We start from the raw sequence: 139053 nt of genomic DNA, 5'->3' as shown, positions 1-139053 counted from the left end.
CCTCACATCTGCCTTCTTCCTCGGCCTTCCCCATTCTTGGGGGGCAAGATAAGATGGATACCCCTGAAGCACAGGCATGGAAGGCACTCCCCCACCCTCCTCCCTCCTCCCCACAACACAGCTGGAGGGGGAGGGGAGGTCAGCAGGGTTCATAAAGGCCAGATGTTGAGGAGAAAGAGAGCACTGCCCAACCCACACCCACCCACCCCACCCCCACTCCCACCCCCAGCAAAAGAAAAATGAAAAGAGACAGCTTTTAAAACAAACAAAACTTTTGTGGTCCAAAACAGTGTTTTGTTTTGTTTTGTTTTTTCAAGAATCTGCTCTATGCAAACATTAACAACTTTTTACAAAGCATTTTCACAGAAAAGGAGACAAGTCCTTCCCCAGTATCATATATGGGAATTGTTCCTCCCTCCTCCCTTCTTGGGGGAAAAGGGGAAAAAAACAACATTCACTAGTGTGGGCAGAAGGGTCACTGGATCCCTCACTATTGGGCAGATCGGCAACCCCCAGGTTCCCCTCAAACCTAAACTTGGAATTTCCCTAAGAGCTAAACTTCCCAGACCTCACCTGGGTGGAGAAAGTAAGTCCACTCCCCTCTGACTCCCTCCCCTCCCCCAGGAAAACAGAACTTCTGACCTCAAAACTAATCCCCGGCCCTGCCTTTTTCGGATCCATCAGGTCCCTGACAACTCCCGAAATGCCTGAAGTTGGGTGGGGGGAGAATGCTAAGGTTCCTCAGCCCAGTTCCCATCCAGACTCAAACTGAGCCCCTTCAAACACCCCACTGGACCTTGTGGTTAGGCCAAGAGTCCTTTCATCTACCCCCTCCACAAAGAGCAGCTTGTCTTGTTTCTAGCCTTGAAGGAGGCTGAGTTTGGGTATTCAAAGAATGGCCCTAGGCATGCCCTCCACCTCCACGCCCTCCATCCTTAACCGGTGGAGAGGACCTGGAAGGAAGGGCAACTTGTTTGGTCTGATTTATTGATTTCTTCCACCTTCCATTACTTTCCCTGGGATGGTCTCCTTCCCCAGGCAGTTTGTACTTCTGAAGGGTAGGAGGTTCCTCAGCCTTGCTCCTCTTAATACCAGGATTAAACTAGAGGAGGTGGCAGACTCATGGCAGGGGTGGGGGTGGGTGGGGTGGGGGTGTCCTCTTTTACCCATCAGATCTTATAACCTGAAAGCAAATGGAATACTGAAGGAAACTCCAAAACTGGACAAAGGGGAAAGACTGGTGGCTGAGAATGAAGACCTCGGTAACAAGGGGTCACTTGACTGGGGGGACCCTAGGGAAAGAACCGGGAGAGGGTGATCTTACCCTTGCCTAAGCTGCTTGGGTCCCCATGAAGGCTACAGTGGTGCTTGGAGGCTAGGGAAGGCCTGAGGGGAGTGAAGGGTTAAAGGCCTGGATGGTGGGGGTAGAGGATGCCCCCAGGGAGCTGCCAATCACCTCCCCACCCCCACCACAGCCCCCACCCATCCCCAGGCTCGCCCACAGAAACAACCGGTTTGTCCATCACCAAGGTCTCTCTCCCTCTTTTTTTTTCCCCCTCTTTGAGTTGTAGCCTCCTCGACTCCCCCTGGGGTGAAGGCCCTGCCCCCAGAGATCCGAGATGCAAGAGGGGAGGGATTGGAATCTACGTCTTTAAGCCTTTTTCGGTTAAGCCTTCTCCCGACTCCAGGCCTTGGTTCTTCTCCAAAGGATGAGGGGGAGGGGGTGTCACTGCAGCCAGTTAGGTGCTTGAAGATCACTGTCATTTGAGGTCCTTCTGACCACAGCCCATAAAAACTAGAGAGGACAGGCAAAGGTGAGAAATGAGGCGCTATTCTCGAGCCCGCAGTCTGGCGATGGCCCCCACTTTTCCCCCTTGGCAGAAGAGGTCTCACGCTCAGGGCTGCTCCAAGTTGATTCCCCAGAATTTGAGGCCGGGGGGCTCAGGGACAGCGGGACCCCCTATCTGCCACCTCCACAGCGGGTGGGCAGGCGGGGGCTTAGCGTCTCCCTGGAGGCGAAGCGAGGATGCCGGCCCTAAGTCTCCGTCTTCCCCCAGCACCAGGGCCGGGGGACAGGGGAAGCAGTCGAGGAGATTGAAGGTGCTCGTGGTGGGGAGCGTCGGGGTAGGTCGGCGGGGCTGCGCGCTGCGCTGGGGGGGCGCCGGCCGCCGGCGTTTCTTGGCCGCTCCTCGGGCGGGCCCTTTAGCTGGGGGCCGCTCGGGCCCCCGGCGCAAACTCGGAGTGTCGAGGGCAAAACCCTTCGCGTAACACCACAGTTTCGAGCGGCGGATCAGACGATTGAAATGTTCCTGGCGGAGATCGCCGGGCGCGGCCGGAGCTTCGCTGGCCGTCGAGGGGCTGGAGGCCGGTGCCTCGGGGGCGACCTTCGGAGGGTTTCCATCTACTGCGGCCGTCTGGTTCGGCGGGGGCGGTTCCGGCGCGGCCCCAGGCCCCATGGGCTCAGAGGAGAGGCCCGCAGGTGGCGGCGGAGGCCGAGAACCTGGCTCCTGATGCGGGCTAGCGGCGGGGCCAGGCTGAGAGTCGAGAGCCAGGGCTGGCCTAGGCGGAGCCGAGACGGAGCTGGTCGGAGATTCCCGAGGGCGCCGGGGCGCCGGGCAGTGGCCGGGAGGTACGCCGGAGCGAGCGCTGAAGTGCGGGAAACTGCCTCCGCCCTCTTCCTCCTCGCCGCGGCCCCGGCACACTGCGGCGTCGGCATCCTGGCGGGCCGGGGCGTTGGGATCGCTGGACCGCCCGGCCTGTCCCGCGAGGTGCTTCAGGCCATCCGGGGCCCTGCCGCCGGTGCACAGCGGGGCGCAAGGGCCCAGCAGCACCGGAGCCCGCGGCGCCAGCTCCCCAGGCCCCAGGCCCAGAGAGGACGCCCGGGGTTTGGCAAGGGCGCAGAAGGCAAGGGCACGCAGGCACAGAGGAGAGAACTCCTGGGTCCCCCGACGCGGCTTCCGGGGTGTGGGGGAGCAGGGTGACCCTCGTGGGGACCCCGGCACTGCGAGGCGGGGAGCGGGGCACAGAGTCTCCATGGAACTTTCCGGGGGGGTGCCCACTGAGGGGGCCCTGGTCCCAGCGGCGGGATGCCCTGACTGCCCGAAGAGCCCACGGGCGAGGGGAACATCGCCCCCCCTCGACGGGGAGGTCTCTGCTCGCTAGCGCCCCCGGCCCGCACCCGTGGGCCACGGAGCTCCGGGTCCCTCTTCGATCTCGTCACGCGGCCCTCTCGGCGGCCGGACTCCTGGGTCCCTGTGAGTCCCGGCGCGGTCGGCCGCCCTTCCTGCCGCCGCGAGCCCTGTGCAGCCTCGGCGGGAGCCCCTCTTGAGTTGCCCGGAGCGCAGAGGCTGGGGAAACAAAGCGGCCGGCGGCCGCAGGAGGCGGGAAGGACCCCGGGCCCGGCACCCGGTGCCGGGGCCCAGGCGGCGGGGAGGGCGCCTTCCGCCCGCTCGGCTTCTTTCTTCCCCGCTGGCTCCCGGAGACCGCGTTATAGAGAACTGCCCCCTCGCTGCCCCAATACCAGCGCCGGGGCCGCGAGCCCGCCGCTGATTGGGCGGCACTGCTTGTGACGTTGGCCAGGACCCCACCCCTCCCGCGGCACCGCCCCCATCCCCATTCTGCACACAGACACACACACGTGGACCCGGCGCGGCGGCGGCTGGGAGGGAGGGAAGGAGGGTGAGTGCGCGGGTGGGATATCGATGGGCTAAATGCGCCGCTGCACGTGGCGCAGTGGCGTCCCAGTGTTTAGTAGCCGCCAAAGCACTTCATTTTTCCCCTCAGCAGTCATGGTTTTCGCATCCGTAAAATGGGAATGTTCACATCTACCCCTTTGGGGCTGCGTGAGTCAAACAGAGGTGAATCTCAAAGCGAAGTTAAAAGAAAAGATGAAAAGAGGTTGTTTAGCAGCTTTGCACAGCAAGGACTCCTGTGGGCAGAGAACATTCCCTACCTCTCTGTTTCGGTCGCCTAGAACAGTGCCTGGTACACAGAGGGCTCAAAAAACGTTGAATGAACAGTTAGGAATTCAGTGAGTGTGTGTGCAAGATGAAAAAAGGAAGAATTAAATTTGAAGAGGAGGAGTATCATTACACCCAAGAAAGATGATAAATAGACTTTCTCAGTACCTGTTTCCATTTCTCACTTAACTTATAACCGGCCCCTTGAGCAAATTCTGAGGGGCTGGCTCTGCCGTACCCCCTCAAATCCCAAGATTATGCCCTGTGAGGCTTGAACTGCCAAAATAGGTTGAGGGGACCCTAGGAGGAGATACATAGACCCTCACTCTTATCTCCCCTAGGGAGAGTAAAGCAAAGAAAGTGAATTCCATTAAAAACCTGGTTAAGGGAGGACCATGTACCCGCAGCACATTCCATCCTCTTACCCTTGTTTCGTGTTAGAGCTCACTAATATATGAAAATCTGTGAACGTATTTCTCTTTATTATCTGCCTGTTCCATTAGTCTGGAAATGAGCTGATGAGAAGTTTGTCTTGATCACTTCTGCAACCTCAGTGCTTTAAACAGTGCCCAGACGTAATAGGTGCTCAATAAATATTTGTAAGTGAATGAATGAATCCTTGGAATATTCCTCTCTTGATAAAAATAGGGTCATTGGACTGCTTCCTATCCCCAGAAATATTGAGAGACTGATACGATGACATGGAATAAGGGTATGTTTGTGTGGGGGTGATGGGTGGTCAGAGAGAGAAATATCTTACTCCCCGGCAAGGGTAAGAGAGGGTTTCTGTAAGGAAACAAATAATGCAGCTTGTATCCTGGTCCTTCTGGTGATGACAACAGAAGTACTGTTTCCCTGACATGTCATCCCATAACATTTGGGCAGAAAGGGATCAGAAAGCTCTGCCTCCCTTACAACCCTTTTGCAGAAGCTGGAGGTGAACCCCAAGGTAAGGCTAGCATTTGAGGAACAAGGGGCCGTGATGTTCATTGCTCGAAGCACTCACCCCTTAGCATCTTCTATAGAAGAAGTCTGTGGGGAAGTTGTCATGAGGGAGGATCCTGGGATCCTGACAGGTTTGGAGGAAAGTTCTGGAAGGATGATGATCTTCACAGTTGTCTCTTCTGGTGGACAGTGCTGAAAACTTTTACCGTGGAGACTGCAATACCAAATTTGTTTGCTTATGGAGGAGGGGGCATGTGCTTCAATCTGACCCTACTCCATACTCTGCAGCTAAGATGCCAGGGGAGTGGGCTTGGGTCCCACCAGTGGGCTTGAGTTTCCTACCTCTGGGAAGGCTTGGACCAGGGGTGCCAGCTGTGCGACCCTGGGCAGGTTACCTGGGCACTCTGAGTCTCAACGTGTCCCTATCAGTGAAAAGACACAACAGTAACTTCCTCACAAACCTTATCAGGAGTGGAAATGATGTGTGGGCTGACCCAGCTGTTGCAATTCCTGTTGCCTACGGTAGAGGACACTCGACCCCGTCCTCAGCCTGGATGAGAAGACCAGTTTCTTCAGAAACCTATCCTCCTTCCCAGAGGCTGGATATAGGACCCCGTTTGACTTCTTAGGAATAAGGGATAGGAAGGGCCCCCCAAGCCCCGGATGCCAGGCTTCCCTTTCTGTGGCTCATCTGAGTCTCATCCAAAGGCCTGTGTTCAAGGATTTGGGAGTGGGGGACCTGCCCACTTTCCCCAGAGGAAGGTACAGTGGGGAATAGTAATTTCTATAGTACTGATGTCATTCCAATCTCTGTCCTAAGAACTTTATGTTAATCCCCATAATAATTCTATGGGGTACTGAAGTTCCAATACTTTGGCCACCTGATGTGAAAAGTTGACTCATTGGAAAAGACCCTGATGCTGGGAAAGATTGAGGGCAGGAGGAGATGGATGCAACAGAAGATGAGATGATTGGATGGCATCACTGACTCAATGCACATGAGTTTGAGCAAATTCCAGGAGATAGTGAAGGATAGGGAAGCCTGGCGTGCTGCAGTTTATGGGGTTAGAAGGAGTCAGACATGACTTATCGACTAAACAACGACTTTTTTTCATTGAGTAATAGTTGATGTACAGTGTTGTGTTAGTTCTAGTGTACAGCAAAGTGATTCAGTTATACATACATGTACATACTCTTTTCCATTATGGTTTGTTACAGGATATTGAATATAGTTCCCTGTGCTATACTGTAGGACCTTGTTGTTTATCTACTTTATATACAGAAGTTTGTATCTGCTAATCCCATACATATTTTAAAAAGACATATTTTAGATTCCACATGTATGTGATATCATATGGTATTCGTCTTTCTCTTTCTGACTTGCTTCAATTTGTATGATGATTTCTAGGTCCTCCATGTTGCTGCAAATGGCATTATTTCATTCTTTTTTATGGCTGAGTAGTATTCCATTGTGTATATATACCACATCTTTCTTTATCCATTCATCTGCTGATGGACATTTAAGTTGCTTCCCTGTTCTGGCTATTGTAAATAGTGCTGCTGTGAACACTGGAGTGCATGTATCTTTCCAAATTATAGTTTTCTCTGAATATATGCCCAGGAATGGGATTGCTGAACCATATGGCAATGCTATTTTTAGTTTTTAAGGAATCTCCCTACTTTTTTCCATAGTGCCTGCACCAGTTTACATCTTCACCAGCAGTGTAGGAGGGTTCCCTTTGCTCCACATCCTTCCAGTGTTTGTTTATTTGTAGACTTTTTAATGATGGCCATTCTGACTGGTGTGAGATACTACACATGAGGTAGATACTTTTAATTTTAAAAAATTTACTTACTATCCAGAACCCACTTTAAGTTTCCAAGTGAATGATTTTCAGTAAATTTACAGTTATACAACCATCACAACAATTCAATTTTACATTCCCTAATTTCAAAAATAATATATGTGAATATGTATAACTGAATCACAGGAAAAAAAGAATTCTGCTTTTTTGAAATTTAGTAATGTTCATCTTTTTCCAGCTTTTCTAAATGTCCTATGGAAATCTAATAACAATGTGTGAGATGCAAGAGTTTAAAAATTATTAATAAAATAAATATAAATATATTATATTAAATTATTAATGACATCATTCAAGATGCTCCTATTCTTTTTTTCTGCACTTGATAAAATTTTCTCAGAAAAATGTTAATGTCTCACTATGATTTTATATTTTTTTCTTTTCCCTTATAAAAAAATTTACATTTCCTGAGAGATCCCTCATCCGCTCTTGCAGTACCTCCCTGTTCCCGCCCCAGGGAACTACTTTCTGCCTCTATAGATCTGCATTTTCTGGACATTTCATAGAAATGCAAAGGCCCTAAATGGTCTTTGGCATCTGACTTCTTTTACAAAAAGATACTGTTGTGAGGTTAATATATGTTGTAGCATATATTAGTAGTCTGTTCCTATTTATTGCTGAAATATCCTTTTTATTGCTGAAGTATGGATATACCCCATTTTGTTGATCCAAACACATTTGGCTTGTTTCTACTTTTTTATTATTATAAATAGTTTTATGAATTTTGGCATACAAGTCTTTTTTTCAAATATTTATTATTTATTTGTCTGCGCCAGATCTTAGTTGCAGCACGCCGACTCTCTGTTGTGGCAGGTGTGAGCTAGTTCCATGACCAGTGATCAAACCCAGGCCCCCCGCACTGGGAGTATGGAAGTCCCTGGTGTACACGTCTTTGTGCAGACATGTTTTCATGTCTCTTGTAGATAATAAAGAGTAGGATTGCAAGGTCCTAGGGTAAATTTATGTTTAACTTTTAAAGAAATTGTCAAAATGTCTATTAATAAGGGACAGAGATTTTAAGTGACTCGCCCGAGTTCAGGCTGCCGACTAATGTCAGAGTCATCTGGGTCCCAAGTGGATGCTGATAACAGTCTGTCTGCCTCCAGGTGATGAATGTAAGAGGGAAGCCATTTCTTGTCCCATTACTTAACAGCCACCACCATTTTTACCCATCTTGCTTCTAGAATTCCCTAAGTCAGACTGTGCCAACCAAGAGGGTTGTACCATCCCTTAGACAACATCTATACTTCGCTCTGGAAACTTGCTGAGGTTAATAGTGAAAGTTCTGAAGTCAAATGGGTCTCTTCATATTCCAGACTCCTCATTTTACCAGTGGTGTGACTGGGGGCAAGTTACTTCGCCTCTGTTTGTATTTTTTTATTTATTTGGCTGCACCAGGTCTTAGTTGTGGCACGTGGGAACTAGTTCCCTGACCAGGGATCAAACCTGAGCCCCCTGCACTAAAAGCGTGGAGGCTTAGCCACTGGACCACCAGGGAAGTCTCAGCTTCTGCTTTAGCTCTTCGTATGTAAAATAGAAATGCATATGTGCTAAGTTGCTTCAGTTGTGTCCAACTCTTGCAACCCTATGGACTGTAGGGTCCAGAGGACCTGCCAGGCTCCTCTGTCTATGGGATTCTCTAGGCAAGAATACTGGAATGGGTTGCCATTCCCTTCTCCAGGGGATCTTCCTGACCCAGGAATTGAACCCCCATCTCCTGAGGCTCCAGCACTGCAGGCAGATTCTTTACCACTGAGCCACCAGGGAAGCCCAAAATAGCATCTTCCTTTATGCAATTTAAAAAATGACTTATTATGGAAACTTTCAAACCCATACAAAAGTTACAGAGGAATATAGTGAACCTCCATGTACCCAACACTCAACTTCAAAACTAATCAACTGATGGCCAGTCTTGTTTCATCCTTATCCTCATCCATTTCAGTCTCTTCTCCCATTTTTCAAAAGCCAACTTCACTGAGGTACAATTTACATATAATAAAATGCACATTTTAGGTGTATAGTTTGAATGAATAGTTTTCACAAATGAATATACCCATAAGCACCACAAGTAAGATAGAGAATATAATTCTATATTATCTTGATGCAAATTCCAGATAGCATATCATTTCATTCCAAAATATTTCAGTACATGTTGTTAGAAGAAGAGGACTCTTGAAAATAAAATCCCCAATACTATTATCAAACCCAAAAAGAATTAAGTCATCCTTTAACTTTATCAAATAGCCAGTGTTTAAATTTCTAATTATTAATATCTTAAAATATTTTTCTCTACAATTTATTTAGTTTATTTGAACTAGGATCCAAGGAAGAGTTTCACGTGGTTGATATGTCTCTTAATTCTCTTTTAATCTATAAATTCCTCCTTTCTCTCTTTTATATTCTCCCTGAAACTTACCCATTCAGTGAAGATACCCTACTCTCATCTAGATTTCCCACTGTCTGGAATTTACTGATTGCATCCCCATGGTGTCATTTAATCAAGCAATGTTTATTCAGCAATATTTATTAAGCATCTACTAGCATCTACTATTGGAGAAGGAAATGGCAACCCACTCCAGTGTTCTTGCCTTGAGAATCCCAGGGACGGGGAAGCCTGGTTGGGCTGCTGTCTCTGGGGTCGCACAGAGTCGGACACGACTGAAGCGACTTAGCAGCAGCAGCAGCAGCAGCAGCATCTACTATGTACAGGATCGCCAAATTTAGCACACACACAAAAATACAAAACACATTCTAACAAAATTATTTCTCTGTAATTCAATTTTAGTATATGTGCTACTGAAGCAAGCGCTATTCTCTGTAATTCAAATTTACCTGAACAGCCTATGTTTCATCTGACACCTTATCTATGTGCTTTTGTTGGAGGCACACTGGTGAGCAAGACAGACAAACTCCACTCCACCTCGAGGATACATTCTAGTTAACTAGGAGGAGCCAGGTAACATGCCAGCAGACAACATTCCTTCTGGGGATATTGTGAGGATTAAAAGAGAAACCCATATATTTAGTGCATGGCTCATAAAAGCCGTTGATAAATGCAAGAGCTCTAGGCAGTAGCTTAGCCTTGTCCCCTCTCCTGTTTCTTCCCTTTTCCATCCCTGCTCCATATCCTTCCCTCTCCACCTCATTACTCTGGGCTTGTGCTCCTCCTGTTAGACTTCCTCTGCATGTCTGTATGTAGTTAGTTCATTTATCTATTCACCTCCACATTCCTTGAGGACCTCCCTTGTAGCAAGCCCTTTACTAGACCCTAGGAACTAAGCTAGGAACTAGGCAATAAAGACAGGGTCTGGTGGGAGAGATGGACATTCTAGGCTAATCTGGGAAGTAGTGATCGAAGGACAACCATGGTCCTTGGACTGATAGAGGCAGGGTGGTGGTAGAAGAGGGAAGTCTTTTCACAGAAGATAGTAATCTACCACTTAGGCTCTTAGAGGATGAACAAAAGTACTCAAAAGAGGCATGGGAGAGTTCCAGCTGAGAAAGCTCTGGGGGCAAGGACCAGAGGCAAGCAAGTGCCTGCCCGTGTGCTGCCAACTACCCGCCATCAACATCTTCCCTCCTGCTAAATTGAAGGGGGACTGGCATTGGTCCAGTGCCAAATGCCCTCTGAGAGGCACCCCTTATTATTTTTCTTACCAACTCCATCAGCGTGTCTGTCCCACTAGGGAGCTAAATCTCCCCCTTGACCCACAGTCCCTACCCCACCCATCTCTCCACCCCCTCACAGTCAAACTTCCCCCAAGAGCTGTCTACACACTGTCTTCCTTTTTGCACTTCCCACTTCCTTCTCAACCCGCTTCCATCTGCTTCCACTCCCACTGGCCACCAAAATAGCTCTTGCTGAGGTTCCAGTGGCCTCCATCTCATCAAAACTGGCAGGCTCTCCTCAGCCCTCCCATCTTGACCTCCCACATGATTGGCCACTTCCTCTTTCCAGGAATTTTCTAGTCCCTCACCTTCTGGGCACTGCACCTGCCTGGCGTCCTCCTGCCTCACTAGCTGCTCCCTCTCGCTCGGTCTTCAGCCCAGGCTCCCTCTCCCCTCCTTGGCCCAAACAAACAGCAGGGTTCCTTAAGGCTTGTCCAGAACGTCCCTCTTCTCTCTCTGTGTCCCTGCGCAGGTCCCAACCAGCCTTTCCGCACTGACCAAGACACGCCATGCCCTCTTGGCCTCCACCTCAGGCATTTCAAAAGCCCCATAGACCCAACCTGTCTCAAACCATTTGCCACGTGTTCTGCTTTCCGGCAAACCTGTTTCAGTGTATGGCTCCTCCCTCCACCCCCTCCCACAGTCAGAAACCCAGGTGGCACCCTGGCACCTGGTGTCAGGTGATCACTACACCCCAGGTCTGCTTATCCCCACCTCCATTCTGGCATACCCTGGCGGCGCCCCCACATCCTGCCATATCCTGTATATAGCCACCCAACTGGATTGTGTTAACCCCTTGCTCAAAACCTGCTGATGGCTTCCCATTGCTTTTGGGATGAAGAATGAAACCATTAAATGGCTCACAGGTAGGGTACAGCAGTAACCGACAGCCCTCCCACAGGTCCTCCTGGGGAGCAGGGGGCAAGGGGAACGGTTCCCTCACCTTCTAGCTCCCCTGTGCTGTCCACTCTCCTTTCAGCCACTCAGACCCCTCCCCCTTTAGCGCCCAAGTAACCAGCTCCCTCAGCTCTCTTAGCACATATGTTTCCCTCTGACCATACACTTTACCCTCCTCCTTTCTCCTGTGCCTGGCCCGCACCTGCTTCTATTCAGAGCTCCACTGATTCATTCACTCCTTCCTGGGAGGAAGCTGCTCCCCACCACTCCAGACCGTGACCAGGTCAGTTTTCATCACCATTTCCCACTCAAGACCTGTATACCTTTCCTTCAAAGCTTCTCATCTATTCATTTATTAGTACTATTCTCCTCTCCCTTGAAACGTATGACACTCTGTTCCAAGAGCCACATTAGATTTTGCCTTAGCTCAGTGACTACCACATAACTGGCACTCACATATATTTTAAAAATCTTTACTATGCATATTTCAACCTAAAGAGAAGTAGAGAATAGTGAAACGAACTCCCATATACCCATTACCTAGATGACTACTTATGTTAGTAATTAATTTTTTTAGTTGAAGTATGGTTAATTTACAATGTTGTGTTAGTTTCAAGTGTACAGCAAAGTGATTCAGTTACTTATGTCTGTAATATATAGGTAATATATATAACATATATTCCTCTTCCAGATTCTTTTCTGGTTATTATTCTTTTCTATTATAGGCTTTTACAAGATATTGAGTATAGTTCCCCATGCTATACAGTAGGTCTTTGTGATTTACCTATTTTACATATAGCAGTGTTTATCTGGGAGAAGGCAATGGCACCCCACTCCAGTATTCTTGCCTGGAAAATCCCATGGACGGAGGAGCCTGGTAGGCTCCAGTCCATGGGGTCGCTAAGAGTCAGACACGATTGAGTGACTTCACTTTCACTTTTCACTTTCATGCATTGGAGAAGGAAATGGCAACCCACTCCAGTGTTCTTGCCTGGAGAATCCCAGGGACGGGGGAGCCTGGTGGGCTGCCGTCTCTGGGGTCGCACAGAGTCGAACACGACTGAAGTGACTTAGCAGCAGTGTTTATCTGGGCTTCCCCGGTAGCTCAGCTGGTAAAGAATCCATCTGCAATGCAGGAGACCCTGGTTCAATTCCTGAGTTGGGAAGATCCCCTGGGGAAGGGAGCTACCCACTTCAGTGTTCTTGGACTTCCCTGATGGTTCAGGCAGTAAAGAATCCATCCACAATGCAGGAGACCTGGGTTCAATCTCTGGGTTGGGAAGATCCCCTGGAGGAGGGCATGGCAACCCACTCCAGTATTCTGGCCTGGAGAATCCCCATGGACAGAGGAGCCTGGCGGGCTACAGTCCATGGGGTCACAAAGAGTCAGACATGACCAAGCAACTAAGCACAGCACAGAACAGTGTGTATATGTTAATCCTAACCCTTTGGTAACTATAAGTTTGTTTTCTGTCTGTGAGTCTATTTCTGCTTTGTAAATAAGTTCATTTGTATCATTTTTTTAGATTCCATATATAAGTGATATGCTTAGTCGCTCAGTCATGTCTGACTCTTTGCAACCCCATGGACTGTAGCCCACCAGGCTCCTCTGCCCATGGGGATTCTCCAGGCAAGAATAGTAGAGTGGGTTGTCATGCCCTCCTCCAGGGGATCTTCCCAACCCAGGGATTGATCCCAGGTCTCCCACATTGCAGGCGGATTCTTTACCATCTGAGCCACCATATGGTATTTATCTTTCTCTAACTTACCTCACTAACCTTAACCCTTGCATGATAACCCTCTAGATTCATCCGTATTGCTGCAAGTAGCATCATTTTGTTCTTTTTTTTGATGGCTGAGTAATATTTTATACTACATCTTCTTTGTCCATTCATCTGTCGATGGACACTTGGGTTGCTTCCATGCCCTGGCTATTGTAAAAACAGTGCTGCTATGTACATAGGGGTGCATGCATCTTTGCAAATTGGAGTTTTCTCCAGATAGATGCCTAGGAGTGGGATTGCAGAATCATATAACTCTATTTTTGCTGTTCTCCACAGTGGCTGGCTGCTGTAATTATTAACATATTTATTGTATTTGCCAAAATATTTTAAAATGATTTCAAGTTTCCATGACAGTTTACCCCTAAATACTTTAGGAAGTTTTCTTAGCACAATATGATAATCACCCCTTACAAAATTAATAATAATTCCATGTATCATCTAATACCCAGCCCATATTCAGTTTTCCCTAATTGTCCCCCCAAAATGCTTTTTGGTTTGTTCCAACTAGGATCTGAAAAAGGTCTACATAACCAAATGCATGTTGCATTTGGTTATGTCTCTTCCATCTCATTTAAATCTAGAATAATCTTTTTCCCCCTTATGCCATTGAGTTGTTGAATTGCTAAAGCATGTCAGGTAAATTACAGACATCACGTCCCACCGTCTAGACTTCTCTGATTGCTTCCTTGAGGTGGTGTTTACCCTGTATGTCCTGTAAACTGGAAATTAGACTTACAGGCTCCATTAGATTCAGGTTGACTATATGGGCCACGAGCACTACGTCGCAGTGTCCTCGGTGCCTGAGCTCTGCTCCTAGTGACAGAATGCTGCTGATGGGTAGGACTCACTGGGGACAGCCCATCTCTCTGGGAGAAGTTGCATTTTCTTCCTTTAAAGCCAGCAAGTAATCTGTGGGACAACACTTTAGAATGATTGTGCTTTTAATAAATGAAGTAGATCAGCATGGCTGAACAGAGGTGAGAACAGGAACCAGAATTCAAAGGGCTTAAGGCCTTGATAAGAAATTTGGACCTTATCCTGTAGGATGGGGAATTGCGGACCACTTTCAAGCAAAGGAAATCACAGATCAGCAGGAGGGATGGGGAGGCATGAAGGGAACAGGGAACTAGTATTTCCTGAATGCTCAGCTTGAACTGCCCCTATGCTAGGTGCATACTTGATCTAAGTGAAAACTTTCATGTGTGCTGAGTCATTTAGTCATGTCTGACTCTTTGTGACCCTGTGGACTATAGCCCGCCAGGCTCCTCTGTGCATGGGATTCTCCAGGCAAGAATACTGGAGTGGATTGCCATGCCCTCCTCCAGGGGGTCTTCCTGAGGCAGTGATGGAACCTGTATCTCCAGCACTGTAGTCAGATTCTTTACCATCTGAGCCACTAGGGAAGCCCCTAAGTGAAACCTGCCCTGTGTTTAAAAGAAAAAGTCTATTTTACAGATGGAAAAAAATGGAGGACTCATTTAGTCACTCACCCAAGGTCACAGTAAGTGCTAGTAAAGACCAATAGGAAGGCAGTAACCATGAGCATGGATAGGTATTGAAAGAGAATCAGCAGCACTGGTAACCAGTTGGCTGTAGGGAAGAGACTGGGAGCCCCAGCTCTAAGCTGGAATGCAGGAGGGGATGGAGCAGGTTGGAGGGGAAGATGAGGAGCCCAGGCTCCAGCTGCCCAGATGTCTCCAAGCCGCTCTCTTGAGAATTGGTGTTTATAATGTGACAATGTCTGTAATTTGGCTTCTGGCACGACTTGATAATTAGCTTAACTTATCCCTCACTGGTGTTTCATTCAAAGCAAGGACACTCTTCCATTCCTTCTGCCAAGGCCTGTTTTCCCTGAGTGTTACAGGGTGAGTGTGAACACAGAGCTGGGCTGTCTCTTTTGCTCAGCCCAAATGGGCCAGAGACTGATGTCAAGGGTGTGTGGACTGTCTGCTCTCTCTCGGCTAGAGTCTATCGGTCTCCAGAGCCTTGGGGTGTGGACTCTTCCTCGGATGGATAGCTGCCTGAGGGTGGGGTCCTGGAACCTGCAGGGCAGGACCGTGGTCCCCAGGCGGCTTCCAGGAACCATGGGGAGGGTACAGTGACGAGCAAGATGGCCTGAGAGGCAGGTGGGGAGGCAGCTGCTAAGGTTGGCTACAGGAAGGTGCTGATCTGAAAAAGGGCTGTGTTGAGGGGAAACAGGGAAACTTTCAATTTAAGAGGTGTAGACAAGGTAGATTTTATGGGACTTGGGACTGACTCAGAGAAAAAGGAAGAGAAACATTTGCAAAGGACCTTCGGGGTTTTGTCTCAGGAGAGATGGTCGAGGCTGTTGACTAAGAGGGGACCTACAAGAAGAAGGGTGAATGAAGGGATGGGGAGAGGTCAAATTCAGTTTGGGTCTGAACCAGGAGCCAAATCTAAGTGGGTATGGTCTAAAGAGACCTGGAAAAGGCCAGGGGGTGCTGGAGGGCTGTCAGAACTGTCACAGGCCCACAGGCCAAGGGAGAAACTCCCGGCAGGAGTGAGCATTTCCAGGGGAGAGTCCTGTGGATCCAGAAGAGGACCCCCCACCCCACCTCAGGACGGGAAAGGGAAAGAACCCCTGCAAAGGTGGCTGAGAAACTCAAAAGAGTGAGACATGCAGGGCAGTCATGGGGAGCAACTGTCATGGAGAGGTTTCACAGGACAGTAAGGGGAGAGCTACTGGCCTTTGTGACTCTGAGATGACTCAGTCAGGGGTCTGGGAAACTGACTTCAGCTTCTTAGCAAAAACAGAGAAGTGCAAGGGGTCACCTGGAGGTGGAGCCTGAGAAGCAAAAAGCAGAGCTGTCACTCCGTGGGAATGGACACAGGACATGTCACCCACTGGGCACCAGGAGCAAAGCCATCAAGCCAGGAGCAAGCCACCTCCTGCCCCCCAGCAGCCTTTGTCCTGGTCACTCGCTCCTCAGAGTGGAGCATGAAGGCCCCAGACTGGCAGGGCTGGATAACGTGCTTGCATCTCAGTGTCCAAGACAGAGGCTCAGCATCCCTTCCTTCAGTTCCTGCAGTAAACATTGTGCCAGACACAGCTCTAGGCCCCTGGAAACAGCAACGAAATCCACAAAGATCCTTGTCTTCATGGCATGGAGCTCAGAGAAGAAAGACTGACAACAAACAACGGATATAAATATGTGAGTAACATAGGAGATTAAGGACAAAAAAAAAGGGGTAAGGAAGATTGGGAGAGGCGGAGAAGGGTACAGATGGCAGTTTAAACAAGGTGGGCATGGAGAGTCAAATTGAGGAGGCAGGATGTATCTGGTGTGCACAGGACACAACAAGGAAGTGGTGTGGCCACAGCACGAGCACGCAGGGAAGAGTGGAGGTGAGGCCAGAGGTGAGGCCAGAGATGGGGCCAGAGATGGGGCCAGAGCGACGGGGCAGCAGACCGTTTAGAACGCTGTCAGCCCTGTGAGGACTTGGCCCTCTGAGCACAGTGGGAACTCCTGGAGAACCTGGAGCCCAGGAGTGACCCAGTGCACAGTTTAAGGGGATCCCTCTGGCCACTGTGTAGGGACTAGATGGTGGGGGCAAGGATGGGGGCAGGGAGACTGGTTAGGAAGCTACCAGGATAGTCCCGGGGAAATAATAACAGTGAGCAGGGTGAGAAGTCATCGAATTCCGTGTATATTGTGAAGGCAGAGCAGCAAGATCTGCTGACAGAGTGGACGTGGGAGAGGAACCAGCACTGATCCCAGGCTGCGGGCTTGAACTACTGTAAAAGTCAAGTGGTCATCAACTGAGATGGAGAAGCCTGGCAGTAAAGCAGTTGGCCTGGGTGGGGTACACGGAGAGATCTAGGGTCGTCCCCTGAAATAGACAGAGGGACACTGGGCAGCCACAACCTCCAGAAAATATCCAAGACTGATGGTAACTGGTGACCTTTGGCAGAGCAACTTCGGCAGGGGAGAGGGGGAGCCAGAGAGTCACTGTAAGTTGTGTGCATGGAGAAGAAGTTCTTGGTCGAGCTTTCTGATTTACAAAGCAGAGCGCGGATGGGAGACAGAAGGGACAGACAGACAAGGTGAAGGGGGTGGCCTTTTGGACGGAGGTGGCCTGAGCTCATTTGGAGGCTAAGGGGAAATAGGCAGGTGAAGGAGAGCTTGCAGGTAGGGATAAAGAACCTCCACAAGAGGGCAAGCAAAGGGATTTCCCTGGTGGTCCAGTGGCTAAGACTCCATTCTCCCAGTGCAGGGGGCTGGGATTTGATCTCTGTTCACGGAAGTAGATCCCAGTGTGATCTACTTCATACCGTGAAGACCTAGCATGATGCAACTGAGACCCAGAGCAGTCAAATAAATACATGGATAACTTTTTTTAAAAAAAAGAGGGCGAGCAGAGGTTCAACCTCAAGGGGCTAAGAGCCTGGACCAGAGTCAGGAAACGGGTCCATTGAAGAGGTGGTCGGCCAAGAGCTGGTGAGGCGATGACAGGCATGACTCTGGGATTTTGAATCCCAACTCCCACCATCCTATCTTGAGTCCAGGAGACAGGATTCATCTTCACCCCAGCCCAGTCCCCAGGCCTTACCCTACCCCTGCTATGACGAAGGTCTGCTGCTCCCCAGAATCCTAGTACCCTGAGCACAGCCTCATATCTGAACCCAAATCCACGTGGCTGCTTTCCCCGATTCTGCCACAACTGGGGGACACTGCCCACTTGCTGTCTCCCAACCCTTCCATCCCCCCACCCCAAGGGGCTCCTCTTCTGCTCTCTACCTGAGCCCCCAGCTCAGCAATGGCTTTGTTTCCTGCTTCAGAAAGAAAATGCAGAGTTGATTAAGAGAAGCTGAACACAGAAGAATCTAAGATTCCACTTTAATGAAGTTCTAGAGCCAGCAAGCGCTTCCTAGGTGTCTCAGTGGTAAAGAATCCGCCTACCAATGCAGAAGATGCAGAAGACACAGTTTCCATCCCTGGGTCGGGAAGATCCCCTGGAGTAGGAAATGGCAACCGACTCCAGTATTCTTGCCTGGAAAATTCCATGGACAGAGGAGCCTGGAGGGCTACAGTCCATGGGGTCTCAAAGAGTTGGCCACCACACTGAGCACGCTTGTACGAAGAGCCAGCAAAATGAATCTACCAAAATCTATTAGTGATAGAAATTGGATTCGTGTTGCCTGGAGCTGGGGGGATGACTGCTGTGGGATATGAAGGAACTTTCTGGGGAGATGGAAATGTTCTATATTTTTATGGGGGTGATGGTTACATGACTCTGTACATTTGCCAAAGGTCATCACTTATACACATAAAATGTGTGCATTTTACTATATGTAAATTATACCATAAAAGTTGATTAAAAATAGAAAACTAAAAAAAATTTTCAGGAAAAAATACATGCTATCAAGCAGAAACAGCCTACACACACATAAACACAGACATACACTCATCTGTCCCCATCCTTCATGTCCTCCCTTCCCTGGGAGAAGCAACATGTCCCCTTGGTCCACCTGAGCCCTTGTACTAGAGACTGTCCAGGAGACAGCAGGCCACACCTCCCTGACCTCGTGTCCTCCTCCCTGCTGTCCTCTCTTCCTATCTCTCCCATCCCAGCCCCCAGGAAGGATGTCTACACTCACACTCTCTCTCCCTTCCCACCCAATCTTCTGACACCTCTCCCCTGACGCTGGACCAGTTGCCCCCTCTCTGAGACCCCTGCCCTGTGGGCCACTCCCTCCCTCTTGTCTCCTCCCTGGTTTCCATGACACCACTCTTTCTGGAGGTCCCTCTCCATCTCTGGAGTTTCCTTCTCATGCTCCTTGAGGTTCCTCGCCCACCCTCACCCCCTTTTAAATGCCAGCATTCCCTGAGCTTCTGGCCTTGGCTTTCTGCTCTCTGCACCTGCACAGCTTTCCAGCTTGATCTTACCCTCGCCAGGACTTCAGTTACTATCCACTGCTGACAATGCTCAAAGATATCTCTGAATATTTTTCAGAGTATCAGGGATATGGCAGAAGAGGTAGGCAAAATATTACATATGCTTCAAAAGCATTTTATAATTTTTAAAGTGATACACAAATCCAATCCGATTTTGGGATGGTCCACTAAACCTCCAATGCAGCAATCCCAACCTGAATCCATCAACTCTCTCCCAGTTCTGCGCCTCCTCCCTTCTTCAGGAGTCTAGTTGTTTGAGACAGAAACCTGGGTGTCACCCTCCCACTCCATGACTGCCAACTGTCAACAATCAGCTTCTCTCAGTTTCACCCCCTACACATTCCCTCTCTCCATCCCCACCAACACTCCAGTCCAGGACCTCGTCCTCACTCCCAGAAACATTTAAGCACTCATCCATTTACCCATTCATTCATTCATCAAGTATTAACTGAGCACCCACTACGTGCCCAACACTGATCCAGGTGTTTCAGTTACATCAGTAAACACAGCAGGTAAAAATCATTGCCCTATAGAATGAAATAGACATTTCTCCAAAGAAGACACACAGATGTGCCAACAGGAATGTGACAGAGTGCTCAGCACTGCTAATTGTTAGAGAAATGCAAATCAAAACCACAATGAGGGGCTTCTCTGGTGGCTCAGGAGTAAAGAATTCACCTGCCAATGCAATAGACATGGGTTCAATACCTGATCTGAGAAGATCCCATATTCCATGGAGCAACTAAGCCTGTGCACCATACCTATTAAGCCCGTGCTCTGGAGCCCAGGAGCCAGAACTACTGAAGCCCATGCACCTGGAGGCCGTGATCCAGAACAAGAGAAGCCACCTCGATGATAAGCTCCTGTACTGCAACAGAGTAGCCCCTGCTTGCTGCAACTAGAGAAAAGCCCATGCAGCAATGAAATAATAAATAAAAACAGCCAAAAATAAACAAATAAAGATAATTTTTTCATTATTAAAAAAATAAAGACCACAATGAGGTATCATCTCACACCTGTCAGAAAGACTATCATCGAAAAGTCTACAAATAATAAATGCTAGAGAGGGTGTGGATTCTGTCCACGGGATTCTCCAGGCAAGAATACTGGAGTGGGTTGCCATGCCCTCCTCCAGGGGAATCTTCCCAACCCAGGGATTGAACCCATGTCTCTTACATTTCCTGCACTGGCAGGTGGGTTCTTTACCACTAGCGCCACCTGGGAAGACAAATATTATGATATCACTTATAAGTGGAGAATAAAAATGACACATAGGAACTTATTGACAAAACAGACACAGACTCACAAACACAGAAAACAAACTTATAATTACCAAATGGGAAAGGAGTGGGGAGGGACAAATTAGGAGCATGGGATTAACAGATACAAACTACTATACATAAAATATGTAATCAACAGGGCTTTACTGTATAACACAGGTAACTATATTCATTATCTTGTAATAAGGGACAAAATAATATGAAAAAAAAACATTTATCACTTTGCTGTATACCTGAAAGTAACACAATGTTGGAAATCAATTTACTTCAACAGAAGAAAATCACTGCACTGTGGAACTTACATTCTAGAACTTGCAATAATTTCAGAAGTCACTCTGTTTTCCACCTTTACCCCTCTGACTACCAACTGTGTTGTGGCTACTGAACTTTGCAACATGTACATCTGCTCAGCATCTTCCATGGGACCTCATGTTCCTGGGGTCAAATCTGAACCACAGGTAAAGTGTCTTGACCCCTTCCCTCCCACCCCCCTTCCCTGAAACACTTGTACCCCTTGGACACAGCAGGGTATGTACATTCGCTCATCCTTGGTCTGTGATGTTCTCCCTCCCCTGGCTATCCAGAAAACTTCTGGTCACCTTCAAGTCATAGCTCAGCCTGGCTCCTCCAAGGAGCCTTGCCTGACTTCCCCAGACAGAAACTGGAACTTCTTCTCCTGGGTTCCCTCTGTAAAAGGTCCATTCCCCATCATAACACATATCGCACTGCATGGTGATGTTTGCCTGCCTACCAGCCAGCCTTTCCCCTCCACCCCGGGCACCTGCAGAGCTGCAACCTGCCTTATCCTTTCTGCATCACCAGTGCCTGGTCCATTACCTGGTACATAGTGAAAGTGAAAAGAAAGTGAAGTCGCTCAGTCGTGTCCGACTCTTTGCGACCCCATGAACTGTAGCCTACCAAGCTCCTCTGTCCATGGGATTTTCCAGGCAATAGTACTGGAGTAGATTGCCATTAGGGGTCAACAAATGGTAGTGGATTAAAGAAATAATTTAGTAGGAGGTGACAGACAGGGAGAGGCTTGGGGAGAAGGGGCTAGCTAGTCCCCAGAGCAGCCCCCTTATTGATAATTTGAACCAAACTCATGGTTAAAGGCAGTGTTCAAATTCTGCTTCTGCACCTTCTGGCTGTGCACTCTGAGCTTGTTTCCTTCCGTATAAAATGAGAACAGGAATGAGATCTATCTCAGTGTCGTTGCAAGATTGTCAGATGCTTACCTTAGCACAGTGCCTGGCACATTGGCTCTCGTCAAAAGTGAGCTGCTGCTGTTATCATGGCTATTGTCGTCATCACCATCACTACCACCACAGCTGTCCACTCTTGCCTCCTGCCCCGTCCCTCCCCCTAGCACTGTTATCCACTATTTCCTCCTTCTCACCCCTCAATCTATGTTTGATCCACTGCGGTCAGCCTCCACCCCCGCTAGTGCCTGGAATTTTCCAGGCAGAAGTCATCAAGGAGGCACCCCCTCCTCTCCTCCCCAAAGAATCCTTTCCTCCCTTGACCTCTCAGTGGCATGTGACCTGGCATCACTTCCTCTTTCTTAAAGTTCCTCTCTGACTTCCATGACGTGAACTCCCTGCTTCTCAGGATAGCCTTCTGGCCCTCTCACTCTGGGTCTCTGCAACCCAGACTGCAGATTCAAACCCAAACAATAGACTGCCTGCTAAGCATCACCACCCTACGTATCACAGACACCCGATGTCAGCAGGCCCAGAACAGTTCCTTGTCAGCTCCACCACCCCAATGCCACTCCTGAATTCTACAGTGAGTGCAGAGAGCTCCAACCAGCAAGTCCTCTCCATCAGACCTCTGGGAGTCATCCTCCTGGTCTTGCCTTGCCAAACAGTTCCTGTCGCAGTCTTAACATTCCACTTCTTTACATCCTCATCTGCTGCCCTTTGCTCATCCCCTCTGCTTCTGCTGGAGTCAAATCCTCATCTCTCAACTGGATCTTTTGAAGTCTCCTACCAGTTGCTATTCAACTGTGCTCTCTGGAGTAGCACCACCTGGGAGTTTGCTAAAAATATTGGGTCTCAACCCCCACCTCAGACCTACTGAGTCATACTCTGCATTTTAACAAGACCCCCAGGGGAATCACGTGCACTCAAGGTTGAGAATTGCTGTCCTAATCCATCTAACCTCCCCACAACCCTAACCAATCCCAGACTTGACAATCAGTGTGCAAGTAAGGCTAAGCACCTTTTACTTAAAAGCCCTTACTGGCTCCCCACTGCTCTCAGGATTAAATCCAAACTCCTTAGCAAAATGACCTGGGTCCCCTTAATCTGGTTTTTGGCCATCCCGCTAACCCTCCCTCCTGTTCTCCTACTACACATACCACCATGGGGTGTCCACAATGTATAACTCCAATGTACTGGTTCTCACCTTTGCTGGTTTCCACCTCTGAGCCTTTAAACATGCTGTTCCCCCTGCCTGGAAAGTTCTTCTGTCCCTTATCTGCCTGCAAACCCTCCCTCCCTCCCTCACTTGGTCCTAGCTCAGGCTTTCCCTAACCCCATAAATAGTTACTTCCTTCCTCCCAGTGTTAACATTGTTCTTAGCACTATCACAGCCATTATCATCTTGAACTGAAGTTGTTTGTCTATATCTGTCATTCCCACCATCCCAGGTACTATCTGTGTATCTCCTATGGGCTGCCCATGATGATTCAATGAAGAGTTTGCTGAAAGACAGAATAATACAACTTTTTCCACTTCTGTCCTGATGGCAACTATAACAGGAGGAATGATTAGATTTCAGGAGGAACTGGTGAAAAAGAACACAGGAGGGCAAATGTGCTATTAATTTGTCACCCCTCAGCCTGGAAATTTCCCCAAGAGCAAAATCATCAACCACAGAATGTTAATTCCAAGGGGATTTTCAAGATCCAGCCACCCAACCAAATGATAGAGAGGGCAACTGCTTTGCCCAAGGTCACCTAGCTGGTTAGGGGCAGGGCTGGACTAGATTCCAAGTACCTCTGGAAAGTTTGGGCAGATGGCTACCTTATTCCATGAACCTCTTCCCTTCCTACCCATTTTAACTCCCTAAAGCAAGTCCCCTGTGCCCTAACATGACCAAAGGAACTTCCTGGGCTCAAAGCTCTTAAAACACCTGTTGGGACCTTGGCTGGCTGGAGTTGTCAAAGCCCTGCAGTTTGGAGGAGGGGATCCAATTATCCCCATTTTCCAGATTGGCAAATAGAGGCAGTGACAATCTGTGTTACACTGCTAGCTAATGGCAGAGGTAGGATTTGACACTAAGCACTGTGCTCTTCCCGTAGAAAGAGCTGAAAAGCCAAAAATTCCACCAGGGTAGAGTCACTATTTATTACAATAATCATGACGACTGGCCGCCTAATGCTTGGCGGGGAATCCCCTCACTCCCACCAGTTCCTCTTTAAATCGAGCCTCTATTCCTCTTGCACAGGATGTCTGACTTAGGAAAGAACCTGTTCACCCACTCTCGCACCCCAATCAAGCTTACTGTAGAGACTGCGGCAGTCATAACCCTTGACGGGGAAATCACCCTTCCCTATGCCAGGCATTGACAGTGTCACTGCTCATATCAACACTGAACTTGGTACTGTGTCCCCATTCTGAGACGGGGAAATTGAGGGTCCCAGATAAGCCATTACTAATCTATGGTCAAAGTCAGTAAACGACTAACCTGGGTACCAAACCAAGGTCTTTCTGACTTTAGGGTCCCATCTTTCTATTTGGCCATGCCAGGCTCTCCCAGACCACAGGAAAACCACCTGAAGCCTCTTATTGTCTGGGTAATCTCGGAAAAGTAACCTAACCTCTCTGAACGTCCCCAAGGTCAGAAGCTTTGCTTTCGGGGGATAAAATGATAAGCAAACGGGACGCAAATAAAATGCAAACCCGCGGGCGCCAGCGCAATCCTTTCCCGGAGCCTGGGGCTTTCTAGTGCGGAGGGCGCGCCCCCGGGACCGGCGAAACCAAGCGCCCGGCCAGCTAGGAGAAGAGAAACCTCAACACTCTTCAGCCTCCCCCGCTAGGTTCCGGGAACGAGCGAACAAGGCTTCGTGGAAATGAGATCGGCGGCAGCCGCCTCAGATCCCAGGACCACCCCGACCACAACCCGCAGTCCCGGGCCGGGAGGTGCGGGGGCCGGCGCGGTCGGGCCCGAGCAGCAGCGCGATGCGCGCTTCCGCCCCGCTCCGCTCCGGCAGCGGCCGCGGCAGCCCCACAATCCCCTTCTGGCTCCGGGGACGGGCGGGGCGGGGCGGGGCGGGGCGGGCCGAGCGGGCGGAAATAATTTTCTGTTTGGTCCTCTCTGCCCCAGTCCCTCAGCCGCGGGACGCGCTAGGCGGGCGAGCGTGCCGGAGGCGGGAAGCCAGAGCGGGAACGCGCTGCCCTGGAACCCTTAGAGGGGTGGAGAGGGGAAGAGCAGGGATTGAGCGCCTACTGTGTGCCCTAGCGCCTTACAAAAGGATTTTCGTTAGATCTTCACTGCAGCCCTTGCCAGAGGGGGTTAACGCCCCTTTTAAGAGGGATAAGTTGAGCCTCTGAAAGGTGAAGTCACACGCCAAAAACTGCACAGCCAGGATCAACCTGACATCCCAGATCAGTGCTCTGTGAAGCCAAGGAGAGCGCAATGAACTTGAACCACTTGTTGGCCGAGTACTGTTCTTGCTCGCTTTTTCCCCGTGAATCGGCACATAGTAGGTCGTCTGGAAGATGTTGGAAGATGGAGAAGGAGCTTGACAGCTCAGCCCTGGGATTACCCCCTGCGAATCCCGCCCAGCCCGCAGGGCACCGGGTTTCCCCAGACCTCAGACGGGAACAGTTATGATGGGCGGACATCCCAGTTCGACACTGGCATTCGGCGAACACATGGTGGTGGAGCCCCAGCTCTAGCGGAGAACAGACTAGGTTCAAATCCCCGCTCTGCCGCTGTCAGAAAACGTGACTTTGGGCAAGTCACTTCATTTTTTACGAACCTCAGTTACTCCATCAATAAAATGGAGGGTATTAACACCCCAAAGGGTTGTGGGTGACTTAAACGAAACCATGTTGCAAGTACTCTAAACCAAACGTACAACCCGTCCATCCCGCAAGCTTCGGGCGGTGCACCCGCAAGCGGTAAAGACCCGAACAAAGGTTCCTTGTCCCCAGTCCCCAAGTCGACCATCCCTAGACGCAGGGACCGACGGTTCTTCTAGTGACCCTCGTCCAGCGAAACCCGAAACTACGGTCGGCCACCTCGGCCAAAATCGGTTCCGAAAGCAATTCTCAAAATATTCCAAAAACTGGCGCATGGCTTGGGCTGATATTTTTGCATTTAATTTCCTTGATGTTTTACTCTTGTCAGAAAAGGCAATTCGTCAGAAACTCCTAAGTGAGACTTGTCGTCTGTGTCTTGTTTTAACTTTTCGTATGAGCGAAGTTTACAAGGCAGATGAAGATACCGGCGCATAGCAGTCCTCGCGGGGATCCCGACCCTCGGACCGGTCCCCAACAATACCCTGATTCTTGGCCCCCTCCCACAGACACGGAAGCGGCAGAGACAGGCCTCCCCCAACCCCCCTCCCCGCCCATTTAGACAGAGCCTCAACGTCCTGGCAGCCCTCCGGATTCCCGTGTCCCTGCTGGAGCAAGGGGAGGTGGAGACTGAAGCCTAGAACTCAGCTTCCCCGACCTCTCCAAACTCCAGCCTCGTCGGGATTAAGGGACTAAATCCCTGACGCCACAGACCAGGTCAAGGACAAGTTCTCCCCCGCCCTACTCCCCACTCCTGGGCGAGGATTCACCCCCCTTCCCGGATGAAAAGTACTAAATAGACGCGAAGGGAGGGGTGATGGCGGGCCCCGGCCCCTTGATGTTCCGGTTGAACAGGTGCTGGTGAAAAGGAGGCGGTCCCGGCGGAAGAGTCGGGCAGGGGGGCCTGCGCTGAAGCGGGGACAGCCTCCTCCACCCTTAGTCCTTCTGCCGATTTCCCCCTCTCCTCTCCGTCTGCCCCTCCCCCGCAGGAAGCGTTCTCGGCCCCGACGTCTTTGAAGTGTCGCTGAAGCCACCAGGACTGCCTTCTCCCCTCCGCCACCCCATCTCACGCTGCGGGAGTGTGACCTTTGGTCCCTGCGGGCGTCCACCCCCTCCCTTTAGGAAGTAGGGGGGGCAAGTTTCCTCCCCGTTGCCCACAGCGGTCTTGGGGATGAAGCCTTCGGACTGACTCCCCCTCACTTCTTTCCCAGACCCAATTTCTGGGACTTTAATCCTTTGGGGGCGTTGTGTGTGAATTTATGTTGTGTGTTTGGTACATGCATCGAGTTCAAGTGTAACTGGGTTGTTCGCGAGCACTTCCGCAGCAGTGGCTCCCTAACTCGCTTGGTCTCTAAGCGCGCCTGAGGGGCTGGACCTGGGGTCTGTGCCCCTCTGGAAAGGTAGGGTAGTGTGATTGTATGAGGCTGAGTGAGTGCGTGAATTTGTGGGTGCCTCGCTGTGCTTCCGAGGGCTCTGAGTCCCTGTGCGAGCGTATATATCTGTGGGCTGAACCGGAAGCTCCCCGAGGGCAGGCATACCCATTTGTTCATTGCTCTATCCCCAACGACTGCACATAGTAGGTATTCAATAAATATTTGTAGAATGAAATGAACAAATGTCTGCGTGTGTCTGCTCTCCAGACAGGCTTCCGAGAAAACAGCCATTGAACGACCATCCCAAAAGCCCCCCCACCCCGGACACCAAGGGGTGAGGAGCCCACGTCGCTCGCGCTCCTTCTAGCGCCCCTTCCCCGATCTCCATCTCCAAGTTTCATTGGGGTTGAACAGTCTTAGAGAGGAAGACCTGGGCAGAAGGAGACCCGGGGCCGAGACCGAAGGGCAGGCAGATGGAGGGCTCAGGAGCGCCTACCGAGAGCCAGAGGAAGAAGAAGAAAGAGGGAAAATGAGCGCGGAGCAAGCGAGCGAAAAGCTCCCTACCAAGCCAGGCTTTGTTCCCTGAACCTAAGACTTTACCCGGCGGCGGGCGGCGGGCGGGCCGGGAGCGAGCGAGCGGAGGCGCGCGGCCATGGCTGCCGCGGCCGGGCAGGGGGGCCGGGGGGGCGGCGCGTGAGCGGGCGGCGCGGGGCGGGCAAGCGCCCGCGATGTGCCACTCGGCGCCTCCCCCGCCGGGCCCGGGCTGCGCGGAGGCCGGGCGGCCCTGGTAGCTGGGCGCGCGGCGCGGAGGGGGCGAGCCCGGCGCGCGGGTCTCATTGTTGCGGGGGGGGGGGGGGCCCGTCGGGGCATGAGGGCGAGAGCACGGCGGGGGGGGCGGCCAGACAGAGCGAGCGAGGAGGAGGAGGAGGAGGACGCCGAGGAGGAGGAAGGAGGAGGCAAAGAAAAGAAGCGGCGGCGGCGGAGGAGGAGGAGGAGGGAGCGAGGAGGCGCGCGGCCCCCCGCTCCCTCCCTCCCCCCCTGACCCCCGACCCCCGCCGGCCGGGCCCCCACCCCAGCCCCGGAGGGAGCTCATGGGAGTATGAAGGAGATGGTAGGAGGCTGCTGCGTATGTTCGGACGAGAGGGGCTGGGCCGAGAACCCGCTGGTCTACTGTGATGGGCACGCGTGCAGCGTGGCTGTCCACCAAGGTACGGGGGTGGCCGTGGGGGGCGGCGGGACCCGGGGGGCGGCGTGCGCAGGGCGGCCCCGGCCGCGCCCTCCCGAGACCTCCTGGAGCTCGGGCGCCCCTCCCCCACCCCACCTGAAGAGAAGGGAGGCGTCGGGGGCTCCCCCCGCCCGGTCCTGGAGGACCGGGTCAGGCATTGTTTTCTTGCCTATTGTTCCAGTCCCGCGCCCCCCACCCCAAGTTGAGGGAGTTTGGGGACAGTCTAGAGGGCAATGAGTGCACTCTCCGCGCCCCACACCGCCGGTGTCGGGGCTGCTAGGAGAATGTTTACCTGCGAGGTGTCCCCTCCCGCCCGGGTTATTTTGGTCCTGGCTCTGGGAGGGAGAGGTCAAGGGGGGGTCATCCTCCCCTCTTGCTTCCGGATACTGGGAGGAGCGGAATTGGGAAGGGAAGAGAAGGGTCCCAGGGGAGAGGGGACTCCTAAAATCCTCCCGGGAAGAGCTACGGATAGAGAGAGGTTGCGCAGGGGACCGGGAATCGAGAAGAGGGAGGTTTGGAGTTTCCCCCAGCAGCACATGGTTCGGGAGTTAACTCCTTGAGGAATCTTGCCGAGGGCGCAGGCTGGCATCTCCCGCCTGTCTGGCACAGCCAGCTGGGCCCCCCCCCTTCCTGGGACAGCCCTTAATCCTGTCGCTGTCGGCTCTTCCCGCCACTCTCCTATTGGTTACCTGCAGTGCACCTGCCCTCGGCCTTGACTTTTGACCTGTTCCTATTATAATTAGAAGCAGAAGATGAGGTCCCTTACACCCTCGACTTACCCGCCTCTTTCATTACTGGCCCTTTAAGAAATGCCCCCCCACCCCATAACAACAAAACGTGTTTGACTATCCTAAATGTTGTTCCTCTAATATTCTCCGTTATTGATGATGAGGACTGGTCCTGGCAAGAGCTGGGAACCAGAAAGCTGGGTACAGAAAGGGCATTGGGGTGGGGTGGGATCTTCTAGAAGTTTAAAGTCAAGGTCTCAGACTTCCCACCTCTGCGTGGACGGCTTGGTTATGTGGTTGAAAGCTGGGCGTGTGCTGTGGACGTTCCTTGTGGTCCTGCTGTCGTATGAGTGACCCCCAGACAGGGAGCAGCCCCCTGGCTGGAACTGGCTCTGGTTTGTTAGAGTCACCCCCTACCCCAGTTACTCTGGGAAAAGCCACTGGTGACAGATCTGCTTGGTGATTCTCCTCCCTCACCCGCAGCTTGCTATGGCATCGTCCAGGTGCCAACAGGACCCTGGTTCTGCCGGAAATGTGAATCTCAGGAGCGAGCAGCCAGGGTGGTGAGTTTGAAACTCCCCTCTCCTCTCATAAACACCTGAGCATCCCCTCCCTTGCCAGTGAGCTGGGGGGCTCTGAGGCTGAGGCTGGGGTGGGAGTGTCACACAGGACTTCCTGTTTCCTGCACACCTCTATCACCAACCCCATCTCTCCCTCTGCTTAGCCCTCACTCTGCCCCACCACAGGCGCTGGGTCTTCTGTTTTTGTTTTCTTGTTTGTTTGAGCTTTTAATCATGGAAAGTTTCCAACCTATACAAAAGTAGAGGGAATACTATAATTCTTCTCCTGTTGACGAGGCTCCCCCATCTTTGACAACTATCACTCACGTTCAGCCTGTTTTCTCTGTATCCCCACCAGTTCCCCCTTAGACATCTAATCATTACATCCTGGGGCTCTCTGAATGTATTCAGGGAGGGCTCAGCTCAGTAGACCCCCCCCCTTTTGGAAAAGCCCATCCCCCAAATCCCTGTGCCCCCTTGTATTGGCAGAGGTGTGAGCTGTGCCCACACAAAGACGGGGCATTGAAGAGGACCGACAATGGAGGTGAGGGGGTTGCTGAGCCCTATGGCTCATCTGTTGAGGTCAGATAGGCCCCCTGAGCAGGGTCTGGGAAGGCAGGAGCAGTCCGTGGGCAGGGGTGGAATGCAGAGGCTGGGTTTCCCTTCCCTTCCCTGGCTGGCAGTGGAGTCTCATGGGAAGGCCATGGAGGAGGGGATCGTCTGCAGTATGGGGTTGTGAGGGGTCAGGGTCTCTGGCTGGCCATCACAGCTGAGGCCGGCCCCACACTGCCCCAGGTTGGGCCCACGTGGTGTGTGCCCTCTACATCCCTGAGGTGCAATTTGCTAATGTGCTTACCATGGAACCCATCGTGCTGCAGTACGTGCCTCATGATCGCTTCAACAAGGTCAGCGGCCCCTGCTCTGCCCCATGCCAGTCCCCTTCCTCCCCAACCACTCTTGGGTCCTTCTCCAGCCCTCTCTTCATCCAATGTAATTTGATTCTCTCCAACCTACACTTTCAGGGAACTCAGGAGGTGGGTAGGCACCTTCCACTGACAGACTCATGCCCATGATCAAGTGAAATAGCAGGCTCCTTTGCAGTCCTGCTTGAGGGTAGATCTTAGGGAGCAGTTCACTTATTCATTCACTGAGCACATTTTACTGAGGGTCTACTATGTGCAAAAACTGGGGCAAGATGCTGGACACACAGTGTCTAGTATTGATCAAGGCAGATGTGTTCCCTGCCCCGATTCCTGTGTGGGACGACTATAGATATCAGTAAACAGGCAAAGTAAACGCAATGTGTGGTAAGTGTGGTGAAGAAAACAACAAGATACTAAAATAAAGAGTACCTGGCACAGGGGGTTGGGGGGGAGTTTATTTTAGATAAAGCAGTCAAGGAAAGACATTTTGGTTGAGGCCTGGGGGATGAGAAGGAGCCAGCCTTAAGAAGTGGGGAGAGTACCAGGTTCTAGGTGGAAGGAACAGTATGTGCAAAGGCCCAGAGGTGGGGCCGAGCTCGCTGGGGAGGAAGGCAGACACAGCCCCTGTCCTCACAGGACTCACCATCCAAGGGCTGCACTATCCAGGGTAGCAGCTACTTGCCACATATGGCTATGTAAGTTAGTTAAATACAATTTACAATTCAGTTCCTTAGTCACACTAGCCACTTTTCCAGGGCTCAATAACCCATGTAGTTTATGGGTCCTGTATCGGACCATGCAGTCTAGAACATTTCCGTCATCACAGAAAGTGCTATTGGATAGTCTGACGTAGGATTGTGGGGAGAGGATGGAACTGAGCAGGGAGGCCAAAGGATCCCTCAAGTAGAAGAGAGGAGGGGACGATTGCCCTATGTCCTGCAGACATGTTACATCTGTGAGGAGCAGGGCCGGGAGAGCAAGGCGGCTTCAGGAGCCTGTATGACCTGTAACCGCCATGGATGTCGACAAGCTTTCCATGTTACCTGGTGAGACCCCTGCCTTCCCTGCGTCCACTCCTTAGGGTTCTCTGGGATCCCTGGCCAGCTATCCCAACCTTCTCCTGAGATTTGCCATGGATGGCTGCCAAATGGGTTCATCCCAGCTGCTGTCTCTTTGGAGATGATGGCAGTACTTCCCTTGGGTGGTCTTGGCTTTGCCCCAGTAGGGGTCTTGGAGGGTGCAGGGGAGGTGGCCGGTCTGGTTTGGGACCACATCCTTCTCAGGCTGACCTCTCTTGATTAGTGCCCAAATGGCAGGCCTGCTGTGTGAGGAAGAAGTACTGGAGGTTGACAATGTCAAGTACTGTGGCTATTGCAAATACCACTTCAGCAAGATGGTGAGTTTCATCTGGGCGTGAGTGGGTTGGTCAGCCATGGTTTAGAGGGTGTGGACTCTAGGGTGCCTGGATCTGGGAGGACAGACAGGGGAGGAAGGAACTATGTCCCTGCTCTTGAGGAACTCACCATTGGATGAGGAATAAATTTTAAGTACAGCCTGAGGGGTGAATCAGAGTTGAGCCAAGCAGTCCATCCCAGAAGACAGAGCTCAGACCCTGCCTATCAGAGTCTAGGAGGCTTCAAGAAAGAGGCAGCATTTAAGCTGAGCCAACAATTAGAGCCAACATTTGTGAGGCTTACCGTGCCCCAGCCTCTGTACTAATTTCTATGTGTGTGTGTTTGTATGTGTGTGTGTGCACGTGGATGTGCGTGCTCTTGCAGTCCTCCCTAAGAACTGGGTGTACTGCATTTACCCATTTTACGGATGAGTAAGCTAAGACCCACTAAGGTTACGTGACTTATCTCACAGTTGGTATGTGGGATTTAGAAAAAAACAGTCTGAAGGTCCTCAGGAGCCTGCCAAGAAAGACAGGAATTCCAGGCAGAGGGATTGGCATGGATAAAGTCCCAAGATAAGAAAGACCATTCATAAGCAACAGAACAGGATGTTTGGTAGGGACAAGGCAAGAGATGAGGTGAAAAAGCTCAGGCAGGGCCAGAGCTGGACTTGCTTCTGCCTCAGGTTCAGGGGCCACGGAGAAGTGGGAGAAGGGGTGCTAACCCATGTTGGTGGAGAGACCTGCATGTTTCAGAAGCGGTGGGGTGTCCTGGCTAGGTATGCTGTGGCCTGACTGGGAAAGCAGCTTGGACCTCACCCCCAGGCCACAGGCTTGTGAGGCTGCTTGTAAGCAAGAGGGTAACATGATCAGATTTGTTTTTTAGGAAGATTACCCTGGCAGCCACTGTGAAGCCAGATCCAAAGGGCTGAGGCTGGTGACTGGGAGACAGCTGCAAGAGAGGGGGGGATGGAGGGATGAGGCTGGATTCTAGAATTATTTCTAGATAGACTTGCCTACATGTGGGGGTGGCTGAGGAGGAGGAGTTGAGGGTGGCACATAGGATCCTGGCTCTTGATGCTGGATAGATGGGGCTTGAGCTCCTCAGGCAGTGGAGTGGACTTCTAGCATATGTCCTGGTCTGCCGCGGAGAGTCCCAGTTTGTGCCTGTTGCCTTGGTGTAATTATTAATAGCTCCTCCTTTCATTTTCAAAAGTGTCCTGGTTTGGATAAGTCATAAGGTCACCTTGGTTCAGGGTTAGATATCAACTTGGGGGCTTCCCTCATGGCTCAGGTGGTAAAGAATCCAGTTGCAATGCAGGAAATCCAGGTTTAGTCCCTGGGTCAAGAAGATCCCCTGGAGAAGGGAATGGCAACCCACTCCAGTACTCTTGCCTGGAGAATTCCATGGACAGAGAAGCCTGGCGGGCTACAGTCCATGGGGTTGCAAAGAGTCGGACACGACTGGATGACTAACACGACACTAAGACAAGGTAGGGAGCTTGGTTTGGAATATAGCAGGTGTCAAGTGGAGCTGTTTAGATTTGGTGGCTGTGTTCAGATTTCAGGCCCCCATAGGTGTGGCAGCCCCAGGTGTATAAGGCTAGGGGTTGGGGGCTCAGGTATGAAGAGAACCATGAAATGGGGAGTTTAGAGCTTAGCAGAGTAGGAGTGATGCCCACTGCTGGGGAGCCACTGGGTCAGATGAGGCCTGAAACTAGTCTTTGAATTTGACAGTTGGGAGTTTGTGGGTGATCTTAGAAAGAACAGCTCTAAGTCTAGGACTGGTGAAGCCATCAGACCAGGCATTGGGGAGTCCAGGGCCCTGGCTGGGAGGAATGGTAGCACAGGGGTTGTTTAAGTATTCCTTATGGATATTTCCTTGCCTTGTTCTTAAGGGCAGCAGATCCTTTGGGACAAAAGGAAGCACTGTTTGGTGGAGGGCCAGGAAAAGAAGAGAAGGGGTGATGGCTGGAGCATAGTGTCTGGAGGGAAGGATGGGGTATGGGGAGCAGGGGCTCCCATGAGGGCCACCCAGGGAGGGAGGTTGAGGTGGTCCGAGGTCGAGTGCCTGAGAGGGGCCAAGAAGGCACCATGGAAAGAGGTGGTGGAGAGAGAGACATGGGCCGAGGCCCACCTCCATCCATGCCTGGTATCTGGCTGGGGCCGAGATTCCCCACCTCTTCAGGGCCTCAGTTGCTGAATCTGTGCCCTGGATAAGCCAGCTGGGCAGACTGTAGGATTTCGGGGCAGGGAATGCACTCTGTTGAGCAGAGTATCATTAAGGACACAGGGTCCTCTTGTGACAGGCAGGGTGGGGGTGGGGGTTGCTGACCCCCAGGATCACCTGATCTTCAAGAACCTTTCAGTAACCTACGGAGAGGAGGGTGTGGCAGTTCCTCTCAATTCTCTCTGCAGAAGACATCCCGGCACTCCAGTGGGGGCGGGGGCGGCAGCGGAGGAACAGGAGGAGGAGGGGGTAGCACAGGGGGAGGCAGCAGCAGCTTTATTGCTGGCCGGAGGAGCAGGTCGGCCTCCCCATCCGCCCAGCAGGAGAAGCACCCTTCCCACCATGAGAGGGGCCAGAAGAAGGTAAGAGTCTTCTCCCCCTGCCCCTCCTGCCCATAGTCACAAACACCTGCTTCTTGCACGAAGCCACCACAGGTATCCCAGAGGCGATAGTGCCTGCCCCCTTCTTTCCTCTGAGGCCACTGAGGACCAAGGGGGTGCTGAGGAAGTGACCTGTGAGGGTCACAGAGGGTGAGCTGAAGGCCTGGCTTCCCTGGGGCTGTTTTATCTGTGTGGTTCCTCTGTGTTGTTCATATGACATGACAGTCTCCCCAGAGACCCAAACACACGGCCCTGTACATTTGCGCATGTCTAGCCGTGTCTGTGGTGCACATGCCTGCGTCCCCAGCGGCTACACGTCACAGTGTACCTGGCTCCTGTCCCCCTGCACAGCTCTGTGTCCCAAGTGGACACCCTTACAGGTGTGTGCCTCCATACGAGGCGTCCTGTGTCACTGGCATGATAATGGGATAGGTTATTTTTAGCAGGCAGTGAGGATGGGCTTCCCTCGTGGCTCAGACGGTAAAGAATCCACCTGCAATGCGGGAGACCTGGGTTCAATCGCTGGGTTGGGAAGATCCCCTGGAGGGGGGCATGGCAACCCACTCCAGTATTCTGGCCTGGAGAATCCCCATAGATAGAGGAGCCTGGCAGGCTACAGTCCATGGAGTCGCAAAGAGTCAGACACTACTCGAGCTTAGCACAGCACAACATATGGGAGGATGGGGGGAGGGGCTGTCAGCTCTCAGAGGAACCTGCCGGGGCCACTTCTGTCCAGCCAAAGTCCCCTAGTCCCTCCACAGGGGGCGATGGCACCCACAGAGCCTTGTGCCTGAGAGGACCCCACTCCCCACATGCATGAGTTATGTTTATCCTCACCAGGACCGTTTCCCAGCATCAGTGTCTGGTCCCTTCTTCCTCCCCAGAGCCGAAAGGACAAAGAACGCCTTAAACAGAAGCACAAGAAGCGGCCTGAGTCACCCAGCATCCTCACCCCACCTGTGGTCCCCACTGCTGACAAGGTACCACTGCTTACACCCAGGAGGGGCAGCCGCGGCTGCGGGAGGGAGGCACAGTGTGAAGGGTTGGGGCGTGCAGCCCTGGGAACCCTTGCAATTTCACGTTCATATGACTCTGCTCCACACTCCACACTACTCCTGTTCTAGACCAGGAGGGGCCTCTGCTCCTCAGCCCCACTAGTCACTGACCAACCAGGAGGGGTGGGGGTGGAGGGACACCACCCTTCCTGCAGGCTGCCAGATGTTCACATCTGCCTCTGCCCAGACAGAGGGCCTCAGCACCAGGTTCCTGTCTGCAGATGCAGTACTCATGGCGGTTCTTCGAGTCTCTGGGGCCCATTTCTCCAGAGAGAGGCAGAGGACACCCCCTCACTCTCCACCCTGCCACACACATATCAGGAAGCTGCTCAGAGCCTGGTCGCCTAACCAAAAGCCCACTCCATGCAGGTTGGAGGGACTGAAAGTGTGGCCCATGGTGGCTTGCAGGGCAGACCCATGGACCATACCCTGAGACCCCTAGTCATCCCACTTTCCCAGTAGGGGCATGACATGTCAGGCCTGACTCCAGAAATGGGCACCATCTGGATAAACAACTGGCAGGCCCTACCCAAGGCCAGGGAGTTGCTAATCCAAGCCAGAGCAGCCCTCCCTGCCCCTCCTTCCAGTCAGTTCTCCCCTCACCCCCAGAAGGAGAACGAGGGCCTGGAGACACGGCTTCCTCCTGTCGCCATTATTGCCCGTTCACCTCCACCAGCCTCAGGAGGTTGCCAGGGCTCTGGGCATCTTAGCAGGAGACTCAGGTATCAGGTTTCCAGGGTGATGTTGCTGTGGCAACTGTCCCAGTAACCCTCTCCCTTCGCTGCTGCCCAGGGCTCACCTGGAAAAGCTTGTCGTTGCCCTCTGATCTCTCCCTGGGGTCTGCAGGCAGGGGGAAGGAGTGGGCCAGAGATCTAGGAGTGACCCCAGTGGTTGGACTTCTCTTTGGACATGCTGGAGCCTTCTGCCCATCCCCCTCCACCCACCCCAGCATTTCAGCCACCCCTCCCCCTGGGCCCTCTCCTTCTTTGCTCTCAGAACCACATCTGGCTCCCTTCAGAACTCCAGCTGTTGAAAAGAACAAAGAAAAAGACAGAGCCGAGGGCTCCGCCCAGGAAGGGGCAGCACAGGATGGCTCATCCTCCTCTCCGACCTCTCTCGGCATTTGTTCATGTACTGGATACCTGGTCTCCACCAGGAGGAGAAACCATCCCTGACTGTTACTACAAAGCCCTGACTCACTCACCACATGCCAGGCTCCCTTCTGGAACGGGGATGGCGGGCATGTGTGGGGATGTGCTCATTTAATCCTCAAAATAATCCAATGAAGTAGGCATTTTATTAACCCCATTTAATAAATGAAGACACTGAGGCACAGAGAAGTTAAATACTTTGCCTAAAAGCACGCTGTTAGGGAATGGTGGAGTCAAGATTCACACCCAGGCAGTCTGGCTTGAAGGCCTGTTCTCAGCCACCGCAGGACACTCTGCAGTGTATTGCTAGCAGCCGCGCCATCAGAACCATCATCGTCAACCCCATACTATCTGCCATTATGTTCCTCATAACTCTCCAAATAGGGATAATTAGCCCCAGAAGGACACCGAAGCTCGGTGAGGTGGAGACCACACAACATACACGGTGGTAGACCCCAGGTTCACAGACCCCAGAGCCCCTACTCTTCCAGCCACTGCTGCCACCCTCAGACATGGGGGACAATCTCTCAATACAGTGTGGCAACTATTGACATGGCTGATGTGGGTGGGTACAGGGCACCCAGGAAATAGAGGACAGAATGATTTGTTCCACCACAGGTAGCTATCGGGTGACTTCACGGAAGAGGGGGCTTTTGAGCTGGATTTTGAAGGAGGAGATGTTTCCCAGAAAGAGGGAGGCTAGGCTGTCTGGGCAGAGGGCTTGGCATGGAGGCTCAGGTTGTTTGGAAAGGGCGTGGAGTAGCCAGGGAGTGGAGTGTCAGCCAGGTGGCTGCAGCTGGGGGGTGAGCAGGGAGGGAGTGGCAGGGACTGGAGGGCCCAAGAATGGGGCCAGGGTGGCCCATTCTCCCTGGAGTCCCTCTTCCCTGCACTCACCACTTCCCAGTACAAGTCCAGCCCTGTAGGCCTAAGTGTTTCTAAACTGAATGACTGAGCAGATGCATACTTTTGAACAGACTCTGGGACCGTTTTCATTTCTCCCTTGCATGAGGCAAAGGACAGACAGCTTCTTGGGCTTAGAGCTCCCAGCTCTTCACCCCTAGAAGTAACAGAGCTGCCTCTCCATCTCCCTGGTCTAGGAGCTCCCACCACCGTCTCCTTGCCCCATAGTCCTTCCTGAAGCTAACTGAGCTCTCCCAGTAGAGCCCTAGGTCCTGTGTCCTCAGGGCTCCACCCCCAAGTCAGGGTGAGCCCAGACCCCCAGAGCTGGCTCCAGCCTTCCTCTCTCCTCCCTCCCTCAGGTCTCCTCCTCGGCTTCCTCCTCCTCCCACCACGAGGCCAGCACTCAAGAGACTTCTGAAGGCAGCAGGGACTCCAAGGGGAAAAAGTCTTCCAGCCATAGCCTGAGTCACAAGGGGAAGAAGCTGAGCAGTGGGAAAGGTGTGAGCTGCTTCACCTCTGCCTCCTCCTCTTCTTCCTCTTCCTCTTCCTCCTCATCTGGGGGACCCTTCCAGCCTACAGGTGAGTATGGGCACCCCAGGATGCAGGAGCTGGGGAGGAGGTGGGATGGGACAGTCTGGCCGTGAGCTTTTCTAGCAAGGCCCTTTGCATATTGGTTTGCATCTCATTTGCTTCTTAAATTGCCTGGTGGGGTGGGAATCCCCAGCCAGTGACTCCTCAACACTTCCTCCTCTCTCAGGGTGGAACTCCCCTCCCATCTCCCTCAGGGCCCACCTCTCCAACCCCCATAAAGTATTCATTATTCCCTGCGCTGATGCTGTCAAGTACCATTTTTAAAGCACTGACACTAGTCTCCTGTAATCTCTGCAGTCATCCAGTGAGGTCAGTAGGGTGGGAGCTATTCTACTTTGTCACAGGTGGGAAAAGCTGGAGGGTGGGGATACACTGGTCCCAGGACACAGAGACAGTGGCAGAGCTGGGATAGGAAACCAAGCTTCCGCACCCCCGACCAGAGCTCTCTCCATTAGTACCCACTGGGAGCAGGAGGGAGGCAGGGGCTCTGGGGTCCAGCTGTAATTCCGTGTCCCTCTCTGCAGTTTCGTCCCTGCAGAGCTCCCCTGACTTCTCCGCATTCCCCAAGCTGGAGCAGCCAGAAGAAGACAAGTACTCCAAGCCCACTGCACCCCCCCCTTCAGCCCCTCCCTCTCCCTCAGCCCCGGAGCCCCCCAAGGCTGACCTCTTTGAACAGAAGGTGGTCTTCTCTGGCTTTGGGCCCATCATGCGCTTCTCCACCACCACTTCCAGCTCAGGCCGGGCCCGGGCCCCATCCCCTGGGGACTATAAGTCTCCCCATGTCTCGGGGTCCGGGGCCTCTGGAGGCACCCACAAGCGGATGCCCACACTGAGTGCCACCCCTGTGCCCGCTGAGGAGACCCCTGAGACAGGCCTGAAGGAGAAGAAGCACAAAGCCAGCAAGAAGAGCCGACACGGGCCAGGCCGTCCCAAGGGCAGCCGCAACAAGGAGGGCCCTGGGGGCCCAGCCCTTCCCTCCCTGCCCGGTGCCCAGCTGGCTGGCTTCACCGCCACTGCTGCCTCACCCTTCTCTGGAGGTTCCCTCGTCAGCTCTGGTCTGGGTGGTCTGGCTTCCCGTACCTTTGGGCCTTCTGGGAGCCTGCCCAGCCTGAGCCTGGAGTCTCCCCTGCTGGGGGCAGGTTAGTGACCCTTGGGGACCAAGGGTGTCTTAGGGCCCAGCTAGTCTAGTGAGGGGACAGAGACATAATTATGCAGTTAGAAGGAAATGTGACAGAAACTGCTCCAGAAGACAAAGGATGGAGGTGACAGTCACCTTTGAGACACTCCCCCATACCCATTTCCTGCATGGTTGTGATGGGAGAGATTGCCAACAGGACTTAACCAAGTGTGGGTTGGGGAATTAGAAAAACTGGGAATTCTTCAGGCTTGAGCAGGGCAGTAGAATAAGCAGGCTTGGCAAGTAGATGTCACTAAGGGGAGAAGTGACATCTTTGCAGCAGGAGGGTGAGACTGGTGTGTGGCAAGATCCAGGGGAGTGTTGGCCTTGGGGAGTGGCTGCTCCAGCCACCTGACTGAGGAGGGGGCAGAGGAGAGGTGACTCTAAGCTTCCCTCTGTGTCCTTCTTGTGCCTGTAGGCATCTACACCAGTAATAAGGACCCCATCTCTCACGGTGGTGGAATGCTGCGGGCTGTCTGCAGCACCCCCCTCTCCTCCAGCCTCCTGGGGCCCCCAGGGACCTCGGCCCTGCCCCGCCTCAGCCGCTCCCCATTCACCAGCACCCTCCCTTCCTCCTCTGCTTCTATCTCCACCACTCAGGTGAGGCCTTGCTCCTGGGCTCCTCCATCCCTGGGCAGGTGGGGGACAGCCTGCCGAGGACCCCAGCTTTCCGTGGGAATTTGAGAGATTGGGCTTGATCACCACCAGAACGTCTCCCTCTTTCTGGTCCTTTCTCCTCCCCAGCACACCTGGTCCCCTCCACCCCGGTGCCCACAGTTGTGCTCTAGATCCAGGAATAACCACCAGGCTGGACTCTACCTCCTTTCCCTCAGGTGTTTTCTCTGGCTGGCTCTACCTTTAGCCTCCCTTCTACCCACATCTTTGGAACCCCCATGGGTGCCGTTAACCCCCTCCTCACCCAAGCCGAGAGCAGCCACACAGGTATGTGAGTCCCTGACCCTGTTCCCCTTTCTTCACAAAGGGGCACCCCGTCACCTGCTTGTCACCCCGGAAAGGACTGGAGGGCTTTCTGGCTATCCCCCACCCTCTGGCCATTGCTGACCCTGCAAAAAAACATTCCACATATAACAAACCAGGGTACATCACTTTCACATCAAAACCCCTTGAGGCGGTGGGGCATGACCGGGAAGAATTACTACTACTCCGTCTCACAAAAGCAAAAGGCAAGAGAAGATGAATGATTTGCCCAAGGCTGTTGAAGTAGGCAAAGGTAGAGCAGCAGCTGAAATTCTGGCTCCTCGGCTCCAAGACTACTTCTCCTACCACTGTAGCAAAGCTCCCTGCTGGCCTCTTAGTGAGTTCTTGATTGGCGATTATAGAGATCCCACTGGTTGGGCAACCGGCTCTCTGGGTATTCAGGAGTTAAGAGGGTGGATCGCAAGCACCTTCCTCCTAGTAGAGTGAGCACAGCCCTAGAGAGCTGATTGGTGCAGAGGTACCACCTGGCTGGTTGAGGGGCGGGGCTTGCCATTTCAGGTAAGCCTTAAAGGGGCGAATCTGACAAAACTAAGAACCCTACAGAGTAGATGACTGTATTTTCCAAAACCCAAATTGTAATTTTGTGGCTCAACATAGGGTTTTGCGGTCTAATTGTGAGTTTATTAATATAAAAGTCATATAAAATTATAATAACTACAGTAATTAAGGGTTTGCTACATGGCAGCTAAACTGTTCAGGTTAACACTTCACATTTATTACCTTATTCATAACAATCACTTCAGAGAGGTTGGTTTTAAGCCCCGCGGTCACATAGCAAGTATCCAAGTTCAACTCGGGACTGTCTAGGCCCCAAGTTCCTATGACTATGAAGTTAAAAATTTTCCAGGAAAAAAAAAAGTTGGGAGGAGAAGCTGAAAGCAGCAAGGATGCAGGAGCCTCTCTGCCTAGAGGAGGAGAAAGAGAGTTCATGATTTTGCCTCCCCAGGGGCTGGGATTTCAAACCAGGGCTCCCGAGAACTAGACCTGCCTGTCTGGGGGTTGGGAGATCCTGGGGAAAGAGGTCGGCGGTAAGGTCCCCGATCCTATACCCACTTCCCAGGCGGGGACTTTGGGGCCGACTGCACCTCTTCCTCACTGATCCCTGCCTCCCTTCTCCTTCCAAGAGCCAGACCTGGAGGACTGCAGCTTCCGATGTCGGGGGACCTCACCCCAGGAGAGTCTGTCTTCCATGTGAGGGAGAGGGAGGCGGCTTGGGGGGCAGAGGGGGAGCTTGGTGGAGGGATTGTCGAAGGCGGGGGTGGGGGGTGGGGGAGGCGTGCGGAAAGGCAGGCGCGCGGAGAGGGTTGGAATCCAGAGCGGATAACTGAAACTCGCGAGGCAGGGAGGCTGGAGTGGGGGAGTGAGGTGAATCTGAGCCGGTTTTCCCTTGTGACCCCAGGTCCCCCATCAGCAGCCTCCCGGCACTCTTCGACCAGACGGCGTCCGCACCCTGCGGGGGCGGTCAGTTAGACCCAGCGGCCCCCGGAACGACTAACATGGAGCAGCTGCTGGAGAAGCAGGGAGACGGCGAGGCCGGCGTCAACAGTGAGAAGGGGTGATATCGGGCTGGGTGGCTGTCCTAGGACCCCAGACTCGGTCACCTTTCTCTCCGAGGTCCCCAAAGGTCTTTTAAGGTTCCTCCTGTGGCCCCGCCCCTGCCTTAACGGTGGCCCACCCCAAGCCTAGCCTTTAACCCTCGCTGGGACCTGCTCCAGGCCCCGCCCCCTCTACGCCCGTCTTTTGGCCTTTACGACCTCGTGGCCCTGATCTAACTAAGCCCTAACTTCCGACCGCCCCTTCCCTCCAAGCACTGGGCTTCCACCCCGAGCCTTAGGGCCCCACCTGTGGTCCTCACACCTCTGGCTCCCCAAGACTCACCCGGGCCCCTGGCTAACCGGAGCCTTCTCTGCTAGGTCTCAGTCCGGTTTCCTTTGCCAGGCCCCGCCCCTGGTCACCTGGCCCCGCCCCAGCCTTCGCCCCGCCTTCCCAGGCCCGCGGGGCTCAGGCGCTCTCGCCCTCTGTCTGCAGTTGTGGAGATGCTGAAGGCGCTGCACGCGCTGCAGAAGGAAAACCAGCGGCTTCAGGAGCAGATCCTGAGCCTTACGGCCAAGAAGGAGCGACTGCAGATTCTCAACGTGCAACTGTCTGTGCCCTTCGCCGCCCTGCCTGCTGCTCTGCCTGCCACCAACGGCCCTGTCCCTGGGCCCTATGGCCTGCCTCCCCAAGGTAAGGGGGCCCCACCCAGGCCGGTAATGGGGGCCTCCGCTCTGCAGTCGGAACTGGCCCAGACTCCAGCCGCTGAGCTCCTTCCCTGATCCCCCTTCCTCAGCCGGCAGCAGCGATTCCTTGAGCACCAGCAAAAGCCCTCCGGGGAAGAACAGTCTGGGCCTGGACAACTCGCTGTCCACGTCTTCCGAGGTGGGCACCATGGGGAGGGGCACGGGGCGGGGGAGGGCTGGAGCGGGGAGATTCAAGGGCCTCCTAGTCGCATTTCCACCTTGCTGGGCTGTTGGAGGCTGGGCAGTGAAGTGATTGGCTGAGTAATTTGGTCGACTGACCCGTTCATTCCTTTACTAAGTAAGTGATAATTAGGAGGTGCCTACTTAAGTCCAGTCATTGGCTAAGCAAGCAGTGAGCAAATGGGACACTCTTGGAGACAGGCTCAATTCAAGAAAATCAATAATTAAAAGTAGAGAAAAGTGCTAAGATGGAAATCATTTGAGGGGTATGAGAAAGAATGGAGGGTGGGTGGAGGGTGGGTGGATGTACATCCACCTTTCTCTGGATGGTAGTTAGGGAAGGCAACTCTGAAAAGTATGAAGAGTTTATTACAATTTATTTTAGCCACACAGAAAACAATCCCTGTGTAATTGGTGGTGGTTGGGGTAGCAGTTGCTATTATTATGCTGTGGTTATTATTGAAATTAAACAAAGTGGGTTCTTGTTCTCCCTACCACTTACTGTGTGACTTGGGCAATAATAATCATAATAACAGCAAACATTAATTGCATCCTTGCCCTTTGTCATGTCCTGGCCTGAGAGTTTTCAAGCGTTGGTGTGTTTAGTCCTCACAAGAAGTTTACGGACTAGGTTCTCCTGTTACCCCCGTGTTATGAATGAGGAAACTGAAACAGAAGAGCCGCCAGAGCCATTAAATTGTGGGCATGGGATTTGAGCCCGTCTTTCAGTTCAACTGGCTGCAGAGTTACTGAGCCTAAGACCCAGTGGTTTCACCCATAAACAGCAGTAGCAAGTTAGTACAGGTCAAGCACTGAACCTCGGGTCTGATTCACGAGGTGGTCACTATACCACCTTCACTCTTCAGTGTTAAACAAGCATCATGGTGGGTGCTGGGGCCCCAGGAAGTGCTTTGTGAAGACTGTTTGGATTCTTAGCCTTTATCCCTGGGCATTGCTTCTTCCTCCTGGGTGGCTTTGCTTGGGAGTAAAGTGGGGGTGACCATGTGAGAATGCTGGTGGGTGCTGGGCCGGGGGCCAGAAAGGTCACACTGGCCCCCTGCCCTTCTGACCCCTCCCTTCCCCCTCCCTCCCCAGGACCCACACTCAGGCTGCCCGAGCCGCAGCAGCTCGTCGCTGTCCTTCCACAGCACGCCCCCACCGCTGCCCCTGCTCCAGCAGAGCCCTGCTACTCTGCCCCTGGCCCTGCCTGGGGGCCCTGCCCCGCTCCCGCCTCAGCCACAGAATGGGCTGGGCCGGGCACCCGGGGCAGCGGGGCTGGGGGCTATGCCCATGGCTGAGGGGCTGTTGGGGGGGCTGGCGGGCAGCGGGGCCCTGCCCCTCAATGGGCTTCTGGGGGGGTTGAATGGGGCTGCCGCCCCCAACCCTGCAGGCTTGAGCCAGGCTGGCGGGGCCCCCACGCTGCAGCTGCCAGGTTGTCTCAACAGGTGAGGGAGAGCTCAGCCTGGGGAAGGGGATGGGGAGGCTGGCTCTGGGAGGGACTCCCCCTACAAACACCCACATCCCTCAGAAGGGAAGCTCTCCTCCTGTCTTACGGGGTCTAGAAAATCCAGTCACCTCTTGGCCCCAGCTTCTCCTTAGATGTAGACGTGAGAGCCCTCTGGATGGTAGCTCTTCAGGGACAAAAGTCGTTTGTTTATTCCTTGTGCCCTAGCTGAGGTTTTCCCTCTGGGGAAGTTTTCCCATCTCTTGTGTCTCCTCCCACCGTCCTCTCTGAGCTCAGTCTGTTTCTCTCTCCACCTGGGCCTGAGGGAGAGTGGGAACTTAGGGGGGCAGGGAGGAGTGTTTCCCTGTCTCTTCCCATGGTCTGTGTTTTGTCCCCCTGCCTCAGCCTCACCGAGCAGCAGCGACACCTCCTGCAACAGCAGGAACAGCAGCTGCAGCAGCTCCAGCAGCTCCTGGCCTCCCCACAGCTGACCCCGGTAATGCCCCTCCCCCTAGCTCTGCCAGAAAGGTCTCAGAGGGTCTGGGCCGGTCCAGGGAGGGCCGCCCCAGGCTGGGAAGGGAGCCCCAGGCTGGGAAGGTGAGACTGTCCCTGTGGGAGTGGGGCCAGGCCCCTATGGATCATATGAGGACAAAGGGCATAAGGGTTCCTCTTGGGGGCCCCTGGGTGCTGGGGAAGGAATGCTATAGTGGCCCTAGATCACATCCCAGCAAGAGGATCTGGAGGGAAGTGAGCCCTCAGTTACTGAGCATTTCCAGTCCCAGCCCCAAGGCTCTCCAGTGGGGAACTTCAAGGTCTGCATAGAGAGGTGGCTGAGCAGGTGACAGACACGTCCTCAACCAGAGCAGCCCCTTTTAGGTCTTTCTTGTGTGTTGAGTTCTCCTAAGAGTTCCTGGGAGAAAAGGAATTCTTCCTTCTAGAAAGGAGAGAGTTGCTGGGACTTCGCTGGTGGTCCAGTGGTTAAGACTCTTTGCTGCCCATGCAGAAGGCGCAGGTTCAATTCCTGGTCAGGGAACTAAGATCCCACATGCCGTGCGATGCAGCCAAAAGACAAAAACATAAAAGTAAAAAGGAGAGAGTTGAAAGAAATAGAAAAGCACTCATTTTTATGTAAAGAAACATGAGAAAGATATACAATAAACTAGCTCAACTGGTTACCTACAGAGACCAGATGGTAGCAGGAATAAGATAGCAAAATTTCTTAAGCCTTGAAAAATTGTTTTGGGTTTTGGAACGCTTGAGAATGCTTTCTCTATTCAAAGCAAAAATAAATGAATCTTAAGGGGAAAAAAAATAGAGAAGTTGAAAACTATTAACCTCATTCAGTGTTCCTCAACTTGGGGTCATGCCACCCCTGGGGACTTCTGTGTTTGTCATAATGACTGAGGAATTGATTTAGTGGGGGTGGGGGAGGGATGTTAAACCTCCTGCACTTGACTCGTAGTACCTCATGTGACAAACACTGATGGTATGCAACCACTTTCTTGTCCAGATGGGGAGACTGAGGCCCAGAGTGGGGAGTTAGAGATGGAATCTTGACTGTCTCCCAGGTCTCTTGCCTCATGGTACTAGTGAGATAGGATGGGGCCCAGGCCAATCAGGGTAAGATGACCCTGGGGACCACTGGCCAGTAAGCCATCTGGCCCCCTTGCAGGAACACCAGACTGTTGTCTACCAGATGATCCAGCAGATCCAGCAGAAGCGGGAGCTGCAGCGGCTGCAGATGGCCGGGGGCTCCCAGCTGCCCATGGCCAGCCTGCTGGCCGGAAGCTCCACCCCGCTGTTGTCCGCGGGCACCCCTGGCCTGCTGCCCACAGCATCTGCCCCACCTCTGCTGCCCGCCGGAGCCCTGGTGGCGCCCTCGCTCGGCAACAACACGAGTCTCATGGCTGCAGCAGCTGCGGCCGCAGCAGTAGCAGCAGCAGGCGGGCCTCCAGTCCTCACTGCCCAGACTAACCCTTTCCTCAGCCTGTCAGGGGCGGACGGCAGTGCCAGTGGCCCCAAAGGAGGGGTGAGTAAGGGGTCTGGTTTAGGGGAGGAGCTGGGAATGGGGCAGAGGGACCGTCCTGTCTCCCTTCTCCTGGAGAGGCCCATTAGAAAAGGCTGTTTCCTCTTTGATTGGACCATTTAGAAAAAGATGATGCTCTGGGTGAGCCATTTCAAGAAAGGCATCCCTCCTTCTGAGGGCAAAGAGCCAGAGCCCGGGAGGCCCTTGGCTGGCACATGCCTACTTAACTGGGAGCCCTATGCAGGGCAACTCTCCCAACAGACACACAGATACACGGAAGTTGACCCTGTTGTGCAGCCGTCAAAGCCCAGCCCTTTATTGCACCCAACATCAGCTTTCTTGACCCAGGAAGCTATTCTCAACCGGGTGATTGGACCAGATACCTCCCCAATCCCCAGTCTCCCTTCCTCTTTTTCCAGACTGCTGACAAAGGAGCCTCAGCCAACCAGGAAAAAGGCTAAATCCACCCACGCTCCTTTAGACCCCACAAAGAGGGGCAGATCCTGGTCTGAGGGGTCCCAGCCTGCAGCGGGCACCTGCACCCCAACACTGGAGAGCCCCGGAGTATGTGCTGAGGCCTGGGGAGTGGGGGGTGCTCCCGGTGCCACGGACTGAGACCCAGAGGGGAGCCCTTTCCATCTGCCCCCTGCCCCCGCCTCTGCAGTGGCCCCTTTGTGAGGGGCTCAGAAGGACAGGCTCCAAGCCCGCCTAGGAGCCCCCACTCTCAGTGAATGTTTCAGGGTTCCCTAGAGAGCAAAGTGGGCCATGGCATAAGTGGGGGGTTGCTTAAACCCCCCACATAAAATGGATCAGCACTTGAGTGGGAGAAGTGGGGACTAGGCCCTGGGCCTGCCCCTGCGTGGAAGTCTTCTATGGAAGAAAGGGTGACCCTACTTGACCATTTTTTACCCAACTTGGGCAGATGGTAAGAGGGCTCCCTTGGACTGTTTCTTGCTGGGCTCCTTCCCCTGCCCCCCACAAGGGTCACAAGCTGTGCTTGTAAAAGCCCACAGACTAGGGGGCCGACGAAGGGGCAGGATGGCATTGAATTTGGCCCAGGCCTCCCTACCTCCCGGGGGGTGGGTCCCAGTGATGGGCTGGGGGAGGGCAGGGGGTGGGCGGCCCAGCCCCCTCGGTACCCTGCCTCTTGTTTGCACTATTGGATTTAGGAGTGCCGAGGGTGGGGAGATAGAGCTGCCTGACTCAGAGAGTGTGTGCGGGTATGCCTGTGCGCTGTGTGTGTGTGTGTGTGTGTGTGTGTCTGTCTGTCTGTCTGTCTCCCCCTGGTCCCCAGGTAGCCGAGGGCAGGGACAGGGGCAGTGCTCTGATGAGGCAGTACCAGAGGGGCACTCCTAGCTCTTGTTTGCACCCTCTCACCTCACCAACTTTGGTCCCTTTCTGGGGCCCAAATGGTTAACAAGAACCAGAACTGTACTCCAGTATTGGAGAGTAACTGGGGGCTGGGGGCTTCAAATCAGGGTGATATCCTGCCTTTCCTCCCCCAGACTCCACATGGTCTCAGTGCCCCCGCAGCGCTCCCCTTCCACCACTCATAGTTGGTCCTGCTTCCCTGGCACAAGGGGTGCCCCAGGGATCAGGGGAGAAGGCAAGGGGGGTAAAGTACCACTTCTTTTAGTGAAAACTGTCTCCCAGAATCAGCCAGCCTGCCCCCCTGCACCCTACCCCTCCCCACCCCCACCAGCCAGGGGAGACTTAAGCTTCAATTGACCTAACAACTGTTCCTTCACCCACCAGCTGTTTCCCCAGGGTGCAGTGGGCAAGTCTCACCTTAGAGTCCGCACCTGCCCAGAGCCTTTGGTGGCCAAGGCTGAGGGCTGCTGGGGCAGCCAGGAGAGGGCGAGGTTGAAGCGTATGTCTGTGGGTGCACTGGGGTCGGAGCCAGGCGGAGCGTGGCCAGCTTCCTGATGCCCACATTTAGTCAGTCTCTTTGCATGTGTGGATTCGTGTGTGTGTGTGTTTCTGTTGTTGTTGGTTTTGTTTCATTTTGTTTTTTTTTTTTAATAAAGAAAAGATGTGTATATTTTTGGCAATGACAGAAACGTAGTGCAGATATATTTTTGCCTGTGCTGCTCAACTGGTTTTTTTCTGATACTGAAAATAATATTAATATTCCTGTTGATAAGACTTTGTAAGATGTTAGGGAGCTGATAATGGAGGGGGTGGGTGGGAATCCTTCGGAGGCAATTTCTTAGGCACTTGGAAGGGCTTGGGGGGAGGGGGGAGGCAGTTGTGATGACCTCAGAAATACTCTCTCTTTATTAATGCTAAATATCAGTTAGAAAGGAATGATAGAAGTCAGCATTTTATTCATCTTCATCTATGAAGCTCTCTAACTCCCTGCCCCCAAACCACTGAAAAGAAAAATAACCTTCAGAGATTCTTAGAAGAGTTGCTCCTTCACACCCACGCTCTTGCCCAAGGCCGACCCACTTAGAACCAAAGTCAGCTTCTGTTCTGGACAGTGAAGGAAGTCGATTTACCCCAAGGCTGCCATGGCAGAGAGTGAGAGGTCCTGGAACAAGACCTCCCCTTCCCTCCAGCACCCTAAAGTCTGGGGTTCTCATCTCCAAGAGTCTGTTTTCTGATTTTACCCAGGCTGGGGTGCAGTGGTGGGTAGGCAGGTTAGATTTGAAGGGCCCCAGGCTGCGTATGGATTGGTGCTGTCCCTCAGTTTGGGGCAGGGGGACATGAGAGAGGTGGTGCGTTTCATCTTTTGGGGTGGGGGCCAGGCTTTATAATAAGAAAGGTCTGGAGGGCTTCTGGACAGAGCAGGGTCCCAGTGCAAAGGGCATGGCTCTTGAGCCCCCACCATCTGCTCCCAGCCTCAGTCCCTTTTTCTAGGATGAATTTGGATGGGGACTAGGAAAGGATGCAGATTTATAGGTGGCTCTGTCTAGGGGAAGGGAAGGATGTGGTTTGCAGGGCGGAAGTGGAGTTTGAAACTGCAGAGTGGAGCTCAGTACGTCATCCCCTTCAGTGTGGAGGTGTGAGCATGGTGTGCGTGCAGAGCCGCTGTCTGGCCTCACAACGAGTGCATGAATGTCAGAGCTGGAAGGGACCTGTCTTTAGGATCCTGCGAACCAGCTCCTTGCCCCACAGGTGATAGCTCCAAGCCTGGGGGGTGGGGGGTGGGCAGGGGCTCAGGGGCAGAGCTGCGACCAGTCCTCAGGACCCTGGCCTCCTGGTCCTGGCTCTCCTGCCCCACTGCACTGCCTCCATGTGGTTGTCTGTCTGTCCCTGTGTGTGTGGTGTGCGGTGTGAGTGCAGGGCTGTGCCCAGGGTGGGGGGTATCTGTGAAGCACTGACTGTCTTAGCTCAGAGCTGATGGATCCTCTCCAGAGACAATGACACTTTAAAGGTTGCCTTTTCTTATCTAAGTCTTTCCGATGTGTGTGTGTTTTCCCTTCAGATTCCTAGGTCTATTGCTGCCTCCAGGTGCCCTCACCTTGAGGCTGATGAGAGCACTCCTGTCCTGAGTTCTAGGGAAGTACTCCTAGTAAAGGCTTCGACAGTGAGGGGAGCCAGAGTCTGGGAAAGAGAGAGAGCCAGCTCTGAGAAAGGGTGACCTCCACGCTGCGTTTTCCCAAACTGGAAATCCAGACACGGGCTCTGCCTGCCAGCATCTTCCTTGGTGTGTGGTTGGCAGAGTTAAGGGTAGGCAGCTTGCTCCCAGTTCTCCTTTATCCCAGTTTCCTGGGGAGAGGTGCCTGGAGAGCTTTCGGTCACTTCAGTTGGGAATCTGTAGGAAAACGGGGCGCAGTACCCTGGCTTCCTCCAGTCACATCAGTCCAGATTAAAAGTGTGTCTGGCTCCCAGTCCCTTTGACTTGATCTACTGAAAAGCTGGTGACTGAGGGGTGCCTTCATCGCCCTTTGTTCACGTCCTTCAGCCCAACTTGGGACTTAGGTGGCGGGACTGGAGACCCAAACCCTGGCTCCCAGCCTGTCCCCCTCTTTGCACCCCAGCCTTTCTCAATGTAGCAGACCCTTCCTAGGGGAGCAGGGAGGGGAAGCCACAGTTTGCAAACCCAGGAGCTCCTTTTACATTCTTTGTAAAGCCTCCTTTATATCCTCAACCCAAAAGGCAATGCCCCTCCCCTGCCACCTCCAAGCCTGGAATTGTGCATAACCCGGATCTTGTATCTTTGTATAACGGATGTTATTTGTACGAAGGGCAGTTCGTAAACAGCACTTGTTCTTTTAATAAAAGAATGTTTTACAAAAAAAAAAAAAAACCAAAGAGACCTTGGTTTGTCTGGCTTTACTGAAGGGAGAAGTGGAGGGCCAACTGTGGGAGCCTTGGGAGGGGATGGAGGTGGGGGTGGGCAGATGGTCTACTAACATTTCTTTAAGTACTTCACAGACCAAAATGCACAAAATACCCAGGTTGCGTACTGAAAATCAGATACCTTTGCTCCACTCATAAGAACGTAATGTGTATCTCTGGGCCAGGCGGAATCTGATTAAAAAAAAAAAACAACTCCATAAGTGATGAGATATATGCACACCGCACTTCTAGAAGCACTGTCTTAAGGCTCGGCAAGAGAAAACGGTCTCGGTCCCCAGGCAGGGACCCTGCCCACAAGGCGGGAGGGGTCGCCGGGAGGCGCAGGCAACCAAACGAGCGGCGATGCTCCGCGCAGGTCCTTCGCAGACACGCGGGTACCAAAGGGGGCGCCGGAGAGCCCGCCACACCCTGGGGGCTCCGAGGGGGCTGCTGGGCCGGCTCCTCGGCCCGACTTCCGGCAGCTGGGGCTGGACGACCCGTGCAGGCCCGCGGCCCGCACCGCGCGAACCCCGCGGCGTCTTCCGGGCCGAGGCGGGGCTGGGTTGGAGGGAGGCGGGGAAGCGGGAAGGTGACCGGGGCGCGAGGCGGAGCCGGCGCGGCGCGGTGGTGGCAGCGGGGCTGCCATGGGCTCCGTGCGCGGCGTGGGGACTCTCGTGCGGCCGGCGGCCTGGGTGAGCACCCGCGCGGCCGGGCCCCCTCCCCTGTCCTGCGCTCCACCGTCCTCCGCTCATCGCCCCGCCTCTCCGAGCCGGCCCCTAGGCTGAGCTTCCCCCAAACCCCTGCGTCGCCTGGTGCTTCGCAGCCGTCCCTGAGCGCCCGTTGGGTGCCGGCTCCTCCCCCAGCAACTCCCGTTCCTCTCTCGGGGGCCCTTATTACCTTCGTACTACTAACGCGCGCCTAAGCCCTGCGGTCTCTTCCCTCCCTCTGGAAGTCTTCGGCTTTCCATTGACTTTATTTTCCTGTTTCCAAATCACCGCCCCGCGGATGCCTACTTGCCTTGCAGACGCTGAACCAGAGACGGGACATCACCTCCTGGCTGGTAAGCCCTACGCCCCCAACTCCGCCCTGTTTCCCCTTCCCTCCACCCGAGTCCCCCAGGCCCAGAGAGACCACCGAGGTAGAGACCAGAGGAGGAAACCAGAATAGGTCAGCCCTGCTTTGTAAACTCCAGCCTGAGACTCCCTTGTCTATCTATGGTCACCTCGCCCTGGCTCAGAGGAGATGGGGTGACCCGAGGGCAGAGGATGGGGAGCAGGCTTCTGCATGAGGGACCCTGGTGCCTGATAAACCGAATCCCAGGTGCCATTGGCTCGCCAAGGCTGGCAGGATCCTGGCCCTCCACCCCTGGCACCAGGGTGAGAGCCAGGGCTTGAAGGGAAAGCCTGGACCCTGAAACATATGTGGTTTCGTAGCCTTGAAATCTCTTCCCTATCCTGAGCTTGGGGGGCCTCACGGTGGTTGGGGGTGGGGCATGGTCCTTGCAGGGTGGAGTCAGATCAGCCTCATGCAGAGAAAGCCTGTCACCAGCCAGGGCCCTGGGAAAGCTGGACATGGCCACAGGCAAGAAAAGTGCTTCCAGGGCATGTGCTGACCTTTCATCTTCCCTGCCACAGGCCCAATGGTTCCCCAAAACCCCAGCCAAGTCCGTGGTGGCCCTAAAAACACCTATCAAGGTGGAGCTGGTGGCTGGGAAAACCTACAGGTGGTGTGTGTGTGGCCGCAGCAAAAAGCAGGTGAGAGACCTGTATCCCCCTCCCCGTTGACATATCACATCTGTGGTTTGGGGACACCATGTGTGGCCCAGGAACTCCCCTTCAAGACATTCCTTTTTCCCACATATACCTGAGGGATCACAAGGGTGTGGGTGGGGATATTCTTGGGCCAGCCCTGAGCTCCCAGTTCTCTGCATCCAGCCTTCAAGATGGAGACAAAGAGAGAGAAACTGAGTCCTGGGGCAGGTGGGTGGGGCCAGAGTTCTGTCCTCTTCAGAAGCTCCCGGCTCTGCCCAGAAAGGCTTGCCTGCCTCTCTCTCTCCCCTCTTTCCTTCTTCCTGGGAAGCATCTGGGTTCCCAGGCCTCAGACCTCAACATCAGGAAGACTCTGAGCAGCCTCTCTGTCCCCGAGTATGCCCCTTCCTGGCGTCTGCTCCTGAAAACTCTCCCTTTTTCAGTTTCTGTGACTTCCCTGGTTTCTTGTTGTCCTGTCATTCTGGCTGCCTGCTCCCCTCTCCTGTCCCAGGAGCCTTCCATCCCTTAGGAACCTGCCCCACATTCTTAGCCTCTGGGCCCCTTTCCTTCCTGAGCTGGCTCAGAACTGGCTCAGAACTCCAAACCGCATGATGTGGTGTCTGTCAGCAGCCCAGGGCCCAAAGTCCTGCTTTGCTACCGATTTGCTCATGAGCATGGCGCTCTGCTGCCTGCCAGTGAGTCCTGGCACTGGCCGGCCCTTTGTGTCTCTCTGCCTCTTGCCCTCTGGGGCCAGTTTGCTGACTTTTATCTGCACACTTCCCCCATCCACCCTCCTACCCCACCCTCACTCAAGGGCAAGAGGCTTGGCTCCAGCTCTGCCACTCAGTAGCAAACCACCTGTCTGGGCCTGTTTCCATTACCCAGGCTGTGTAGGAACACCTTCTGGGGTGAAAGGGCATAGATGCTCACAGCAGGCAGCCAGTTTGCTGTCGGACCTCACCTTCTCCCCTTCCTTCCACCCCCCTCCCCGCAACATCCACTCCCCATGAACATGCCCAGTTGTTAGTTGGAGCCAAACAAAATTGATGTCCAGTCTTAAAGGCCACTCAGAGAAGTTCGTACCTTAAGAACATGGGAAAGGAAATGAATGTCATGAACCAACGAAGACTTGGAGCCATTAAAAAAAACCAAAAAACCATTATCAGTATAAAAGTTGCTGATACATAAGGTATCATTTCGAAATACCATTTTGCTTTGAAAATTCTTTTTGGGTCCCCCAGAAACTATTCCTGTAAGGACATATGTACTGAACACTTTCTACTGGCAGAGTGCATGATAAACCTTTATGCATTTTATTTTCTTGAGATTACTCTGATTACTGTCACATTACAGATGACAAAAGTTGGTCAGTGTCACTCAGCTGTGTCCCTACCAGCACTGCCCTGCCCCAGCAGGTAGGGTTGGGTCTCTCTGACTTTTCTTTTCCTTACTAGCCCTTCTGTGATGGCTCCCACTTCTTCAAACGCACTGGCCTATCCCCACTGAAGTTCAAGGCCCAGGAGACCCGCACAGTGGCGCTCTGTACCTGCAAGGCAACCCAGAAGCCCCCATACTGTGATGGTACCCACAGGAGTGAACAGGTGCAGAAGGCAGAACTGGGCTCCTCACTCTGAGGGGTGGCTCACCCCAGGGATCCCAGCCCCCACAGCTGGTTTGTGAAGGGCTTGCTCCGATAAGCCAAGGTCTCCAATCTGGCGCAGCTGGGAATAGGCCCTGGCTTTGATGCCTGCTGGTGAAGATGCCATTAAAGAGACCTGCTAGCCCAGAGTGGTGTTCTTGTGGTCACAGGTATGAGGGACAAGACCTATCCCCCTCCGGGATCTTAACCTGGGCTGGGGACACCAGACTGGCTGCAGGGAGGGAACAATTAAGGTCCCTTCCATATGGGGTCCCCCAAAGCAAGATGACCCACTCTAGTACTCTTGCCTGGAAAATCCCATGGACAGAGGAGCCTGGTAGGCTGCAGTCCATGGGGTCGCAAAGAGTCGGATGTGACTGAGCGACTTCACTTTCACTTTTCACTTTCATGCATTGGAGAAGGAAATGGCAACCCACTCCAGTGTTCTTGCCTGGAGAGTCCCAGGGACGGGGGAGGCTGGTGGGCTGCTGTCTATGGGGTTGCACAGAGTCGGACACGACTGAAGCGACTTAGCAGCAACAGCAAAGCAGGATGAGCCCAGAGACTAGAGTAGGCCAGAGGACCCCGCCCACCCTTCCTGTCCTTTCTGTCCCAAAGAACTACAGGCTCCAGAGAGTATGCAGCATTTATTACAAAGCCAGGAGATACAAACACCCCAGGGCAGAAGGGTACAGCCACAGCACCTCAGACACAGGACAAGGTGCGAACACAGACAAACCCACGGGGGATGCCCGGCCCCAGACATGTAGCTGTGTTGGAGTGCTGCCTCTTCCCCTCCCCGATCCGATCTATGTACATTGGAGGAAAGACAGGTGGGCAGGGCATCTACCCCTCGGGGGTGGACCATTTGACTCCAGGATGGAGCGGAGCTCAGACCTTACTGGCCTGTCTTGTGCTTTTAGATGTCTCTGTCGCTCTTTCCTGACTTGGCCGCAGCTGCGGGTGGGGAGGGAACTGGAGGACTGCTTGCCTTTGGCCACATCTGGGGTCTGTGCTTATCTGAGGTCACCCTGCCTCCACCTGTCCACTCCAGCCCCCAAAGAGACTGTCCCAGCAGCCTTGCTAGTGCAGGCTTCTGGGTGGCAGAGGGGGAGAAGGAGTGAGGCGGTTTACAATGTTAACCCCACAGGGGAAGTTCAAGGGCTGAGGCCTCCTGTGGCCTGAATCTTCTTTTCCACAAGATAAATGATGCAAAGGCCACACACATGGCATTGGGGGTGAGGGGAGTGGGGAGGCAAAACTATCTATTCTTTATACAAAGTTTCCACTGCTGGAGGAGGTAAGGGAGATGCCCTCTCCACTGCCCACTTGCTCCTCAAAACCAGGGGATAGGCTGCATTTGTAAAAGGCACTGTCTTTGCAATTCTATGAACATTCAACAATGGTGGGAGGAGGGCACTGGTCAGGGTAAGGGTAGGACAGCAGCCAAGAGGGGGAAAGAAACAGAGTGGACCCCATACACAGCCAATTAGAGTTGTGCCTAAAGCTTTGGGGGTTGGTGGGGGCCCCTCAGCACCCCATATGTCTTGGGACAGGAGGATGGGGCAGAGTGATACTGGGCCTCAAGTGGCCCCTCCAATTCCACCTCTAGGCACCCCCAAAAAGAACAGAGAGAATTCCACAAGACCCCTTAAAAATGAACACCCCACCCCCCACACATACACACACACATAAAGTTTGTTTCCTGTGGCATTTAAATTAATCTGGTTGGTCCATAAAAAATAAGTATGTATATTTGGTTTTTCCTATGTACATATATATATAGATTTATTTATAAAACCCATCCCCCACCCCTAAGGTGGGAGGAGCTGGGGAAAATAGAAGAGGTGGAAAAGGGGGCCCAGAAAAAGTGGAGGGGTGGAGAGGCATGGCTGGAAAAAGAGGGAGAGGGTCCCTTTCCTCAAGTTAAGGGGGGCACAGGAGCTCCGTTGACAGTCATCTTGCGCCCCCTGCTGGTGGAGGATGGTGTCTGCAGGCAGTTTGAGGTGCCCCCGTTGGCAGCTGCAGTGGCCCCACCGGCTGTCACAGGGGGAGCTGGGGAGGTGGGGTGGGGGGCCGAGGGGCCATGAGAGCTGGGAGAGCCATGGGAGGGGGTGGCTGGGCTGGGTAGGGAAGAGGAGGTGGCCGGCAGGGTGGCAGGGCTGGGAGCCTTGTCACTGACTGACTCACACTCGGATGCCCCGCTGGTGTTGGTGCCCTCGGAGGGGGTGGGTGCTGTGGGCAAGGTGAGTCGCTTGCAGGCTGGCTGGACACGATACTTGAGGGGGAGAGGGCCATTCTGCAGGGAGAAGGGGAGGGGAGGGTGTCAGGAGATAAAGGCTAATGGAGCAGCCACCCACCTTCACCATATAGCACCCAAACAGGGAGAAAGGGAGGACGAGACACACAGGTGGGACTGACAAGCAAGGCGGGAGAGGAAGAGAGCACGTGTAAGACCAGAGACAGAGAAAAAAGGCAAGAGGGAGGCCAGAGAGCAGAAGGCAAAGTTTACTCCTCCACGGCCACCCAAATTTGCACATGTGGTCTGCCCAAGGATCCTTTTTTCCTCCTGAGTATGGAAGGTCATCAGCGAGAGATGGTCTGGAAGGCCACCCTGGACATGCCCAGCCCATGAGACGAGGGATGAACTGTCTCTGATTAGAGCAGGGTGGCCCACGTAATGGCCCAGGCTCGTACCACCCCACCCACTCACCCGCCGCCAGGGGTAGATGTAGGCGATGTCCATGAGGGTGTAGTATTCCTTCAGCGGCTCGTCCTCATAGAGAACCTCAACCTGGAGGAGGAAAGGGCAGACGGCTCAAGGCTCCAGCCTTTTGGCAAAGAGGCTCTGAGCAGGTGATCCCTCATCCCTCAGGTTGCCCAGTGCATCTGACTTCCTCTCAGAGTTGTCTCAACATAACTCCTGACCAGCAGGTGGGAAGGGATGCAGAGCAGATGCCCACATCATCAAGCCACCCCTGGCCATCCACACAGTGCTCTGGGTCCCTTTCTATCTCTGGCATGTTCTCCAGAGGAGCGAACAGGCACAGAAAGGGCCCCAGGGAGAAGGCACACGGTGGAATCACAACATGCCTGGATCCCGCTCCAGAGATTGTTTTAACTGCTAAGATGTGAATCGAGTTTTAATCTTGAGAAGTTACTCCTCATGTGATTCTGACATGTGGCAAAGTTTGGGATCTACTGTCCTAGAGCCTCAATAGTCCATGAACCAGCAGCACCAGAAGCACCTGGGAGCTTTCTACAAACACAATGTCTACTCAGTCAGAATTACATTTTAACAAGACCTCTAGGGGACCATACGTATGTTCAGATTTGAGAAGCTATATCCTAAAGTTCCTTGGAAATTTCAGACTAGCCAGCTGGCCCTAGATATGGCCCCAAGTTTTTACATACACAGCTCTGCCGTAGTTCTAAGCGTGCAGGCATGCACACACTGTCTTGGTCCCATGCACCTCTGCACACTGGCTTCAGCAGAAGTAGATTGCCGCACCTGAATGTCGTTTTCAGTTACTGTTCTACACAGGCTGTTACACAACACACAAGCCCTTGGTGACACCAAACCAGCCATGAGCCATGACTAGGATGCACAGATTGTCAGACACATCCACAAACAAGACACATGTTTCAAAAGGGGCCAGGGACTTACCTTGTACTTGCTGGGCACGTCCATCTTGTTGCGGAGAAACTTGGCAAGATGCATGACAGTCATGGCTGCTGGGCATCGCAGGAAGCGCACACCTGTCTGCTGGGGAAGAGGCACCCAAGGGCTGGGGTCCACCCCAGCACTCTCTCCCAGCCCATACTCCACTCTGGGCAGGCCTGAGCACTCACCTTCTCCTTGTCACCATCCCCATTCTCCAAGGGGCCCTTCTTCTCTTCCCGGTCTCTGCAGAAGGAGAAGGAATGAAGCAAGGGAAAACCTGGAGCAGGCAGGACCTAACTGCACACAAACATCTGGAAGGCCCTCCCGGAAGTGCCCTTTCCTCCCAGGGAAGGGGGACGGCAGAGGGGAGGGACCTGCCTAGGACCCTGAAAGGGCCAGGTGTGGGCCAGACTTGCCTGACACCTTCGTAGAACTCGATGGAGAGGCTGACGATCTCGTCATCGCTCAGAGCCCCTTTCTCCTGCTCCAGAACCTCACCACGGTCCTCGTTGGAGCCGTTGGGGACTGCAGAAGGAGCGAGCTGGGAAGGCTTAGCTTAGGAGCAGGGACAGGCACCCCACCATCAACCCAGGGATCTCAGAGCTCAGTGCAGTGAGCCCAGCCCTCCCCCCAACCCTGGGATGGGAGATAGTGCAGTGGTGCCCACTGGCCTTCCATGCCTCTGGCCCTAGTGCCAGGGGGAGGGCCACGTGTGCACACACATGTGAACACACTCACCTTCTGTCAGGGGGTAGGCTGCATAGAAATCCCGCCGCCGTTTCATCTCATCTGGAAGAGAGGGAGCAGGTTCAGGGGAAGCAATAGGCTGGGCAGTGAGAGCTGGTGGCAGGGGGACAAAGGGTGCAGGTACCTTTAAAAAGCCCAGGGACCAATTTGTAGACAATGTCTTGAAGGGTTTTGTCAGATCTGAAAAGAAGCACATAGGAGCCAGTCGGCAACCATCTCACCCTGACTCTCCAGCCTAGGCCGCCTCTTCCCACCTCTCTCTCAGAACCAGGGCCCAGGCATGAGGGTCCTTGTAGGCCCTGTCTCTGCCTCTCTAGAATTTCTCAGCTGGATACATCATCCCCAAGGGACAGTCCATGCCCGATGCTCCTCCCCCACCTGCCCCCCGGGCTTCAGGAAGCAAGGATCGAGAGGGGACAGAGGGCAGCTGCTCCAGAGGATGGGTGGGAGCAGCAGGAAGTGCTGGGCCCACCTGATGCTCAGCAGTGGCCGGGTTTTATGGACCTGCACATCGCACATGGGGCAGTACTTGTTGGTCTCCAGGTAGCGCACGATGCAGGTTTTGCAGACTTGGGGGGTGTGGAGAGAGGAGGAAGAGTTAGAGTCCCCTTTGTAACCCAGGATCAGCCCCCACACTCCCTGCCCGGGTTCAGGTATCCCCTCCTCTCCACCATGTTCCCACAGCTCAGGCCCTTTCAAAGACCCAATACAGCCCTGTTCTGCAGATGGCAACTGCCCTTTATCCATCCTTAGGGGAGGACAGATGTGTGTGTGTGCGTGAAGCCAGTGTCGAGTACCATGCGGAAGGTGAGTCCCAAGTTCCAAACCCCCTTGTAGAACAAATCAACAGCCAAGCTACTAGATACCTCCCAGTTCCCTGACTCCTAGTCACCAGCCCGTGGTGCACACCAGGGCACTCTGTATTCATGGGGTGCAGCGTCATCCACAGAGACTCAAGGAGGGAGTGGAGATTTCAGGTAAAAGTCCCCCAAATGAACTGCTGGGTTGAACCCTGCAGTCTCCTCCCAGGCAGTCTCCCTTTGACCTGGGACCCTCACCAGACACATGGACACGTTTGCTCCTCAAGGCAGAGGCCACCTATCCCAGGAGCAGCCCTCGACCCCAACTCACAGGAATGTAAGCACTCCACGATGGTAGTGGCATCTATGAAGTACCCCCCGCAGAGGGCGCACATGAGGTGAGGGTTCAGCTCGGTAATTTTGATCCGTGTGGTCCGATGCATGGTGCTGGGGTGGGGGGCGTCACCCTGGGGAATAGAACATGGAATCAGGAACCCCGGGATCCAAGAGCCCCTCCCACACTGTACTCTGCCTGCCCCACAGGCAACATCTCTCCCTGGGCCCATGGCCCCCTCCTCTCCCTCCAAAGCCAGACTGGGGTGGTTCTTTCTGACCCCCTCTGAGTGTTCACTGAGGGCTCTGGAGTTTCCTGTGACCTTGAGCAACAAGCTCAGGTTCTATCTCAGGAGCAGCAGAAGGACTGAAGTTAAGCACCACTCAACTCTCCAGAGGATGTGGGGAGGCGGGAAAATGGAAGAGAACAGAGTTTTTAAAAATCTCCCCAATCCCAATCCATATACATACAAGTGAACTCCCTGGGAGCTATGAGGAAACAGCCTCCTGACTGGGTCTTTCTACTCCATCCTACCTTCCTTCCTCCCATCACTGCTCCAGGAAGCCTCCTTCCGTGGGAACACGGGGGGAATGAACACCCTAAGTCTGAAGGGGGCATCCCACCAACTATCCCTGGGATCCGGCCTGGCCCTGGAGCAGCTCCTTGGAAACACACCACATGCCGACCACACAGGTTCTAGGCCTGGAGCTCCAGCAGGAAATACCTAGGATGGCCCTTAGGCCCCCAAAGTTGGGAACACACAGCTCCAGCCCGACCCCCAGCCCAGCCCCAGACTCTGCAGGTAACTGCAAAGGGTCTGGTTAAAACGCCTGTCACTGCTGCTTCCACAGGGAGGCCACCGCGGGCCCTGATGGGTGGCCTGCTGCACGGCGCCCCTCCCAGGCACACTCGGGAATCTCCGCCTGTGGGCACCGCCACCTGCCCATCTTCTCCCATCCGCGGCCTGGCCACAAGCTGCCCAGTGACAGGCTATAGGCTGTCAGGGAGGCCTGCCGAAGCCAGGCAGAAAGTTCTGTCCACAGCCCACCAAGCACCCAGCCAGGCCCTGGCTGGGTCCAGGGAGGACAGGCAAAGCCCAGGTCTGGACTAGCTGATGTGCTTACTTCTTAGTTCAGAAATCCAACCTGTAGCCAGCAGCCACGGTACCTCTGTCCTCTTTCCCAGAGGAAAAGCCCATGGGGCGGGGCCTGGGAGGGCAGCCAAACCCCCAGAGCTCTTTTACAACATACATCCTTCTCTCCTTTCCAGAAAGATTTCTAAAGCCAACACATTGGGTTTTCTAGGACCCGAAATTCACAGCTGGGAATCAGCAGTTACTATAGAGACCCCAGGATGAGTTTGGCCAGGACCCAAATAGCCAAAAGAGGCTGTCCAGAGACCAAAAGAGAGAGAGAGACACAAAGACCACATGTGGGAGAGACACCAAGCTGCAGGGCAGACAGAGGGGAACACGCAAGCCCAGAGCCAGCATGCATGCAGCGGCCCAGACCTGCCTGAGGAAGGAAAGGGGTCTCCGCCCCCTCAGCCAGCCCTCCCTGCATGGGTCCCCTCTTCATAATTATGTAGAAACCTTGCTGGCTACTATACAGTTTGGTTATTCCCACAGTAACCCCTGGCAAGATGCCCAAATATTATTACAACCATCCAGAGGAGGGAACAGACTCCAAGTGGCTAACTCGCTGAGTGTGTATAATATCCATGCTGTGTGTACATGCTGCTGGGCCTCCAAAGGTACTTCGTGTGACTACCTGTCGTGTGTGTGTCTGTGTGTGTGTGTGTGTATGTATGTGTGTGTGTACACAGCCAAGAAGAAAACTTTGGGGATCTGCTGAGGGTTCAGATCAGATTGTGTATACTTAGTCGCTCAGTTGTGTCTGACTCTTTGTGACCCCATGGACTGTAGCCCACCAGGCTCCTCTGTCCATGGGGATTCTCCAAGCAAGAGTACTAGAGTGGATTGCCATGCCCTCCTCCAGGGGATCTTCCCAACCCAGGAATTAAACCCAAGTCTTCCGCACTGCAGGCAGATTCTTTACCATCTGAGCCACGGGGAAGCCCAAGGGTCTAGATTGCAACTGGAAAATCTCATGCCCTCTTCTCTCTCCCTCTCTCCCACACACACATGTGGCGCTTCACACTGCCTTAGCCACCTCATTCACATATTCACTGTGTTTCCAAAACAGACACTTGGCTCTTAAGAACTCCCTTCCAGGGACTTCCCTGGTGGTCCAGTGGTTAAGACTGCACTTCTACCACAGGGGGCGTGAGCTCCATCTCTGATGGGGAACTATTCGCATGCTGCAAGGCGCAGCCAAAACAAAAAGAGTTCCCATCCTCCCATTCATCCAGGTCCTGCCAGGCCAACTGTGGCCTCAACATGCAGGAGCTCAGTGATGCTCACCCTCTAATTTCTGCAAGCACTTGTGAGAATTCAGACCGAGACTACCGCTCGAGCTCAGTTCTGGATGCACGGGTGAAGGCAAGAGTTGTGGTCCTTACTGAGTGAAATGTTCCTCCCTCTCGCTTTAAGAAATGAGCCCCCTTGCCACACTCCCTGCTCCCCTCTCCCATCTCCAGGGGCCTCAGACTGTTACCTCTGGAGCTGGGGGTGGGGAGAAGCACTGATTGGCTCCTCACCTGGTTGCCATGGTTACCTGCAGGGCCCTGCCAGCAGGTGCCAAGAACAACTGTAAACAGGAGCTCAGTTCCCTCATCCGCCTTGTCTTTCTCCCCCCAAGAGGCCTCAGGACCCCACACCTGACACCTAGCTCCTCCCCAGCTACAACTGGCTGGACCTCCAGCTCCCATCACCTTAGGGCAGAGCCTAAGAGAGGAAGGAAGAGACAAGTCCCAAGAAGCAGAAAAGGGAGACCGCGCCATTTGCAAGTGCCCTGCAGCGCTTTGGGGGCCAGTTCCAACCACATCCCCACAGTGAACCTGAGCACCATCTCCCACCCTCAACTGGGGGCCAAGTCCTTCAGTACCGTCTGGCCCCATGATGATGGAATAGTCTTTGCTCCTGGCCCCCAGGTTTCAGCTACAGTGGCAGGAAAGGAGCTTGATCAGCACCCAGGACTCAACCCCAACTCCTCCGTGTCATCCAAATCTGGCATGAATCTTTACCCTTTCTCAAAGCCTCCTACTCACTAAACCAACCCCCTATATCTCCATTCTAACCAGGCTTTTTCTGGAAGCTCCCCTCTAATTCAGACTTCTTTGTCAGTTTATTTTTTTTTTCTTTTTCCCCTGAGAAATAGCCAATCTTTGATAACCCAGAGATCGCCTTCTGCTCCTTCAGATTCTCAGCTTTAGGATTCTTTGCTCTGCTTTCCCCCCACATGAAATTCACCCAACTCCCTTACTAGAAAATCTCCAAGTCTTGGGAAAAGTCACTCGGGGTCACATCCAGACATCTAAAATCACAGAAGTGGAAGGGATCTTAGAAAGCATCTTGTCCAGTCTTTTCACTTTACAGATGAAGAAGCTCAGAAAGAGGTGACTTGTCTCAGGTCAAGCGGTCACCCAGTGGCAGTCCTAGGACTAGACACAGCCTGACTCCTATTCCAGTGCTCTTTACAGACTGGCACCCATGCTAGGCTTCCCACTCATTTAAGGAATCAATAAGCCTGGTCTGACTCCATCCAGGCAGGCAGAAGGACTCCAGGTTCCATCAGAAGACCATTCAGTGAGCCGTCAGGGTCAAAACATAACCATGAGGACAGTCTCTCTCTGAAGTAGGAAGAGCGGGCAGAGGCTAATGGCCTCGCCCAACTTCCCTAATACAGGTAGGGAAGCAGGCTCTATGGAAGCTCAGGGAGCCAGAATGTACTGGATCCCAGAAGACCATCCCTCTCCCAGCCTTGTGGGTTCAGCTGTGGAAGCCTGCAGATTTGTGTGTGTGCAGAGAGAGCCGGGGGTGGAGGTATGCCTGGGACATTCAAACTCTGTGTTCCCTGACCCCTGAGTGCTCCTCCTGCCAGAACCATCGAAAGAGTCCTCTAGTCTCCTGAGGCCGGGCTCACTCTACCCTCCCTCCCCTCCCACCTCTCAGTGTCCTAAGATCAAACAAAGACAAATATCCAAAATATACACAGTTACACACTGCCAGATACACACACACACATATGCACACACAGCCAGACACACCCCCTCCATTTTTCTCTCCCACTCTCAACACACACGGCCAGACACTTGGCCAGACACACACACAGACACACCCCATCACACATAGAGCCAGACCAGAGCCAGGCCCACGCTTGCCAGATGTACAAACCATTCCCACCCACCCCAAGAAGCACACAGTCTGATATCCCTGCCTGAAACCAGAGCTACAAACACACACTAACCTTTTGTGCATCCCCGGTCTACCCAGGGTAAATTATAACATAACTCTTCCGGCAACAAAGGCAGTACGGCTCGCAACCTCCACTCTGGGGGCCAGAGGCTGGAGGAGTGAGGTGGGCATCCAACCTGCACAAAGATGTCACCTCTTCCTGTTCAGGCTCTCTCCATTCCCATGGCAACAGCACCATCAACCAAGATCTTCCAGGGAAGACCAGGAGCAGCAGAGAGCACCCCCCGCAAAAGACTTCAACTTGAACCCCACCCAGCTACACTCTCTCTGGATCCCAAGTCCTGAGTCTTACCTCGGGCCTGTTTCCTGCATTATTCCAAAGACAGCTCTAAGACCTCAACCCCCAACTCCAAACCAAGAAACCCCTGGGAAAACCTCCCCACCAGAAAGCTATAACAGAGCTTTCTTTATGCTTCTTCTCCAAGTACTAACACCTTGGAACAGAGTGGAGAGGGGGGAGGAAGAAGAGAAATGAGAGTTTCAGGAACAAACTGCAAGAGGCCCAGAGAAGGAGGCGTAAGAACGGAGTGAAACACCACCAGGAGACCACCTCCCCACCCCACCCCAGCCTCAGGGAGCCCTGGAGACTAAGGCAGCGCGGCCGGAGAAGCGGGGGTCTCTGAGAGACAAAGACCAGGGGGAAGCGCGGGGCAACGCCTCCACAATATTTACAGAAAAATTCGCCATCCCCGGGCCTCCTCCCCTACCTCAAGCCATCCCGAGCAATTCTGGGCAGATGGGGGCAGTGGGGGAGGGAGAGAGGCACGCTGGGCCCCCCGTGGAGACAGGGGGGTAGGGCTGTCTGCTAGTTGAGGGGTCCCACCCCCTTAGAACTAGAAGCAAGAGGATCTAGGGAGGGGGGGCAGTCGGGCTACCCAGTGCAAGTGGGGCCAGCCGGCCAAACCCCTCCCGCCTCTGCGGGCGATAGGAAATATCGCGATAAATCTTCCCCATCTTCCTTCTACCCCCTCCACCCCGGCTTCCCCAGGAGCCTGGGTCTGACGATCAGAGGCCCCAGTTACCGGGTGGCCGCTCCTACCTTCCCTAGAGCCAAACTTTCGGCGGGGCCCCAAGGAGGGGTGTTCCGGAGAAAGAGGCTCCGCTGAGGTGGTTCGGGGAGGGGGCGGGGCGCCCAGTCCCGGGATTGGGGGGAAAAGGGAGCGACTGGGGGAGGTGCCCGAGAGGACGGCGCCCGGCAGGGAAGAGCGCCCTCCTCCGACCCCGCAGCGATCGAAAAGCTCGTCCCCTTCCTCCCGGCTTCGAAGTCCTCGCGCGTCCACGACGCCTCAGTGCCCACGGAAGAAACCGAGAGCGACCCCTCCCCAGACCGAAAGGAGTACTGGGGGAGAGCCAGGGGCTGCTCTAACTCGTGGGGAGGGCTAGGGGGGCAGAGATCCGCCCCAGCGCGGAGCCCCAAAGCCCCGCGGTTGCCTCGGACCCTCCCCCTCGCTACCTAGGGAGCAGGGTCTAGGGGGGCTGCAGCACAAAGAGGTGGTGGTCGAGGAGACGCCAAATCGTTAAAAGGGGGAACCCACTTCGGCCATCTTGGAAGGGAGGAAAAGGAAAAGGGGAGAGAAAAAAGGAGAAAGAAAGGCGGACGGGGCGAGCTAGGAGAGGGGCCGGCGGGGGTGGGGCGGAGACGCGAGACCAGGCCGGGCTCAGAGCCTCCCCGGGCAGGGGTTTGTAAAGAAGGATGTGCCGGCCCGCGTTCCAGTCCCCAGATGGTTACAGGGTCGGAGAAAGAGAGGAGAGGGGAGACTGCGTCCGCTTACCTGGGTTCGGGGTCCGGTGGGTCTCGGGGAGGGGGGGATGGGAGGGAGGGAGGGAAGGGAGGGGAGGGGGGCCGCAGCCGTGTCGCTCGCTCGGGCGGCGGGAGGGGAGAAACCTATGGTAAGAAAGGAGTTTGTGAAAGCGCTTTGGGGTGGGAGGGAGAAAGGGGAGGGGAGGGGACGGAGGGGGGAGGGGAGGGACCGGGACTCGGAGGGGGGGGGACAAAATGGCTTTTTTCCTCCAGACAAGAGTAGGTCCCGCCCACTACTCACCCACGTGACCTCATTCCTTCAGGGTGTTTGCGGAGAGGGAAGAGGAGATGGGGGAGAGGCTAACGCGGCTGCCCCCCCCGCAACGCGGTGCCGGGCCCCCCAAAACTAGACTACGACCTCACTCTTTTCAACAGCCCCTGACCCTGGAGGATGAATTCTCTTCTCTGTCACCCTCCTCAACTAACCTCTGTCCCCAAAATATGTGTGCGCACCCCTTTCCCCCAGACCCTGCGGTCCTCGCCCCTAGCTGGGGCGCCTGGAAACTGGTGAGATGAGGACTCGACTGAAATGTGACTCGCTCTGCAGTCCTCCACGTCTCGGCCTCGACCAAAGGGCGCTGTGCTCGGGCGGGGGACGCGACGCTTCTGGCCACGCGTCCGGGTTATTTTCATTCACTCTAAGTGACACTCCCTTGAAATTAATAACTGCATGAGTGAGAACGAGCGACTCCTTCCCAGCCCCTGACCCCCTCGGCCGCCCGATCACCAGCTCTAAAACGCGGCGTCCGGGACCCAACCCGGCCGCTTCGGGGGCGCCAACTGCCGGGAGGACGGAGGCAGAGGCCTGGGGGGCCGTCTCGCGGCCGGGGCTCGTTTGCTGTGGTGGAGGCTGGCGCCTAGGTGTGCTTGGGCGAAGAACGGGACGCAACCTGGGCCGGGAGGCAAGCTGAGGCAGCAGCTTAGGCTCCGGGCCCGGGACAAAATAATCTGGCCGAAGGCGAGAGACCCGAATGTATTCGAAAACGGGGCGCTGGGGCTCGGAAGTGGGCCCGCGCTTTTTCTCTGCGGGGCACTGATTCCCGCATTTTTCGCCCGCACGCCGATTGCGCTCTGAGCTCTGCACTGTTGGTGCGCCTCGCTCGCCCTGGCGAGCGCAAAGGCCGCTGGTGCCCGCCAACTCCGACCGTCGTTCCGGGCTTCGGTCTCCAGTGGCTCCTGCCGAGAGGAGAGAACTAGCAGGGAGCTTGGAAGAGCTAGGAGCAGCAGCTGAGGCCGGAGCTGGGGAAGCTGATCGATATTACTTTATGGAGACTACGGTGGGCCCAGCTCATTAGGACGGTCGATTTGCGTATTCGTTATTCAGGATTTATTAGGGATGGTCATTATGTCAGTCGCTCCAAAGAGCTCGATTACTCGGCCAGAAGCACCATTAAGCGCACTGACGGTGGGTGGCTCAAGTTAGGAAATTAGGAAACGAAATCTTCAGCACGGATCGGACCCGCCTGCCTCTTCCTCCTTCCCTCCTCTTTGGCAGTCCAGGCAGATCGGAAGCTGAGGCCCCCGGACTGAATGCTTTCACCCTTTGGCTAGTGACCAGGAGACCTGTGGACACTGGCCTCCAAGTGACCCCAGCTTTAGCCTTTGGCCCACACTCACTGAGTGGGGACGGGGGTGGGGGTGAAGAGGAAGGGCTGGAGAGATTTCCGCCCGGGGAGGGGGTTGGTGGTCTGACTACCCTTGGGAGTAGGGTCAGGGGAAGATTCGATCACCTGCTGTCCTCTCCCTCCTCGTGCTGGGAGACCCAGAGTTCCCGCCCTTCACTGAAAGGGGGCTCTTGGCGTGGACACGCCCACTGTCCCTAGAGCAGGTGTGTTGCGGGCATCGTGGACTCTGCCCGGGAAGACTCGGGAATCCTCTTCAGTCCCCCAGTCCCCCTGCCGGAGGGGAGAGCAGCTGGGACTCTTGATCTGCGACTCCTTTCAAGCTAGAAGATCCCGGGCGAGAGAAACCTGTAGGGGCTTCGCGAAGGTCTCCGTCTCACCCATGATCCACAGGGGGCACTCAGGGGCTGCCTGGATGAGGGTGGGAGGCTATCAGCTAAGGGGAAGTAGGCTGATGTCCCTTTGAGTCCCCACTGCGGTCCTTTAATCCTGGAGTGCTGCCGGAGGGTGCCACCGTGCTCATTGGGAATCGGTTCACTGGTTCCTCAGATAGTTATTAAGCATCAGTCACAAACAAACCACAAGACAGAAGAAGCATGCTGAAGCCCCCACTACTACTGCAACTTCATCTTAGTCACTTCAGTCACTTTCCAGTCCCCACATCCCTGGCCTCTCTGGCTTATCCGGGGAACCTTCTGACCAAACCCTTCTCAATTCTGAAGTTCTCTGGTTTCTCAGCCAAGAAGCACCTGTCATGTGCCGCTGTCAAATATTGCACTAAGCACAGGGGATGTAAAGCTGATGAGCCCGGCTTATGCCCACAGGGCACTCACAGAGCAGTGGGGGCAAGCTGGAGTGTTACATAGCCTGTCCTGTTAGCTTCTGTGGGCACTGTGTATCCCTCGGGTTTGCTGCTACCACCTACCACTTCCATTCCTTCCCTCCCCCTGTAAGGGTGGATGAGCAGTGAAGAAGGCTTTCAAAAGAGGCCTCCTCTGAGCCCAACCTTGAGGAGAGATCAAATGTGGAAGGGAACGGCTTGAGAGAGCGCCTCCTAAAAGCAAGCCGAGTCTGCCACTCCCAGCCCAGGGATGCATCTCTGGCAGACATGAGGTGCCAAAGCTTCCCCTCGATTTTGTTAGTTGTAGTATATCAGGAGGTCACCTAGCTGACAGACTCTTCACCAGAAGAGTCACTGTCTGTCATAGACCAAAAGCTTCCGGAGGGCAGAAACTCGGGAATCTAGGTAATTATTTCCAGCACATATACTAAGAGATACTGTGGTGGTAAGATTTGGAAGAGGATGACAATGTTAGGAGAGTGCAGCTCCTCTAGACATTTTATGACTATCTTTACCTCTGTGCTCTTTAACTCCTCTCTCCCCAAAACAATGTCCTTAGATTCTGCTTCTATTTCCCCATCTTCTTCCCCACATCTCTGTATTTCTAGAAAAAGAACCTGTTTTGTTGTTGTCCAACTCCTTTTTCTCGTGCTTCTCATATTGAGCCTCTTTTCCCTTTCTCCATTTTCCCCAGGTCTTCCTTCCACTACGCCTATTTGTCATGTCTCCTCTTTCTCTCTGCGTATACCACAGCTGTGTTCTCCCTTTCTCACCTTTCTCTTCATCCCTCAATTTGTCACTGCCTTTGTCTCTCGCGCTATTTTCTTCCTTTCCGAATGTAACATTTCGAGATTGTAACATCAATAGAGGCAGACAGTGGAAAACTGACCGATCTCCACTGCAAATTCATTCTTACTCTTAACGAAAAATGCAACCTGAAACGTGTTGCACGGTGAGACAAAAACCTGTCTTGGCTTTTCCGGCAATCCAATTTGGGGGCGGGGTTGGAGGTAGGTGGCGGAGGGAAGTGCGGTAGAAATACTGTCATTCACTGAACAACAACGAATTTTCAATCACAATGACCCCCTGATTACCTATAGAAAAAGCTTTGTCTCTGCTATTTCAATACAAAATTTGGCTTTACAGCGGTTGACTGAATAATGCCTTTAGATTTTCCTTTTTTATGGTGGGAAAAAGGAGACGTCCCTGGGTGGGCTCGAACCACCAACCTTTCGGTTAACAGCCGAACGCGCTAACCGATTGCGCCACAGAGACTGTGATAACTACTGCAGTGGCGGTGAGCCGAGTCAATGGGCGTGAGCCTGCGACAGCGGAAGACTCAGAACAAATCCCATTACGGGACGAAAGAAGTCAGACCCAAGGGAGAAAGGGAAGGGTCTCGATCTAGGGGTGGGAGCAGGCGGGACGTGCAGCCTGCCCTGCATTGGCTCGGGGGTGGCTGGGGCTGGCGAAATTGTCGCCTGCTTCCTCTGGATCTTAGACTTGGGGAAGTCCGGAACGTTCTTCTTCAGGGTGATCTGATAATGAGGCTTCGTGAAGTCGACCTGCAGCTTCCAAATGCCCCCTTTGCAGCCCAACCCCTGCAGCCGCAGAATATCTGCGACGCCCTCCCAGCGCCCCTCTCCAACAGTAAATAGGCACTTTACGGGCGCCTCCCAAATACCGGACACTGTTCTAGTCCGGTGCATGTCCAGAGCCTAGCATGGTGCCTGGCATACAACAGATGTAAGGATTTCTGGAGTGAATAAATGAAACAAGCTTCAAGAGTAGTATCCCCGACCGCACAGCGTGCCCTTAACCAACCCGGTTGCCCTTTACTGGAGCCAAAGCCCTTTATTTCGGGTTTCACCAGCCCACGTGGACGGAGGTTCCGGCCGGCGTCTTTGGCTTCCAGAGACTGGGTCCACCACTATCCCAGATTGCACCGCGACGCCGAGCTCTTCCGCACTCACAGTGACTTTTCACTTTGCGCTTTCCTTACCTAGGTTTTGGCTTCTCAACCCAACTCCTGTACTGGTGACTGACAAAGATACACAGCCAATAGAAAATCAAGATGTTCCGGAAGGGTCGGCCTCTCAGCCAATAGAGAGAAAGCAGCGAGGGTGGTTGCGTAGAGAGGCCCTTAGCAGGTTTGCTGGAATTGTGGCGATTGGAGGTCCTAACACACCGCAATCATGGTGAGACAGGGAGCAAAGAAGAGGGACTTGGCGTAGGGATAGAGGAATGGGGAGGGGAGGTCATGGGAAGTTTGGGAGGTCGAGAGGCCTGGTGGTCGATTGAAGGAAGCCACTTCAGTTTGAAGGGGGTGCGAACCTTGGTGAGGACAGCGGCGGGAAATGGGGCTCCTCGAAGCCTCACAGCGCTAATCTCAGAGCTGGAGTTCAGGGTATCCAGGCGCCTCCAGAGTGGAGGACGGTGCGTAGAGGAGCCTGCGAATCAGGGGCTGCGCTGGGTGCTATGGCCTTGTTTGCCCCTCGAGCTGAGCCCCTCCGCTCTGTTTGCTTCAGTCTATTATGTCCTATAACGGAGGGGCCGTCATGGCCATGAAGGGGAAGAACTGTGTGGCCATCGCTGCTGACAGGCGCTTCGGGATCCAGGCCCAGATGGTGACCACGGACTTCCAGAAGATCTTTCCCATGGGCGACCGACTGTACATCGGCCTGGCGGGTCTTGCCACCGACGTCCAGACAGTGTAAGTGTCGGGGGTTCCCACCCACACCCACGCTTCTTGGACTAGCCTTGCCTAGCGGGATGAGTGGCCTGGGTGTCAGTCTTCTACTGAACACTACCACTGAATCTGAGACTTTGTCGAACACTGTTAACGATAGAGTGGATCCTAACCAGGTTAGCATTTACTCGGAGCCAGATACTGTGGAAAGCACCTTATCTTCATGGACCTTAATCTTCTTAAGGACATACATCACCATGTTGCTCTCCCATTTTGCAGATGAGGAAACAAGGTATCAGAGAGTCTTACTGCTCAAGTTGTAAGCTAATGACTGACTCCCAGGATCCCAATTTCTGAGGCCAAAGCTCATGCTCAGTCCCTAAAGAACTACAAGTGGTCTAGTTGGGAGACAAGGCAGGCATATCGAAAGATAATTAATCCATAATGAGCTGGTGCATATTAACTGCTAGAGTAGCTATTTAGTTGACAGTGATTTTGTGAGAGAAGGGAGAATTGGGGAGATGAAATAAGGATTCTGTGAGGTGTGAGGGCTGTGGTCATAACGGGGTGGTGTAGTGGGAAAGGAAAAGAAGGCATTTCTGAGAGTTGTTGCTGACTTACCTAAGTGGCTACTTGGATATTGTGAGGCCAAAGAGTTGTGCATTGAGGTTGGGATTCCTGTCTTTTTTATCTGTTAAGTGTCTAGTTTAGTACTTGACATGTAGGCAATCTAGAAATGTTTCAAAGATGATTTTTGTTTTGAGCATGTTGACTGAAATTGAGAAGACTAGTTTTAGGGGAAAGGTGATGACTTTGATTTTGATACCAATTTTGAAGTGACAAGCCAAGTAGAAACATTCTGTGAGCAGTTGAGGTCTTGAGATTATATCTCAGGGCTGGATAGGCTTTGGTGATCTGTTAAATCTATGAGAACAGATTACAGAGAGACAAAATGTATAGAGAGAAAAAATAAGTGACAACTCAAGAGCTGAACTGTATATTCAGTAGTGGGGTAAGAAGAGAGACAAGAGGAAAAGAGTCAGGGTCAAAGTTTCAAGAGGGAAGATGGGGTTACAGGTGGCCTAAGAAGCAGCACTTCTTGGACATAGTTCTTAGAAGATTGATAATTCCTGATGTGATATTTTTGAATTGTGGTGCTAGAGAAGACTCTTTAGAGTCCCCTGGACTCCAAGGAGATCAAACCAGTTGATCCTAAAGGAGATCAACCCTGAATATTCATTAGAAGGACTGATACTAAAGCTGAAGCTCCAATACTTTGATCACCTGATGCAAAGGACTGACTCATTAGAAAAGACCCTGATGCTGGGAAAGATTGAAGGCAAAAGGAGAAGAGGGCAGCAGAGGATGAGATGGTTAGTTAGCGTCACTGACTCTATGGACATGAATTTGAGCAAACTCCAGGGGATAGTGAAGGACAGGGAAGCCTGGCGTGCTGCAGTCCATGGGGTCACAAAGAGTTGGATACAACTTAGCGACTGAACAACAACAGATGTGGATGGGAGCTTGTCAGGAATTTTTTTCTCTCATTTCCTTTAAACCTTCCTAAAGTCTCAATAATATATATAACTTGGATATTCTTCCTGAGATCTGAACCAACCAGTCCTTTTATCCCAGTGCTGGTGGAATCAGAGAATGATGGCTTAGTGTTCCTGTCACTGTGAGGCCCCCATTAGTCTTCCTGTCTCCAATCACAGCTGTTCCCCTCACACTATTTTCTTTTCTTCAGGAGGCTTCTCTCACCAAGTTTGCATGTTTGTGGGCAGTCTTTGCTAATTTTGCTGGGCCTCATTTTCCTCGATGACGCTTAGGCTTGTGTCTTTCTTCTGGGGTCCTGTGACTCAGTGCTCTGCTTCCAGCAGTCTTGTCACTGGTCTGCTCCCTGCAGGGCCTATCCCTGAGCTCTGCCATGGCACTGGAGGAGGCGTGGCCTCTTTTCTTAGGTGTCTTTCGGTCCAATAGTGCAGCTGCTGCTGTTTATTAACACTCATACGTTATCTCACTGCCAGATGACTTACTTTGTCCCCATCTTAGGAATGGAAAAATTAAGTGGGAAGAGGAAGACTTAGCCCAAGTCAGCTCTCTCAGTTTACTGCTCTTTCTACTGTAAGCTGCCATCACTATGTCTGCATTCAGGCTCCTGTCCAGAGTGTGCTGTATAAACTATTCCTCAAAAACGTGTGTGTAGGGGGGTGGGGGTGGGGGGGTTGGGAATCCGCTTCTTTACTCCCCTTTTCTCACCTCAAAAAAAGAATGAGGAAAAAGGTTAGCAGAGTGGCATGTTTACAGGTAGAAGTGTTGGACAAAACCTCAAAGTGGGCATGAGGCTGGACTTCGGGTAAGAAAATCACTGGGAGACGGGGAGGAGTCTCTTGGCAGGTTTGGGATTGTGTGTCTCCTTAGGCATCTCCTGACCTCCATGAGGTGGACACAGGGGACATTCAGCAATTACTTGCTAACACACTGTCTCCTTCTACCACAGTGCCCAGCGCCTCAAGTTCCGGCTGAACCTGTATGAGCTGAAGGAAGGCCGGCAGATCAAACCTTACACCCTCATGAGCATGGTAGCCAACCTTTTGTACGAGAAACGGTGAGTAGAAGGGTAGCCTGGGACTTGGGGAACATACCAGGAAGGAAATTCCCCTGGCTGACTCATGTCTTATTTGTAGGACAGTATCCTTATTTTGGGGGGTATGTTTTCTCTGGGCCTAACAATCAAATAAGAAAGAAAAAGGGCTACTTCAGAAGAAGGCAGGGAAAGCAAATAACCTTGATCCCAGGCAACAAAATTAATGCTACCAAAGTGTGCCCAGGAGTCTCCCAGCCAGGAGCCACCCTTACCCCAGAGTTCATTCTGTTGTGATCATTAGATTCTCTGGAATACATGGAATCTAGGAATTGCGTATGTTAATTTTTGACATTTGGTAACTTTATGGTGAGACAAGAAGGGGCCCCTAATTGTAGAATTCAGTCCAGAAGTTGTGATGAAATTGAAGGGAGAGCCTGTAGATACTTTCCCCATCCATCTCTGGGCAAAACTGGGTGGTAAGAAGACGAGTTGAGCTCTTTTTTTCTTTATTTTTTTTAAACTTTTTATTTTGAAATAATTTTTGACTTTATAGAAAAGTTACAAAAGTACCCTTTAGCTTTAAAACTAAAATTTTGCCATTTCCATATGTGGAGCAATATTGTTGCCTTTTTACTATTGAAAAATAAGAGTTATTGTTTTTTGGTTGATGTTAATATTCTTAGCTATGAATTGTCTGACATATGTAATAACCATGTTTCTAAAAATCCCAAATTGAGAAAGGCTTAACAAAAGATTTTGAAAAACTATTTTATGGGGGTAGGCAGGGAGAGGTGTTTCTTTTGTTTTGTTTTATAAATTTAATTGAGGTGTAATTGATTTATAATATTGTATTAGTTTCAGATATGGGGGGAAATCTTACAGAGTTGTACAGATTACCTCACACTTAGGTTCCATATATTTAATGGTTCATGTTTACTCGTAATAAAAATACGAGACATTGAGGCTGACCTGGAAAATTCTAGATTCTTAGCTACTGTAACCAGGCTTTTTGTACAAGTCCAACTGAAGTCATTGATTTTTCAGCAGGATAGGCAAATGCAATGATTTGCAAAATTGAGCCATGTACAGACCCTTTTTAAAGTAAAAAACTTCTTATGGATCCCAGAGAATCCATTCAGGCACCTCTGTGAAACACTGCCAATAAAAAGTAAACACTAACCTTCAGGTGGTACCTTGGCATCAACATGACTGGAAGTATAAACACAGGCCCTGAGTTGTGTTGTTGTATTTAGTTTTAAGGTTGTTACCCAGATAATTCAGGACATTCTTATTTAACTTTATTTTCAGTTTATTGAGAGGAAAATACAAAATTAATTTCTTAGACAAATTTGATATCTCGGGATCTGTTTGAGAAATACCAGATCAAAGTGCACTACTTCCACCTCTTCCTCTACCTAACAATTATTATTTTTTATTTAGAATTATTATTTTTTACAAAGTTGTACCTTAAGATCATGCCCATGGGTATTACTGAGAACTGATATAAGACATGAATAATGTCTGTTTACTTACTGTTTCTGTTGAGGATACTGGCCATTACTTTTTGAGTATTTCCTATATAAAGATCCCTATGATGACCCAGGACCCTATGACATCCCTGTTCAGCCTAAAGAAGTTGGAGCAGTCATCACCCCTTTCCCCGGTGACCTGAGTCCCCATGGCCTGAGATGGGGCTAGATAGTCACTCAGTCATAAGCAGGGTGTTAAGGGGCCAAAGATTTGACCCATAAATAAAAAGAGTGGGGATTGTGGAGCCCTATACCAAGGTCACAGATGTGGGGCCCTGTACCAGGGTCATCTCTGGAACTGACTAAGCCCCATAACAGCTGTTGCCTTGAGACCCCCTGACCTAAACCAGCCAACTCCCTGACTCCCTATTAGGTAAAATACCCACACTATAGCACCCTAACCAATCACCTAATGCCACCCTTCCGGCAGGAAGTTTCTTTGTCTTTGAGACTATAAAAATTGGCTACTAGCCCACAAAAGGGGTCAGCTCTCCCTTGAGCTGGTCCGGTGTTCTAACAATGTCTCCTGCCTAATCAACTGTATTTTCCTCTCAAAATAATAAATGAAGATCTCTTAAGATAGATTCTTCTCAGATCTCAAGGTCTAGAGCAAGTTTCTGATGAGCTGTTATTTCCTGATGGCAGACAATGACAATAATCCACCTCACTGAGTATTTTTTTTGCTTTGCCTGCTGGGAGACTCAGAACAAAACTTTGTGTTTAGTTTGAGTGTCTTGCATTCTGTTTGGAGGGGTTTTTTGTTGGTGGTGGTGCATAGGAAGACCTTTTTTTAATGAACTGATTTACACTGTTTTGTTAGTTTCTAGTAGCACAAAGTGATTTAGTTTTATGTATATATGCATATTCTTTTCCATGATGGTTTTTTTTACAAGGGCCTCCCTGATAGCTCAGTTGGTAAAGAATCCGTCTGCAATGCAGGAGACCCCATTTTGATTCCTGGGTTGGAAAGATCCTCTGGAGGAGGGATAGGCTACCCTCTCCAGTATTCTTGGGCTTCCTTTGTGGCTCTGCTGGTAAAGAATCTGCCTGCAATGCAGGAAACCTGGGTTCGATCCCTGGGCTGGGAAAATCCCCTGGAGAAGGGAAAGGCTACCCACTTCAGTATTCTGGCCTGGAGAATTCCATGGACTATGCAGTCCATGGAGTTGCAAAGAGTCAGACATGACTGAGCAACTTTCACTTCACATGTTTTTTTTTTTTTTACAGGATATTAAATAACCATTATATTTACAAGATATTGAACATAATGCTGTAGAGCAGGACCGTGTTTAACTATTTCATATATAGTATCTGCTAACCCCAAACTCGTAATTTATCCCTCCCCACTCCCTTTCCCCTGTGGTAACTGTAAGTTTGTTTTCTGTGTCTATGAGTCTGTTTCTGTTTCACAAAGAAGTTTGTGTCATATTTTAGGTTCTACGTAAGTGATACCATATAGTATTTCTTACTTCACTTAGTATGATAATCTCTAGGTCCATCCATATTATTGCAAACGGCTTATGTTTTTGTGGCTCAGTTTTATTTTCAGTGTTTTTCTACAAACTGCTTGAAATCTTTTTTTGAAAGGAGTAAAGGTATAGGTGTATAAATAGAAGACTGAATGGTGATAGGACCTGGATGAGGATAGGGAAGAACAGGTTAAAAAAAAAAAAGAAAATTCCCGAAGAAAGAAAGAGGAAGAGAGGGTCAGTGGTGAGGGAATATGAAGGTAAGAGTCAGAGAAAAGAAGAAAAAGTCTTAGAGCATTTATAGATGGCAAGAGAGGAGGGGAAGGGGGATTTGGATCTGGGCCAGGGCCTTGTCTGGATAGACTAAACAGGAAAGGAAATGCTCTTGAGTGCCATTTTCTCTCTCTGCTCCTGGTCCCACAGGTTTGGGCCCTACTACACGGAGCCGGTCATTGCCGGATTGGACCCGAAGACCTTTAAGCCTTTCATTTGCTCTCTAGACCTTATTGGCTGCCCCATGGTGACCGATGACTTTGTAGTCAGTGGTACCTGCACTGAACAAATGTACGGGATGTGCGAGTCCCTCTGGGAGCCCAACATGGTGAGTTGTTGGCGTGGAGTGGGGCTGAGTTCTGAGGTGCCCACTCCTTGACCATCAGGGGAAAATGTGTTTACCTGACTGGTAATGAGGAGAATCCCTGAAGGAAATGGTAACCCACCCCAGTATTCTTGCCTTTGAAATCCCGTGGACAGATCAGCCTGACGGGCTACAGTCCATGGGGTCGCAAAATAACAACAACAATGGGGAGAATGGTGCGGGCAGGAGAGAAAGTCACAGCTGTTGAGCCTTGGAAGGGTGTCTAGAAACTTCATCTGCCAGAGCCTTGGCTCCCAGAGAGAGCGCCTTCTGTGAGGAGACCTCAGTCAGATATTTGCTACAGCGACAAATAATTCCTCATTGGAGTTTATGGGGTTCTCACATCCATTCATTGAATAAACATTTAACAGGGTGTAGGATTATTTAGAGGCAGCTCAGCAGAACGGGCTGTGGAGCCAGGTTGTCTAGGTTGGGAACCCAGATCCACCTACCATCTAAATTGGTTATGTTCTTGGGTAAGTCACTTTACTTCTCTATGCCTCCACTTCCTCAGCTGTTAAGCAGGGATAATAGTAGAACCTGTCTTACGAGGGTGGTGTGAGGAAATGGCCTGGAAAGATGGGAGCAGTGCCTGACAGGGAGGGTTAACTGGTGTGCCAGTTCTGCCAGGCTCCAGGGAAACCAGGAAGTCCATCCTCAAGGGCCCATTGCAGCCAGTGAAGCCAGACAGACACCCAGTTATCTGATAAAATGAAGTTGACGGGGAAGAGGAGGAAATAAAGGACCTGGTTGGCAGAAGGAACAGCCTGTGCAAAGGTTAGAGGTTCAGGAGGGGCCTGGGGAGTGGAGTGACTGGAGAGAGCTTGCTGTGGTTGCTGGAGTGTGGGCAGAATGTGGAGGAAGGTGGAGCCTGAGGTCAGAATGAGCCTTGCAAATGCTTTGGATGGCATGCCAAGGAATTGGCACTTTTTTCTTTTGACATGGTGTCTAAGGTAGTAAGAGACCCTAGGAGCCAGAGGCCTGCAGGTTGGTGCGGTGGGCTGTTGGCACCTGCAGGAGGTGCTGAGGTCCTGAGCAAAGAAAGTGGCATTGGGGGAGCAGGGCAGCCAGAGTCTAGAGGATTTAGTCCCTTAAAACAGAAGTGAGAATGGTGGAGATACTGAGGATACTTGAGTTTTCTAGCTAAGCAAACCAAGATAGAGGATGTAGAGGATGGAAGAGGTTTGGCAGGAAATGGTTCCATGGTTGGACAGGCTAGGTTCTGCGGCACTTTGGAGCCATGTGGGAGGAGAGATGATCAGACAGCTGGTGAGGCACAGAGGAGCGGTGGGGACTGTTCTCCCCATTTTACAGAAGAGGGATTGAGGTTTTGTGGAGGGACACTGACTTGCTCAAGGTCACACTGCTGGTTAACGGAGGAGGTTCAGGGCCTCAACTTTATCTTAGTAACCCTGCTTCCTTCTGAGAAGGGGCTGAGGGGGTTTCTCGCACCCAGGGTACTATCCCTCCAGACACAGGAGGTGCCTGGGCTGGGCACCTTGAGCCTAGAGAAAAGAGAATTAAGGAGCCAGACCAAGTGAAGGTCTGAGGTTCTGGGGATTGAAAGGCTGCTACTCTGTTGGCAGGATCCAGAACACCTGTTTGAAACCATCTCACAAGCCATGCTGAATGCTGTGGACAGGGATGCGGTGTCAGGCATGGGAGTCATTGTCCACATCATGTGAGTATGCGTCAGAAGTCTGGGAGCTTTGCAGACACGTGCCTCTCCCCTCCTGCACAAATAGCCCATCTTCCCAGCCCCCGAGTCAGGTGTGAAATAAGAAAGGTTCTTGCAGCAGGCACCAGATAGCAGATATCCGTGCTTCCTAAGGGTGGCAGCTGGGAGCCTACCTGGATTCCCTTCCCCCAACCTCTGTCCAGTGAGGCTCCCTGGCCCCGAGTCACCTCCTCTTGCTCACAGTAGACATTTCTTGCCTTCCTGAACAATGTTCCCAAAATCTCAGGGACCTGTGCAGAGCTCCTGCAGATTGATCAGAATACATCCTGGGTCCCTCCTCTCCTCTCCCCCAGCATGGAAGCCACACCTGTATGGTGTACCGAGCTCAGTGACCACCTTCCAACCCCCTAGCCAGAGTCCTGCCACCCTTTCCCTCTTGTTTGGGGCTGTCACCAGGAATCTGACTGGCTAAAGTCAAAGGTACCCTCCCGACAGCTTTCCTTGGAAAGTGTCCCAGAATAAGGGTCCCATTTGGACCCTTTTGTTACGGGATGACCTGCTTAATTCCTGTGAAAAACAGATTAGGGCTGATATTGAGAATTTATAGTCACTGAAGTGAAACCCTCATACCCGCTTCCTCAGTTCCTTGTTCTCCAGGCTGGGGGAGCCCTCGCCCTGCTCTGGAGTGCTTCACACTCCAGCCTTGAGTCATCCCAGCTCTTGATGGCTTCACCTGCAGAAATTTCTCCATTTCCCCCTTCCTCACCACAGGCCAGGGGAACAAGCTGATGTTAGTGTAGCATGGGCAAAACAGCTAACCCGAGTTAGGACAGCTCTTGCTGTAGTTTGTTCTGTAGTCTCGTGGATTTAGATGTTCTGTGACTTTCTCCCCCTGCAGTGAGAAGGACAAAATCACCACGAGGACACTGAAGGCCCGCATGGACTAACTGTTTTCAGAGCCATTTTTTTTTTTTTTTAAATAAAAGATTTTCTTTCACTCCTGCTTCTTTGAGCGTTTACCACAGATCTCTGTCCCCAGCTGGGCAGTTACAAATAGTACTTGGGGTACAGCTTAGCCCTCAGGTTTTCTTGACTTGCAGCGTGCTCTGCTGGCCCACCAGTGGGGGTGGCATCTGCAGATCACTTGCGGGTACGTGCTGTGCTGGAACCGCACAAGGTGCTTGATGTTCTAGAATTCAATCACCATATCGATTCAAGGCAATATACGTTTTTTCCTTGTTTAATGACCGTTAAGTAACTTGTCCAAGGCCACTTTGTGGCAGAGCAAAGGTGTAAGCCCATGTTCCATTTGACTCCAAAGCCTAGAAACCTTTATACTCAACTCTTGGAAAACCCTTCAATAGTCTTTGTTTCAGGTAGAAATTTGGCCACGTATCCATAAGTAATATCCTTACACAGTAGAGTTTCTTAATCTTGGCTACATGTTAGTCACCTAGGGTGCTTCCAAAACACAGGTATTTTGATCCCTGATTTATTTGGCCTTTTAAAGGGGCCTGGACACCTGTTTTTCCCAAAAGTTCCCCAAATGATTCCAGCTTGCAACCTGTTGCAGATCCCCTAATAAGCAAGTAGTTCCTAAACTCTAGCCTCCATTATAATCATCAGGAGGGCTTGATAAAGCAGTTTCTCGTCCCAAGCTGCAGAGGACCCTGAGGATTGATAAGTTCCTAGGTGTGGTCCTGGACCACACTCTTGAGAACCACTAGATTTTAAGCTAAAAGTCTAGGTGGAGAACTGGAAGCATGTAGAAGTGACTTGTTAAAAGTCAACATAGCTAGTCAAGGGAGAGCTGGGACAGATGTGTGGCTTCCACCAAGTGCTGGCTGTACGTACTGGGGAAGTGTGGGCAGTTTCTCCATTCCTCTGAGAGGGCAAGGGTGAGGGTAAATGTGGTTGACAGGTGGACCCTCCAGGGGCACAGGCCCTGCAGATGTACATGCTAAGTCGCTTCAGTCATGTCTGACTCTTTGTGACCCTATGGACTGTAGCCCGCCTGGAAGCTCTGTCCATGGGATTCTCCAGGCAAGGATACTGAAGTGGTTGCCATTGCCACCTCAGGGGATCTTCCAAACCCACCTACTGAATCCATGTCTCTTGAGCACCACCTTAGTCACTGCTTATTAACAGCATCTGAAAATGAGTGACCAAAGGTCCTGACTCTTACTCAAACTCAAGCCCAGATTTAGCCCAAGCAGTCCCTGAAACTGAGACCAAAACCTTCTAATTAGGAAAAAGATAAAAGGATTATTTCCAAAGGACTCACATATAACAGGTGTGTACACAAAGCTTTTTTGAGTTTTATTTTTTTCCCCGGGTTGGAGATTCATCTTCTAACATGCATGCATCTTTAAACAGTAACAGGGTCTCGAATTGTTCCGAGCAGACATTAGACAAGCACAGGGGGTTGAAAATTCCTATTTAAAAAAATGGAAATTGCAGTGGGAAATTGAGAAGTCACACACGTGGTAGGGTGGTAGTTTATCCTGCTCCCCCAAAAGCTGAATCTAAACTTCACATTTTTTTACTACAAGGACCTGACCTGATGCTTGGGTGTGCTGAGTGGCACCAGGCCTTACCCCCAAAGGCTGTTGGTTCCCACTTCCTCCCAAAATGGCTCTGAGCAAGGAGAAGGGACTCCTCTGGAAGTTTCCTCCCCCAGCCTCCAAAGGATCGCCAGGGACAGCCAGGTCTCCTCTTCCCTTTGGAGACACTTTTCGTAAGTGTCACATTTCAGAAGGCCAGGGCTGCGTCACAGAGCCCCTGGAGATGGCTGGTAGATTTGGGGGCAGTTTGAATGTTTTCCCTTTGATTCCTGTGCTCAGGTTGGAGCCCCCTCCCCACATTTCTGCCAGAAAGATGTGGGGTCCCTGGAACTGGGGGAGCCACAGGTCTAAGGCCAGAGCCTTTTAAGGGTGGTTTTAAACACACCGTCCCTTCTGGCCCCTAACATTTGAGTAGCTCAAATGCTGGGGATTGCTGAAATTTTCTCTTCAACTTGATAAAAAGACAATTAGAGGAGGGTGGGATTGGCTACTGAGAAAAGTCCTGGGTCTTTGGTCCACCTCTCGGGGCAGACCCTGGCAGACTGTGAAGAGGGGAAAGTAGGGCAGGAGCATGTAGTCCCAAGCCCTGAGCACTACCAGGGAACCTGTGTGAGGCCTAAACAGGCAAGAGGAACGCAAGGAGGAAGAGGGAGCAGGGAGGATAAGCTGCCTGTAGTGGGGACCTACGGAGTGCCACTCAGCCACAGGGGCAACTTGTAGCACATGCCACAGACCAGTAACCCCTGAGCTAAATAAGGAGACATGGAGCACTGCCTCGGGCTGTGCCCCTGGAACTGCTGGCTTCCTAGCCTGCCCCGTAGCCCCCACACTGGAAGGCACAGGGAAGGAGCTCGTACTGGGGGATGAAGACTCAGTGGTTCATTAACAGGAACCAGGGCCAGAGGCCGCCTTCTAGTGGTTGAGGTGGAGTTTTCAGGGGAACTCTCGCTTTGGTGGGGAGACCTGGGAGATGAGAGTTTTCTCAGCACAGACTTTCAGAAGAAGAGGGGCAGGATGGGAGGAGCTGTGACTGGTTAAGTGGTAGAGGGAGAGAATGGAGAAGAATCCTCCCTTATCCCCAACCAGGCCCCATCCAGGCAGCTGTGTCCTGTTCTTACGCCTTTGTTCTTACAAGACCCCAAATTATTCTGGGATGCCATAAAACCATTCAGCTTTTCTTCTTGGCTCCAGAGTGATGGTGAGGGTAGTCACTTGCCCCTGGACGCCTTCTACTGCCCAGACAAGGCATGGTAGGACTGGGAAAAAAGCAGGGACAGACAAAAATTTGGGGATCACTTCACTTTCTCTACATTCAAACTGCAAACCAAATTTAACATCTTCATCCTTAACAAAAAGAAGAGAAAAACCTTGTATAAACCAAGATAAATAGCTTTCAGATATTTGAATGCCAAAGGAATTAAAGGACCAAACCCAAGGTTTTGAAGATAGCAGAGAATGACCTTTAAAAAAAATTTAAAATCCACCAAACCACAGCTTAAATGTTTTGACCCAGTCAACAATACTGTCAGAAAAACAAAAAGAGCATTTAAAACAGAATGCTACCTCTCAAAATGTAAACAATATACAAAAAAAAAAAAAACAAAAACCACACACCCCACAAAAACTCAATGTTAAAGAAGTTAGATATCTGGTAGCTCACCTTTAACTGGGAACAATTGGTTACACTTTTCATACACATTATGAGGGACATGATCAGCAGACCAAATGGCAGGAAGCTGGAGAGAGCCCAGGGCTGTGGAGGCCCCGAGAGGACAGCCTGCCAAGCTCGGGAGTTGCTGGGCCCGACCAGGAGCAGATTCAAATTTTCATTCTTGATTAGAAGATGGGGAAATCAAGTCCAGACATTATTCCTACTAACCCCTCCCTAAGTGAAATCTGTTTCTCCATGAGCCACTTGGTACAAGTTTCCCAAGTCACTTCGCGATCTTGCTGCTGACGTCCAGAGATACCTACAGCCCCTTTCGGGGGTCAGGGCAGTTGTCTGGCCCATTTGCCTCTCCAGAAGGGTTCCGACAGCCCAGTAGAGTCCAAGAACATGGTTTCCATTCCTCCCTGACCTAAATGCTGTGCATCGGGCACAGAGATGTTGCTGGTTCCTGCTTCAGAAGCTGAGCTTGGCCAGGTTGAAGAAAGCCTAAGAAGCCAATCCATTCATTCAAAATGGTTCCACAAACTTCCTTTCCATTTGCAGTTATCTACAAGTTTCACCACATCTCATCCCAAGTCCCCAGTTCCTGGTGAGGAGGTGAGAAGACGCAGGAATGTACCTCCCCCAGCACAGAGTTGTTTTCTCTCCTGACCAGGCCAGACTGCTCTGATGGCCTCACAAAAGGACGCAGTTCTGAGGCCTCAGTAGCAGGTTCAGAAGGTGGTAGAGATCCTGAAGGAAGCAGCCAGATGCCACTCCTGAGGAGGCCTGTGGTGGCAGGTATACAAAAAGTCTATGCATCAAGGAAACACAACTCCAAGGCTGGGCCAGGCTGAACTGCACATCAGGCCTCCAAATTGTATTTCCCAGGTCAGATCCTCAAGTGACTCAGAAGCAACCTCAGGCTTGGGTGGCACACTCCAAAGGGGAGGGCGGGGTACACCATTCCTGCTGGCCACAACCATCCAGGCGACACATTACTGCATGGAAGCCTTGGGGCTTGAAGAGGTATCTCTGTAAGGAGTGCCCCAGGCCCCGGCTAAAAGCTCACCTACAAATGAGAATGCCTGGGAGAAGATCTGAAGGAAGCAAATGGATGGAGGGCACAAGACCTCATTTGATACTCATCAGCTTTTCTGGAGTTTTCTCAAGGGGAAATAACCATGTAAGCATGAGGGTCCTGTTATATCCAGAGGTGCTTTCTAGTTCCTCTTGACTCAGTGGGAGACAGGCTTCATTCACAGAGATGATGTCTGCACTCCAGGGGCTGCAAAGAGCCTGGGGCTTGGGTGATGATCATGGGGTTCTCTGAGAACCAGCAGTCCCCCAACCCCTGACCATCCCGTGAGGATGAACTCATTCCCCTCTGAGCTCTTTGATTCTGCTCCAAGATGCCTGATGCTGACCTGGAGCACGCCTTTGGGAGGGACAGCGTTTAGATGGAGGAATTATGTAACATTTCACTTGGAGCCGAGGCCAGAAAGGTAGAGGAAGCTGTGCACAATACTCCATGAAACTAAGTCAACCAGACAAGATCAAACGCAGCAGGGCCGAGGTGTCTAACCTCTTCTCCGGCACCAGAGCATTTCGCTCTGAGAGGACCCTTCGCTGGGTCTGTGGGTGCTTCTTTAATTGAGGGAACGGAGAGCAGGGCAGGGACAGGGATGGTGGATAGGGTGATGACATAAATCATTATAAATAGCAAATCTGGAGCAATGAGATTTCAGAAACAAACCCCAAATAAACCCAGAAAATCATCTCTAGCCCCAAGGTATCTTACAACGTTACAAGGCAACAAAAAGGAAACACCTTTTTAACCTAGGTCAAAGGCGGGGAAATCAAGGGTAAGCAGATGAGGCTACATCCTGTGAGCACACGCACGCATGGCACATCCCCTCCCCTCCTGCTGGAGTCTCTCTCAATGTCACAGGCTGCAGTCACCTTGCTAAAGCCCTCCCCGACCCCCATTCTGCTCCCCGCCCTCCCATCTAGCCCAGATAACACCTTCTCTCTCTTCCAATCCCCGACCCCACATCCAGCACGCTGGCTCTGGCTGAAGGTAGACGATAACTACGTCAGGATGTTGGACATGAACTCGTTGAAGCGCTTGGAGTACTGCTCAGGGTTCACAGTCGAGATCTCGGCCCCCGCCTGTAATACACAGAGGCCCGTATCAGGAGGTGGCACTGCCCCGCTCCCAGCTGGGCGGGCCACCTTGAGAAATCGTTCCCATGTCTCAGAAGTGCCTTGGCCCTGCTTTGCTGATTCACAATCCCAGGGCTGCACCCACTGAAGCAAGAACAAGGCAGTGGGGAGGCGGCAGAGAGGCTCCAGAGCTCTGTGGGGGCCCGTCTGGAGAACAGTAGCGTGAAGCCCATGGGGAAACAGGCCTCTGGGGAGCAGCATGGCATGTAAACACAGCTATTACCGGCAGTCAACAAGATGCACGGCATGCCCAGCAGCCTGGGGGAAAGGAGCCAGAGAACCTGGGGAAAAACCAGTTGGGCATTTCAGCCAGCTGCAGCGTGGGGATGGGGTGTAGATGGCAAAGAGAGAACACAAGGCACCCAGGCAGGGCCAAGGGGCAGGAGAGTCTCCTTTGAGCAGGAGCCCTGGGGGCCTGAGGGCCTGCCACCCGGGCCTAGACGGAGACGGGAAGAACTCACCCCGTGTTTCACTGTTTTGGCAGCGTGCGCAGCTTTCTTCTTAGCATCGTATGGTGTGAGGATATCAATGATGGCCATGAAATACACCTCCTTCTTGGGGGCACCTGCAGGGGGAGAGGAAGCAGGAAAGGAGGAAGAGGCAGGGACAAGGGCAGAAAGCAGCTGTGTCCTTAACCCTTCAGATACGACATCCAGATTCATCCCTGTCATTTTGAATCTGAGAAAAGAAATGACCCATGGAGTCCTTCTTAGAAGCTTTCATAGCTCTCATCTTATCTGATCTTCACAGCTACCCTGTGGGGTTGACATGACACTGTTTAGGAGGCTCTGTCCCTCCCATGAACCTGAGCCAACCAGGCCTCAGCTATCCAGGACACGCACAGAGGTGAAGAAAGGCCTGAGAGAAGGACCTCAGGGCCCCAGAAGACAGAGTTACTGGTGGTGACCCTGGATGGCAGCCGGAGGCAAAAAGAGGCCAGGGTCAGCAGTTAATAAGGTGGAGGCTCAGGCACCCACAGGGCATCTGAACAACAGGCCTGAAGCAGGGGGTGGAAGGAGGGCTGGAGGGGCCTGGCAGGCACAGGCTCCTACTTACTTTCATGGCTCTTCATGGCATAGACGTCAACAGAGGGGTCAAATTCCCCCGGTCCAAAGAACCGGGGAAAGCTGAGGAGGTTGCCTGGGCTGTCTGGAGGCGTGCCGTAGGAGCAGAGCAGGCTGCCGCCCATGCCGTCATTCTCACACTCCTCATCCTCGGCCCGCTCCTCCACCTCCATCTCCTCCTGCTCTGCCCGGTCCACGTCGTGGATGCCCACCAGCAGGCTGTAGTCCATGATCTTTAGCTGGGCCAGGAACTATGGAGGTGGGGGAAGGAAAGGCGGAAGGCAGAGGTTAACACGGGACATTTGGCGTGGCAGATTAGCATCTGGAAAGGGGAGAAAAGGCACTCCTTCAACTTAATTCTCCCACTCTGAAACACAGCAGAGAACAAGACATCAGAGTCTCTGCCCTGGACAAGTTCGATGTCTAATGGTGAAGACAGTCACTCCACCAGGGCAAGGAGCTGTGTGATTCCAGCAGTGGGAAGAGGGCCTCCCTGAGGAAAGGAGTCGAGGCTGATCCTAGTGAATGAAGACAAGTCAGGCAGGTAGAGCCTGCAGTAGTAAAAGCAGAAGGAGCCCTGCACGAAGAGGGAAGAGGCAATTCCATCTGGGACTGAGAGGCCATGGTGAGCTGGAGGGAAGAATGGAATGCTGCACTGTGCATTCCTCATCCATACAAGCACTGGGAACAGCACTGTGCTCAAGTCTCCTGAGCTAGGACTCCATAACCTGGAGAAGAACAAAGAGCGTGGGACGACAACCACAATAGAGGGTGGCTAAGATACAGATGCCTAACAAAAAGAAGTTTGTAAAACCCACGTTCACAGCAGCATTATTCACAACGATGAGTGGAGATTAATTTTATGTGTCAACTTGACTGCACTACTGGGTGCCCACAAATGTGGTCCAATGCTATTCTGGATGTGTCTGGGGTGGTGCTCGTGGATGAGATTAACATCTGAACTGATAAACTGATAAAGCAGATTGCTCTCCCTAAGGTAGGTGGGCCTCATTCAGTCAGTTGAAGGGCAAAAAGAATAAAAAGGCTGACTCTCCTATGAGTAAAAGGGAACTCCTCCTGCCTAACTGCCTCTGAGCTGGGCCATGAGTCTTCTTCCTGCCTTCAGACACAGACTGAAAAAAACGTCAGTTCTTCCTGCGTCTCGAGCCTGTTGGCCTCTGGACTAAAACTACACCATCAGGTCTCTTGGGTCTCCAGCTGGCCAACTGCAGACAGATCTTGGGACTTTTGTCAGCCTCCATAATCCTGTGAGCCAATTCCTTATACTAAATATCTATCTATCTACATCCTCCTCTGCTTCTCTGGAGACGTCTAACTAGATTAACTACTTAATCTTAACTAGAGACCAAGTGTCCATCAATGGATGAATGGGTAAACAAAATGTGGTGCATGCATTCAACGGAATGTTACTCAGCCTCAGAAAAAAGGAAGGACATTCTGACAAAAAGCACAAAATGGATGATCTTTGAAGACATTCGGTTCAGTTCAGTTCAGTTGCTCAGCCGTGTCTGACTCTTTGCAACCCCACGGACTGCAGCACGCCAGGCCTCCCTGTCCATCACCAACTCCCGGAGTTCACTCAGACTCACGTCCATCGAGTCAGTGATGCCATCCAGCCATCTCATCCTCTGTCGTCCCCTTCTCCTCCTGCCCCCAATCCCTCCCAGCATCAGAGTCTTTTCCAATGAGTCAACTCTTCACATGAGGTGGCCAAAGTACTGGAGTTTCAGCTTCAGCATCATTCCTTCCAAAGAACAAGTGAAGTAAGCCAGACACAAAGGACAAACACGGTGTGACCCACTCATAAGAGATCCCTGGAGCAGTCAACTTCATAAACACAGAGTAGGATGGGGCTGCCAGGGGCACGGAAGAGGAGGCAACGGGCACAGACTTTTCACCCAGGAAGATGAAAGGTCCTGGAGACGGATGGTGGCAGTGGCTGCACAACCGTGTGATGTGCTGAGCGCCGCTCAGAACCAGTCTCAGAGGGCCGATTTTATGTTATGCATATTTTACCACAATAAAAAAAACATTTTCTAAAGTTTATACAGTTTGGTTGTAATGAACAGGCTCCCAATTTATTAAAATAGGAGGCACCAAGTTATCAAGTGGTGCAGATATCACATTCATTATTTAGCACGTGTCCTCTCCAAAGAACTTCTCCACAGGAAGTCCCCTGCCAACCAGAAAGTTGCAAGGCAAGTGGAGAATCTGAGCCAGAGAAAGGCACGGTTGGTGGGTCTTAATAGTTGGTTTCCTGTCACTCTGACACCTGGATGCTCCTCCACTATGGGGATAACACCAGAAAGGAAGCTTGCAGAGGAGTTTCAAAAGGAGGTTATAACAGACAAGAAAAGAAATGAGGGAAAGCACTTCAAACTGAGTTGCACAGGTTCAGCCAGCACAAACTGTGTCCTCCCAAATGGAATGTGTACTTGCACTAGCTTTACCCACACGGCTCAAATCACTACCTTCCTCTTGTCCACACTCCTGGAAGTGGTGAATTCAATTTTCCTTAAGGTTAAGGAGGCTTCTGTTCTGGGGACAAGAGCTCAACCAAAGTAAAATCATGGGTAAGTACATACCTCTACGTCCCGTTTCAGTTTTTCCAGGAAGTTCTTTTTACTCTCTTCTCCTACATGCAGCTTCTGCCCTTCGTTGAGGAAGTCATTGTCTTTGAAGGTTGGCAAGTCCTTGGCCTGAGAGAGCAATAGCAGTGTTAGGCTGGTGGCCTGCTTTGTTCACCTGCAAGGCTGTGGGCAATGGTACAGGAGAGGAAAGGGTCCTTGGCACAAAGACGGCCAACCTGCTGATCAACAGCTCTGTCCAAGAGTCTACACTCCCAGCTTCGGACAGGCAGAGATGGCAAGTAGGTGGCAGGAGTCAGGCAATGAGGACTGATCAAAGGACTTCCTTCTGGGCCTGGACCACCAGGCTTGAGCTACCTCGAGCTCAGGGCTCAAGCAGCCACTCACTGATTCAGGCTGGGCTGAGATGGAAGCTGCCAGCCCTCTAGGACTGTGAAGAACCCAGCAAGGGCAAAGGTGAAAAGCTGGTGACCAAGGCCTAGGCCAAGGATGAGGACAGGCAGGAGCTTAGAGACACAGTACTTCACACCCACAGACTGCATGTCTAGGAACTAGGCTGGACGGCAGCGGAGGAAGGGACCGCAGGGGTGGGAGAAGGTGTTTCTGATTCCAAGTGACCCATTCCACAAGTGATGAGCACAGACCCCACATACCTTCTCCTTGTCACTCGCTTCTCTGGCAACAGTAGAACCCTGAAAGGATAAGAGCTGTCAGGAGAAGTCCAAGCTGAGGCAGATTCCGCTGAGCGAAAAAAACATGGACCAGTCTTTAGGGCGAGGCAGCAGGTGAACTCAAGTAGACTGGTTAGACTCCTAGAGGGGCCAGGAGGCAGCAACTTGTTCACTTCCTCTGTCACAGACTGTACAGAGCTCTGACTATAACCAGACCCGTGCTCAGGAAATAGGGCGGAACTGAGAGACTCAGTCCCTGCCCTTAAGGAGCTCTCCTTCTAACAGGGGAGACAGACAGTAAGCAGGAGTTACACAGTTAATTAACCCATTAATTACAATAGTGCAAAGTGCTACAGGTGAGCAGGCAGGACTCTCTCACCTGTGCAGCATGCAGTACAGGCCCAGGGTCTAGACTAGATAGGGGTTTGGCCAAAGCCTGCTTCTTGGAATTAGTGATGTTTGAGCTGAGCTTGAAAGGCTAAGTAGGAAGTGATTAGGTGGAGGAAGGTGGACATGGAGAAGAGGGCGGGGAGGGAAACAATGGCAGGCAGCCTCTGAGATGCTGGGGGTGTGGAGAGCATGGGCACCGTGGGAGCAGAAAGGAGGCCAGTGCAGCCGTGGCAGACAGAGGGGGAGGGGTCTGAGGGACCCGGGTCAGGAAGCCAGGTTCGGGAACAGCGGAGCACTGCGGTTCACAGGCACAAGTGTGTTTTTCACTGTGTCTAGAAATGTGCCTGTGCACAGTCCATGAGGCCTGGACAGCCGCCAGGGTGTGTGTGCCATAGCCTGTCCCCACCCTGCTGCCCTCGGTGTGCACATCCCCCTGACAGGAATTGAAGAACATTCACTGCACATAAATAGGAGACATTTGGGGCTTGAATAGCCTCCTGTCGCTGTCACCTGGACACGAGACAGCCTTTGGCTCAAGTGGGTTAGGAGTACCAACTCTAGAGCCACTTGTCCACACCAAAACCTATGCCTCAGCTTTCCCAACATGTGAAAGTTGCAGTTGCAGCCCCTCCAAGCCTCGGGGAGAGAGGGCCACAGAGCTGGGAAACACAGAGCTCTTACCTTGAGGTCGTACTTGCGATGTACAGTGAGCCGATGGCTGAAAACGTTCCTGGTGACCACCATGTAGGTTTCCACACCATCCACGGTCAGGCGGTACATGCCCAGGAACTGTGGCAAAAGGGTATTGCCGTGACACTCCACTATGAACTACAAAGGAAGGGAGGAAAGGAACAGGTGAACATGCCGGCAGACAGGGCTCTTCCCAGGCTCACATGCCCCCTGGGATTCTAGCCTCTAGACTGGTGCTGGTTTAGTAGCTAAGTCGTGTCCGACTCTTGCGACTCCATGGACTGTAGCCTGCCAGACTCCTCCGTCCAGACTCTTGCGACCCCATGGACTGTAGCCTGCCAGGCTCCTCCGTCCATGGGATCCTCCAGGCAAGAATACTGGAGTAGATTGGCATTTCCTTCTCCAGGGAATCTTCCCAACCCAGGAATCAAACCCAGGTCTCCTGCATCGCAGGCAGATTCTTTACTGACTGAGCTACAAGGGAAGTCCAGCCTCTAGACTGCTGCTGCTGCTAAGTCACTTCAGTTGTGTCCAACTCTGTGCAACCCCATGGACTGTAGCCTACCAGGCTCCTCTGTCCATGGGTTTTCCAGGCAAGAGTACTGGAGTGGGGTGCCATTGCCTTCTCCGGCCTCTAGACTAGTGGCTTCCAAACCAGATTCTGTGAAGTCATGGGGTTCCTCAGACCTGCAAAAGGCAAGGCCACCCCTGCCCCCAATTAGAAGGCAGACTGAGAGGCTGAGCAGGCCGTGCAGAGCCCCTTTGGTTTCATACGGTTGGGATTCTGCAGGAAAATTACTGATCCCGGCCTTGCATCCTCTCTGCCAGCCTGATATGGGAAGCCGGAGGGGAGAGATGGGGTGCAGAGGCAGGGCTGTGAGGCGGCCGTCTGGGGAAACAGAATGGATTCGCACTCACCACTCTCGCTCATGCCAGACCCCAGGGTTTTCTGCTCTAACTCCCCAAACGCCAGAGGGCCCCTGCACCACCTCTCAGGTGCCCACAGAGAAGCCAGTTTTCCCTGAAGACCCAGGCAGGCTTCAGACAGGCACCCCCTGCTCTTCCCACGGACAGGTTCCAGAAGAGAGGCGAGAGGGAATGGGAAAAGCAGCGGCCCTGCTGAGCCGACAGGACCTCTCTCAGAAGAAATGAGGCAGGTGCCAGAGGGTGAAAACTCCCCAATTCTGACGAGAAACAGCTGGTCAACTGGGACTGCGTCCATAACACACCTTCATTTCCTTCTTCTTTTTCTCAAGGAGGAATTTCACCCCACAGAAACACAGCCCCAGGGGAGGGCAAGTGCCTGGTTATCAGGAAGCACCCGCCATTACCAGAGAGGACCCAGCCCTCCCCAGGAAGCTCTACCGGAGGCTCCTCTCCCTCTTCCAACCCATCCTCCGCTGTTGAGGTTCACGACTCACCATACCTGGTGGTATTTCTTTAAGATGTTGTGCATTTCAGCCACATCCTCACTTGAGACAGTCTTGATCACAAAGCGCCGGTCATAGGTAGTGAGGAATCGTGTGCCACACCGGCCCTGGCTGTCACTGTTGATGGGGGCGCTGCGTGTCACTGAATTCTGATGGACCAAGACAAAAGCTGGTCTTGGGAGGGGAAACAAGGACTCTGACTTTTCCTCTGAGTCTTCTCTTATGGGCCAGACTGCTCTGAAGCCAATAGCACTGAGGCAGATGAGACCTTACCTGCCCCCTTTCTCTTGGGAAATTCACATCTCTCCCAAGTCTTCCTTAAGAGAGACATGAGTTGTTCCTCACCCACTGCTCCTAATCCTTGACTGTGATGAGAAGAGGACCGACTGTGAAATATTTCTTTTCATTCTGATCCTAGAGAGCTGCTCTAGAACCTAAAACTCAGCCTCGGATGTTAGGGGCCTGGGCTCTAATCCTGACGCTCACAGGTACCGTGACCGTGGGAGAGCCACTGCACTTCTCTCCTCCTGAGTTCCCTCACCTGGAACACAAGGGAGCAGACCGAGATGATTCCCCCATCTCTCGGGGGTGATGAAGACAACGCTTAGGAGATATTCAAGAAGTCAAGCATAAAGAAGGAGTGGATAGAATTGTCTTTATTTTCTGTTATGTACCATCATGCTAGAAATCTCTTCCTAAGGCAGGAAGCTGGTCCTCACTGCTCTGCCCAACACTTCTCCCCTCACCTCAAACTCCTGCTTGTCTGCCCAGAGCTGGGAGGCAAACCTGGGGAGCTTTTCTGGCTTTGTCCCTGCTCCCCCCAGGGCCCCACTCCTATCAGAATCCGAAGCAGGAGAACCCTCAAGCAGGGAGGGAGTAGGGGAAGGTGTGAGTCAACCAAAGGAATGTGTTCACCAATCAGATGCCTGGAAAAGACCTCTGGTAGGTCAGAAGACAGAGGATGGACAAGAGCAGTTCCACCCCTGCCTCATTTCTAGGTGGCATCTCCTGCCTCTCTCAGTCATTGGTAGTCTCAGAGCAGAGTCCCCTCCCTGAACACCATCCTCCCTGCCCCTCTTCCACTCTTGAGCACAATTATTTGCCCACAAGACTATTAGAGAAATAAACAAGATGTGGTTAGATGGCCAAAGGGAAGGGAAAGAGCCACCGTGGAAGGAGATACCCCAACAACCTAGGGTTGCACTAATGGCAAGTTTTCAGAAAACCTCATGCTCTGATCAGGGCATGACAGTTCAGGGTTTGGTCCCAACGGGAGGGGCTGGAGGGCGGCCCACCACCTCTTGAACACGACCGTTCCTGATTGCTCAAGGCCCTGGCATCCCTTCTGCCTCTCACGTCCCCTATCCCTCCTCCTCAGGAGGCCCCCTGGAGCTGGTGGAGAGGGGAGGAGACTCTGTTTCTTGTGGTCTACTCTGTGAAAGACTTTCCAGGAGCGGGGTGGGAGGAATGACAGTATTATCCAAGATGCGGGCATCCATTTTATATTTCACTAGGCTGTACATTCCTCTTTCCCCCCAACAGACAACTGAAAATCAGCTATATTTTTCACTGCTACACAAGTGAAGTGGAAAATTCTCCCACCTTCAACACCAGGCTGTCTGCCAGAGGAAGAAGTCCAAGGAAGGTGCTAGGTGGAGAAGTAACAGAAGCCACAGATGGTGAGTCACACTAGAATGTCCCTGATTGGGACTGATTGGGACTGATTCCTTCCAATAGGTCAAAGGCCTCTGTGACATGATCACCCCCTAAAAGGGGCAGCTTCCTGCATGCCTAGCCCCCTCCCAAAGTCAGAACAGGGGACAAGTTTAGGAGGTGGCACTCATATCTGGCAAGAAGTTACACTACCCTTGAAGTAAGTCTTCCTTTTCTAATCTGTCTTATCTGCTTTAAGAGGCCTCATCTCCTGCTAGCAACAATTCTCTCTCTTTTAAGTCAAACTATGAAGGAGAAGGGTTCTTCAGCCTAGACTGGGAATGTCAGACTAAAATGAAGCAGCTTCCACAGACCCCTCTCCCTCCACCTGCGCTCCCTCTGAGGGAGGGGAGCCTAAACCTAGGAGGCACCATCAGAAGTACTTCTAAGGCCCTCATTCCTCCAAGAGCCCACCAGCACTGGACAAAGACTGCCTGGGTGGAGTGAGACCTGACAGGAAGACACAGCACAAGAATAGTAGCACATTTTTTTCCTCCACTTGTCCTGTGGCTTCCTGACCACCCCAGCCACACACCCCCCACCGCCCCCTGCCTCCCACTCCCTAACCCTCCTGATTTTTCAAAGACATTCCATACCTGGTAATCCTGATCGTCAATCCCAAACCTCTCCCGGAGATTTCGGAACACCATGGGGCAGTACTCCTTAAACTTGAAGCGGCTGGGGAGGTTCTCTCTGGGGAAAAGCAGAGACGTGTTTCTGTGAACTCCTTGCTCCTCTAATTCATATATCAGGGCTTCTCAAGCTGTGGTCCACACGTCACCTGGATCGGAACAATCTGCAGTGCTTAAAATGTAGCCCCCAACATTCTGGAGGTAAGTCTGGAAAGCTGCATTTTTAACACACACTCCAGGTGATTCTGAGCATGTTAAAGTTTAAAAACTTCACATTCCTTGTGCACATTCCTTAATTCCTTGTAAAAAATTAATCTAGCTGTATATTTATGACTTGCGTACTTTTGCTGAGTATGTGCTATCTTTCCATAAAACTTACACTGAGGTGGAAAAAAAAACCTTCCCTGCAGAGAAGTGAGACTGAGTGTGTGCCCTCCTTCATAAGTGCTGAACTTGCTACAGAAAGGTGGCTGCGTGTGAACAGCTGCTGTGAGGTAAATGTCAGTTTGACTGCTAAAGGGAAAGCCTTTTCTCATCAAAGGACCCCTCTCCTCTGGGGAGGCTCTTATCAACACATCCTGAAAACGGTTACACGCAGGACGTCCTGCCCTTGGCTTCCACTAGGATGGAAGGGGTGGGTGCTTTCCTAAGTCGACTGACCGGGATCCTATCTTTTTAGGAAGCCTTGTTTGCTGGCTGCTGGCACCAATCTATGTCTTCCCCACTCCTCAGTCAATGCATAGACTTTCAGGAGGGAAGAGAATTACCTGAAGGGATGCCTCCTCCAAACCCTCCATCTTGACAAGAGCCACCTACTTGGGAACTCCCTTTCAGAAATGCGTCCCTCTATTCTCATCACAAGGAAAAAATTTTTTTCTTTTTTTTAATTCTATATCTATATGAGATGATGGATATTCACTAAATTTATTGTGACAATCACTTCATGAATTATATAAGTCAAATTATCATGCTGGACACCTCAAACTTAAGACAGTGCTGTATATCAAATATATCTCAATAAAACTGAGGTGGGAAAAAAAAAAAAGAAATATGTCCCTCTGATTACTCCAGGATGGGAGACTTCAAGGAAATAAAAAGTAGAGGCTTCTCATGAAGGCAGGTCCTTGTCTCATAGTAAACAGCACTGCAGTCTAATAACTAGCACATAAACAGTTGTTGAAAAGACAAAAGGAATCAGTGAAAAGAAAGAAAAAAAAGAAAAAAACAAAGATATTGGAAGTTCACTTTAGGCCAAAATGTCAATGCGGTGGTGGACACCATGGACCCCTGGTACAATGTGGTACACGGTCGACTCCTGAGCCCTGACCTCTGGCAGAGAACAACCCCCTTTCCTGCCCCAGAGGTTAGGGCTGCCTCTCCTTCCTTAAGTGGTGTGATATTGAACGTAATAACAAATACATATTTAGTCTTTGTCCCTGTTCCTCGCACAGAGTTCCTAAAATCTTTGGAATTTGCTAAGTGGTAAGCAATAAAGGTGTATTTTGTTCTTTGTAACAAACCCCCTTCAATCACACCTGAATTTATGTTGATGAGGTGACTTCTGTTACACCTGTAAGGATGGGTGCTCATGGCCAGGGGAACCAACCAGGACTAGAGGGTTGGAACTTCCAGTCCCAGGCCCCTGACTTCTAGGAAGGGGAGAGGCGCTGCAGGCAGAACCAACTGCCAATGGCCAATGACTTCCTCAATCATGCTGTTATAAAAGTCTCCACAAAAATCCAAAAGGACAGGGTTGGGGAGCTTCCAGGTTGGTGAACACATCGAGGTCTGGGGCAGGTGGTGCACCTGGAGAGGGCCTGCAAGCTCCCTGCCCCTTCCCACATACCTTGCCCCATGCCTCTCTTCCCCCGACTGTTCCAGAGTTGCATCCTTTTATAATATGCCAGTAACCTAGCATGCAAACTGTTTCTCGAGTTCTGTGAGCCACTCAAGCAAAGTAATCCAACCCAGTGGGGAGGGTCGTGGGAACTGCCAACCTATACGGCAAATAGGTCAGAGCACAAGTGACAACCTGGACTTGAGACTGGCATCTGCAGGGGTCGGGGGGTAGTCTGCAGGACTCAGTCCTTAATCTTTGAGACCTGATGCTAACTTCAGGTCGCTAAGAGTCAGAACTGAAGTGAATTGCAGGACACCTTGTTAGTGTCCTACAGAATTGCTTGATGTGGGGGGGGAACCCACTTATCTGGTGTTAGAAATAAGCAGTTGTGTGAGAATAGAGGAGAAACAGTTTTTTCTTCTATACAGGTGGCCACTTAGCAAGTCACAGCTATGAAGTCAGACAGCTTCTAGAATACGATGTTATTACTCACTATGCCAGAGAGAGGCCACTAATAGATGTTTTCAAATCAAGCTTCTCCTCTGGGCTAACAGTCTGGGAATGGTGGGGTGACAGAATTCAGCTGGTGAGGTGGTGGGGACTGTGGGACAATGGAGAGTGGAACCAAGATTCAAATGCAGAAAGGAAGAGAGTGTGAACACCACATATTTCTTGGGTGACCCACAGAAGGATGAAAGAGCCTCTACAAGGCTTAGAGGAGGTCCCAAACTGTGCCAAGGGAAATGGCTGCTCCATCAAAGTCTGAGACACCAGTTTTAATCCAAGAAGCCACAATGAGCAAAATTGGGAAAACCGATTTTAGATAGCACCCCTGGGCACCATGCTCAGCCTGTGGTTCACACACTAGTTGGAAAGAAAGGAGCTTGGCTGCATCCCAGGTCAGGAACATGCCTGGCAGTTCTTGCCTCAGACTAAGATCAAGATAGGGCCACTGCTGTCAGCCTCGTACTAGACACCTCAGCTCCTGGGCAGCTCACTGTTACCTAGACTGGCCCTGGATGAATCAGCCTGCATGAGCCACAAGTCCTGAGGGACACTGAAGGTAGGCTGATGGAGGACCGAGATGACAGGACAGCACAAGCGGGAGAGGCGCATAATGAGCATGTTTTCCCAGCCAGTCTTCCAGCTCTGTGACCCAGGTGTCGCTTTCACACCACGCTAGGTGCTTGCTTGCCCCCTGACGGTGAGGTTTTGGGAGGCTCTCTGCCTTGAGGGAAAGAACTGCCTACAAGACCCACTCAGCTGGCCACTTACTTATTGAAGAGATGGTTGTCCACCTTGATCTTGCTGTAGGCTTTGAAGTCATCTGGCATTAGCATGACAGGGACAGGGACATTGCTCAGCTCATTGATCTGCAAAGCAAGGGGAAAATGAGGTTCTTAGCCAGGCCACCTGCCTCAGAGAGATAACTGCTACACCACAGATGCCACCATCTCACCAAAGACATGTCCGTGGATTCCCTTCTTGTCTTTACTTCTGTTCTTCTCTTCAAATATTTAATATGTTCCCAACTTCATCTCTACCTATTGTAACTCTCCCCACCTGATAAGGCCCACCTCCTCTATGAAGCTTTTCATGATTCTCCAGACTATAAATGTTCTGTTCTTTCCCATCTCAGAATTCCTGAAGCTTTGTTTGTATCCCTCTTCTGGCCATCTCACAGCCTCCCTCACATTGTATTTAATGCTCATAAACCTCACAAGCCTGCTTGACTATAAGTAGGCAAGATCATATCACTGATCTTTTTAAGCAAAGATCATCCACCTGACTCTTGGAGGCTCCACACAAGCTACCTGGCACCATGATTTGCATATGGTGGGTACTATGTAAGTGTATTTATCAAATGCAAAAATAAATGGATCAGGGAATAAATATCACCCAATATACATTGAGTATTCACTGAGGCCTTTGAACATCTTCATACAAATTAAAGGTCACTCCAGAAAGCAGCCTGGGGCAAGAAAAAATCGGGGTGGATTTATATGGGTGTGTAACTCTTACCTCCAAAGAATTAAATTTAAAGTGAGCAGAAGAGGTAGACATCTGGCTACTGGCTCACTCTCTCTCTCCTGATTAACTACTTTCATCAAGCCAATTCCTAAAGCCACGTCCTGCCTTGGACTGAACTGGGGGAGACGTGGGAGGGGTGCCTTGCCCCCACTGCAAACAAGCCTTCTCATTGTCTTTCATCCCCTTCAGGGAGCTGGAGGCTGCACAGGGAACTGGCCTCCCACTGGTGCAGAGCTGAGAAGGCAGCTCCTGCCCTTCCCCATCCCAGTTTAGCCAATTAGTGGCCTAATTAGCCACAGATGTCCTCTTCCATCACAGCAGAGTATTTGACATTTGACCCTCAACCCAGTTGCCACTAATGCATTCAGGATTTAGAGAGGAAACCTTAGTCCTGACTTAATGGATAGGGGGCAGGGGGAGTACAGTCTTGGGTCTCCCGGATACTTTCCTTGCAAATCCTATTATCTCAATGAGGCCCCATGCGGCAGTGAGGGAATAACCTAGTCATTAGGACTCCTCCAGGAGCATAAATGGGGGGAAATACCATTTAATTTGCTGCCCCTTTCATGTTCCAAAGCTTTTTTATTTAGAAATGTCAGAGGATGGAGGAAGTTCACATTAATGCAGTAACTGGGCGGGGGAAACCATTCCTTCCTAGAGCTGGTGAAAAACCCAATTTACTCCTGGGGAAACGAAGGATATGTGTACGGGGAGAGGCCGTAGGGTAGTAGTGTTAAGTTGGCAGTGGTGCAAGAGCCTCAATAAACTGCTGGCAAAACTGACTGGCACAGATATAAAAGTACATCTTATATGATTCCATTTATATGAAATTCTAGAATCTACAGTGAGAGAGTCCAGTAAGACGTAGCCTGGGTCAGGCAGTCGTGTGGTTGACTGTAAAGGTACATGAGGTGCCAATTCTAGGTATTAGAAATGTTCTAAGTGCTGTTTAGGGTGATGACTCCATGGGTATGTACATTTGTCAAAACTGATCAAATTGTAGGCTTAAAATTTCCAGCATCCAGGTCTGAGACGTCCACCACTGGCTAAACCACCACGGACACATACAAAACCACCCTGCAGTTATCCTTCCGGGGAGTGCTCACAGGACAACCTGATTGTTAAGTGTACGCCTACAGAGGAAACCACTCCACTTCTTGTCTCCCTGCCAACAGAAACAATTCATGGTAGCTGTGCCACTTCCTTTTCCCATTAAGTCTGGCTCTGATATTTAAAGAAGTTCATGGCTCTTATGCAATTCTTCCTTTTCGAGCTTATACCTCCATCCTAGAAAGAACTCACCACTGGCCCAAAGAGTATGATTTTATACTAGAAGGTTCTGGTATCTGCTACTGATTGAATCTGGGTTAGGCTAAAATCAAGACTCTATGCCATGGTCAGGGCTTGTTACTGGGAGAACTAGGAAAGACTAAAACACCTACTTGCGAGGGGTCAACTGCCTCTTAGCCAGGATGAATTATTCTAACAAGAGTTGTTCATTATTAATTTTCTGTGTAACTCAAAAGTGTGGCATACTTTGAACAGTTGTAAGTTGGTCAGTTTTTATTCTCAACTATACAACCCAACAGCAGGAAATTTCTAACAGATAATATATTGCTGAATAATCCATACAGCTGAACTGTGTAGACTCACCCTCATTTCCATTGGGCCACATGTAGATGATTCACTCTAGGGATCAGCTGTACTATTTTTTTTTTAGTTGTGCTAAATTTTATATCCCCAGAGAGTTCTATTCAATTTCAATTGAACAAGCACTTGCCAAAATACCTACTACATGCTTCATTTCATGTTAGGGAGAAGAGTGTGTGCAGCAAGGGAGCGTTGTGTGCACTGCGCACAGAAAAGTGGGAGGCTTATCCTCTTATTGGGGAGATGAGACAAACCCAGGATACAGTGAAACTTGAAGTCAAGGGGCATTTAAGTAAGTCAGAACACAGGGGCGGCAAACAGAACAGCAGAGTTTCAGAGGAGGGTGAAAACACGGTCAGTCCCAGCACTCACACATCAGGCTAGAACGGAACCCAATGCCCCGCCTGGTGTTGCCAAGAGCACTTGACGCTGGAAGAACCTACAACAAGGTCACGTTACACCCTGCTTAAAAACCTTCCATGGCTCCTCACCAGCCTCAGGGTAAAGTTTTAACTCCTTAGCCTGGCATCTAAGGTCTTTCCGGATCTGAGACTCGGCTAAACTTGTATTCAGTTTACTTCTCTCAATGTAGCCTTACTATGTGCCCTTACTGTCCCAGAAGCCGCAGATACAAAACCGAAAAGATACGGTCTCTGTTTAGCTGGGAAGGCAGACAACAAATAACAAATAAAATGTGATGAGTGCTATAGAGTTATGAATAAAGGGAGATGAAACAGCAGACTAAGAAAAGACTGATCTGGGAGTTCCCTGATGGCCCAGTAGTTGGAATTCCAGGCTTTCACTGCCATGGCCCAGGTTCCATTCCGGGTCAGGGAACTGAGATCCTGAAAGCAGTGCAGCATGGCCAATAAATAAATAAAATTTATAAAAAAATGACTGAGTCTGCCTGGGAGTGGGAGAGCTGGCTGCTAGAAGAAGCTATAGAGAAATACAAGTGAGAAAGGCCTAAGAGGTAGTTCGCCAAAAAAAAAGAACAAAACACAAAACCCAAGGAAGGGAATCCCAGCTGTGGGAACTATAAGCCTCAGAGGTAAAAAGTACATTGCCCATTTTTGGTAAGGGGGAAGGGCAGGGGGAAGGGCGGCAGGATAGAAGAGAGGTATGAAGAAGTGGAGGGAAATAGTACAGGAAAGACAGGTGAACGGCCTTGGACATTATCAATATTAGTAAATAACAGTTGCTTCTATTCATGGCATGTCTATAAGTGGTCAGTTCTCTATATTATTACGTATCATATATCTCACATATATATATATATTATTCTGTATTTCTAATACTTAATAGTCACATGAAATATTATTAATTTGATTTTGCCTTTTGCAAAAGATTCAAGGTCACACTCTCTCAAGGTCACACAGACAATATGTGCAGAGTCAGGATTTGCTCCTAGGTCTGCTGGTGCCAAAACCGGGGCTGTTGACACTGTGCTGTGCAATCCTTGCTATGGGCAGCTACCTGGACTAAGGTAGTGTTTTCCATTCCTTCCCTCTGTCCTAATAATCTTCAAGGTAAGTGTTATGCTCATTTTATAGAAAAGGAAAATGAGGCTCAGAGAGAAAATTACTACTCCAAAGCTATACTAAGGCACACAGCCTGAATTTGAACTTAATTTGTCCACTATATAATAACTTGAACTTATCTGTGTAGGCAATGGGAAGTCTTCTCAGGTTTAAGTCCAGGAATTCACATGATCAGATGGATGATATAGAAAGGTAATTCTGGAATCAAGTGAGGTTTGGAAAAGGCAAAGGTAAGAGATAGCAAGACCATTTATAAGGCTATTAGAATAGTTCCCAGGTGGCGCTAGTGAATCTGCCTGCAAACGCAGGAAACACAAGAGACACAGGTTTGATCCCTGGGAAGAGAAGATCCCCTGGAATAGGAAATGGCAACCCACTCCAGTAATCTTGCCTGGAAAATCCTATGGACAGAGGAGCCTGGTGGGCTACAGTCCATAGGGCTGCAGAGTTGGACACGACTGAACACATATATACACACACATAATAGTTCAGGTAATAGACTATAGCAGCAAAAACAGAAGAAGGAATAAAGCCAAGGGAATCATCTAAGATATGGCTAAATAACACTTTTTCTGTGAAAGCTTCCCTGTCTTTCCCAGGATGAACTACTCACTTGTTCCTCTGTTTATCTTTATATCCTAACTATCACATTCGCTTGGGTAATTACTTGTTTACACGTTTGATTTCTCCACTAGACTCTGAGCCCTGAGAAAGAAGAGATTATCTTACCCATTTTTATGTCCCTAGAACAATGGCTGGCACATAGCAGTTACACAATAAATGCTGGATGGAAGGACAGATGGCCAGAAAAAAGGGGACTGAAAGATGACTAACACTAGGAAAAAGAGATGGCAAAGCTGGTGTGACCATGCCAAAGATTCATGGTCTGGAGGATGGAAAAGAAGATTAAGGTTAGCTATTGAGGCTATGACCAGATTGTAAAGAGTCTTAAAAGCCCAGGAGAGAAGAATAAACTTCACTTGGTAGACAAAAGAGAATGACAAAAAGCTTTGAAGTGTGAAAGGCTATGACTAAAGCAATGTTTCCGGAAGATCTGCCTTTCTTTACTACCTAGCACACTTCTGGGCCAACCTCCTTCACTTTCAGCAGAAGTGCACTTGCAGAATGCAACTCATTTGAGTAGTATGATAAACAACATATTAGGGTGGTAAGTCTGTTGTATCTCACACCATGTAAGTGATTCCGGGATTATCCACATGATCAACTCTATGAGCCATCAGCATAAATAATGAGGAGGCTAAAACAAGCTGTATGAGAACTTAGGAGTAGTGAGTTCACGCTATGCTGATCTGATTGGACATGAAAATTCAGTTGCTAGTTCTAATCTGGTGAACTTCTGATTCCAGAAGCCTCCAACTTCCCTGTGTGACCTTCATTGGAATTGCTACCCAGGAAGCTTCCCGACACGTGCCAGGGTTCTGTGGGTGGCTCAGCAATGGGCTGGCCACCACTGGCAATCATTTGTTGCCTGCCACCATCAGAAAACTGACAAGTTGGGAAACACATTCCCGAGACCAAGGAGGTCCAAGTGAGATCGAAACTCCAGAAAAAAAAGAGAAGAACAGAGAGCCACAAGGGCCAACAAATCCACCCCTGGGTTTATTCCTCCTTTTTACACCTTGGTTTTTCTGCTCCTGTTTTTGAGTCTCAGTGTTCTCTGTGAGGTGAGAAGGTGTGCTGAAGGACAAATTCATCCAAAGGCTTCATAGAGCAGAAATATTTACTGAAGATTTTTAAAGTAGCAGGAGAAAAGGAAAAGGCAAGGAAAGGAGGTTCTGGGTCTGCATTAAGCAAAGAAAATGTGTGGACAGAATGGGGGAAGAATGTGGGGGAGAACTGAGCAGACTTAAGAATAAATCTGTTCCTCATACCATTCACAAAAAATTAACTTAAAATGGATTAGAGATCTAAATGTAAGAGTTAGATCTAAAAGAGTTTTTCTTAGAAGACTCTGAGTTTTTCTCAGAAAAAAATATAGGAGTAAATGTTCATGATCTTGGGTTTGGCAAAGCATTCTTAGATATGACACCAAAAGTACAAGTAACCAAAGAAAAATAAACTGGACTTCATCAAAACCAAAGAAAAATAGATAAATTGGACTTCATCAAAATTAAAAACTTGAGCTTCAAAAGATACCATCAAGAAAGTAAAAAAAGATAACCCGAAGCATGGGATAAAACATTTGCAAATCATGTATCTGATAAGGAACTTGAATCTATAATATATAAAGAACTCTTACAAGTTAATTATAAAAAAATAAATAGCCCAATTTTAAAATGAGCAAAAAAGTAACTGGCAAGGGATCTTAACTGGCCAATAAACACATGAAAAGATATTCAGCATCATTAACTATCTAGGAAAGGAAAACAAAATCACAATGAGATACCACTTCAAATCTAAGGTGGCTGAAATAAAAAAGACAATAACAAAGGTTGACAGGATTTGGAGAAATTAGAACCCACATACACTACTGGCAGAAATGTAAAATAGTACAGTCATTTTCAAGAATCAGTCTGGCAGCTTCCCAAATGGTTAAACATAATTACCACCAACCTCTCCTATTCCTTCTGATCACTGGGGTGAGGCTTCAAACATAACCAGTTCCTAAAATGGCCAAAAGGTTATCAAGCCACGTCTGCCTCCTCTGATCTCTACATACTTCTCCCAGGCCATCTCGTCCCTATCTCCAGGCCCCCTGAACTGTATTTCATCCACGAAAACACTAGTTTCTCTCTCTTTACTAGTTCTCCTCTAACAGATCCAAAGTCTTCTGAGCTTTTCTTCCTGTTTCCTCCATAAAGTCTAGGGGCTGCATCTCTTGTCCATGACAGGAGGTCCTGTTTCAATACTGAGTTCAAGGCCTCTTTTTCCACCCAGAAGTAAATCAACCACCTCATGGGAGAATATGTAACTGACTTGTGCTATAGATAAAGATGTATCCATCCCTCATCTACCATACACCATCAGCCAGAGACCATCAATGTCTAAATGCTCAAAGAGGTGAGAAACTAAAGAAACAAACAAAAGGTGATATTTTTTTTCTATAAACTTAGATTGCAAAAAGTTGCAGCCGTGGGCTCTGAAGGAAGGGAACCTCCAAGAAAGGCTATCAATCCACCAAAACTGAGTGGTTCGGACTCCCTTGAGAACTGCAAGATTTTATAGTCTTCTGGGGAGATGCTCCATTTCACACCGGGACCCACAAAATCCTAGACCTTACTGCAGGTCAAGAGGAAGCAATAAAACTCTTGACTAACTGATCTTCAAAGCTGGGCCTGTCAAGGACAGCGGTGTCGGGTACCTTTCCCCTGAGGCACTTGCTCAGTATATCCAGAGGCTTGGGTCTTGCTTAAAGTCAATACCTTCCCAGACAGCTCTCAAACAAACTTTCTTAAAAGTTAGCAAAGAAAGAGGGTGACTGCCTAGTCAAAGAGAATCTTAAGATACCTCATTAGCAGAGTTTCACTGCCTACCTATGGGAAACCAAGTACCACACACACCAAGGGAACTGGCAGGCACAGGCACAGACATCTGAGCATACATTCAGGTTCTCTAACAAGACCATAATTCCCATCTATCCTGGAACTTGGCTGAGAGGCAGGACAAGGAACAGGAGGCAAATAAAATAAGACCTCTCATTCAAGCACATCATCAGCCAATGCAGCCCATGGTGTGGACAATGAGCTGCATTTTTTGCTCTGCAAAAGACCACAGGTGAACTAATTCTGCACTCAGGGCTTTCATTTCTTCATGTATAAAATAAGGGACTCAAAGTCCCTTCCAACTAGCAGTAATATTCCTGACTTTCAGACGACTACCAGTTCTCCACAGACAGGATGCCTTCTAGTGAGAAGCAAGCTCCACAACAAAATCAAGGATTGATTTCCAGGCAAGGACATAGGGTTCACATTTTAATGACCCAGTTTCCCTTGCAATATTGTCAGATGACCCCTGAGGCAGCAGGAAGCAGAGAGAACAAACTCTGCTGGACTGTTGGATCAAAGCAGCTCCCAGAGAAGATCAAATAGGTCAATTCTAAAGGAAATCAACCCTGAATATTCATTGGAAAGACTGATGCTGAAGCTGAAGCTCCATGTGAAGAGTTGACTCACTGGAAAAGACCTTGATGCTAGGAAAGGTTGAAGGCAAAAGGAGAAGGGGGCAGCAGAGGATAAGGTGATTAGATAGCTTCACTGACTCAATGGACATGAACCTGAGCAAACTCTGGGAAATAGTGGAGGACAAAGGAGCCTGGCGGGCTACAGTCTGTGAGATCGCAGAGTTGGACACCACTTAGTGACTGAACAACAGCTCCCAGAGGGTTAGGCATAAAGCCAGACCACAGAGAACCAGTGGTTCTCCCCACCCTAGCCAGGACCTTCACCTCAGTGAGGTCTTTGAAAACAGTAACTCAGCCAAGACCAGGAAAACTTGTTGGTTGTCTTCATTAGACCTCACCATACTCATGCATTTCCATATTAGAGGTAAAACTCTGGCTGGAACTATGGTTTATCAATCTCCAACCAGAGGCTCTTCCAGTAAAGCAAAGCAAAAAGTCCTGCTAGCCCTGCATCCCTTTGGCATCACTTGGTCTTGTGGGCAATTTCAAGTGCTCCGAGAAGTCAGGGAGCCTACAGAACTGATTGATATCCACAGAAAACTCAAGCCATTAGCTTCATTTTCTTCATTCCAAACTTTTAGCTGGTGAAGTGGCATTTCAAGTCTTCATACTTCCTCTCCTCATTTCTGGTGTAAGGACTCAATAAAATGGTCAGAATGCAAGAAGCATGTAGTTGGAAGAGAAAGAAGAAAGACCCCAAACAAACAGGACACAAAGTCCTCCAGCTCAAACACTGTGCAGCGTTCCAACTTCCTAACAGGAGCTATTGGACAATCCCAAAGCTACCCAAGGATCCAGGGAACCTCTTATCCTAACCATCATTACATACAATAGAAAGCACAACACCTGAGAAGTCAACATCTTTGACATGAACCCCACAGAATTCAGGTCCTCTGCTATGAATGGTCCTCATAAGCAGGCCTCACCTCCTCTCAGATGGTTACACTCTCCCTTCCCCCTAACCCAGGAAGACCCCAGTGAAGTGTCCATGGTCCAAGGAAGCCTGTGCTTCTCCAGTGGATACATCTTCAAGAAGAAAAAGAGGAAACCCAGGGAAGATTTCCAGTCGGTGGTAAGGAGGTCTGGAGGATGGGGAAACTCTGAGCAGCCACATCAACCAAGCGACCACAAACAGAGGAATACTCAGGCAGACTAATGCTACTTAACTCTCAATTGGACAGTGAGCTAGGCAGCCCATTACAAGGAACAAGGAGGAAAACAAATGCAACTAACGGGAACGAGGTGAGAAGAGAGGAAGAGGGGATGAAAGCCCTTTCATCCCACCCAGGCCTTCTCTCTGTGCTCTGGGGGTTGCCCGAAGCCAGACGCATGAAGCTTGAGGGGCTGGAGGGAAGGGGAGGACGCGACGGCACGCCACCGTCGGTGACACCGGGCCTCGAGTGGCGCGCGGGGAGGCACACCCGGATGGGACAGCGTGCAAGGGTGGGGTGGGCGTGCAACTGGCTCGGCTAGGGGTTGCAGGCGTCACTGGCTGGGCCTGCCGAGCGAGGGCCCTGGGGCTGCGGGGGGCGTGAGCACGCGCGGGGCCGCGCTCGGAGGGGCTGGTTACCGTGTGGTTCACCCCCCACATCAGGACGCTGAGGATCGGCTCGCTGGCCCGGAATAGCTTCACTTTCTGGCACACGAAATGCTTCTTCTTGGTCTTGGTCTTGCTGGCGCTGAGTGGCGCCACCGCCACCGCCGTGGTGCTGGTGCAGTTGGACGACATGCCCGGGGCGGCGGCGGCGGCGGCAGCGAAAGGGGGGGGCGGCCGAGACGGCGCACGAGCCAGCGGTCCCAGGCCTCCCCCGGACCGATCCCCACCCCCCGCTCCCTCACCGCGCCATGGTCGCGCCCGTCCCGTTACCTCCCCACCCCGCCCCGGTGGTTCCGTCCGCCCCACGCTCCGCCCTCCCCGCCCCGCCCCGCCCCGCCCCAGGGAGCCGGCCGGCCCGCTCTGCACCCCGCCCTGGGCAGTGCCGCAGCCCCGCCGTCACCAGGCCCTTTCCTCCCTGCCTGGGTGGTACCGCCCGTCCCGGGGAGGTAGCGGGCCGCCCAGCCTGCTCCTCCTCCCCGGGCCCGACAGGAGCCAAGCCGGCCTCCGCGCGCCTCAGAGCCCCGCGCCCTAGCAGGGAGGGGAGGAGGGCTGGGTAGGTCTCGCAGACTACTGCGGGAGCATCTCCCTGACCGGGCCCCCAAAGCTAGGGTTTGGGTCTTTCCTCAACCTGACGTGCCAAGATGGCGGCGGCACCACGGCTCCGAAGGGGAGGAGGGGCGGGAATGCGAGGAGGGTGGGACGTACCATCCCCACCCCGGGGGAGAGAGGAGGAACACAGCGAGGGCAAAAGGAAGTCCTGCCGGGAAAAGCAAGAAACGCCCCCTCGCTCCACCCATGCGTGGATCTTTCCCACTCCCCTGGGACCGGGGGCGCGCTCCACCCGCGGGACACGCCCTCTCCCCCCAGGGCCAATGAGAGGAGCCAGCTGGAAGCCTCGGGTTTTATGAATGAGTCCCGCTCTCACCCACCGGTGGCCGGCCTCCGGCCAAAGCGTCCAGTTCAGGGGCAGGCCGGCACCTTAAGACACTTATCATGCGACAGGGAATTATAATCGTCTTACTCTCTGGCTCACTCGGTGAAATCTTTCAGTAAACTGCCCACGCTTTCTTCATAATTCCTCTCGGAATTATGTTTTATGTTGAACACAAATCGTGGATCAACATTGTTGTGTATAGGAATTCGGTACTCAGCACAGGTGGCTCTTTACACAGTTACAAAAATAAATGTAGTTTTTATTACCAAGTAATAAAATAAAAGACATAATTAACCCTAGTATAGGGAAGCAGGATAAGGTGTTAAATTGAATAACAAGTGTATGTTACTTTCTCTCTGGGGAAAGACTGGGTTTTAAGCATAACAGTGTCTGGCAGCATAAGTGCTAAAAAAATATAAATCCAAATTCGTTTAAGAATTAGGAATTAGCAGAACAAGGAACTAGCCCAGCTAATGTGTGGATCAAGAGTGCCTAGGACTCCTGAGTCAAATGAGAACTTCTGGTAGGAGACAGGAAAGGGATGAAGACAGGAGATTGATCCTATGAGTTTGGGTTTTTTTTTTTTTTTTTAATCCTGACTAAAAAATAATACCAAACAACTCCTGAAAACCTAGACTTGTAATAAGATTACTACATGATAAAAGGGAAGGCATGAAATAAACAGCTTCCACTATACTTTCTTTTAAGAGCCAGGGTGCAAACTGATAGTTTGGTCCTGACTCCTAAAATGATTTGACTTCATTTCTGCACTGCCCACACATCAGAGACTATAAGCAGTGTAAAAAGGACAGATACCCTAGATCCGATCAATAAACCCTGGGCCCCTCCAAAATCCGCCAGATTTGCAGAGGAAAGAAAAGCTAATCTGCCTTACTGTGTTACTGGATAACAAGATTCAATGAGGTTCTATTACATAGTAAAGTCACTTATCAAACAAGATATTCTCACAAAGCTAACTTTTTTCCCAAAAGAATGTAAAAATTATAATTTATACATATGCACACACTATATTTTACAGTTTGATAGTTCAAATAGTTAAACAGTTCATTTAGGGTTTTGTTTTTTTTTTTGCATTGTTTTCCCTTCCAGATTCTTTGTCAGTGCCTTGGCTCTGCCCTAATCTGACATCATTCTGTCACATCATCTACTAAATCAAGTTAAGTATTCATTTACCTTGGTAAGAACAATCTTTCTGGGTGATTCAGAGGGGAGAGGTTTCTGAAAGGTCCAGTCTATTCTGAGGTGGTAGAGTTAAGTCTGTTCACACAGGTGGAGGGAAGAGGCATAGGGAGGCTCCCTCCAGAGCAAGATGAGTGCTCACACCTAGATGTTCCAGTGCCTACCCACTGAAAAAACTACTCTGCACCCAGCAAAAGTTACCGAGGGTCCCATAGAGCAAGTCACACTGGTTCTCAAAAGAACTGAGCTGTTTCTGGAATCCATGAAGGAAAGTCACTTTGAACAGTGGTGGTTTGACATCTGTGAAAGAAGCCGTTTGAACTCTTATAAAGAGAATTTTTAAGGGATCAGCAGCCTCCCTGGAAATTTCAGGAAAACCAGCAAGAGAGGGGATGGCTTTCATCTTTTCATAAAGTTCTTCTCCAGAGCTACTGAGGTTCTCTGCAGAGAGTAAATATTCCGCTTCACCCGATCTTCCAGAGAGGAGGTAGATGCGCTCTCTAGCTTCATGCGGCTGGAAAGAGAAGATGGGAAAGTTAAAACATGTTGTTAGCCATAAAGCGGCTGTAGCAACACAAGCTCTCTTTAAGTCCACATAGATAACTTTTGAGTAACTCCATCTGGAACTCAATTTTTTACAAATTTGTAAGGGAAAATTTATCTGTTCTGGAAAATAAGTCCAAGTCTCATTTGAAAAAGGCTTCCTGAGCCATGAATTCTTAGAAGGACAAGAAGATTCAGTAAAATACCAATTCATTTCTCCTCCCCTCAAATCAAAAACATCTCACGGTCTGGCCAGAAGTTGAGAAGAGCAACAGAGGTGTCTGGGGGCTGAGCTCCGCACAGACACAGAAACACTGGGAACACAGTGAATGAACCAGTTTTTCTGACTGCCTCCTTGGGACCATTGCCATGAAAGCTGTTAGGCAGGGAAAAGATGCACTCACTGGATAAACTTCCCATCCCGGGAGTCTAGCTTCTCCAGCCTCTGCTCCCGCTCGTCATCCTTGGCATGCCTCTTGAGGATGTTCAGCCTCTCTTCCTCCCGCCACTTGGCGTTTTCCATCATCTCTTGCCTTTTTCGCTCCAGCTCCTCTGATGAGAGCTTTCTGTTGAACACAAAAATTACCCTAAGGCCTACTTCTCTCCCAGCCAAAAAATAGAAATATCACAGGAAGAGAAACCAGGTAGGACCCAGGATCTCCAGCCCATAGCTCTCTTCCCTTAGAAATGCCCAGCCCAGTGCCATACTCAGCAAGAGTTTCCTTCCTTCCTAACAACTTGATCAGGTGGTTTCACTCAAATTTCAATGACTTTTAGTAAAGGAATCCATACTCTCATTCAATAATCTCTAGAGTAATTATTCTGAAACAATAAATACATAATAAGAACTAATCAGGAGCCTCCATCTATGGCAATTATATTCCAATTGTTTGTTTAACAACTTATAGAAGAACAGGGAACCAAGTTTATTCATATGATGGTTGACATCTACCACCTACCCACTGGAGATGCTTAGAAATTCATGGACATAGCTCATGAGTATACCACTCAGGACTAAGCTAGAAGCAAGTTGCCTGAAGAATTTAACTCAGCCTCAGTCAGTAATAGGTCTTCTTTCCTAGCACTCACTGCAAATGAAGAGCAAGAAGAGGAGGAGATGAACCAGCTCGATCACTATTTACTAATGTAAGACATCCAAATCCATTGTTTCTCAAATTGGTGTGATATACAGATCCCCCTTTAAAAGGAAAAATAATTATTGGAGTCCCATAAGGGAGTGGGAGCCCAATTTTAAGAAATAAACTTGATACTAAAAATCTGACATTTAGTTATCTATAGCGAAATGAAGGCTCCCCTTCAAAAACCCTAACTAAAAAGAAAATGGAACAGGAAATAACTCTAGATAATACATATGTGAACAAACTTGTCAGAAGATACAAGAGGATGAAGGAGTGGTAACCACTTTAACAGATTAGAGAAAACTGAATCCTAAGTGCCTGATACTGATCAGAAGCAATCACACTGTAAAACCCAGGAGAGCGTCAGGTAATGGAGGCTGTAATATTCTGGAGTGTGGTACACAAGGATGAAAACAAAGGGACTAATTAAAGTCTGTATAAGGAACAATTAAGATATCCTGGGATCCTCATGCCTGACTCAGGGGAAGTCAGTGACTGCTCTCCCAAACATCTACAGGAGATCCTCTAGAGGGTAGACTCTGGTAGTTTCTAGAGAAACTGAACCACGCAGGAGAACCACACCAGACAGCTACATGTAAAAGAATAAAATCAGAACATTTTCTCACACCACATACAAACATAAACTCAAAATGGATTAAAGACCCAAATACAAAACCAGAAACCATAAAACTCCTAGAAGAAACAGGCAGAACATTCTTTGACATAAGTCACAGCAATTTTTTTTTTTTTAATCTGTCTGCTCAGGCAAAGGAAACAAAAGCAAAAATAAACAAATGGGACCAGATTAAACTTGAAAGCTTTTGAACAGCAAAAGAAACTATCAACAAAATGAAAAAAATTACTGAACGGGAAAAAATATATTTACAAATAACATGACTGACAAAGAGTTAATATCCAAATTATATAAACAGCTCAAACAACTCAATAGCAGAAAATACAACCCAACAAAAAATGAGTAGAAGACCTGAAGAGACATTTTTCCAGAGAAGATGCACAGATAGATGGTTAACATGCACACGAAAAGATGCTCAACACTGCTAAACATCAGAGAAAAACAGATCAAAACCACAACGTGGTATCACCTCACACCTGAAGAATGGCTAGCATCAAAAAGACCACAAATAACAGGTTGGTGAAGGTGTGAAGAAACGGGAGGAGCTTCATCTTTTCAATTGACAAGAAAGGTGTTTCAGATCACTAATTAAAACATTCAAAAGAGAACTCAAAAAATTTTAAAATCTTGCAGAACTCTCAGACCCTTGAGGAAATATTCAATGACTCTCAATATGAGAAACAATATAAATAGTGCTAAGAAAGGTTTTACAGCCGTAATCTTTCTTTCTTTATTCAGTACCCAAATCTTGGTTACATCTTTAGTGTTCAACTACCTGGAACACCAAACCAAAACAAAGAGATCACAAAATCCATCCTTTCAAGTTTCTGTGTTTCCATTCCTGGAAGACTGAGATCTTGAGGGCTCTAACTCACTTTTTTAAAAAAGTTTTATTGAAATATTGGTCTATTGGTCCTACACAGTAGGAACCTGTTTATTCTAACTTTCTAAATCACAAAATTCAACAAAAATTCTAACAGCACTAAAAAAAGGTTGACAAAGTAAGACAAATTCAAGTGATGGCAGATGGCAAAAGAGACAGAAAAACAAAGCAGGATCTGAAAAAGCAGGCCTTGCACTGACCAAGAGTCTTAAAATATATTAAAAAAAAAATACAGATAGTCATGAGCATTCATCCCTAAGAAGAGCATGGATTACAGCACAGCTGAAGAACTGACCCAGCGACACCAACAGGAGATTAAATAACATGCAGTATACCCTCCCCCTCTGGAAGGCAGGGAAATATGTAATATTTTGGAAAGTTGCCGGTCAAAATTAAACCTTAAACTTAGGGAATCAGGCAATTAAGAGTTAAAAGGGACCTTAGGGTCCGCATCTCTTCTAACACCATAGTGATTGAAAGAGGTTATTATGAACTCAGTGATTTTTTAGTGCTGGTTGTATACTGGAATTACTGAGGTAATTCATGTTCATTGAGTTGCTGATCCTAGCTACCCAACTCATCCTCCCAGAAATTATGTCATAGGAGCTGCCAGGGAATGGGATTGGGGTTTTCTTTAAGCTTTTCAGGTGATTCTAACATGCAGCCAATTGGGGAGGCAGTTAAAGGAAGTACACAAAAGTTGCCCAACTCTTTTTTATTTTTTTATGCCAAATCTTAGTTCCTCCACCAGGAATTGAACCCAAGCCCTCAGCAGGGAAAGTGCGGAGTCCTCACTGGACCACTAGGGAATTCCCTCATCTAATAACTTCTAAGAGCAATTGAGACCCTTTGGGACAGCCTCTCAAGGGCACAGCCAACTCCACTCAGGTCCCAAGGCTGTACATCTACGTTCTGTCAGATCCAAGCCATACCTAACTCAAACGCAGTTGATCTTAGGGCATTTGCCCTCAAAGAGACCACCCTGCTTCCCTTTCAGCTGATGCCTCAAGAAAGGAGCACTCTTTCTTCCTGTGGAAATCTCTGTGAGAATAACCGTGGTTTACAGATGTTGACAGAGAGTTACTTAGTGAACCGGTCATTAGTTCAGTAGTTCAAAACTATTTCCTTTGTCCTTTCAATGTGACTGCCATGCAGTAGGGGGTAGGGTGGATGGTTAAAAGTTAACAAGTGGAGTAAGAAAGCGGTAAACAAAAAAGGTGATACAGCTTATCCTCTTGCCCTGGTCTGAGCCACGCCTAGACTCAGGCCTGGGAGTCTGAAGTGAATCTCCTGGGCTCTGGACTCACCTGGTGTACCCAGGAGCATGCCGCCTTTGGTAAACCTCCTTTTTAGGAGACGGGCTCTTACTTCGGCCTCTGTCTTTCCTATTTCCCTTAGAGTTGTGCCTGTAACAGATACAGAAGGCAGAGAGGAGAAAAGCTTTTTCAATATAGGAGCTTCTACCATGTCCTTCAAAAGATGGAAGAAAAACTAACAGCTTCAGAATCATAACCCAATTGAAGAAAATAGAGGGAGGAACTGGAAGAAAAATAAAGGCATAAGGATACAAAAGATTTGACATTACTCTCACTCCAGAGATTCCACACATACAAATATGTAGTTCTAGAAATTTGAGCTTTACATTAAAAAAAAAAAAGTAACAATAATAACAAAGCAAAGACATTTGGAAGAGTTGATGAACAGATATGGCCAAAAGCAAACCCCAGCTGTGACCAGGCCCCCACATTCACAGGTTATTGCCCCTGAATTCCCACACTCACGGTTTGCTTGGCCTTGGGGACCGAGACCTTCTGCAAGGGGATCGGGACCTCCTATCCCGGGACCCTGCTTCCCTGGTGCTCTTCTTGCTGGTATGTCTGGGAGGTGAGGAAGAGGAGCTCCTGGACCTGGAATAATTTTTCAACCCATGCGCTCCCTTTCGTTCGGCCATCAGAGAACCCTGCAGGCCCTGGCTATGGTCGGAGTTCCTGACCTGTATCATCAAGGAAAGGAAGGAAAGCTGTATGCAGGAAGATCCTGTGGCTCAGAAGATGCAGTGAAACAAGAAAATGAATAAACACTGAGGTCCTATAAGGGGCCAACTGGGTATTTCAATCCCATCATACGGTTATCACTGAGAGCTACACTTAGCAAAGTCATCCTCTGCTGCTGCTGCTAAGTCGCTTCAGTCGTGTCCGACTCTTCGCGACCCCATGGACTGCAGCCTACCAGGCTCCTCTGTCCATGGGATTTTCCAGGCAAGAGTACTGGAGTGGGGTGCCATCGCCTTCTCTGAAAGTCATCCTCAGAATGCCCTAAAGGATATATCACCCAAGCACTTAAACTGGCCTGGCTCTTCTCTACAGCCTGAGGGGGAGTAGGAGGCAGAACATGGAGGAAAAGACCTGAGGGGAAACAAGGAGTCCAGAGGGATGTACATTTATCAAAAAGTCATCAACCCGTACACTTAAAATGTATGTATTTCATGTAAATTACCTGCAGAAGGAAGGGGGGTGATGCCTAAATGCCCATTGATGGTTTAGCCCCTCTACTCACAGGGACTTCAGCTTAGTGAGAGGCTCAGGAGTAAGGAAGGGGCCTGTTCCCCAGCAATCCCAGCCTCTGCTGCCCAAACTCCCTTCTTTCTGTGTGTCTGACTGGCTGCTAAAAATGCTCTATGTCCATGCAGCAACATGGATGGACTCAGAGACTGTCATACTGAGGGAAATCAGTCAGACAAAGAAGGAGAAATAGCGTATGACATCCCTGATATGCAGAATCTAAAAGTGATAGAAATGAAACTGTTTACAAAATAGAAAAAGACTCACAGACTTAGAGAACGAACTTATGGTTGCCAGGGGGAAAGGCTGGGGGAAGGAACAGTTAGGGAGTTTGCAATGGACAGGTACACACTGCTATATTTAAAATGGATAACCAATAAGGGTGGACTGTATATAGCACTGGGAACTCTGCTCAGTGTTATGTGGCAGCTTGGATGGGAGGGGAGTTTGGAGGAGAGTGGACACATGTATATATATGGCTGAGTCCCTCTGCTGTACACCTGAAGCTACCATAACATCAGCTATACTCCAAAATGAAATAAAAAGTTAAAAAAAAATGCTCTATATCCAAAAAGGCTGTCAGGTTGGCATGTTCCATGGCCCCACAGTCACTCCCTTTGAGAAGCCATATCCTTACCTGTAAGCCATATCCAGGGACTTTGGACAAAACAGGGGGAGAATTTGCCATCTTCTTTTGAGATCTAAGAGATTAAACACATACTCATTGAAAAAGAAGACGCCTTAAGGTCCAGTTTACAGCTCTGTGCTGAAATGTGCTTCCTGTTTTAAACATGACCTCTCCCACCTCTTGCCTCTCACGTGGGAGTGTGTTTCTCTATCTTTGCTGGAAGATGCATCAGCACAGTCATGTTTTTCCTGTGAAAAACCGTGGGCCTCACTTTTCAGCCCTAGAGCCCGAGCATATTCTCCTCTCACCTCGTGCTGCTATTCTAGGGACTCTGAGTCAGCAGCGACAGCACTGGCGGCTCCCGCAGAGAAGACACAGAACAGGCCCAGATGGGCCCATTAATGCATTAAAAAAAAAAAAAAGCCTCCATAAAACCCACTTCAGTCTTGGTGGAATCAAGAGCTGAAATGAGGGACTGCCCTGGCAATCCAGCAGTTAAGATTCTGAGCTTACAATGCAAGAAGCGCAGGTCCCATCCCTCATCGAGGAACTAAGATCCCACATGTCATGCAGTGCGGCCAAAAAGTACATAAATAAATAAAATAAAAAAGCGCTGAAAGCTGCATCCAGGACGTCTGATTTAGGACCAACACGGCTGCAGCCAGCCCTGCTGGCGATCTTGCCAGCACCTCCAGGAACTCTAATGCTAGCTGGCAACTCCATGGGCAGAGAGCCAGAGTGTGCAAGTGCCCTCCACTGAGCCCCCAGAACCTAGCGGTTCTCGGTCCAGAGCAAGCGCTTGTCCACTTCTGTGGAATGAATGAGAGTGAATGAATCAATGGTGCAGGAGGCCGCTCTGTGCTCACCTCCCCCTGCTGCGCTCGTCCTCGCTGCTGCAACGATCGCTGCCTGAGCTTCTGTGCTTATGTTTCTTGTGCTTCTTTTTCTTCTCCTTCTTTTTCTTCTTCTCCTTTTTTTCCAGACTCATTTGCAACTAGAAAATACCCAGAACATAACCACGTAAGATTATCCAGACCTGTCAGCCTCTCTGAGGGTAATGTGCAAACTGCCTGACATCAGGTCTCTGGGTCTACAGGGGTTCGGGGACATGATCAATCAGCCGCCCCCTGTTGACAACAGTGGCGGGTCTTGACCCTGGTTGTGCAGAAACACCCACTAGACTACTGAATGGACTTTCTGGTGGGTGGGGCTGGGAATCTGTGTTTTGAAACAGTCCCCAGAACCACTGCCTAGGAATTTCTATTCTGTCAAAAGAATCCAACTCCACTGAAAGTAATTAGGGGCTGCAAGATCAATTTTTAAACTTTTCTTACCAACTGATCCAAGAAACATGCACATAAAGGGAGTTTAGGGGAGAATGGATACATGTGCACGTAAAGCTGAGTCCTCTGCGGTCAACCTGACACTCTCACAACAATCGGCTACACTCCAATATAAAATAAAAGGTTAAAAAAAAAAGAAACAGCCACATAATATGTGAATGATGAATGGGCCCTAATGGTGAATGGGATACCACCTGATCTCCTGAACAGTGTACAATCATGCTTTCCACAGGCATATCCCAATATCCCTCTTTTTCTGGAAGAATGACATCACATGCTGCATTTCCAACCAAAAAGCATAAAAGAGAAAATCAAGCATAACTAAGCTTGATATAAGATTGCATAAAATCACCAGGAGACAGTCTCTAAAAGACAAAGACATTTAAAGCCATTCTGTTTTCCCTCTCATAAGAATAAACGGAGAGAAGGAAAAAAAAAGAATAAATGGAGAGAAGTTCTCATGTTAAGTAGTTCTTAATGCTTACATAATGCACTACTTACCAATTCTTTGATTTTCTTCATTTTCACAGGATTATTCAATACTTCTCTTTTTTTCTCCTCCTCTTTCTTCCTAAAGAAAGAGAAGAAGTTATAAAAATTATAATCATTTCTTCAGAAAGGGAATTAAGTCATTCATTCTACTCTCCATAACTCTATGCAGCAATATTTTTTCTAAATGCAGGCAGACAAGCCCTATGCTGCCATCTGCATGATGGTGTGAAAGCCAGAAATCTTCCCCAAGTCTGCATGAGGGATTGCGTATTGTGGGTAAAGTCCACACTGGCTCCCTGTTGTGCAACAAAGTGAGTTTGGTCTGTTGCTTGTTAAGCTTCATGCTCAGGGCTTCCCAACTGGTCAAATAAATGTATGTCATCTTGTGTATCAAACATATGCAGCATTTCAATACTACCTCCACTGTTTAGCATCATAACACATTGAAAAGTAAAGAGAATGGATTCCTCTTTAAAGAAGTCTTATTCTCATATATTCATAGGAGGATAAACAGGTCAATTTTCCTGGAGGACAATCTGGCAACATTTATCACAGCCTGTACATACTCATAAACTCTTTAATCTTACAAATGCTTCCTCAAGAATTTATTATTGAAGGGATATAATCAAGGAAGGTCACTAAAAAGTTGTTCATATTAGAACAACGAAAGCCTGTTAACAAGTTAGGGTTTCAATAGGAGAATATTAATAAAATAAATTATGGTATATCCATACAATATAGATATTAAAAATGATGTTATAAAAGTGTGGTCAGCAATAAAAAAAAGATGCCCCATATATATGATTAGGTGGGAAAAAGGAGTTTATGCATATTTATACACCAATGTTCATAGAAGTATTATTCATAGTAGCTAAAAGGGGGAAATAATCCCAATGGGCATGAGAGATGAATGAATTAAAAAATGTGGTATAAACATGCAACTGACTATCACTCAGCCTTAGAAAAGAAGGAAATTCTGATACAACCTGGGTGAACCTTGAAGATATTATATAAAGTGAAATAAGCCACTCACAAAAAAGCAAATACTGAAGGATTTCACTTCTGTGAGGCTCAGAATAGGCCAACAATAGGAATGGAAAGTACAATAGTGGTTCCCAGGGACTGCAGGGGAGGGGAAATGGAGAGTTGTTTAATGGGTATAGATTTTCAGTTTTGTAAGATGAGGACTTTCCTGGTGGCCTAGAGGTTAGGATTCCAGGCTTTCACTTCGGTGGCCTGGGCTCAACCCCTGGTCAGGGAAGATCCAGTAAGCCTTCCAAAAAAAAAAAAAAAAAAAACAAAGAGATGAAAAACTTCTGGATTGACTACACAATAATTCAAATGCCCTACTGCTGAACTGTATATATAAAATGGTTTAAATGGGAAATTGTACATCATGTGCATTTTACCACAATTTTTAAAACAGAAATTCTGACACATGCTATATAATATGGATAAACCTTGATGACATAATGCTGAGTGAAATAGGCCAGTCACACAAAAAAATAAATACCATCTGATTCCACTTATATGAGTAATTAGAGTATACTCATAGAAACAGAAAGTAGAAGTGGTTGCCAGGAACTGGGAAGAGGAGGGAATGGGGACTTATTGTTTACTGAGTATACGGTTTCAGCTGCAGAGATGAAAAAGCTCTGGGAAGGATGGGTGGGGTGATGGTGGCACAACACTGTGAACGCGCCTGCTGCCACTGACTTGTACGCTTCAGAACAGTTAGGATGGCAAATTTTATGTTATTCGTATTTTATACAAAATGGGAGAAAACATGTACATATAAAGATATATAAATAAGAAATAAACAGTTTTCAATGTTCTATCTTACATCCTTGAAATAAAATTATCCAAATTAAAACACACACACACACTACATGATTTTATTTAACACCCAAAATGCAGCTTTACTTTGATCTGTTTTGTATTAAGATTTCAAGTAAGATTCTAAAGCTTCTTTTTAAAGGGTTCTGCTATGAAAACAAACAAACAAAGGGAGGGAGAGAGGGGAGAGGAAAAGAGCTCTATCAGTTCAGTTCAGTCGCTCAGTCGTGTCCGACTCTTTGCGACCCCATGAGTTGCGGTACACGAGGCCTCCCTGTCCATCACCAACTCCCAGGATTCACCCAAACTCAAGTCCATCAAGTTGGTGATGCCATCCAGCCATCTCATCCTCTGTCATCCCCTTCTCCTCATGCCCCCAATCCCTCCCAGCATCAGAGTCTTTTCCAATGAGTCAACTCTTCGCATGAGGTGGCCAAAGTACTGGAGTTTCAGCTTTAGCATCATTCCTTCCAATGAACACCCAGGACTGATCTCCTTTAGAATGGACTGGTTGGATCTCCTTGCAGTCCAAGGGACTCTCAAGAGTCTTCTCCAACACCACAGTTCAAAAGCATCAATTCTTCAGCGCTCAGCTTTCTTCACAGTCCAACTCTCACATCCGTACATGACTGCTGGAAAAACCATAGCCTTGACTAGATGGACCTTTGTTGGCAAAGTAATGTCTCTGCTTTTCAATATGCTATCTAGGTTGGTCATAACTTTCCTTCCAAGGAGTAAGCGTCTTTTAATTTCATGGCTGCAATCACCATCTGCAGTGATTTTGGAGCCCAAAAAAATAAAGTCTGACACTGTTTCCCCATCTATTTCCCATGAAGTGATGGGACCAGATGCCATGATCTTCGTTTTCTGAATGCTGAGCTTTAAGCCAACTTTTTCACTCTCCTCTTTCACTTTCATCAAGAGGCTTTTGAGTTCCTCTTCACTTTCTGCCATAAGGGTGGTGTCATCTGCATATCTGAGGTTATTGATATTTCTCCCAGCAATCTTGACTCCAGCTTGTGCTTCTTCCAGCCCAGTGTTTCTCATGATGTACTCTGTATAGAAGTTAAATAAGCAGGGTGACAACATATAGCTTTGACGTACTCCTTTTCCTATTTGGAACCAGTCTGTTGTTCCATGTCCAGTTCTAACTGTTGCTTCCTGACCTGCATATAGGTTTCTCAAGAGGCAGGTCATACATATCCCCAGATTTCTAAGAAGCTGCCAGTCTTTTTCATCTTGTTTCTACCTCTTGTTATTTAATGGCTAAGGGTAAATGGATAAATCTGATCTGGTCTGGTACATTTACCAATCTCTTCCCAATTGTAAAGCAAGAGGCGAGATAAGATCTCGGCTGAGCGTCTTTAACAAAACCCCCTTCCCAGACCCTCATCAGTACCTGATGATGAAAAGCGGGTCCTCTCGGATTTTGCTGGCCATGTCCAGAAGGGAATTGGCACCTGACGGGGCAAAGATAGAGCCTGGGAGGAGTCCTGTCTCCGAAGAACAGCCTGCCTCCTTCTCCTCCATCTTTTCAAAAACGTATTTGTCAATAGGACGCCCCAGCAAGTACTCATCACGGTTCACCATCCCACCAGGACCCTGGTACATCCAGTCCAATTTTTCCTCCTTTTTCCTAGTTGAAGGGGAAAAAAAAAATAGTCAAAGAAAATGTAGACTCCTGCAAACCTAATCACAAAACCTGAACACAAGCGACAGATAATAAGCACAGCTAGGGGAATTCCCTGGCGTTCAGTGGTTAGGACTCCATGCTCTTGCTGTCAAGGTTGTGGGTTCAATCCCTAGTCAGGGAATTAGGATCCCACAGGTTGCAAGGCACGGCCAAACACTAAAGAAAAGAAAAAGTGTGGCTGGTCAGACTAGGAGTCATTCCTCAGGCTCTTTAGCAAAGGCTAAACACCACACTCCAAGAGGCACTCGGGAAGAAATGCTTCTTGCTGTCATGGAGTTTACATTTTAGCAGAGAGATTATTTCCACACAACTAAAGCAACTTGTAAGGAAAGAATGTTCCTCAGCCTGGGGTGTGGATCTTTGCTCAGGGCTTCTCAAGTCTCCTTTACGAAGTTTTGTGCTGTGCCTTCATGTCGAGGATAACCTGAAACAGCTAATGTGCACATTTTGGATCAGCTCATCACCAAGAACAATGCCAGTGACCACATATGCAGTGGTGTTTATCACGTGTTTTGGAAATTACTGGCATATTGGCGCCAGTGGTAATATCGCATTCAAGGGGATAATGAGAAAAACCAGCCATAACAAGCTATGTTTTCAAGCCAAAAGAGCGAAGCCAAATTATGTCACAGTATCACGCCAAATATTTCCCTGTGGTTCTAAGAGAAAAAGTCGTGAGAAAATCGGGTCTCCATGCAACAAACAATAAAGGTGCGCTGAACTCATACGAGTATGTACTGGGGCAACCAATGTCACATTCACATTGCAAGCGGCAAAGCAGTCTCATCAAAACAGTACTATCCATAACATTAGTTTCAGGGATTTTTGAGTATGACATTTTTTGTATATTGATTTTTAAGATTACATAACTATGAGCATAAATAATATCTTTCTAGTTATATCTTTGCACATTTTTAAAAAATGTTTTGAATATTTATTTATTTCGCTGTGCCAGGTCTTAGTTGCTCCCTGACCAGGGAATGAACCTGGGTCCCCTGCATCGAGAGTTTGGAATCTTAGCCACTGAACCACCAGGGAAGTCTCATGTTTGCACATTTTAATAAAAATAATTTAAACCAATAAGAGGGTCTAACCCTTTAGATACCTCTTTTCTTATTAAAATGATTGGTTTGATGGACTTCCCTGGTGGTCCAGTGGTTAAGAATCCCCTATGCAATGCAGCGGGGACACAGATTTGATCCCTGGTCAGGGAACTAAGATCCCACATCAGAGCAACGAAGCCCTTGTGCCACAACTACTGAGCCCGTGAGCTCTGGATCGCCTTGCAGCATGACTCGAGAGAAGCCTGTATACCCGCAGCAAAAGATCCCATGTGCCACAGCTAAGACCTGATGCGACCAAATGAAACAAATAAACATATCTTAAAATAAATAAATAAGTGAAAGGACATGTCAAAGATGACTCAAAGGGTCATGCCTATACATGCCTGACGTGAACATGGACTGGGAAGCGGGGACTAAAGATTCATTTGTATTCATTTGTAAACGCTGACTCAGCATTCTTCCTGTGTGCCAGGCAGAGAGGAGTAACATCAGAAAGATGACAAAGATTCAGGCAGCTGAGCTGCTCACAGGCTACCCGATAAGGCACAGAGGTCAACAGATTACCAAATGGTGCTGCTGAGAGCTAAGAATGTGAGGAGGTGACTGTGGGGCAGAAACACCTGAATATGCAGAGATACACGTGGGAGTCATCAGCATGAAGCTGACATTGGTACCAGTGGATGAAGGCACTCTTTTAAAAAAAAAAAAAAAATTTTATTTTATGTATTTATTTATTGGCTGTGCTGAGTCTTCATGGTGGCTTGAGGGCTTCTCTACTTGTGGCGCCCAGGCTTAGTGGCCCAGTGGCATGTGTGATCTTAGTGCCCTGACCAGGGCTCGAACCCACGTCCCCCACAGTGGAAGGCAGGTTCTCCACCACTGGACCACCAGGGAAGTCCCTGAAGGCACCCTTAGAGAATAAAGGGAGAAGAGCAGTGAGCCTTGGGGAGCAGGAGCAGTTATGAGATGAGGGAAAAGAAACTAAGCGAAAGAAAGAGAAGAGATGACATGAAAGGATAGGCGGGCTGGGAGCCTGAAGGCAGAACAGCAAAACCTGTCCAGGAGAAAGAAGGAAAAATGAAGACGGACACTTCTATGAAGTAGTATTTTCAGGGCTCCAGTTTGTCTCCAAAGGACTCAACTAGGGCTTCCCTGGTTGGCCCAGTGGTAAAGAGTCCTCCTGCCAATGCAGGAGGCATAGGTTCTATCCCTGATCTGGGAAGATTCCACATGCCACAGAGCCACTAAGCCCATGTGCCACAGCTGCTGAATGTGTGCTCTAGAGCCAGGGAGCGGTAATGACTGAGCCCTCGCGCTGCAACTACTGAAGCCTGAGCTCTAGAGACTGTGCTCAGCACTGAGAAGCCCAAGTACCACAACTAGAGAAAAGTCCATGGAGCAGCAATGACCCAGCACAGCCAACAATCAATCAATCAATTAATTAATTTTTTTTTTTTTAAAAAGGACTCAACTAATATGAGTCCTCCTCAGGCCCTCTGGTAAGAAACCATGCTGTAATCACAGAGATCCAGTGCCACTGGACTTGGCCTGGTTCCACCACTAACCAGCCTGGTAACCATGCAAGTTATTTCTTCACACTTCCACATCCTCACGTCTAAAATGGAAACTAGTTTCCCAATACAGGGGACATGAGTTAGATCCCTCGTCCAGACACTGAGACCCCACACGTCACGGGGCAAGTAGCCCGTGTACCACTACTACTGAGCCCACTCGCCTAGAGCCTGTGCTCCCCAACAAGAGAAGCCACTGCAATGGGAAGCCCGTGCACGGCAATGACAGAAAGCCCTTGGGCAGCGATGAAGACCTAACCAAAAATAAACAGATAAATAAAATTTTTAAATAAAATGGAGCTAGTAACTGCCAACTCCCATTGTTTTTAAATGAGATCCTCTGAGTTTTTAAATGAGAAAAGACATAGGGTAAAAGTCATATAAAAATGAAATAATCTACAGATTTTTGCTGTTGCTATCACTAAGGATATAGAACAGGTTCTTGAGACTGCCCATGAGGCTCACCCAGGGAGATTTTTATTTTTGCCACGCAAGTGGCTTGTGAGATTTTAGTTCCCTAACCAGAGACCAAACCCGAGCCTTCGGCAGTGAAAGCTGAGAAGTGAGAGGTCCTACCCACTGGGTGGCCAGGGAATTCCCAGGGAGCTGTAAAAATCTACAGATGCCCTTGCCCCAGACAACCCCTGCTATTTTTAGGAAGTTCGCCTGAGTGGGAATCACTCCCATCTTCATCTATCTAATCTCCAAAGGGTGCAAGGGTTGAGAAATGCTGGTGTAGACCCGTGCGTGGAAAACACAATTTTCTAATAATATCAGAGAATACTAAAGCAACACTCTACTGCAAAGAGGAATCTGATGAAGATCAAGGATAATGTAGATATTAAGGTTTCTTTCTTTGTTCTAGGAGAGAAGCATAATAAACATAGAAAAGATCATCTGAACCGTAGAAGCGAGCTGTTAAACAGTAAAGGGTTTTTACTGCATCCATGAAAAGCACGACACTGTGCAAAGAACTACACAGGCCAGCCCGCTGGACAAGCAGATCGTCTAACACTTGCAAGTAAAGACCGAGAAAAGGGACCTACACGTTGACCTTTGAGTTTCACGATATTGGAGGATATAAGTGAGGGGGCTGGGGCAAACAATCAGAAGAATATAAAATCACCTTCCTCCCACTCACAGCAGACAAGAGGGCGTGAGGGTCAGCAACATGGTAACCACTGGACTCCCAGCTCTTAAGCTGCTCATCTATACTCTGCAAAGCCCCAAATTTCTGACATATCAGGTACATATCTGTAACACTTGTCTGAATAAAAATTTCAAAATAATTTTTTACTTTTGGTTAGTTGGGAAGTAAACTCTTCTAACAGATATTCTGTCTAAAGTTGACATTTGTTTTAAAATCAAGGGTTCACAAAATCTAAAAGGTCACATATAAGAATGTCTTATAAGCTGCCCAGGAATTAGTCCAAATGTGTGAAACTGATTTACTTTAAATTATAAAGGATATAATTTATACAAAGTGTGAAAAGTAAAATAACTTAATGTGTGCCTATGGTTAAAAAAAAAAAAGTACAGAATTTGATTCTCTTAGCTCATTTTATATATTAATGCCCTAAATATATTGTGTCGTACTTGAAAAATTCCAAAATTTTATTTTAAAATATTCCAAATATTTTAAACTCATACTTAGGTCAGAATGGCGTTCTCCCAATCCATTTTCCTGAAAGAATGTAATTGTTATCCTGCCTAAATTCCATAATACCATTTGCATGAGCTGAAACGAAGTCTCTCTCTTGGTCTGTGTCTCTTCTCTCATATACACACTCACACACACACAAATGTCACTAATCCTCCTGTCATGAATACAGGGGAAAGTATGTCACATGTCACCCTGGAGACTTGTCCACAAGGATACGCACAAGGAACAGTACAGACTACTCAATTTTAGTCTAGAGTTTTTACTCAATTCTGATTTAGGACTGCACTGCATATCTTATGCTTTTTATTTTTCTCAGAACACATTTACTCCTATCCCCTTTTATGGAGGCTGGTAGGGTATATCATCTGTTACTTCTACCCGATATTATACAAGAGGAAACCGAATGGGACTATCCACAGTCACAAAGCTTTCACTGACAGACACAACATCTATCTCCTTCCATGGGACCTCACCGCCTCCCTAAAATGAGCCTGCAGTACATATAGTAACAAAAGTAGGAATGGGGCCTCCACACACTTAAGAGCAGGGTAGAGGCAGTCATCCTCAGTCACAGTTACTTGTCAATTGTCTACCATGAACTTGGCCTACACTAAGACCTTTACATGTCATCTCATCTGATCCTCTAAAAGCCTTAGGAGTTGGGTACTCTCAGCCTGCCTGGTTCTACTGAGGTCACTGAGGCTCCCAAACTTGCTCCCAGTTACATAGCTGGGCTAGTTCATACAAAGTCAGCCTTAGAACCCAGTTCAGACTGACTCCAAACTCATTCTCTTATCCAGCTATTATGCAACAACTGGACGATGCATCCACAGGCCTGCACTCCCGCACACACCAAGACACCCCCAGCCCAAACGGCCCAAGTGCCTTGCTTACTTGACAGCCCCGACATCCTCTGCGTAGCGCTGCATCTCCTCCCGGGCCCTCTCCTCCCGCAGCTCACGCTGAAGCTCCTCAATTTTCTTCCGCTCAGCCTCATGCTTCTGTTCAGCCTTCCACACTTTCTCCACATTGCGGAGGGTCTGCGGGTGCCAGCTCTTCTTCAGATTCTGTGGCAAATGAAAGGAGGGAGAAAACAAGGCAGGGAGTAGGTGTGTGGTGAGCGTAACTGGCCCTGCCTCACCCCACCCCATTCACACCAAGGTAGCCATGTAAGGGCAAGATGTCTCTAACAATGGCAAGGTTGGCACCCAACAATCTCTCACACGTGGAGGGCGGAGGAGAGGTTGTTCAAGTACATAAAATTTCAGGATAGAACAGGCCCCTCCGCAATTCCCTTCAACTACTTCTATCCTGAAATGTATGAGTCTAACTTCCACAGGCCTGAAGTGAGGGCTGGTGATGACAATACAGAAATGAGGCAGAGAGGTGGGAAGGTATAGACTCTGAAAGGTGAAAGAACTCAAGTGCCTTTGGCACTGGACACATTCTTAAGAATACAACCTTCTTTCCTCGAGTCCACTGAACTTGCCTTGAACTTGCATGGTTTACCACCACACCTGGTAGCTCTTTCAACCTTCCTTCCCAAGAATCCCCCCGATTCTGATATTCCCTTTCACCCTCAAGGAGTGCTTCACTTCTCCCTTTCTCCCCATGAGTCACTGCATTGGTTCAGCTTCCCAACCAGGGAAGGTTTTCTGGAGGAAGTGACATCTAAGGACAAGTATAAATTATGCCAGTGATGTGGGAAGCAGGGACGAGTGGAGTAGATTTCCAAAGAGAGGTAACAGCACACACAACTGCAAGCCCAGTGGTGAGAAAGAACAGAATACAAATAATTCAGCATGGCTGGAGATAGGCGAGCAACCTGATGGGAAGGGGACTCGAGATGAAGCCAATAAAGCAAGCAACAGGTTAAGGGCCTTATAAGCCATGTTAAGGGACTGAATTATCCCGTTGGCAGTAGAATATATTAAACATTCATATGCAGCTGAAATGCATGACCAGCTTAGCACGTAAAGAATGAATTGGAGAGAATCAGGATTGGAAAGGCCTCAATCCCTCAATTCCCTCAATCTTGAGGTATCTCTCTTATCTGATTAAAAGCTTTCTAACAGACATAAAACACCTTGCTAAAAACTAGCAAGGGGGCACTCTGTCCCCTTCAGATGTCTATGTCAGAAGCTTTCCCTATCTCTGTTATACTTTAATAAAACTTTGGTACACAAAAAGCTCCAAGTACTCAATCAAGCCTCATCTCTGACCCCAGTTCGAAATCCTCTCCTCCGAGGTCACGAATTCTGGTGTAACACATGGCTCACAGCAGCAACCTTTCACTTTCCCCTCATCAGGTTATTCAACCCTTCCTTCCCCACCCCCCACCTTGTCCTAATGGTCCTTCTTGCTTGCCTTCAATACAGGTGATTTTGCGTCTCAGGGAACACTTGGGAATGTCTGTAGACACTTTTGGCTGTCACAACTCGGGGAGAAAGGTGCTACTAGCCAGAGGCCAGGGATGTTGCTAAATATCCTACATGCACAGGACTACACACACAACAAAGAATTATCCAGCCCTAAATGTCAATAGTGGTGAGGCTGAGAAACTTTTGATTTGAGCTTTCCTGTCCCTAAATGCAGCTACTTGAAGACACTAAATCGGACTAACCTTGATGGTATCATGGAAGTCATTCTAATTGATAACATCTGACAAACTCTAATATAGCTACTAGACAAATGGCTAAATCAATCTATTTGCTGATTCAATTAGCTACACTTTCAGGAGATAAGCATTTTTCTGATCTTGTACCACGTTCTTATGGGTACATTTTCCCATTTGGTGGCTATACAGGTTATGAGAATTAGCCACATAACTTATAATCACTGCAGACAGTGACTGCAGCCATGAAATTAAAAGACACTTGCCCTTTGGAAGAAAAGCCATGACAAACCTAGACAACATATTAAAAAGCAGAGACATCACTTTGCTGACAAAGGTCCATATAGTCAAAGCTATGGTTTTTCCAGTAGTCATGTATGGATGTGAGAGTTGAACTATAAAGAAGGTTGAACACCAAAGAACTGATGCTTTTGAACTGCGGTGTTGGAGAAGACTCTTGAGAGTCACTTGGACTGCAGAGAGATCAAACCAGTCAATCCTAAAGGAAATCAATCCTGAATATTCATTGGAAGGACTGATGTTGAAGCTGAAGCTCCAATACTTTGGCCACCTGATGCTGGGAAAGATTGAAGGCAGGAGAAGAGGATTACAGAGGATGAGATGGTTGGATGGCATCACTGACTCAATGGACATGAGTTTGAGCAAACTCCAGAGACAGTGAAGGACAGCAAGCCTGGCGTGCTGCAATCCATGGGGTCGCAAAGAATTGGACACGACTGAGCAATTGAACAACAATGAATTCAGAAGAAAGCTCTGCCACTACAGATCAGAATGCTGCACTAAAGGGGTGAAAGTCAGAAAGGAAGGTCTTGAGTGAAAGTCATGAGGAAGATCTGTGAACCAGGAACGCGGCTCAGGGATGAGGAGAATGGGGCATAAATCACCACAATTACAGCGCAGGACAAGACTGAATTCTTAGTTGAGGAAAGGCAAGGTACCCCAAGACAAAATATACAAAACAAAATCTGCGTGACACGTCCTCCACACCGGCCTCCTTTGCTAGCCACGGTTCCAACCGTCCCGAAGCTCCCCAGATTTTCCAGCCAGAAGGATTTCCTGCCAACAAACACCACCTGCCATCCTTGGCGACCCACCTCACACGCCTTTCCAAGTCTCCGCCCCGTCCCTCCACGGCCGCAGTGATCCGCACCCTGTCCTGGGCTACAGCTCTCTCTCCCCGAAAGCACAGCTGCGTTTTAAGAATACTCATTGCCACACCCGTCGCCAGCCCCAGCTGGCCTCTCAGTCCTCCCCCAGCCCTGGGCTCCCTCACTTACCAGGTCTCCGCCTCCCATGATGGTGGAGACGTTGCCTCACTCCGCGGAACCAGAAGACGCAGGCAGGATAGGAGAGAAACTTGGAGAAATAGTTCAACAACGACCTCCCGAGATCTGGTCCCGGGGGCAACCGGCTACCACTTTCACTGCCCGATCTAGAGCCCACTTCCGGGAGGGCGTCCTATTACAGAAACAGCGTCGCAGGACAGTGACGTTTAATACTAGCTGTCGCGTTGCGTGGAGGTAGCTTCGCGAGCAGTCTCACGGGGTACGGCCCATGATATCGCGGGATTTGTGGTTTCCTTTCGGTCACCTCGAGTTGGCTCTTCCCCCCTGGCTTTCCAAATGGTGTGGTAATAAGCTGAAGATCTGTGGGGTTGTGCTTCCAAGGTGGCGCTAGTGGTAAAGGACCCAACTGGCCAGTGAAGGAGACATGGAGACGCGGATTCCATCTCTGAGTCGGGAAGATTCCCCTGGAAGAGGGCATGGCAACCCACTCCAGTATTCTTTCCTGTAGAATCCCATAGGCAGAGGAGCCCCGGCTACTGAAGCGACTTAGCACGCACGCGCTGTTCGGGGGTTCTAATCGAGCCTGGGCCTCACCTGGCGGTTCTGTTGCCATGGCAGTGCACTGTGGCGTCCTTGGGAGCTCCCCTCCGGATCTCACTCCCGAGCCCCAGCGTGGACCAGCCTAGGCCACCTAGAGTTTGTAAAACGGCTTTTCAAATCAGCACTCTCCTCAAACCTCGGCTCACAGCCACCTCCCTTTCCCCAGGCTTATTTTACAGAGTTAAACAGAAACCAGCCAACCGAAATTCCATCAGCTTCCCTGTATCAAACCTTGAGAATCTGCCAGTTTCTCCCTTTCCTTTCCCTTCGTTTATGGTGGAAGAGGCATCCCTCCTAATCTAAGGCATGGAGGTTCATCAGTTGGGATCCCACCCCTCACATCTGGTATTGATAAAGTAGTTGACTAAATAGTTAATGCCACTAGGGGATTGTTAAGTAGAAAAAAATGGGAGACCCTTCTAAGTTAATGATTACTGGAGAAAGCAGGCTTCCCTTGTGGCCCAGCTGCAATGCGGGAGACCTGGGTTCAATCCCTGGGTTGGGAAGAATCCCTGGAGATGGGAAAGGCTACCCACTCCAGTATTCTGGCCTGGAGAATTCCATGGAGTGTATAGTCCATGGGGGTCGCAAAGAGTCAGAGATGACTGAGCAACTTGAAGAAACCAGGCTTGCTTAGCAATAAATCATGCAACAGAAGCAGGAGACATGCCCCCCAATGAATGATGGCATGCGATCCACATCCTGCCCAGTGAGCTGAATAAGCTAATGAACGCTAGGTCACAACTCTCTGCTCAGGTAAAAAACAATAATTTGTGGACCTAGCTTAATCGTATAGGAACAAGAAAACTCACCTGCCCACCCTGGAGTAGGAACTGATGGTAGAAGCATGATGTCTACTGAAGAAAGACAAAGAAGGTCTTCTCCCCTTCCCCACTTTTCCTTTGATTATAAAACTGTAGCCTGGACACAGCACTACCTTGCCCTCCTGCTTGTAAGCCTCACAAGCATCCTATTCTAATAAATCACTTCTTGTGCATCAGTTTGCTTCTGGCTGAATTCTTTCTGTGCTGAGACATAAAGGACTATGGTTATGAGCTCTTTGGAGTCCCTGGAAGCGACACCAAACAGTTTAAGTATTACTCAATTTCTCACTCTCTCCTCTAACTCCCTAAGTATTGGCTTACTATCATCATCATTTTAGATATACTTGATCCTTTAAAAAGAAGTCTTTCCCTCAGCTACTGCAATCTCCTCTCTGTCTTTAGCAAACTTATAGCAAGTTACCTCCACTGTGGAGGCAAGATGCTTCCGCTTCAACTTTGGCTTAACCTGAACTCTCCACTCAACTATTCTTCCCATGACCTTCAATAATGCGCCCCTCCTCGTATTTAAATCAAAAACCACATTTCACCCTCATCTGGACTACCTCTAACCTTTGGTATTTAGGATTACTTTCTCCTTACTGATATACTTTTTACTTAATTTCTTCCCATCACTGTCCAAATTTTCATTCTCTAGATCCTTCTCAGGGAACGTTTTTTTTTCTTCCTCATTCTGCCTCTTAAGTTCTGTCTTAGGCCTTTTCACAGTGTTCTCCTCTTGTGATCTCATCTAGTCACAGGGCTTCAGTTACCATCTATTAAAATATGCTAATGATCCCAAATTCATTATCTCCCATCATAGCTCCCTTTCAAGCTCCAGGGTTTTAAGCCTGGCTATTAGGCATTTCCAACTGGACATACCAAGATTTAGAGATATCTTGCTATCTACGTGAGTGCAGGCTGTGTCTCTCTCAACATATGATTTTATCAACCCACTGCTTTAACAAGTTTCACAGCTCCCCATTATTCATACTATAAAACCCACATTTTAAAAATGTCAAGTCCTGGGAATTCCCTGGTTGTCTGGTAGTTAGGACTCTACACTTTCACTGCCGAGAGCCTAGGTTCAGTCCCTGATTGGGGAACTAAGATCTCACAAGCCACAACGTGCAGTTCTTTCATGACTTGGCTCTTCTGACTCCTCCAGCCTCACAAGACTTCCTACCTCTCACTCACTACGCTACAGCTAAACTTTTATTTCCCTAGCCAAATACTCTTAACAAAAACAGTTTTTAACGGGTAATACATTGTAAATATATATATATTTTTAAGATTTATTTATTTGCTTACTTTTGGCTGTGCTGGGTCTTCGTTTGCTGTGTGGGCTGTTCTGTAATTGTGGTGTGTGCACTTTTCATTACAATAGCTTCTCTTGCTGTGGAACATGGGCTCTAAAGTGTATGGACTTCAATAGTTGTGGCACATAGGCTCAGTAGTTGCGACTCCAGGCTCTAGAGCAGAGTAGTTGTGGCCCATGGGCTTAGTTGCTCCAAGGCATGTGGGATCTTCTTGGCTCAGGGATCGAACCCATGTTTCCTGCATTGGTTGGAAGAGTCTTTACCACTGAGCCACCAAGGAGGCCCTGTAAATATGTTTTAAAAGATATAAAAGTCAACATGATACAGACTTCCCTGGTGGTCTAGTGGCTAAGAATCTGTGCCGCATTCCAGCGGCATGGGTTCTATCCCTTGTGAGGAAACTAAGATACCACATACCATATGGTGCTGTCAAAAAAAAAAAAAAAAATCAATGCAATAAAAGTCTCCCACTATCCTTATATCCTCCTCAATCAGCATTTCATTTATCTCAAGTTTCCTTTATGTATCATTATAGTTTTGTATTAAATGTTTTAGTCTTTGACCCATTTGGAATTTTTTAAATTGTCTTTCTGGTTGGCTACACATTCATCTTAATATCTCTATAGAATAATCTTATATTTTCTCCACTGGTGTGAAATACATGCATATACACATATACTATATTCCCATTTGTATCTGAGTCTGTTTCTGAATTCTCTATTCCACTCCATTAATCCATCTATTCACGTGTTCTTATCAAACTGCCCTGATAGCTTTGTTTTAATGATATAGGCCCACTGTACCCTCGCTACTCTTCTTTTCCTAGAGTTTCATGGTTTTATTTTACAATTTTATTTTTCTAAATTAACTTTCAAGTCAACTTGTCCAGTTCCAGAAATGATGTTTTTAATATTATTATTGAGATATATATTAAATTTATAGATCACTTACTCTGTATTAAAATTGCCTATATATATGTCTGCATCCATGCAAGTTCCATAATGCTAAAGATCTTCACCTTTGTATCCCTTATGCATAACACATTTTCTGGCACATAGTAGTTGCGTGTGTGTGTGTGTGTGTGTGTGTGTGTGTGTGCCCAGTCGTGTCCAACTCTTTGCACGTCCCTGGACTGTAGCCCAACAGGCTCCTCTGTCCATGGAATTTTCCAGGCAAGAATAATGAAGTGGGTTGCCATTTCCTGCTCTGGGGGATCTTCTCAACTCAGGGATCGAACCCAAGTCTCTTGCATCTTCTACATTGACAGGCAGATTCTTTAGATTGCACCACCTGGAAAGTCCTGTTTAATGTTGTTAAATGAATACATGAATGGATGGATGATCCTTAAAGGCCCTGTGTTCTGAAATCACAATAGACTAAGGTGTTTTGCATAGGGCATGAATTCATAGAAATAATTGTTAATATTAACAATTTCATGTAATAATAAGGGAGTTATATGCTTTAAAAGTAAAAAATAATGGGGTTATATGTTTACCTCCCTCCTGAGAAACCTGTATGCAGGTCAAGAAGCAACAATTAGAACCCTACATGGAACAACAGACTGGTTCCAAATTGGGAAAAGAGTATATCAAGGTTGTATATTGTCAACCTGCTTATTTTACTTATAGGCAGAGTACATCATGCGAAATGCTGGGCTGGATGAATGGGGAGAAAAATTAATAACCTCAGATATGCAGATGACACCACACTAATGGCAGAAAGCAAATAAAAGCTAAAGAGCCTCTTGATGAAAGTGAAAGAAGAGAGTGAAAAAACTGCCTTAAAACTCAACATTTAAAAAACTAAGATCATGGCATCCAGTCCCATCACTTCATGGCAAATAGATGGGGAAACAATGGAAACAGTGACAGACTTTATTTTCTTGGGCTCCAAAGTCACTGTGGACAGTGACTGCAGCCATTTAAAAGACTGCATTTAAGTAACTGCAGCTCCTTGGAAGAAAAGCTGTGATCAACCTAGACAGCATATTAAGGCAGAGACATTACTTTGCCAACAAAATTCTGTCTAGTCAAAGCTATGGTTTTTCCATAGTCATGTATAGATGTGAGAGTTGGACCATAAAGAAGGCTGAGTGCTGAAAAATTGATGCTTTTCAACTGTGGTGTTGAAGAAGACTCTTGAGAGTCCCTTGGGCTGCAAGGAGATCAAACCAGTCAATCCTGAATATCCATTGGAGGGGCTGATGCTGAAACTGAACCTCCAACACTTTGGCCACCTGATGCGAAGAGCTGACTCATTGGAAAAGACCCTGATGCTGGGAAAGATAGAAGGCATGAGAAGGGTACGACAGAGGATGAGATGGTTGGATGGCATCACCGACTCAATGGATATGAGTTTGAGCACACTCGGGAGTTGGTAAAGAACAGGGAAGCCTGGTGTGCTGCATGGGGTCGCCAAGACTTGGACATGACTGAGCAACTGAACAACAACATGCTGTAAAAGCTATGGCTTTGACTTGAACTTCAATCTCAAGTCTATCAGGTATGTTACATAACCTTGGACAAGTTACACAACCTCTCTGAGGATTTTTCCTCATCTGTAAAATAAGAGCGATACCACCTACCCTGCAAAGTTGTAAGAATTAGAAGCAATAAAATTTGTAAAACATTTTACATGGTGTTTGTTGGGTAGTAGGTGTTTAATAAATAACAATTCTACCGACAAAGTTACCAATATCCATAGTAAGTTATCTTCTAGGGGGCTTATCTTCTAGGGCTGATTGATAGCAAACCTTAGCAGGAAGAAAATGATTCTGAAAAACAACAGTACCACAGTTTTGTGGTGGAAAGTACTTGAAAACAAGACAGGGCTATTTTTGAGGCAGAAATAACTGAAATTGCAGAAACTACATAAGCCAATTTCTTTTCACCAGTGTTTCTCAAAGTGTGACCTGAGACGATCTATAATAGAATACATAGAAGGTCTCCTTAAACATGACAGATTCCTGGACTTTACCTTTGAACCACTGAATCAGACTTTTCAGGGGAGAGATCCTCAGATTCTAGAAAGTTCTTCGTGTGATTCATGTGCACACTAGAGTTAGAAAACCACTGCTTTAGAATAAAGTTATTTTTCAAAGATAAATAAATAAATGAAGTGGTCTTGTTTTAAGCCAAGAAACATAAAGGTTATGTACAAATGCTGTAATACAGCTGTTTTCTCAGTGAGCAGAGGGGAGATATCAGAGGCGAATTAAGAAATTAATTGCCGCAACTGAGCTGTGTTGCCTTTCATCTAGCTACTCATTATTTATGAATTCGTTCATTTTTCCATTCAGTGGATGTCGGACACTGGACAAATTGTACTATAGCCATAGTCTGTAAACTGATAAATGCTCTTCCCAAGGTAGAGTCAGATCTTTGCTACTCCTCAGCTAGTCCAGAGATGAATGCCCAAATGATGCTCCTTTGGATCTTGTGCCAGTCAGTCCTACAGTCAAATAACCACAAATAGCCCCACAGCTACTAAATCAGGTTAACAAGTATGGGCCCTGATCAAATGGTCTGCTTAGACATGAATTCTTGCAGAAAGTGGTGGAAGAGGGATCTATTGAGGTGGGATTAAGTTAAAAAGCTTCATCCAAATTAGGAAACATTCCTTTCTTCCTTCCTTCCTTCCTCTATTCAGCAACTTAAGGGAAGATTATTATGGGCTAGTTCAGTTCAGTTCAGTCGCTTAGTCACGTCCGACTCTTTGCCAGCCCCATGGACTACAGCACGCCAGGCTTCCTTGTCCATCACCAGCTCCCGGAGCTTACCCAAACCCATGTCCATCGAGTCAGTGATGCCATCCAACCATCTCATCCTCTGTCATCTCCTTCTCCTCCCATCTACAATCTTTCCCAGCATCAGGGTCTTTCCCAATGAGTCAGTTCTTCGCATCATGTGGCCAAAGTATTGGAGTTTCAGCTTCAACATCAGTCCTTCCAATGAATATTCAGGACTGATCTCCTTTAGGATGGACTGGTTGGATCTCCTTGCAGTCCAAGGGACTCTCAAGAGTCTTCTCCAACACCACAGTTCATAAGCATCAATTCTTCGGCTCTCAGCTTTCTTTATAGTCCAACTCTCACATCCATACGTGACAACTGGAAAAACCATAGCCTTGACTAGACAGACCTTTGTTGGCAAAGTAATGTCTATGATTTTGAATATGCTGTCTAGGTTGATCACAGCTTTTCTTCCAAGGAGCAAGTGTCTTTTAATTTCATGGCTGCAGTCACCATCTACAGTGATTTTGAAGCCCAAGAAAATAAAGTCTGTCACTGTTTCCATTGTTTCCCCATCTATTTGCCATGAAGTGATGGAACCAGATGCCATGATCTTAGTTTTCTGAGTGTTGAGTTTTAAGCCAATTTTTTCACTTTCCTCTTTCACTTTCATCAAGAGGCTCTTTGGTTTTTCTTTGCTTTCTGCCATTAGTGTGGTGTCTTCTGTATATCTGAGGTTGTTGATATTTTTCCCCACAATCTTGATTTCAGCTTGTGCTTCATCCAGCCTGGCATTTCACTTGATGTATTCTGCATATAAGTTAAATAAGCAAGGTGACAGTATACAGCCTTGATGTATTCCTTTCCCGATTTGGAAACAATCTGTTGTTCCACGTCCAGTTCTAACTGTTGCTTCTTAATCTGTATACAGATTTCTCAGGAGGCAGGTCAGGTGGTCTGGTATTCCCATCTCTTTAAGAACTTTCCACAGTTTGTTGTGATCCACACATTGATTATTAATAAATTTATTTATATTTGGCTGCACTGGGTCTTCGCTGCTGCGCTCTAGTTGCAGGACTTCCTAGGGCTTTCTCTAGTTGTGGTAAGTGGGGTCTACTCTTTAGCTGTGATGTGCAGGCTTCTCACTGCAGTGGCTTCTCATTGCAGAGCACAGGCTATCGGGCATGCCAGCTTCAGTAGTTATGTTGCACAGTCTTAGGTGCCCCACAGCACATGGAATCTTCCTGGAGCAGGGATTCAATCTGTGTCCCCTGCATTGGCAGGTAGGTTTTTAACCACTGGACCACTAGAGAAGTCCTAAATTTTGTTTTTTAACAGGAATCACAGAGCATAAAGGCCTTCACTGATGGCTCAGCAGGTAAAGAATCTGCTTGTAATGCAGGAGACACAGAAGATGTGGATTCTATTTCTGAGTTGGGAAGATCCCCTGGAATAGGAAATGGTAGCCCAGTCCAGTATTCTTGGCTGAAAAATTCCATTCCATGGATAGAGGAGCCTGACAGGCTACAGTCCAAAGGATCACAAAGAGTTGGACACAGCCAAGTGACTAAGCAGCGGCAGTGCACAGAACATAACCATAGTCTCCAGTTCACCAATCTGTATTCTCTGTGGTGGGCCATTAGCCCATAGCATTTGGCTGGTTCTGTGGTTATTAAGAAGGAGTCTTCCTGTATTCTAGAGAGACTTGAATAGTACACACTACTGGATATCACTGAAACCATAGTCAACTCTAGGCTTAACTAGCTCCCATCACTCCATTTTGGGTTTACCCTAGGTAGTAATGAGCCATCTCTGGAATTTATTTTTGTGTATGGTATGAGATTCATCTTCTTCCATATGGATATCCAGTTATTCTGGCACCTATTTATGAAAAGTCTTTTTCTCCCCATTGCATTATTTTGGTGCCTTGGTAAAAATCAAATGATCAAATAAGTGGGATCTATTTCTAGGCTCTCGATTCTCCACCACTGGTCTATTTGTCAATCCTTATGCCAGTACCATCTGTCTTGATTACCATGCTTTTTATAGAGTATGGGAAGCAGGCCATGTTGCTGCTGCTACTGCTGCTGCTAAGTCGCTTCAGTCGTGTCTGACTCTGTGCGACCCCATAGACGGCAGCCCACTAGGCTCCTCTGTCCCTGGGATTCTCCAGGCAAAAATACTGGAGTGGGTTGGCATTTCCTTCTCCAATGCATGAAAGTGAAAAGTGAAAGTGAAGTCATGTTAAGTCATTCGATTTTGGTCCTTTCTTTGAAGATAGCTTTGGCTATTCTAGGACTTTTATGTTTCCTTATAAATTTTAGAATCAGCTTGACAACTTAAAAGTGCTGCGATTTGAGTGAGACTGTGCTGAATCTTGGAGAAGGCAATGGCACCCCACTCCAGTACTCTTGCCTGGAAAATCCCATGGACGGAGGAGCCTGGTGGGCTGTAGTCCACGGTGTCGCTGGGAGTCGGGCACGACTGAGTGACTTCATTTTCACTTTCCATTTTCATGCATTGGAGAAGGAAATGCCAACCCACTCCAGTATTCTTGCCTGGAGAATCCCAGGGACGGGGGAGCCTGGTGGGCTGCCGTCTATGGGGTCGCACAGAGTCGGACACTACTGAAGTGACTTAGCAGCAGCAGCAGTGCTGAATCTATGGATTTGGAGAATTGACATCCCCTATCACTACTGAGTCTTCAATATGTGAACATGGTATATTCTCTGTTTTTTTCAACATGGTATATTCTTTTATTTATTTGAGTGTTCTTTAATTTCAGCAGTACTTTGTCATTTTCTGAATAGAGATCTTACATATCTTTTGCTAAATTTATTCCTATGTTTTTATTTTTTGTGATGCTATCTTATTTTTTTATTTTTTGGTTGTCTGGGATGTTTTTATTTCACTTATATTCTCTTTTTTTAGAAAAAACATATTAAAAGAATAATGAGGGAATTTCCTGGGAGCCCAGAGGTTACAACTTGACATGGCAGGACAAACAAAAAAAGAGAATCCCTTTTATCTGAATATATAATATGAACATGAAATTTCTCACTTTACTGCCTTAAATGTGAGGTGTGAGAGCTGTGAGAATCCACCTGCTACTGCAGGGGACATGGGTTCAATCCCTGGTCCAGGAGGATTCCATGTGCCTTGGAACAACTGGGCCCGTGTGCCACATCTCTTGAGCCCACACGCTGCAAACACTGAAGCTCATGCACCCTGGAACCTGTGCTCCGATACAAGAAAAGCCACCACAGTGAGAAGTCCACACATCGCAACTAGAGAGTGGTCCTGCCCTCTGCAACCAGAGAAAGCCCATGCGCAGCAACGAAGACCCAGTGCAACCAGAAAAATTGATGATTTATTAAAAAAAAAAAAATAGTGTGAGACTTACAGATATTGAAAACAGACTTATGGTTACCAAAGGGGAAACATGGGGTGGGGGAGGGATAAAACAGGAGCTTGGGAGGAACACACACACACCACCATATCTAAGACAGACAACCAACTCTATAGCACAGGGAACTCTACTCAGTATTCTGATAACCTATATTGAGAAAAGAACCTAAGAAAGAATGAATATATGTATATGTCTGAGTCATTTTGCTGTACACCTGAAATCAACACAAC

At 49.7% G+C, this 139053-nt stretch overlaps 7 protein-coding genes, 2 long non-coding RNA genes and 1 other non-coding gene across 30 annotated transcripts; 5 read left to right on the top strand and 5 right to left on the bottom strand.

Annotated features, from left to right (window-relative positions):
• Window positions 1–272: 272 nt before the first annotated feature.
• EPOP (elongin BC and polycomb repressive complex 2 associated protein) lies at window positions 273–3519 on the bottom strand. The gene has a single exon (XM_086357967.1). It carries the CDS (start codon window positions 3033–3035, stop codon window positions 1896–1898), a length of 1140 nt encoding a protein of 379 aa, XP_086214093.1. The 5' UTR covers window positions 3036–3519; the 3' UTR covers window positions 273–1895.
• A 12364-nt stretch (window positions 3520–15883) lies between these two features.
• Window positions 15884–18477, top strand: LOC147351754 (uncharacterized). The gene is made up of 2 exons (XR_015147661.1): window positions 15884–16289; window positions 17918–18477. It is a non-coding gene; the product is annotated as an uncharacterized LOC147351754 (long non-coding RNA).
• A 9013-nt stretch (window positions 18478–27490) lies between these two features.
• Window positions 27491–50210, top strand: MLLT6 (MLLT6, PHD finger containing). Of its 9 annotated transcripts, none has more exons than XM_086357946.1 (20): window positions 27491–27922; window positions 29151–29230; window positions 29717–29771; window positions 30023–30132; window positions 31093–31196; window positions 31453–31546; window positions 33962–34135; window positions 35038–35133; window positions 37619–37838; window positions 38375–38989; window positions 39446–39627; window positions 39861–39969; window positions 41151–41217; window positions 41426–41571; window positions 42055–42252; window positions 42356–42444; window positions 43581–43930; window positions 44335–44425; window positions 45602–45958; window positions 46375–50210. In XM_086357946.1, exons 1-20 carry the CDS (start codon window positions 27814–27816, stop codon window positions 46414–46416), a joined length of 3288 nt encoding a protein of 1095 aa, XP_086214072.1. In that variant the 5' UTR covers window positions 27491–27813; the 3' UTR covers window positions 46417–50210. The 9 variants fall into 9 exon arrangements, 3 of the variants coding, with proteins under 3 accessions (XP_086214072.1, XP_086214071.1, XP_086214073.1); XM_086357945.1 differs by having other exon boundaries at window positions 46200–47584; XR_015147654.1 differs by lacking the exon at window positions 43581–43930.
• A 639-nt stretch (window positions 50211–50849) lies between these two features.
• CISD3 (CDGSH iron sulfur domain 3) lies at window positions 50850–53776 on the top strand. Its single transcript, XM_086357966.1, has 4 exons — window positions 50850–50934; window positions 51267–51302; window positions 51877–51996; window positions 53445–53776. The coding sequence occupies exons 1-4, from the start codon at window positions 50887–50889 to the stop codon at window positions 53622–53624; spliced, it is 384 nt and encodes a 127-aa protein (XP_086214092.1). The 5' UTR covers window positions 50850–50886; the 3' UTR covers window positions 53625–53776.
• Window positions 53777–54261: 485 nt separating this feature from the next.
• Window positions 54262–65983, bottom strand: PCGF2 (polycomb group ring finger 2). Of its 10 annotated transcripts, none has more exons than XM_086357957.1 (10): window positions 65322–65583; window positions 59172–59307; window positions 58513–58609; window positions 58165–58220; window positions 58032–58082; window positions 57710–57818; window positions 57482–57536; window positions 57297–57392; window positions 56343–56423; window positions 54262–55928 (listed from the first exon to the last, which is right to left on the bottom strand). In XM_086357957.1, the coding sequence occupies exons 2-10, from the start codon at window positions 59281–59283 to the stop codon at window positions 55551–55553; spliced, it is 1035 nt and encodes a 344-aa protein (XP_086214083.1). In that variant the 5' UTR covers window positions 59284–59307; window positions 65322–65583; the 3' UTR covers window positions 54262–55550. The 10 variants fall into 10 exon arrangements, with proteins under 10 accessions (XP_086214083.1, XP_086214089.1, XP_086214080.1 ...); XM_086357963.1 differs by having other exon boundaries at window positions 57297–57395; window positions 65322–65570; XM_086357954.1 differs by lacking the exon at window positions 65322–65583 and adding an exon at window positions 64589–65130 and having other exon boundaries at window positions 57297–57395.
• A 3031-nt stretch (window positions 65984–69014) lies between these two features.
• Window positions 69015–69088, bottom strand: TRNAN-GUU (transfer RNA asparagine (anticodon GUU)). Its single transcript has one exon. It is a non-coding gene; the product is annotated as a tRNA-Asn (tRNA).
• An 844-nt stretch (window positions 69089–69932) lies between these two features.
• PSMB3 (proteasome 20S subunit beta 3) lies at window positions 69933–79399 on the top strand. Its single transcript, XM_086357965.1, has 6 exons — window positions 69933–70011; window positions 70342–70526; window positions 73003–73110; window positions 76511–76688; window positions 78311–78405; window positions 79301–79399. The coding sequence occupies exons 1-6, from the start codon at window positions 70009–70011 to the stop codon at window positions 79347–79349; spliced, it is 618 nt and encodes a 205-aa protein (XP_086214091.1). The 5' UTR covers window positions 69933–70008; the 3' UTR covers window positions 79350–79399.
• A 1299-nt stretch (window positions 79400–80698) lies between these two features.
• On the bottom strand, window positions 80699–107142 carry PIP4K2B (phosphatidylinositol-5-phosphate 4-kinase type 2 beta). Of its 2 annotated transcripts, none has more exons than XM_086357952.1 (10): window positions 106813–107142; window positions 97155–97252; window positions 94004–94100; window positions 91691–91843; window positions 90256–90402; window positions 89167–89205; window positions 88511–88624; window positions 85897–86155; window positions 85302–85405; window positions 80699–84786 (listed from the first exon to the last, which is right to left on the bottom strand). In XM_086357952.1, the coding sequence occupies exons 1-10, from the start codon at window positions 106969–106971 to the stop codon at window positions 84706–84708; spliced, it is 1251 nt and encodes a 416-aa protein (XP_086214078.1). In that variant the 5' UTR covers window positions 106972–107142; the 3' UTR covers window positions 80699–84705. The 2 variants fall into 2 exon arrangements, with proteins under 2 accessions (XP_086214078.1, XP_086214079.1); XM_086357953.1 differs by lacking the exon at window positions 106813–107142 and adding an exon at window positions 97339–99920.
• LOC147351748 (uncharacterized) lies at window positions 92983–95088 on the top strand. Its single transcript, XR_015147660.1, has 3 exons — window positions 92983–93373; window positions 94160–94240; window positions 94719–95088. It is a non-coding gene; the product is annotated as an uncharacterized LOC147351748 (long non-coding RNA).
• Window positions 107143–108011: 869 nt separating the features above from the next.
• On the bottom strand, window positions 108012–129092 carry CWC25 (CWC25 spliceosome associated protein). Of its 3 annotated transcripts, none has more exons than XM_086357948.1 (10): window positions 128936–129092; window positions 125918–126090; window positions 120432–120668; window positions 117206–117275; window positions 116228–116355; window positions 115371–115434; window positions 113954–114165; window positions 113480–113578; window positions 109921–110082; window positions 108012–109487 (listed from the first exon to the last, which is right to left on the bottom strand). In XM_086357948.1, exons 1-10 carry the CDS (start codon window positions 128951–128953, stop codon window positions 109373–109375), a joined length of 1278 nt encoding a protein of 425 aa, XP_086214074.1. In that variant the 5' UTR covers window positions 128954–129092; the 3' UTR covers window positions 108012–109372. The 3 variants fall into 3 exon arrangements, with proteins under 3 accessions (XP_086214074.1, XP_086214075.1, XP_086214076.1); XM_086357949.1 differs by lacking the exon at window positions 128936–129092 and adding an exon at window positions 128753–128927; XM_086357950.1 differs by lacking the exon at window positions 120432–120668.
• Window positions 129093–139053: the final 9961 nt, after the last annotated feature.

The sequence above is a fragment of the Bos grunniens genome, chromosome 19, assembly GCF_055505025.1.
Source record: "Bos grunniens cultivar Pamir isolate PY7600 chromosome 19, Bosgru_T2T1.0, whole genome shotgun sequence".
Taxonomy (NCBI): Eukaryota; Metazoa; Chordata; class Mammalia; order Artiodactyla; family Bovidae; genus Bos; species Bos grunniens.
The sequence above is the reverse complement of the archived record's forward strand: the minus strand, read 5'-3'. Positions and strand labels throughout refer to the sequence as shown.

Excerpts from the sequence above, each read along its gene's own strand:
- PIP4K2B (XM_086357952.1), bottom strand. The coding sequence starts at position 106,971 with ATGTCGTCCAACTGCACCAGCACCACGGCGGTGGCGGTGGCGCCACTC. Across the intron at positions 94,101-97,154 it reads GACAACCATCTCTTCAATAA|AGAGAACCTCCCCAGCCGCT; the intron begins GTAAGTGGCCAG and ends GCTTTTCCCCAG. Across the intron at positions 91,844-94,003 it reads TTGACGATCAGGATTACCAG|AATTCAGTGACACGCAGCGC; the intron begins GTATGGAATGTC and ends TTGGTCCATCAG.
- CWC25 (XM_086357948.1), bottom strand. Across the intron at positions 120,669-125,917 it reads GAGGATGTCGGGGCTGTCAA|GAAAAAGGAGGAAAAATTGG; the intron begins GTAAGCAAGGCA and ends CCCTTCAACTAG. Across the intron at positions 115,435-116,227 it reads GACGAGCGCAGCAGGGGGAG|ATCTCAAAAGAAGATGGCAA; the intron begins GTGAGCACAGAG and ends TTAATCTCTTAG.
- PCGF2 (XM_086357964.1), bottom strand. The coding sequence starts at position 65,983 with ATGAAAATAACCCGGACGCGTGGCCAGAAGCGTCGCGTCCCCCGCCCG. Across the intron at positions 59,308-65,776 it reads CACATATTTTGGGGACAGAG|GGTGACGCCCCCCACCCCAG; the intron begins GTTAGTTGAGGA and ends TCTATTCCCCAG. Across the intron at positions 57,396-57,481 it reads GGGATGGTGACAAGGAGAAG|CAGACAGGTGTGCGCTTCCT; the intron begins GTGAGTGCTCAG and ends CCTCTTCCCCAG.
- PSMB3 (XM_086357965.1), top strand. Across the intron at positions 70,527-73,002 it reads GCCACCGACGTCCAGACAGT|TGCCCAGCGCCTCAAGTTCC; the intron begins GTAAGTGTCGGG and ends CTTCTACCACAG. Across the intron at positions 76,689-78,310 it reads CCCTCTGGGAGCCCAACATG|GATCCAGAACACCTGTTTGA; the intron begins GTGAGTTGTTGG and ends CTCTGTTGGCAG.
- MLLT6 (XM_086357945.1), top strand. The coding sequence starts at position 27,814 with ATGAAGGAGATGGTAGGAGGCTGCTGCGTATGTTCGGACGAGAGGGGC. Across the intron at positions 39,628-39,860 it reads CTTCTATCTCCACCACTCAG|GTGTTTTCTCTGGCTGGCTC; the intron begins GTGAGGCCTTGC and ends CCTTTCCCTCAG. Across the intron at positions 39,970-41,150 it reads AGCCGAGAGCAGCCACACAG|AGCCAGACCTGGAGGACTGC; the intron begins GTATGTGAGTCC and ends TCTCCTTCCAAG.
- CISD3 (XM_086357966.1), top strand. The coding sequence starts at position 50,887 with ATGGGCTCCGTGCGCGGCGTGGGGACTCTCGTGCGGCCGGCGGCCTGG. Across the intron at positions 50,935-51,266 it reads TCGTGCGGCCGGCGGCCTGG|ACGCTGAACCAGAGACGGGA; the intron begins GTGAGCACCCGC and ends CTTGCCTTGCAG. Across the intron at positions 51,997-53,444 it reads GTGGCCGCAGCAAAAAGCAG|CCCTTCTGTGATGGCTCCCA; the intron begins GTGAGAGACCTG and ends TTTCCTTACTAG.
- EPOP (XM_086357967.1), bottom strand. The coding sequence starts at position 3,035 with ATGGAGACTCTGTGCCCCGCTCCCCGCCTCGCAGTGCCGGGGTCCCCA.